This window comes from Bombina bombina, chromosome 2 (genome assembly GCF_027579735.1).
Source record: "Bombina bombina isolate aBomBom1 chromosome 2, aBomBom1.pri, whole genome shotgun sequence".
NCBI lineage: Eukaryota > Metazoa > Chordata > Amphibia > Anura > Bombinatoridae > Bombina > Bombina bombina.
In genome coordinates, this window is record NC_069500.1 from 1,119,208,609 (window position 1) to 1,119,352,787 (window position 144,179).

Sequence of the window (144,179 nt, forward strand, 5' to 3'; positions counted from 1 at the left end):
TTTAAATAAACCTAACATAACTATTCTAATAAAATAAAAAACTACCAATTAAAAACCTAAATTAAAAATAAAAAAAAATTACAAAAAATAATAAACACTATTAAAAATAAAACACCCCCTAACCTACAATAATCTACCAATAGTCCTTAAAAGGGCCTTTTGTAGGGCATTCCCCTAAGTTAAACAGCTCTTTTACCTTACAAAATTACTAAATCCCCCCTAAAAGTAAAGCCCCCCACCCAACTAACCCCCCCAAAATAAAAAAAACTAACTCTAAATGATCCTAACTTACCCATTGCCCCTAAAGGGGCATTTGTATGGGCATTGCCCTTAAGAGGGCATTCAGCTATTTTACTGCCTTTAAAAGGGCATTAAGGTCTTTTACAAGTGCCCATCCCTAATCTGGAAAAAAAAACAATAACCCAATAAAATCTACTCACAGTTTCTGAAGTCCGGACATCTATCTTCATCCAGGTGGCGAGAAGTTTTCATCCAGGCGGTGACACCTTCATCCATCTCAGGGACATTTTCTATCTTCATCCCGGCGGCGCTGAGCAGAGCTATCCTGGAGGGCAATGATATCCAGCGTGGAGCATCCTCTTCATTGGTCACTGCCATACACTGAAGTTAAATGCAAGGTACCCGTTTCAAAATGGCGTACTTTGCATTCCTATTGGCTGATTTGATTCTTCAAATTAAAATCAGCCAATAGGATAGAGCTTCTGAAATCCTATTGGCTTTTCAAATCAGGCGAGGTCGGGGAGCGGCGGATTAGGGGTTAATAACTTATTAGTGTTAACGATGTCGGGAGCAGTGGATTAGGGGTTTTTAGACTAGGGGTTTATGTTAGGGTGTTAGGTTTAAACGTAATTTTCTTTTCCCCATAGACATCAATGGGGTTGCATTACGGCGATCATCATTCCGCTATCGCAGGTGTTAGTTTTTTTTCTAACACTCTCTCCCCATTGATGTCTATGGGGGAAAGCGTGGCAGCGCTATGGTGCAATAACACAAAAAAAATTCCGTTATTTTCACATCCTTTTTAGCACCAAACTTGTAATCTAGGTAATATTAAGCATTAAAGTTATTTTTCAGAATGTTTTAAAGAATATATTTAATAGTTCAGTGATACAGTGATTTTTTTAAATGACATTAATTAGAACATCATTTGAACAGTCTTGTAAGCAATCTTTAAATAAATAATATTTTAACAATAAACATAATATAACTCTTGCACAGATGCTGCAAATCTATATATTCACACAAAAATAGTTTAGAGAGTATATAGAGAGACCCTGAAATGAAATTGTGCATTTGTGAACCCTATACGTGACCCTTCAATAAGATTGTGAATAACTTTTAAGAGAGGAGGAACCTCCATGAAATCCAAGTCCAACTCAGTCATGGCAGTATACATTTTTTAACTCATTTTCATTCTAGTTTACAAGATCAATAATGTATGCACTACCGTTAAAAGAGTTTAAACTTAGGCCTCTATTTATCAAGCTGTCTACTTACCTGCATTTGATGGCCCCAATACGCTCGCATAAGATCGCCTAACATCGCCGCCGCGGACCTGAATATGTTCGCCAAATTTATCAAGAAAGCTGTCAAAAAGCCGCGCACCAAGTACGGAGCGATGAGCAGCGGACTTTTGTTAACTAACAGTCATCGATCTCGCTGCTCTTCGGCTTATTCGCAGCTTTCTTGCTACCCTGTCACTAAGCACCCACACTATACTAACTGTTTTACCCCTAAACCACTGCTCCCGGAGCCCCCCGCACCTAGTTAAAGTTATTAACCCCTAAACTGCCGCTCCCGGATCCCGTCGCAACTCTAATAAATATATTAACCCCTAAACCGCCGCTCCCGTATCCGCCGCCACCTACATTATACCTATTAACACCTAATCTGCCACCCCCTATACCGCCGCCACCTACATAAAGTTATTAACCCCTATCCTGCCGATCCCCGACCCCGCCGCGACTAAATAAATTGTTTAACTCCTAAACCGCCGCTCCCAGGCCCCACCCCCACCTACATTATACCTATTAACACCTAATCTGCCGCCCCCTATACCGCCGCCACCTACATAAAGTTATTAACCCCTATCCTGCCAACCCCGGACCCCCCCGCAACAAAATAAATTGTTTAACTCCTAAACCACCACTCCCAGAGCCCATCGCCACCTAGATTATATTTATTAACCCCTAATCTGCCCCCCCTACACCGCCGCCACTATAATAAACATATTAACCCCTAAACCTAAGTCTAACTCTAACCCTAACACCCTCTAACTTAAATATAATTTAAATACATCTAAATAAAATAACTATAATTAAATAAATAATTCCTATTTAAAAATAAATACTTACCTATTAAATAAACCCTAAGATAGCTACAATATAACTAATAGTTACATTGTAGCTAGCTTAGGTTTTGTTTTATTTTACAGGCAAGTTTGTATTTATTTTAACTAGGTAGAAGTGTTACTAAATAGTTATTAACTATTTAATAACTACCTAGCTAAAATAAATACAAATTTACCTGTAAAATTAACCCTAACCTAAATTACAATTACACCTAACACTACAATTAAATAAATTAAATTAATTAACTACAATTACCTACAATTAAATACAATTAAATAAAATAAAGTACAAAAAACAAACACTAAATTACAGAAAATAAAAAAATAATTACAAGAATTTTAAACTAATTACACCTAATCTAAGCCCCCTAATAAAATAAAAATAAAAAATATAATAATAAAAATCCCTACCCTATACTAAATTACAAATAGCCCTTAAAAGGGCTTTTTGCTGCGCATTGCCCCAAAGTAATCAGCTATTTTACCTGTAAAAAAAGAAATGCAACCCCCTCAACATTAAAACCAACCACCCATAAACCCAACCCTACTCTAAAACCCACCCAAACCCCCCTTAAAAAAAACTAACACTAACCCCCTTGAAGATCACCCTACCTTGAGCTGTCTTCACCCAGCCGGGCACAAGTGGACCTCCAGAGGGGCAGACGTCTTCATCCGATCCGGGCAGAAGAGGACCTCCAGATAGGCAGAAGGCTTCATCCAGGCGGCATCTTCTATCTTCATCCATCCGGAGCGGAGTGGGTCCATCTTCAATCCATCAGACGCGGAGCATCCTCTTCCATCGACATCCTAACGAAGAATAAAGGTTCCTTTAAATGACGTCATCCAAGATGGCGTCCCTTCAATTCCGATTGGCTGATAGGATTCTATCAGCTAATCGGAATTAAGGTAGGAAAAATCCTATTGGTTGATGCAATCAGCCAATAGGATTGAGCTCGCATTCTATTGGCTTTTCCAATCAGCCACTAGAATACGAGCTCAATCCTATTGGCTGATTGAATCAGCCAATAGGATTTTTCCTACCTTAATTCTGATTGGCTGATAGAATCCTATCAGCCAATTGGAATTCAAGGGACGCCATCTTGGATGACGTCATTTAATGGAACCTTCATACTTCGTTAGGACGTCGATGGAAGAGGATGCTCCGTGTCGGATGGATGAAGATAGAAGATGCCACCTGGATGAAGCCTTCTGCATGTCTGGAGGTCCTCTTCTGCCCAGATCGGATGAAGACTTCGGACCCTCTGGAGGTCCACTTGTGCCCGGCTGGGTGAAGACGGCTCAAGGTAGGGTGATCTTCAAGGGGGTTAGTGTTAGGTTTTTTAAGGGGGGTTTGGGTAGATTTTAGAGTAGGGTTGGGTGTGTGGGTGGTGGGTTTTAATGTTGGGGGGTTGTATTTCTTTTTTTACAGGTAAAAGAGCTGATTACTTTGGGGCAATGCCCCGCAAAAAGCCCTTTTAAGGGCTATTTGTAATTTAGTATAGGGTAGGGAATTTTATTATTTTGGGAGGTTTTTTTATTTTATCAAGGGGCTTAGATTAGGTGTAATTAGTTTAAAATTCTTGTAATTAATTTTTTTTATTTTTTGTAATTTTTTAATATTTTTTTTGTATTTTAGTTTATTTTATTTAATTGTAGGTAATTGTAGTTAATTAATTTAATGTATTTAATTGTAGTGTTAGGTGTAATTGTAACTTAGGTTAGGGTTTATTTTACAGGTACTTTTGTATTTATTTTAACTAGGTAGTTATTAAATAGTTAATAACTATTTAATAACTATTGTACCTAGTTAAAATAAATACAAAGTTGTCTGTAAAATTAAAAAAAATACCTAAAATAGCTACAATGTAATTATTAATTATATTGTTGCTATCTTAGGGTTTATTTTATAGGTAAGGATTTATTTTTAAAAGGAATAATTTAGTTAATAATAGTACATTTATTTAGATTAATTTAAATATTATTTAAGTTAGGGGGGTGTTAGGGTTAGTCTTAGGTTTAGGGGTTAAAAAAATTAATATAGTGGCGGCGATGTAGGGGGGGGGGCAGATTAGGGGTTAATAAATATAATGTAGGTGGCGGCGGGGTCCAGGAGCGGCGGTTTAGTAGTTTTTAACTTTATTTTGTTGCAGCTGGGTCCGGGAGCGGCGGTTTAGGGGTTAATACGTTTATTAGAGTGGCGGTGGGCTCCGGGAGCGGCGGTTTAGGGGTTAATAAGTATAATGTAGGTGGCGGCTGTGTAGGCGGGGCAGATTAGGGGTGTTTATACTCGGGGTACATGTTAGGGTGTTAGGTGTACACATTCCCATAGAAATCAATGGGATATCGGGCAGCAGCGAACATGAGCTTTCGCTGCTGTCAGACTCCCATTGATTCCTATGGGATCTGCCTCCTCAAGGGCGGCGGATTGAAAACCAGGTATGCTGGGCCGGAAAAGTGGCGAGCGTACCTGGTAGGATCTTGATAACTTCCAAAAGTAGTCAGATTGTGCCAAACTTGCATTCGGAACATCTGGAGTGACATAACCATCGATCTGTGTCGGACTGAGTCCGGCGGATCGTATGTTATGTCACTAAATTCTACTTTTGCCGGTCTCTAGCCTTTGATAACTAAGGCGAATCAGGCTCGCTACAAATACGCTGCAGAATTCCAGCGTATTTGCGGTTGACATCTTGATAAATAGAGGCCTTAGTGTGCATGGAGGTCCGTCTCCTATAAAAAGTTGTTCACAATCTTGTTAAAGGGTATTGTAGAAAAGTATAAATCAGCAAGACAGTAGGGCCACAAATACAGTTTAAAAGAAGTTAAGCGTTTTGCATACAAACTTGTAGTCGCCATTTTGTTATCAGTTCACGCCAAAATGGAAAGTCCTTTAACAAAAAATAGAAATAAATCTTGTTTAAAACAATCCCTGTGATGGTTCCAACGACCATTTAGTGATAGAAAAACTGTGCCCAGTCTGCCCATACTAACAATTTTCTTAATACCAGTGCTGTTAGAGACAATCACAAGTGTGACTTACAATCTAATATGAAATATGAAATCACATTCACCTAGATTACGAGTTTTGCATTGCAGCTTTGAACACTGAAAAAAATGGCAATTTTTTTGTTGGGAGTCGTGTCGGTATAGCTGTACAGCAAACATTGTAGCTTGTAAAGAAAAGTCAATCCCGCACTACAAAAAATTATGTTTTTGTGTGGGATTTCCATAGTGCCGGTATTACGGGTTTTGCAGTGAGGCTAAAGTGCTTGCGTTACAGCCTATACAGACACGATCCATTACATCCATAACAAAAATGTTTTACAAAACTTATAACTAAAGTGTTACAAAGTACACTAACACCCATAAACTACCCATTAACCCTTAAACCACCACACTCCTGCATTGCAAACACTATATTAAACCTATTAACCCCTAATCTGCCACTCACCCACATTGCGGCTATTAAACCTATTAACCTCTTTTCTGCTGCTCCCCGACATCACCGCCAATATAATAAAGTTATTAACCCCTAATCTGCCGCCCCTAACATCGCTGCTGCTAATAAAAGTTATTAAACCCTATTCTGCCGCTTCCCGACATCACCACCACTAAATAAAGTTATTAACCCCTAAACCTCCGGCCTCCCACATCTCGGCCACTAAATAAACCTATTAACCCCCTAACTTTAAATTAAAATTACAATATTACTCTTTTTAATTAAATAACAACTTACCTGTGAAATAAAAATAAACCTAACATTAAAATATAAATTAACATAACCTTACTATTCTAATAATATAAAATAAACTACCAATTAAAATATTTAAATCACAAATTTAAAAAAAACCTAAAACTATGAAAAAATTAAAAATCCTAAATTACAAATTAAAAAAAAGGAATCCTATGAAAAAATTTAAAAAATCTAACATTACAAAAAAAATAAACTCTGATTTGAACAGCCAATAAGATTTCAGTGGCTCTCAGCCTATTGGCTGTTTTGAACAGCCAATAGGATTTCAGAAGCTCTCATCCTATTGGCTGATTTGAATTTGAAGAATCAAATCAGTCAATAGGAATGCAAGGGACGCCATTTTGAAACGGATACCTTGCATTCAACCTCAGTGTACGGGAGTGACCGTATAAAGAGGACGCTCCGTGCAGGATGGGATCGGCTTCCAGGATGGCTCCTCTCTGCGCTGCCGGATTGAAGATAGAAGACGCCCCTGGAATGGATAAAGACTTTACCTCCTGGATGGAGACCTCGCAGCCTGGATGAAGACTTCTCGACGTCTGGATGTCCGGACTTCAGAAACCACGAGTAGATCTTCTGGGGTTAGTGTTAGGTTTTTTTTTTTTTTAAATTGGGTGGGTTTTTTTTTTTTAGATTAGGAATGGGCAATTTGAAAAATAACTAAATGCCTTTTTAAGGGCAATGCCCATACAAATGCCCCTTTAGGGGCAATGGGTAGCATAGTTTTTTTTAGAATTACTATAGGTTTTTTATTTTTGGTGGTTGGTTGGGTGGTGGGTTTTACTGTTGGGGGGACTTTGTATTTCTTTACAGGTAAAATAGCTGATTTCTTTAGGGCAATGCCCTACAAAAAGCTCTTTTAAGGGCTATTGGTAGTTTATTGTAGCCTAGGGAGTGTTTTCACCTTCATTATACTTATTAACCCCTAATCTGCCACTCCGGACATCACCGCCACTATAATAAACATATTAACCCCTAAACTGACGCACTCCCACTTCACAAACACTAGTTAATTATTATTAACCCCTAATCTGCTTTCCCTAACATCGCCGCCACTATACTAAATTTATTAACCCCTAAACCTAAAGGGACAGTCTACCATTGAATTGTTATTGTTTTAAAAGATAGATAATCCCTTTATTACCCATTCCCCAGTTTTGCATAACCATCACAGTTATATTAATACACTTTTTACCTCTGTGATTACCTTGTATCTAGGAGCCTTCTTCCAGCCCCCTGATCACATGACTGTCACTGTTTATTATCTATTGTCTTAAATTTAGCATTGTGTTGTGCTAGATCTTAAATAACCCCCTGTGCCTGAACACAGTGTTATCTATATGGCCCACATGAACTTTCTGTCTCTTTGTGTTGAAAAGAGATTTAAAAGAATGTGATAAGAGGCAGCCCTCAAAGGCTTAGAAATTAGCATATGAGCCTACCTATGTTTAGTTTAAACTAAGAATACCAAGAGAAAAAAGCAAATTTGATGATAAAAGTAAATTGGAAAGTTGATTAAAATTAAAAGTCCTATCTGAATAATGAAAGTTTAATTTATACTTGACTGTCCCTTAAGTCTGACCCTAACACCCCCTAACTTAAATATAATTAAAATAAATCTAAATAAAACCTACTATTAATAACTAAATAATTCCTATTTAAAACTAAATACTTACCTATAAAATAAACCCAAAGATAGCTACAATATAACTAATAGTTACATTGTAGCTAGCTTACGGTTTATTTTTATTTTACAGGCAAGTTTGTATTTATTTTAACTAGGTAGAATAGTTGCTAAATCGTTATTAACTATTTACTAACTACCTAGCTAAAATAAATACAAATTTACCTGTAAAATAAAACCTATCCTGAGTTACACTAACACCTAACCTTACACTACAATAAAATAAATCACCTAAATTAAATACAATTACCTAAATTACAAAACAAACACTAAATTACACAAAATAAAAAAAGACATTATCAGATATTTAAACTAATTAAACCTAATCTAATAGCCCTTTTAAAATAAAAAAGCCCCCCCCCCAAAAAAAAAAACCCTAGTCTAAACTAAACTACCAATAGCCCTTAAAAGGGCCTTTTGCGGGGCAAACACCCCCCAACAATAAAATCCACCACCCACACAACCAACCCCCCAAATCAAATCCTAACTAAAAAAACCTAAGCCCCCCATTGCCCTGAAAAGGGCATTTGGATGGGCATTTCCCTTAAAAAAGGGCATTTAGCTCTTTTTTGATTGCCTAAACCCACCCAATAAACCCTTAAAAAAAAACTAACACTAACCCCCGAAGATCCACTTACAATTTATTTTACAAAGATATGACGAGTCCACGGATTTCATCCTTACTTGTGGGATATTAACCTCCTGCTAACAGCTGTATATATAGCCCCTCCCTTCCCCTCCACCCTCAGTCATTCTCTTTGCCTGTGTTATACTAGGAAGACATGGTAAAGTGAGGTGTTAGTTTCTTCAATCAAGAAGTCTTTTTATTTTAAATGGTACCGGTGAGTACTATTTTCCTCAGGGGGATATGGAAGAAGATTTCTGACCTGACGTTGATGATCTTAGCAATTGTAACTAAGATCCACGCTGGTTCCCACAAGACTTCTGAAGGTAACCATTAGACATCTTCAGTGTGGAGACCGGTTTTAATGCTACAAGCAGCATTAAAGGGACAGTCTACACCAGAATTTTTATTGTTTTAAAAGATAGATAATCCCTTCATTACCCATTTCCCCGTTTTGCATAACTAACACAGTTATAATAATATACTTTAACCATTGTGATTATCTTGTATCTAATCCTCTGCAAACTGACTTTTCAGTTCTTTTGACAGACTTGCAGTCTAGCCAATCAGTGATGGCTCCCAGATAACTTATCGTGCACGAGCACAGTGTTATCTATTTGAAATACGTGAACTAACACCCTCTAGTGGTGAAAAACTGTTGAATGGGGTAGGCAGTATTCCTTTTTATGTAAAGGGTATTACTGGAGTCCCTGGTTTTTATTTATAGTTGACTTATGGGCATTGTGTGACACTATGGGCATTCAAAGAAAAACGATACATAACATTTTTATTTTTGACATTACTGGTGCTTTTGAGGGGTTGTAGGACATTAGCTGTTTAAACTTAGGTGTGAAACCGCTTCCCCATGCGGTTGTGTTTGGGCCTACTCCGGCATCGACCTTAAGGGGCGGGACCTATTTTTGCGCACTCAGATGCGCACTTCCTTCAGGCTAGGCAGCAGCAAGCAGTAACTCCAGTGGCTTCTGGACTGTTGGAAAGTTATTTCGAAGTACCCTGGGGGCAGGTAGATGCCACAGCTCAGGGTATTTTTGTCTTTAGACCTCAAGTGTCTAAACAAATTTCTAAGAGTTCCATCATTCAAGATGGAGACAAAACGAACAATTTTACCAATGATCCAGGAGGGTCAATATATGACTACCGTGGACTTGAAGGATGCTTACCTTCATATTCCAATCCACAAGGATCATCATCAGTTTCTAAGGTTTGCCTTCTTGGACAAACATTATCAGTTCGTGGCTCTTCCCTTTGGGTTGGCCACAGCACCCAGAATCTTCACAATGGTTCTAGGGTCTCTTTTGGCGGTTCTCAGACCATGAGGCATAGTGGTTGCGCCTTATCTGGACGATATTCTGATTCAGGCATCAACATATCATCTGACAAAATCTCACACGGACACAGTGTTGTCTTTTCTGAGAACTCACGGCTGGAAGGTGAACATACAGAAGAGTTCACTTGTCCCACAGACATGGGTTCCTTTCTTGGGAACTCTGATTGACTCGGTAGCCATGAAAATATTTTTGACGGAGGTCAGAAAATCAAAGATTCTAAATACTTGCCGAGCACTTCAGTCCATTCTTCGGCCATCAGTGGCTCAGTGTATGGAGGTAATTGGATTAATGGTAGCGGCAATGGACATCGTTTCGTTTGCTCGCCTTCATCTCAGGCCACTGCAACTGTGCATGCTCGGACAGTGGAATGGGGATTATGCGGATTTGTCTCCTCAGATAATTCTGGATCAAGAGACCAGAAAATCTCTTCTTTGGTGGTTGTTGCTGGATCATCTGTCCCAAGGGACTTGCTTTCGCAGACCCTCGTGGGTGATAGTGACAACGGATGCCATCCTTCTGGGCTGGGGTGCAGTTTGGAACTCCCTGAAGGCTCAGGGTGTTTGGACTCAAGTGGAGTCTCTACATCCAATTAATATTCTGGAACTGAGAGAAATATTCAATGCGCTTCAGGCATGGCCTCAGTTGGCTTCGGCCAAATGCATCAGATTCCAGTCGGACAACATCACGACTGTGGCTTATATCAATCATAAGGGGGGAACAAGGAGTTTCTTAGCGATGATAAAAGTATCCAAGATAATCCGTTAGGCGGAGGCCCACTCTTGTCATCTGTCAGCGATCTACATCCCAGGAGTAGAGAACTGGGAAGCGGATTTTCTAAGTCGACAGACTTTTCATCCGGGGGAGTGGGAACTTCACCCGGAGGTATTTGCCTCATTAATTCTCAGATGGGGCAGACCAGAATTGGATTTGATGGCATCTCGAAAAAATGCCAAGCTTCCAAGATACGGATCCCGGTCAAGGGATCATCAGGCCGAACTGATAGATGCCTTGGCAGTGCCTTGGTTGTTCAGCCTAGCTTATGTGTTTCCATCGTTTTCTCTCCTCCCACGTGTGATTGTTTGAATCAAACAGGAGAGAGCATCAGTGATCCTGATAGCGCCTGCGTGGCCACGCAGGACTTGGTATGCGGATCTAGTGGACATGTCCTCTCTGCCACCGTGGAAACTTCCATTGAGACAGGACCTTCTCATTCAAGGTCCTTTCCAACATCGAAATATAATTTCTCTGCAGCTGACTGCGTGGAGATTGAACGCTTGATTTTATCGAAGCGAGGATTCTCTGATTCTGTCATCAATACTTTGATACAGGCCAGAAAGTCTGTCACTAGAAAAATCTATCATAAGATATGGCGTAAATATCTTTATTGGTGTGAGTCCAAGGGTTACTCATGGAGTAAAGTTAGGATTTCTAGGATTCTGTCTTTTCTCCAAGAAGGATTGGAGAAAGGGTTATCAGCGAGTTCCTTAAAGGGACAAATTTCAGCCTTGTCAATTCTGTTTCACAAACGTTTGGCAAATGTGCCAGATGTTCAGTCTTTTGGCCAGGCTCTATCTAGAATTAAGCCTGTATATAGACCAATTACTCCTCCCTGGAGTTTGAATTTAGTTCTTCCAGTTCTTCAAGGGGTTCTGTTTGAACCCATGCATTCTCCATAGATATCAAATTGTTATCTTGGAACGTTCTGTTTTTAGTTGCTATTTCTTCTGCTTGACGAGTTTCTGAGCTTTCAGCACTACAATGTGATTCTCCTTATCTCATTTTTCATTCTGATAAGGTGGTGTTACGTACCAAACCTGGATTCCTTCCTAAGGTTGTTTCAAATAAGAATATTAATCAGGAAATTGTTGTTCCTTCCTTGTGTCCTAACCCTTCTTCTAAGAAGGAGCGTATGTTGCATAATTTGGACGTGGTCCGTGCCTTAAAGTTTTACTTACAGGCAACTAAGGAATTCCGTCAATCATCTTCATTATTCATTGTTTATTCTGGAAAGTGTAGGGGTCAGAAAGCTATGACTTTTTTTTTATTTCTTTATTTATGTACCAATTCAAGCAGACAGTCCATATGACAATTAAAGCAATGCAACATAAAAGAAGAACATACAAAAATCGTTTGTCATATATGCCGTACAAATAATCTCTTATATCCTCGTTTCTCCTGAACCCAGAACAACGAGACAGAAATGAAACAAGATTAATAATCAACTAGCTAATATGTTACACTCTTATCGCTTGAATTGGAAATTTTCACAACCTTAAATTAAAATACATATAAGACTGGCCACTAATTCAGTTAGCACAGCACAAGTCAAAATCAAACATCACTGGCCCAAGGGGACAAGACAAAACAACACAAAGAAAGAAGAGAGAGAAGAAGAGAAGGAAAAAGAAAAACGAAGAAAAAGAGAAAAAAAAAAAAATTATGTTATGCTCCAGTCTAGTCTATAAGTACAGCTTCCTGTCAAGGACTTACTGTCGACTTACTATCGACCCCTGGACAGGGCCTTTATATTGCCAGATTTATAGATCATCCCTACTTATGTATCCTGCTTTAAAGAAAGGTTTCATTATTTCCTCTATAAACTCAGCTGTCTGAATCTTAATAATCTTCCTCCATTTTGTAAAAAAAACTTTAAACTGATTCACATTGCCGGGTTCTATATTCAGTTGTTCGCATATCAGCTGCCCAATCACCTTCTGGCTGAATTCTGCTATGCTAGGATATTTTTGATCTTTCCAATACTGTAATATTAAATTCCGAGCTACTTGTATTATAGTTGTTATAAGCAAATGTTCTTCTTTCTTAAATTGATTCGGTAGTACAAAAAAAAGTATTGAAGTAAGCGTAGGGGAAAAACTTTGTGTTAAAAATCTGTTTACCCAATATGCCACCTTTTTCCAATACTGTAGTATCTTGGGGCAATGCCAGAAGCAATGTGTGATGTCTGCCTGTGGTGCGTGACAGTGGAAGCAGTCTCCTTTGGAATTTTTATCCCATTTCGCTAATAATTTAGGGGTAATATATGCATTGTTTATGATGTAGCTATGTGTTTCCTTCCACCGCGTATACCTATCTCCAACTATTTCTATGCTTTGTTTAATATTTATTTCTGTAATTTCTGGCAGAATCTTTTGCCATTTATTCTGTAGATTCTCTAAATGTGTCTTACCTAAGTTTTTCATAATCATTTTATACCATGTTGCAATTGAGAAAAAACCCGCCCTGTAAATTTGAATACCTATTCCAACTATTCCTAACTCCCAATTGCTGTCTTGATTGTACGTTAAATGATTAAAAAATTGTCTGGCCTGAAGATAGCCAAAAAAGTGATGTCTCGGTAGACCAAATTCTTCTTGGATTTGAACAAAAGATTTTATCAGCCCGGTTCTTTTATCTAATAATTGTACTATGTACTCCAAACCTGCAATTCTCCAGCTATGAAATATTCCATAATTCAAGCCAGGTCCAAAATCTATATGTCCCAGAAACGTAAGATATTTGGATACCTTGTAATTGATGTTGAGAGTATTGCAAAATTTCTGCCATGCCTTTACTATGTTACTTATCATTCTCAGATTTCGAATTTTTGGAGGTAATTTGGAAAATGGGATATGTAGTATATCTTTTAGGGAAAAGGGTTTTATTAAACTTTCTTCTATCTCTGGCGAGGAAAATTGACTTATTTGTGTGATCCAATCAGCAGCGAGTTTTACCATAGTAACCTGATTATATAGTTTAATATTGGGCAGACCATATCCCCCAGCCTCTTTGTCAAGATACAGCAATCTTTTAGCTAATCTGGCCCTTCCCTTTCCCCATAGAAAAGAGTTGCATTCTTTTTCATAATTCTTCAAGTCAGTATTTTTGAGAAATATAGGTAAATTTTGCAATAAATACAATAGGCAGGGGAATAAAAAAGTCTTCAAAATCGTGATTTTGGCTGATAAAGCTATGGGAAGTGGTCTCCATCCGTCTAGAAGCCTCTTACTTTCTTGAAAGAACTTTGAAAAATTTAAGCTATACCATAATCCTGGGTTATTACTTACATTTATACCCAGGTATTTAATTTGTTCTACCTCGTGAAAGGGATGCTTAATCTGCTGCCCACAAGGTTTTCTAATCCAAAGTATTTCTGACTTTCCCTGATTAACCTTATAGCCAGAAAACGCACTGAATTCCTCTATTAATGCTAATAATACTGGTATAATTTGTGATGTTCTAGGCAAAAAGAGTATTATATCGTCTGCATATAGTGCCAAAGACACCCTGCCATCTCCTACCTTTACCCCCGGTAAGCTTTGTCTCAGCCTTATAGCAAATGGTTCTAATGACAAATTAAATAGCAAGGGTGACAACGGGCACCCTTGTCTTGTTCCTTTTGTTAACCTTATTTTTGGCGACAGTTGACCATTTATTAGAAGGCAGGAGTATGGTGTATTATAAATCAATTTCACGAAATTATAGAAATTCCCTGTTAGGCCAAATTGTGTTAGTGTAGTGAATAGGTGGTCCCAATTAATTAAATCGAAGGCCTTTTCAGCATCTAATGTTATTAGGGCTACATCATTTTCACAGTTTTTTCCTTTAGCCTTAATTTCATTCCAGTAATGATTTAAAGTCATTAGAACTTTTCTTATATTTTTTTAAACATTTCTCCCTGGCATAAACCCTGATTGATCCTGATGGATCAACTTATTTATGTACTTTTTTAATCTGTCTGCAATTATTGATGTGAGAAGTTTATAATCATTGTTTAGTAATGATATTGGTCTATATGCATTTGGATTTTCTGGATCTTTACCTTTTTTATATATTAATGTGACTGTGGATGCAGAAAACAGTTCAGATCCTGAAAAGTTATCCCTATAGTACTGATTAAAGAGATCACCTAACGTGCCGGGTAATTCGTTTTTCAAGATTCTATAGAATTCCACTGGAATTTGATCTGGCCCTGGAGACTTATTCAGTTTGGCCTTTCCTATTCCTTTAATAATTTCCTCTTCTGTTATCGGCAAATTTAATTCCAATAATTCATCTGGGTCTATTTTTGGTAAAGTAACTTTTCCCCAAAACTGTTCTTTTATCTTTTTATCACATGCTCCTGCCATATTAATTTCCTTGTAATATTCATACATTGCCTGTCTTATTTTACTCGCAGTTGTGTACCTTGTCTCCCCAATTTTAATTGAGGTTAGATATCTTTTCTCAACCTGCCTGTTCTTCATTATTTTAGATAATACTTTAGCTGACCTTCCATGATGGCTGGTGAAAAAAGCATTCATTTTTTTTTCCTGTTAAGCTATTTTTATTTTCAGGAAGTTCTCTCTTTCTGTCTTTGCCTTTGTATAGTCAACCCAGCTTTTCTCATTAGGCATACTAATATAGGCTTTATACTTATTTTTTAATTGATTTGCCAACTGCACATCCATTACTGTGGTTTTTTTCCTCCATTTAACCATATAGGCCTTTATTTCTCCCCGAAGGACTGCCTTGGCAGCCTCCCAGAATATTTCGATCTTATGGTAATAATTATTGTTTTCATCATAGTATAGTTTCCATTTTTTTATTAAAAACCTATTAAAGTCGCTATCCTGAACTAAGAATCTGGGGAAATAAAAATTATTAACACCGCTCTTCTGCTTCCTAATCCGATCAGATTTTTATTGATATATGGAAATAGTTTAACATATATGCTTTCCCAGAACTCTGGATCTAACTCATTTGGGCCATATATATTGCAAATTACTAGGTGTGTATTACCGTGTTCTACTTCAACTATGATGTATCTCCCCTCTGGGTCCTGTATTTGGTTAACAATTTTGTACATAAAATTTCTTGCAAATAATATTGCGACCCCTCTCTTGCGTTTCGGTCCAGGTGCGGATAATATCTCACCTACCCAGTTACATTTAAGTTTAACAATCTCCACGTCTTGCAAATGCGTCTCTTGTATAAGAGCAATATCTGGTTTATTTTTTTTTAGCAATTTTAAAATTATACTCTTCTTTGCTGGGGAAGTTATTCCCCCAACATTCCATGACAGAATATTAACTATTTTAAACTATGAGACTGGATTACTGTCAAAGAGAGCAAAACAAACAAACAAAAAAAACAAAAAAAACAAAAAAAAGAAAGGAAGCAAAAGACAAAAACCTATACAAACAATAAAAACTCTTTACTCTGCATACCATATCTCTGTACATCTAAGCTTAACACCATCATAGATTCAATACATTTATAATCTAAAAAGAATAGAGCCTTTATAATGACCCTTAGGTAGTTGTTATTGATGTCATACATTGCAAAGCTAAACAGGGCACTACCTCTCAACCTATATCTTCGGCTATAGTGTGCTAATAAAATCTTGAGCTTCTTTTGCCGTTTTCAATGTCACATTTTCATTATTAACTTTCAAACAAATTTTTGCTGAATATATGAGCCTCGCCTGTACACCTCTCTGTATTAAGGTTGTGCAATAGGGGGACATTTCCCTACGTTTCATTTGTGTTTCCATTGAGTAATCTTGAAACAGGAGTATCCTATTCTGACCTACCATTAGCGTACTTTTCTGTTTGAATTGTCTCATTATTATAACCTTCGCTTGGAAATTCAGTTATTTTATCATAATAGGTCTTGGTTTAATTATACTTTCATGGCCCGTTTTAGGAGGTCCTAATCTGTGTGCCCTTTCTACCATGAACAATGAATCTGTAGTTTGCAGACCTAATAACGTTGGCAGTTCTTGCGAGGCAAATTTATTTAGGTCCTGGGGCATAATAGATTCTGGCAAACCCACTATTTTTATATTATTCCTGCGTGACTGGTCTTCTAATTCCTCTACTTTAGCTTGGAGTTTTAATATTGTTACTTCCTGAGCTTTGACTTTCTTATCTTGTAGTCCTGCCTGGTCCTCAAGATCGGAGACTCTTAATTCTACCTCTGCTATCCTTTTTGAAAATTGCCTAACCTCCTCCGCGAGGCCAGAAATATCATTTTTAATAGCATTAAATTGTGGCATTATTAAATCAGTAATTTGTTGAATAAGTATCTGAGTCTCCTGTTTATCAGATTGTACTAATTGTGGCTCCATACTGGTTTCTAACTCCAAATTTTTTGTTACTTTCTTATCACGTTTAGTTGGCATTGCTGGCGATTTTTTTGCTTGTGTGATAAATCTATCCATGTGTTTGTGAGTATGAACTTTCCCTACTTATACCCTATCTGTATGGGTATAATTAATTTATCAAACCGGTAAAGTGCAACAGAAGGTGTATATATACATATATATGCACATACACACACATATGCGTGCCGTGTATGAGCAAGAGAAAAAAAAAACATATACCTATACAGGTGGGCACCACAAGGTGAAGTGTATGTTACCCTGCCCTATCAGTGCAGGTGAAAGTGTGAATAAAGATAATCAAAAAAACAAAAAAAAACAAAACCACAATAAAAAAAAATAGTGATATAAAATAAAAAGGAAAAAGAACAAGTGGAAACAAAAAAAAAAAAAAAAAAAAAAAAAAGAAAAAAACTATTTAAACGCTGAATTCAGCTTCAGTGAGGTGTGTTAAACGCCAGCCCTTGTTATTTCTGATTTTCCTAAAACCTCTTTTGATGCAAATTTATCAGAGCTAGAATATACAGACACTTTTACAATATCAAAGGGTGGAGAACACGAACTCCTATGGTTATATGCATATAATTAAACAGTTAAGTAGTATATATTTGACCCTATCATCACACACCACAGATTACCCTCTTTTTCTTGCAAGACTTCAAACACAAAAAACAGTATTCCCAATCTTTCTAGCCCAGCTTTGGCAGACTATTTTGTTATCTTGAACCCTGTTACACTATATAAAACATTTTCTTATATTCCAAGATTTTAAACCAGGCTCACAGATGACACATGTATGTCCATATTCAGGTATCACTGTTCCTGTGTTGGCCTGAGCTCTGTATGTCAATAATATTTGCAGCAAACAGTAACACCAGCAAAAAACACTTCTCCCAGACAGGGCAGTTCCTCAAAATGCCTAGAATTGTTACAAAGTTACTTATCTTAGGCTTGTATTGTAATCCGCTCCTGGATAGCTTCTGTCCCCAGTTATAGGTGGTATTGGATAACCATGCAGATTTTAGCCTTTTTAGGCCCTTTAACAGCAGACACCCCTTTCAAATAAGCAGCTGTATAAACAGAAAATGTCAAATAAAAAGTACCTTCTCTTTTCTTGTTTATGTCCAGTTGTCAACCGGGGCCTTCCTTTCTCTGTGGAGTTGATAGCTTGTTTGCTGCCGGATACTCATCAATTGCTTACCCCGGGGGTAACAGGATATTACCAATTACTTTGTTTTTTTTCCCCACTAGGTATATAGCCGGTATATACCCTCCGTGTGCCTCGCTCACTTGGGCCGGGTCTTATCTCCGCTTCTCTCTATTTACTCCGGGGCTACCGCGGGCTGTGTCAACCAGTGGTCCTCCGGTGCAGCTCACCTCCGCGGCGTCTCCACTCTATGCCGGACCATTAATGCCGTCCTCGATCACACCTTCTCTCTGTTTCCTCCGGGACCACTGCAGGTTATGTATGCCAGGAGCCCTCAGGTGTAATTCGCGTCCGCGGCGTCTCCACTCTATGCCGCACCAGTAATGCCGCCCTCGATCACTCCTTCTCTCTATTTGCTCCGGAACCACCGCAGGCTGTGTCAGCCAGAAGCCCTCAGGTGCAGCTCACCTCCGCGGCGTCTCCACTTTATGCCGCGCCGGAAATGCTGTCCTCGATCACTCCTCGGACCGGCTCTACAGGCGTCCACACTGGGTATCACACCAGGCCTGTGTTCTCTTTCGGTCCTCCGCTTGTCCGGATTACTCAGTGGCTTTGTGTCCTCATACTGACACCAACACTTCCTCGTTATGATGCCATCTCATCCAGGTGAGAGGTCGGTGCTTCAAATTTAGCCTTAGTTCTCCATTTGTAGAGATAGATAAGCAGAGCAGCTTCTGCCACGAAGCTTATTTAGGCATATAGAGACCTCCGCATCTGGGACCGAGTGGTCCGTTATCCAGGCCGGTATTAGCCGGCAAAGGTGTCCTATGATGTGGGAAGTTGTTGCTAGGCCCCGCGAGCCTAGTGGAGAGACCTTGCAGCGTGCACACTCTCCTTCCCCCAACCGGAAGTCTCCTATTTCCGCAATTTCGCTCTCTGCAGAAAGCTATGACTACCTCTCTTTCTTTTTGGCTGAGAAGTATCATCCATCTGGCATATGAGACTGCTGGACAGCAGCCTCCTGAAAGAATTACGGCTCATTCTACTAGGGCTGTGGCTTCCACATGGGCTTTTAAAAACGATGCATCTGTTGAACACATTTGTAAGGCTGCGACTTGGTCGTCCCTTCACACTGTTTCCAAATTTTACAAATTTGATACTTTTGCTTCTGCTGAGGCTATTTTTGGGAGAAAGGTTCTTCAAGCAGTGGTGCCTTCTGTTTAGGTTCCTGTCTTGTCCCTCCCTTTCATCCGTGTCCTATTGCTTTGGTATTGGTTCCCACAAGTAAGGATGAAATCCGTGGACTCATCATATATTTTTAAAAGAAAAGTAGATTTATGCTTACCTGATAAATTAATTTATTTTACGATATGACGAGTCCACGGCCCACCCTGTTCTTTTTAAGACAGTTTTCTTTATATTTTTTGTAAACTTCAGTCACCTCTGCACCTTTTAGCCTTTCCTTTTCTCTTCCTATACCTTAGGCCGAATGACTGTGGGTGGAGGGGAAGGGAAGAGCTATATATACAGCTCTGCTGTGGTGCTCTTTGCCACTTCGTGTTAGCAGGAGGTTAATATCCCACAAGTAAGGATGAAATCCGTGGACTCGTCATATCGTAAAAGAAATTAATTTATCAGGTAAGCATAAATTTACTTTTTGAAGACCGGACATCCATCCTCAACGAAGCCGGGAGAAGTCTTCATCCAAGCGGCAAGAAGTCCTCAACGAAGTCAGGAGAAGTCTTTCTCCAAGCCGGCAGAAGTGGTTCTCCAGGTGGGCAGAAGTCTTCATCCAGACGGTATCTTCTATCTTCATCCATCCGGCGCGGAGTGGCTCCATCTTCAAGACATCCGGCACGGAACATCCTCTTCTTCCGACGACTAACGACGAATGAAGGTTCCTTTAAGTGATGTAATCCCAGATGGCGTCCCTTGAGTTCCGATTGGCTGATAGAATTCTATCAGCCAATCGGAATTAAATGTGAAAATTTCCTATTGGCTGATGCAATCAGCCAATTGGACTGAGCTTCAATCCTATTGGCTGATCCAATCAGCCAATAGGATTGACCTTGCATTCTATTGGCTGATTGGAACAGGATGGATGTCCGGTCGTCAAAACTGTTAGTGGATCGTCTGGGGTTAGTGTTAGGTTTTTTAAGGGTTTATCAGGTGGGTTTTATTTTTAGATTAGGGGTTTGGGCAATTGAAACAGAGCTAAATGCCCTTTTAAGGGCAATGCCCATCCAAATGCCCTTTTCAGGGCAAAGGGGAGCTTAGTTTTTTTAGTTAGGGTTTTATTTGGGAGGCTGGTTGTGTGGGTGGTGGGTTTTACTGTTGGGGTGTTTGTATTTTTTTTACAGGTAAAAGAGCTGATTTCTTTGGGGCAATGCCACGCAAAAGGCCCTTTTAAGGGCTATTGGTAGTTTAGTTTAGGCTAGGGTTTTTTTTATTTTGGGGGGCTTTTTTATTTTGGTAGGGCTATTAGATTAGGTGTAATTACTTTTTTTTTTTTTATTTATTTATTTATTTTTTTTTTTTTTTTTTATTGAGGTTCAGTTAGAGGGATACAGCGTTACACAAATAGATTCTCAAGTCACATGACATAAGATATCAATTTTACATAAGGTATTAACAACAACAAAAAAGTGGATTATAAAAAAACATAGAGTTAATAATATATGTACCATGTGGACATTATATAAATGAAATGTCAGTCACCTAGGGACCTTCTAATTAACACAGAAGGACACATGTGGACCTTCAAACGTAAGTGAAAATATTTAAGGAAAAGAAGGTAATTTCGAACCTAGGAGACTTCTTTTGGATCTCAAATGATGAACCTCATTTTTATAATACTTTATATCATGTATAGTAGATAAACTTAAAACATCTTTCTTATAACTCAATAGGCCACTATTGGACCTAACCTAGATATGAATTCAAGGTAGGGAAAGAAAAAAAAAAAAGAGAAAACTATGTAGCATACTCAATTAGAAGGTAATATTAAAAGTTATGGGAGTGCGGCATAGGCGAGATGAGCCGCGTGTTTAACCCTCCTAGACTAGGAGGTATATTTAGATGAGAGGGGGGAGGAGGTGGTAGTATGAAGGTGACAATTAAAATATATGAGCAGAGCACCAAGTCTGTGCTAAGGGTTTCGAGGGCACATGGAATGTTAGAGGGTGACTAGGAGTGGGTTAATAGTATATTGGGTCTATGCTGTGTCCTGTATAAAGAGGCATAGAGGTCATAAGGTAATAGATTTGCCACTAGGTAGATAGGTCTTTTGTAGTGCTGACCAGAGGAGGGCTGTGCATATTAGTACTAGAGGAGGTCCAGCCTCCCCCCAGTATGTCTCCCTAACATGCTAGGCATCCAATATAGGGATCCCATATGTGAGATTGAATGCTCAGCTTATGCAACTGTTTTTCTAACTTCACCATACACATACATTGCTTTGGACAGAATAAAGGTGACATCCATCAATTGGGTCTTCAGTTGGCACAAAGGATTATGGTATTAAGTAGGCTATACAGGTTTAAGACAAAATATAAGTAGGTAGATGCAAGGGTAGGTAAATAAACCACTGACTATCTCTCTTCTGGACAAATAAGTACTCTGTATCCCGGATGTGGGCCCACCACCCAGGGACAGAAAGGTCATACCGCCAATACATATACATCTATTGTCAGGGAAGAGGAGAGTATAAGAAACTAGACCCTGCTATATTTTAACTTTATACACATGCGCAAGCCACCCTAATCTAGCTGACCTTAATTGAAAAGTGGGACACCCTCGGCTAAGTAACTCTGTGTAGAGTCTAAAGTGTAAACTAATAAGCAGTCCAACTATGATAAGGATGCTCAATCTAGCCAGGCTTATCAGATAAAAACAAAAGACAAAATAGAAGAAAAACATTATCATTGCTTATGGGAAAACAAGAAATTGCGAGTAGCAGTAATAGGAAGAATGTAGGAACTTGCGTCATAACTGCAGTTAACCATGAGTGACATATCCGCCAAGGGAAACATGGGCATATTATGGCATCACTCTTTTCATTGTATTGGATGGTTATGATGTAACCCCTCTTGAGTAGCATATAACTAATTGCATATTAAACATAGGGCAAAGCTTAATATGTGATTGCTTGTAATAGGGAGGGTAAAGAAAGTGTCAGCAGGGGTAAATATAGCTAAGCAATCATTGGGTTTGATATAAGAGAAAGAGGGTTTTGAACTAGGAGAACAACACTAGTTGAACAGTTTTCTGAGAAGTGTAACCCCCACAGTATAGGCAATGTTAGCTGTAGGGAATTCCTTTAACCAAACCCCTTATGTGACTAATATCTTTCATAATAAACCTATATATTGTGATTCAAATTTTGCTAAATAACATGTCCCCCAGCAAAAGACCTGTGGAGCAAACCAAAAATAACCACACAGGATCCCCATAATTTTGTAGGAAAAAGTAAATGTACTACACTTTGCTTAATACAGAAACCCCTAACTGGACTAGAGTAACAATAAGCCCAACTTCTTGTATGTATAGCCTGTCTCGTAGTAATTTGTAATATTAACAGAGGACATAGAATGGTACATATAATGTGAATTGCAGACTCGAGTAGAATGACGTCAATGTAAAAATAATTATCCCTTTCAATCTATAGAACACATTATTTAGGTAGTCAGCTTCAGGGCATAAAAGATAAGCAAAAAGGAGCACCCAACATAACTTGATGCTCTGTAACAACGGCAATCTGCAAACATACAACCATTAAACTCAATATTGCCACAACAAAACTGTGATGGGACCCTATGGATCAGTTAGTATGAGTATAATCTCAGTGTCTTCCATGTTTAGCCCATCTCATAGTAAGTAATGTTCGCCAAGGTTGGTAAGTGTCTATAGAGCTGATTATCTCCCCATAGGTCAGATTGCGTAGATGACAATGTGCAAAAAAAGCTGAGGCAAAAGATGGCAATCTTCAAGGGTGTATGCGCACAAGCAAGCGGGAGAACTACAGGGTATCGGGTCTTCCCTCCCGGGTCCCCAAGATTGGTAATCTGGTGTACGCTGCTGCGGAGCTCTAGGGGATTCCCACATACTGCCTGGGTCTTTTCCTCCTCAACCTGCAGCCCTAAAGCCAAATACCTCTCCTTTGATAGATATGTGCTGGCAGAGTCCGAGTCCATTGCAGCGTCTTGGGATAGACCAGCAGTAACTGCCGGATGATGACACTCCTCCGACGGTAAGGTAATGCACCTCCGGTTCTGGGGCACTGAGTCTTCACATAATGGTGATTGCTGGGGTCCCAATACAGCACCGGCACAAAAATTATTGATAGCTTCATCTCCAGAAAGCGTGGCGGAGGTATCAGCAATAGGGAGATGGAATGCGGCCTCGATCTGAGCTAGAAAATCCTCCCGATATTGTTGCAGTACGTGACCGACCACCTGTAGTAGGGTATGGGGCTCCATCTTAGATGCCGGGAGCTAATTACAGGGGTACTGGGTCTCTGCTGGCCGTGATCAACACCTCTCTCACAAAGTAGCAGCCCAAGTTGCAGATTCGTTAGGTTTCACCAAAAGTTCACGATGTGTGTGCAGGTGTAATTACTTTAAATATCTGATAATGTCTTTTTTATTTTGTGTAATTTAGTGGGGTTTTTTTTGTAATTTAGGTAATTGTATTTAATTTATGTAATTTATTTAATTGTAGTGTAAGGTTAGGTGTTAGTGTAAGACACTTTAGGTTTTATTTTACAGGTAAATATGTATTTATTTTAGCTAGGTAGTTAGTAAATAGTTAATAACTATTTAGTAACTATTCTACCTAGTTAAAATAAATACAAACTTGCCTGCAAAATAAAAATAAACCGTAAGCTAGCTACAATGTAACTATTAGTTATAGTGTAGCTAGCTTAGGGTTTATTTTATAGGTAAGTATTTCGTTTTAAATAGGAATAGGAATAGTAGGTTTTATTTAGATTTATTTTAATTATATTTAAATTAGGGGGTGTTAGGGTTAGGGTTAGACTTAGGTTTAGGGGTTAATAAATTTAGTATAGTGGCGGCGACGTTGGGGGCGGCAGATTATGGGTTAATAAATGTAGTTAGGTGGCGGCGATGTCTGTAGCGGCAGATTAGGGGTTAATAATTTTATTTTAGTGTTTGCGATGCAGGAGGGCCTCGGTTTAGGGGTTAATAGGTAGTTTATGGGTGTTAGTGTACTTTTTAGCACTTTAGTTATGAGTTTTATGCTACAGTTTTGTAACATAAAACTCATAACTACTGACTTTAGATTGCATTACGAAGAGGCTTTTCAGTAACTCGTAATGGCAGTGCTATGGAGGGTGAAATAATGCAACTTTTGTTGCGTTCGTTTTGCACCCTATATAGTGCAAAACGCTCGTAATCTAGGTGATTATTTTTAGATAGTGTCTTAAAGTGTGTACAGAAGTATGTCCATCCTGCCAAGATATGAGTGGCATTCATACGGAGTCTTAAATGCATTGGGGTGACAATAGGGGAATGACAGACATGCACATTAGTATTTTCCTGGGAGGAAACAAAGGGGATATATGAATACATATTTCCTGTAACCTTAAGAGGTATGAATTGGATATTGTTAGGGTCATTTTCGGGAGACCTTCCAGTTTCCATTTCGAAAAGAGGTACTTTACACACTAAAAGTCCTTTATGTGTATGTGCCGAAGCAAGTGTTTGCAGCTAAGTAGTGTATACCTTTGCAAACTTTATCCAGGACTTTTAAGATAACAAGTGGCAGTCACATTTGACAGATGTATAGAGATGAACCTGCTTGACAATTGTTGTTTTGGAGAAGACCTCAACCACTTTTAGGGAGAGGATGGCCAATCATCGCCATGCCATAAGAGCTGCCATTGACAAACAGACATCAGACCAACCTGTGGCTAGGCATTTTATGCAAGCAGGACATACTGCTGCTAGCCTAAGAACTATGATAATTGATTATGTGCCACCTTTGAATAGAGGTGGAGACAGGCATAAAAAGTTCCTACAATTGGAAGTGTCATGGATTTATCGATTGGATACTGTGACCCCTATGAGGCTAAATGTACAGCTGGACTATAATGTGTTCCTGTAGCTGTATCTTTCTATGATTGGACAATCTAGGTTTTTTCTGGCATCAGGTAGAATAGTTGCCAGTGAATATACTACATCTTATTTTCAAGACATATTCAATCAACTTGGGCTATCATAATCAATGAGTGTGTATTCCGCCTTTAATAAGTTTCTGTCATACTGCAGTAGACATGAAGCAAATCAGCCTCGGCAACATTAGGTGTTTTCTTCTTCTTTTTTAGATCTTCAGATATTTTAAATCTTTAGTATAGTTTAGCAATTAAAAGCCTAGATTACGAGTTTGGCGTTAACAGGGGTGCGTTGCTAACGAGCCTATTTTTTCTATCGCTACCTTAAGACAATGCTGGTATTAAGGTTTTTTTTAAACCTGGCGTTAGCCGCAAAAAGGTGAGCATAGAGCAAAATTTAGCTCCACATCTCACCTCAATATCATCGTTGCTTACGGTAGCGGTAAGCTGGCTAAACGTGCTCGTGCATGATTTCCCCATAGGAAACAATGAGGCTGAGCCGGCTGAAAAAAAACCTAACACCTGCAAAAAAGCAGCGTTCAGCTCCTAACGCAGCCCCATTGTTTCCTATGGGGAAATGAATTTTATGTCTGCACCTAACACCCTAACATGAACCCCGAGTCTAAACACCCCTAATCTTACACTTATTAACCCCTAATCTGACAGCCCTGCTATCGCTGACACCTACATTATATTATTAACCCCTAATCTGCCGCTCCGGACACCGCCACCACCTACAATATCCCTATGAACCCCTAATCTACTGCCCCCAACATCACCGCCACCTACATTACACTTATAAACCCCTAATCTGCCGCCCCCAACGTCGCCGCCACCTACCTACAATTATTAACTCCTAATCTGCCGACCGGACATTGCCACCACTTTAATAAATATATTAACCCCTAAACCGCCGCACTCCCGCCTCGCAAACACTAGTTAAATTTTAATAACCCCTAATCTGACCCGCCCAACATTGCCGACACCTACCTACATTTATTAACCCCTAATCTTCTGACCCCAACGTCGCCGCTACTATAATAAATTTATTAACCCCTAAGCCTAAATCTAACCCTAAGTCTAACCCCCCCAACTTAAATATAATTTAAATTAAACAAAATGAATTTAACATAATTAAATAAATTAATCTTATTTAAAACTAAATACTTACCGATAAAATAAACCCTAAGCTAGCTACAATATAACTAATAGTTGCATTGTAGCTAGCTTAGGATTTATATGTATTTTACAGGCAACATTGTATTTATTTTAACTAGGTACGTATTAAATAGTCATTAACTATTTAATAACTACCTAGTTAAAATAAATACAAATATACCTGTAAAATAAATCCTAACCTAAGTTACAATTACACCTAACACTACACTATCATTAAACTAATTACCTAAACCACCTACAATTATTTACAATTAAATTAAATAAACTAAATTACTAAAAAAACAAACACTAAATTACAGAAAAAAAAAAGAATTACAAGAATTTTAAACTAATTACACCTAATCTAATCCCCCTAATAAAATAAAAAATCCCCCCAAAATAAAAAAAATTCCCTACCCTATACTAAATTACAAATAGCCCTTAAAAGTAATCAGCTCTTTTACCTGTAAAAAAAAAATACAATACCCCCCAACATTACAACCTACCACCCACACACCCCTACTCTAAAACCCCCCTTAAAAAGCCTAACTCTAACCCCCTGAAGATCACCCTACCTTGAGCCGTCTTCACCCAGCCGGGCACAAGTGGTCTTCCATACGGCAGAAGACTTCATCGGATCGGGGCAGAAGAGGTCCTCCAGACGGTAAAAATCTTCATCCAGGCGGCATCTTCTATCTTCATCCTTCCGGAGCGGAGCGGGTCCATCTTCAATCCAGCCGATGCGGAGCATCCTCTTCAAACGAAGTCCTAACAAAGAATGAAGGTTCCTTTAAATGACGTTATCCAAGGAGTAACTTTCAGCCCTATACATCAAAAATGTTTATTATATGCAGACGATATTATTTTTACACTAAGCTGCCCAATTACCTCTATACCCCCTCCTCAAAGAACTTGCAGACTATAAAAGGCTCTCTAACTTTTCCATAAATATGGATAAATCTGTCCTGATGCCTTTTGTCACCTCAGACGCAGAGCAGCAATACCTATCATAAAATACTTCCTTTCAAATTTGAAACAAACTACACTACCTGGGAATTAACATAACCCCAAATCATGCCCAACTATTCAACCTAAATTACACACCCTTACAAAACGAAACACAAACCACATTAAATAGCTGGCATAAACAAGGACATCTCTTTTGGATGGGGCGCATAAATGCGATTAAAATGGTCTTAATCCCTAAGTCCTTTTTATTTATTTTTCAGGTCCATCCACTCGACCTGCCCCTCACATACCTTGTAAAACAGCAAAGAGCAATTTAATTATTTATCTGGTCCAACAAAAGACCAAGAGTCTACAAGCGCTCGCTGTATCTCAGTAGAGAAGATGGTGGCCTTGGAGTACCGAACCTCCTTGACTATTACAAATCATCTCACTTAGTAAGAATAGTAGCTTGGAAGCAATACCAACAAGCCATGGGTCCAAATAGAATTCTTCCTAGCAGGAGGTATACACTTAAGAGACACCTGCTGGATCCAGAAAAAACACAGGCCGTTAGAGGTCTCGACCAACCCCTACATTGCGGTAACCCTTAATACATGGGACAAATTGTTGTCCTCTCTCACAACACTATTAGGCCCAATATCACCTCTTCCACCCCTGTTAAACAACCCTATACTCCTACACCCTGATGCCCTACAGATCCCAAACATTGAGGGCAAACCATCCAACCTGCCAGTCTACCTATTACTGAACAATGGTCTATTTCGACCACAAATTGAGATAGCTCAACTAGCTGGCCTACCTTCACAAATGGTTTACATACCTACAGGCAAGACATGCCTAGACAGCCCTAACAAAACCAAACTGACTAGACAACGCACACCCTTTGAATTATTGTGTACTACTTCCACAATGTCTAAATCATATATATATAAAATATTTACAAACTCTTATGAGGTTCCATTCCCACTAATAGACCAGCTTATATTGTAAAATGGGAAAAAGAACTTAATATCTCACTAACAGATACCCAGTGGAATCACATATTTAGTGTAACCAAAAAATCATCTATCGCCCTAATAATAGCTGAATCTAACTACAAACTCCTTTCCAGGTGGTATCTCACCCCCCCCCCCTCCATCGCCTACACATCATATTCCCCAACTCATCCTCACTTTGCTAGAGATATTGTGGTGGGACAGGTACACTATGACACATCTGGTGGTCCTGTTACCTTATCAAAGACTACTGGGAAAAAATAGCAACTGTATAAATACAACTTTAGGATCCTCTATTAACCTCTCTCCTACTATGGTATTATTGAACGACACTCCCCCCATCCCCTGTCTATATCATAAAAAACTGCTCTATTGTATTCTGAATTGTGCAAGATGACTTATACCCAGACTGTGGAAAAAATCTGACCCCCCTACTTATATCATGTGGTTAAAAGAAATGGACCATATTCTAGAGTTAGAAAAACTACATTGCACTTTTGTAGGTAAACAAGACTTTATTTCAGACATTTTATATATTTCGGAACAAAGAGACACGATATGAGACAATACTACTATACGATAACACAAATAACGAGGATACATTACTGCACAAAATAGATAATGGTTACCCTACATTTCTGTAATTGAAAGTACACTATGATAATTTATTGTATTTATTCACCTTGTTTAAAAATTGTGTTTGAAGTAAATATACTCTGCTTATAAGGAAAAGGACGCTCCAAACTGGATTTACACCCGGGAACTCACGTCAATCTGGGGCGCGATCCGATATCGATCGCAGTTTGCGGCGCAAGCGAGGGAACCGGCGTCGCCCGCAGTTTCAGCTCGCAACTCGAGCTATCCCATATAAGTTGCCATCAGATGCTAACGTGCCGTAAGTCTCACAAACCAGCGATGTCCAGAAATCTGCGTAAGTACAAATTTCTGGCGTCGCCAGTGACTTGCGGCACGTTAGAAACTGCCGGCGCCTATAAAACCTGACTAAAGTTTAAAACACCCGCACTGTCTAACATGCCTCCCTAACATAGCCCGCACTGTCTAACCCTCTATCCGCTATCCCCCCTCACTAACCTAACAATAAAAAAGCTATTAACCCCTAAACCGCCGCTCCTTTACCCCGCCGCAACCTAATAAAGTTATTAACCCCTAAACCGCCGCTCCCGTACCCCGCCGCCAGCTATATTATATCTATAACCCCCTAAAGTGAGCCCCTAACACCGCCGCCATCTATATTAAAATTATTAACCCCTAATGTAAGCCCCTTACACCGCCGCCATCTCTATTAAAATGATTAACCCATAATTTAATCTACCTACCCCGCCGCCAGCTATATTATCTATATTAACCCTAAGTATATTATAGTTAATATAGGTATTACATTATATATATTAACTATATTAACCCTAATTATATTAGGGTTAATATAGTTAATATAGTTACTATAGTATTTATATTAACTATATTAACTCTATCTAACCCTAACTAAATTTATATTAAATTAATCTAATTCATTTATAAACTAAAATATTCCTATTTAAATCTAAATACTTACCTATAAAATAAACCCTAAGATAGCTACAATATAATTAATAATTACATTGTAGCTATGTTAGGGTTAATATTTATTTTACAGGTAAATTGTTAATTATTTTAACTAGGTATAATAGATATTAAATAGTTATTAACTATTTAATATCTACCTAGTTAAAATAATTACCAAATTACCTGTAAAATAAATCCTAACCTAAGTTACAAATACACCTACACTATCAATAAATTTAATAAACTACAAACATCTATCTAAAAATACAATTAAATTAACTAAACTAAATTACAAAAAAAAACAAACACTAAATTACAAAAAATAAAAAAAAGATTACAAGATATTTAAGCTAATTACACCTATTCTAAGCCCCCTAATAAAATAATAAACCCCCAAAATAAAAAAAATTCCCTGCCCTATTCTAAATTCAACAAATTTCAAAGCTCTTTACCTTACCAGCCCTTAAAAGGGCCTTTTGTGGGGCATGCCCCAAAGAATTCAGCTCTTTTGCATACAACAAATACAATACCCCCCCCCCCCCATTACAACCCACCACCCACATACCCCTATTCTAAACCCACCCAAACCCCCCTTAAAAAAGCCTAACACTACCCCCCTGAAGATCTCCCTACCTTGTCTTCACCACACCGGGCCGAACTCCTGATCCGATCCGGGCGATGTCTTCCTCCAAGCGGCAAAGAAGAATTCTTCCTCCGGCGATGTCATCGGAACAGCCAATAGAATGCGAGCTCAATCTGATTGGCTGATTGGATCAGCCAATCGGATTGAACTTGAATCTGATTGGCTGATTCAATCAGCCAATCAGATTTTTCTAACTTAATTCCGATTGGCTGATAGAATCCTATCAGCCAATCGGAATTCGGCGGACGCCATCTTGGATGACGTCATTTAAAGGTACCTCATTCCAAGTTCAGCAGTCGGCCGGGATGGATGCTCCGCGGCGGCGGAGCGAAGAAAGAAGATTGAAGATGCCGCCGGAAGAATGAAGACTTTGCTGCCGCTTGGAGGAAGACGTCGCCGGAGGAAGAATTCTTCTTTGCCGCTTGGAGGATGACATCGCCGGAGGAAGAATTCTTCTTTGCCGCTTGGAGGAAGACATCGCCCGGATCGGATCAGGAGTTCGGCCCGGTGTGGTGAAGACAAGGTAGGGAGATCTTCAGGGGGTAGTGTTAGGCTTTTTTAAGGGGGGTTTGGGTGGGTTTAGAATAGGGGTATGTGGGTGGTGGGTTGTAATGGGGGGGGGTATTGTATTTGTTGTATGCAAAAGAGCTGAATTCTTTGGGGCATGCCCCACAAAAGGCCCTTTTAAGGGCTGGTAAGGTAAAGAGCTTTGAAATTTGTTGAATTTAGAATAGGGCAGGGAATTTTTTTTATTTTGGGGGTTTATTATTTTATTAGGGGGCTTAGAATAGGTGTAATTAGCTTAAATATCTTGTAATCTTTTTTTTATTTTTGTAATTTAGTGTTTGTTTTTTTTTGTAATTTAGTTTAGTTAATTTAATTGTATTTTTAGATAGATGTTTGTAGTTTATTAAATTTATTGATAGTGTAGGTGTATTTGTAACTTAGGTTAGGATTTATTTTACAGGTAATTGGGTAATTATTTTAACTAGGTAGATATTGAATAGTTAATAACTATTTAATATCTATTATACCTAGTTAAAATAATTAACAATTTACCTGTAAAATAAATATTAACCCTAACATAGCTACAATGTAATTATTAATTATATTGTAGCTATCTTAGGGTTTATTTTATAGGTAAGTATTTAGATTTAAATAGGAATATTTTAGTTTATAAATGAATTAGATTAATTTAATATAAATTTAGTTAGGGTTAGATAGAGTTAATATAGTTAATATAAATACTATAGTAACTATATTAACTATATTAACCCTAATATAATTAGGGTTAATATAGTTAATATATATAATGTAATACCTATATTAACTATAATATACTTAGGGTTAATATAGATAATATAGCTGGCGGCGGGGTAGGTAGATTAAATTAGGGGTTAATCATTTTAATAGAGATGGCGGCGGTGTAAGGGGCTTACATTAGGGGTTAATAATTTTTATATAGGTGGCGGCGGTGTAAGGGGTCAGATTAGGGGATAGATAAGGTAGATGGCGGCGGTTTTAGAGGCTCACAGTAAGGGGTTAGTTTATGTAGATGGCGGCGGGGTCCGGGAGCGGCGGTTTAGGGGGTAATAACTTTATTAGGGATTTCGGGGGGGGGGGGGGGATCGCGGTTGACAGGGAGATAGACATTGCGCATGCGTTAGGTGTTAGGTTTATTTTAGCAGATCGCGGTTGACAGGGAGATAGACATTGCGCATGCGTTAGGTGTTAGGTTTATTTTCTAGTTAGTTTAGGGAGTTACGGGTCTCCAATAGTCAGCGTAAGGCTTCTTACGGCTGCTTTTTGTGGCGAGGTGAAAATGGAGTAAGTTTTCTCCATTTTCGCCACGTAATTCCTTACGCTGCATATTGGATACCAAACTGCGCGGGTTTGGTATACCTGCCTATGGCCAAAAAAACTGCGGGCGACGGCAGAAATATACAGGCGTAACTTCTAGGTTACGCCGTATATGTGATACCAAACCTGCGCAAATATTGGCGTCGCCGGCTTTTGCGGGCGACGATTTATATCGGATCGACCCCCTGGCGTGTTAGAAACCCTGATTCAAACTCTAGGCCTATTGAGACTTAACAAGCCTGATTGGAGCATGTTACTTACTGTTGTTTTTTGTATTGATATTTCCTTGTTGAGAATGTTATGCATTTGACAATGTATCTATGACATTTAAATCAATAAAACATTTAACTGAAAAAAACAAAAAATTCCACATGGGAGAGAGAAGGTCTAGAGAACCCCTAATGTGTTAAAGTAACACAGAAACTTTCAAAACATAATCAGAATTTGTAAAATCACTGCTAGAGCTAAATCTAAATATAATAAAATATAAATGTGAAAGTGAAAATCTTAAATGCTATAATACTGAAAGAACCCAATGTAAAGTGTAAAGTAATCTAAAATACAAAGCACAAAGACAAAGTGTAAGTGTAACACTACTCTCATATTATGCTGTGATGTGTTGGACTGTGCTTGTATTTCCTTTATATATAGAAATGAGAGTGATCTCAAAGTGATGGATAGTTCCTCCCATTTTCTTTTGAATATTCAGTGAGTTCAAGATGGGGAACCTTTGAATATCAGGGCCTGGGAAACAAAGATTAACAGGAATTGATTGCTACACGACATTTCTAGCTGTTTGAGTCCTGATCTCTATTTTCATGAAAATGCTCTTACAGGATATCACATATACATATGTAAATGAACATATACATATGTAAATATGTGCCCCTCCCACTGCAGACAGACTATACAATAGCGAATAGAGTTTGATCAATACCATGAATGCAAATATACCTCTAAATGTCTACTGTGGCCATTTTAGAGTGTCTTGCACATGTGCAACACAATAGAATGATTCCAAATTGTCTTGGAATACTTGCAAAAATGTCAAAAAGGCTATTTTAGGGCTTTATTCAGTGTGTTTAGGATCCAATTAGGCTAGTGTAACATGTCCCTGACCTGTTTGAAAATATCTGGAAACAAATTAGATCAATAAATGTTTTAATTAGGATGCCAATTTAAACAAGGAAAATATTATACATTAATTAATTAATGACAACCAATGAGCTGCCATTTTTATGTTGCTTAATGTAGAATGAGAGGCATGCACATACTAAGTATGTATAAATTCCATTTATAGAGCAAGAGGCTTTGAGAGACACAGAGTCTGCACTGAAAGCATTTCTTTCCATGTTTAGTAGGCCAATTGTTTCAACTGGTCAACACAAGGGAAGCATCAATTTCCAACATAGTGTAATTATATCAGTTATATGCTTCTCTGTCCTCAATACTGAAAAAGTAAAAAAATACAAAAAGTATCATATAAGCATCTTTTTTCTTTTTTTATAACTTATACTAAGACAAAAGCACACCCAGCTGAGCTATACAGAATGTGCCAGTCACTGAAAAACTCACCTCATAAGGCTTTATTATATTTGTTCTGTTGACTGTTACAGAATAAACTGTTCATTGTGAATTGTCAGTACATATATTCTGTTATGACTAATGAAGAGGGCATATGTCAAACACAGGATGGGAATTTTCAGAAAGCTCTATAGCCTTTTGTAGTCATTAATCATTATTTCAAGTTATTTTGCACCCATGACCCCGATGATTCATTATACATGTGTATAAAACTCTTAAATGTGTACATTATACCATTTATGTTCTCACTAAAAAAGTGATAATGAAGGGAATGCTTTATTTATGCACTCAGTTCAAGCAAATTAAAAATTGAAACACTGGTTCCTCAAAAACGCTGTATGCAATAGAAATCAGGAAATTGATTATAAACTCCTCACACACAAGTTCTCAGTCTAACAGGATAAATATTTTTAGGGGAGCACAGGATTTAAGTTTTAAATTTTCATTGAAGCCAGGCTCTTCCTGCTTTTTATATCTGAATAAGAACTTAATATTTGTACACAAACTTACATTTTTGCAATTTTATTCTCTATTTTTTAAAATAATTTCTTGTAGTCTGTAAATGAGTCACACTCAACAAAAAATGACTCTGCATGAGATCACCAATGAAAGAAATTTTTGATTCCTGATTGAAAAGACAATTCAAAATTCATGTGAAAAATTGAGTTGTCGTAGTTCTGACGAGTCCCCTCTTTAAAGGGGCATTAAAGGAATAGAAAAGTCCAAATTAAAATGTGCATGAATGCATTTCAATTTTAAATAGAGTTTTCGCAAAATACTTCTGTTAGCTCAAAAAAAAATTATAGTTAAAGTTATTTCTATGCAGCAACATATTTAACCCCTGTATGCATGGAAGCTGCTTGTCCTCGTCTAAGGGGTCGGATTTAGGACAGGTGGGTGGAGTTGGTGAGAACTATGTAATAATTGTGTAGAAGAGGGACTGCTAGCATTCTCAATCTGAACTATGAGGAGGATCTAGCTAATTTCACCTCGAAATGCAAATCCATTAGGGTGTGTGGGTATTAGCTATCATGAGGATCTGCAGACGTTGTTTGATATAGCGACATCCGTGGCCAGGTGCAGAGGAACAGCCTGGCTGAAGGAGACACTGCTGCAAGCGGAAGGAGTGACGGCAGTGGCTGGCTTGGAAGAGAAGAACTCTGGGTCTGGAGTGGAGGGCCCATCTGGTGAGGCCCACAGTGTGGATGATTGCAGCAGTTTTGCAGGAAAGGATCCATCTGGGCCAGCAGCAATAGGAGAGCATGGCCAGTGTGGCAATTCAAGCTGCTAGAATGCCAGAGCCCAGCTGTGGAGTCAACAAGGGGGACAACAAGGAGTCAGTTGTCTGGAGCAGGGAGGAGTGTCTATTGTTAATGGCTTGTTAGCAGCTAAAGATGGCATACACGAGCAGGGAAGAAGATCACAGTCATCACACAGAAGAGGAAGTCCATCTCATCAGGTGATAAAGACTTTGTAGAAGATGTTAACCAAAGTCTCATCTCAACAGTAACAGTCCAGGTTCAACACTGCGATAATACCCAAAAGCAACACTGAACAAAGCTTTCAGACTGCATCTCTATGCCCGCTTGGTGTCAGAGAGACAGTTGTTGCTCGCCCAGAGATCTTTGCCCCTCTGCCACAGAAACACAGAACTAACTTTTTATTACCATACTGTGAGCAAAATATTAACAAGCAGTGACACAGAACTTTCCTCCCAGTTGTTTAAAAATGTTATATTAATTAGTCATAATAAAATGAGTTTGTCATAGAGCTATGCAATATTGAAAGCCTATATTGTTTATGTTGAGTGCGGAACAGGAAAGTAAACAAAGCTTTAATTCGAAGACCTTAGCTGGTCTGCAATTATATGTGTTCTCTAAAAGCAACATTTTAATATGAAATGCTAATATAATAACTTTATTTGTGGATTGAATTATGAAGGTTTCCAATATCTTACAGATCAGTAATTGAAAGAGGTAAGATAGTTGTGTGGTTGGGCATGTAGTGGGGATTAATTGTGTTGGGGGTTGGTAGTAGTTACAGGGTTGATACTGATGCACATAATATTGCTAGGGTAACAGAGGACATATTAATGAGCCAGTGGCCTTTGTGGGTCTAAGGAATAAAGGGACACTAAAGTCAAAATATAATTTTATGATTCAGATAGAGCATGCAGTTTTAAGACACTTTCCAATTTACTTCCATTATCAAATTTTGCACAGTCTTTTACATACACACTTTCTGAGGCACCAGCTCTTACTGAGCATGTGCACAAGCTCACAGGGTATACGTATACTAGTCTGTGATTTGCTGATGTATTTCCCTTATACAGGAGGGGGCATTAAAAATATGCACTTGTTAGTTATGGAATTCTACTGTATTTAGTGGTCTTTTAACCTAATTTACTGTATTTAATCAGTGCCTCTTTTATAGCTAACAAACAGTTAGATTACAAGTTTTGCGTATGACTCAAACAGAAATCACCATCATCAACAATACAAAATTGGTTTCAAGAATTAAATCATATTTAAACGAACAGAAAAAAATACTTTTTAACATTTCATTATTCACAAACAGTTTGCAATTTTAAACACTTCTCTCATTTACGTCTCTTATAGCATTTCATTTATTCAAGTCATATACTTGGATGAACAGTCTATCTAGATAGGCTCACCAGATAATGATTGATGGCTGCACATACATGCCTTTTGCCATTGCTTCACACATGTGCATTGCTATTCATTCAACAAACCATATACAAACAATGAACACATTAACATCATACAAGTACATTGGAAGGTTAGTTAAAATTAGATTCTCTCAATCAGAAAAGAGAAATTATGGCTTTACTGTCCCTTTAACATCACGATTTAAAAATTAGATACCATTAGGAATTACGTACAATAATAAGATATCAGTAGAAAATTATTATAGTTGTCGCTTTTTGGGAAGGAACAACAATGCTATACTGCTTTATATAAATGAACATATATGGGAGAGAATCACAATACATACATTGATGTACATAACACGCATCACACAACAGCAAAGCACACATTTATCTTTTTAATCAGCACACAATAAGAATGTTGCAAAATACAACAACACAACAAAGATTTGCAAACTAGACAGGCATGTTGCTAATATGATGACATCATTTGAAGCTTCAACCATACAGATTACAGCATTAGGACTGTACCGCCCCTTTCAGCAGTTTCTCACTCAATATTACAATATTACATATACGTAGATGAGAGGTTGGAAGATCTTCATTATTATTGCAATTTTAATGGGACGCGTAAAATATTGACATCTCGCCAATCACTTATATATAGAATATTTGAGATGTCAGCCGTTACTTTATCGTTTTGCAACAATATTGCAGCAACATTGATCGATCAGATTATATGCCATGTCTATGCACACATTATACACAAGTATGCACTTTCAATCATGTTAGCGTGGACGTTTTACTATAAAATCCAGTTTGTCATGAGATGCAGGACATATGCAGGACACAGCAATGATGGTACAACTCTATTTTATTACAGAGCATAGCAATACACATCCAGACAGGTTGATTGTACTAAACTAACTGCGACACAGACACCGGACCTAAGCCCCGCCCACATGCTAGTGACATCACATCCTGCTATCATCACATCTTCCCCTTTTTCAAAGGCAAAGCATACATTTGCATATATTAAATAACAAGGTACACCAACAGGGTATACAACAACATTTTGTTTTAGAACATTATAAAAACAGATAGATTAGAAAACATGAACAAATAAATTACATCCTGACTTGGACATCGGGGTAGACTACCCTAGTCCACAGTGACCATGGGATTATTCTGCCCATACTTCCGGTCACTGTTCTAGCTAAAGTCAGTCCCTGTATCGGGCCGGAAGCCTCACCACTCTTCCGCTTGATGTAACTTTGCATGAACTGTCCTCTGATACAGAAGATGGTGAACAAGAGTCTGCTGGAGGCAAAGATATATCCCCGCTATGATCTTGCTGAGGGGAAGGCACCTCTCTTAGAACAGGGGATCCCACCGGCGGTGGTACTGAGGTATCCGGTTCCAGACTCTCAGGTACAGGCTGAAGATGTCTTCGGTTACGGCGTGTAACCGTCCCTCCCTCTGTAAGGACTGTGTAAGACCTTGGTTCTGGAGAGCGGCCCACTACCGTAGCAGGCGTCTTCCATTTCTTCTCATCATCCAGTTTAATTCTGACACTTTGGCCCGCTTTCAGTTCCTGTAAAGGCCTGACAGAATGTCTCCTGTCGTAGAAGAAACGATAACCCTTTTTGGCCTCTTCATCCCTCCTAAGGACTTCGTCCCGAGGAACAGGGCCAGGCGGCTTGAAGACACCCACTGAGGGTAAAGTGGTGCGAATCTGGCGTCCTAGCATCAGCTGTGCCGGGCTAAACCCGGTGGCTTGAATGGGCGTCACCCTGTATGACAAGAGGGCTAGGTACGGTTCAGATTGCTTTAGAATGAATTTTGTTGTTTGAACTGCCCTTTCAGCCATTCCGTTGGCCTGCGGATAATGTGGACTTGACGTGGAATGTGCAAAATCATATTCCCTGCTGAAAGCACTGAACTCTGTAGAAGCGAACTGCATGCCATTATCACTCACCAGCTCCATTGGAATGCCCCATCGGGCGAACAAGCTCTTCAGGCGAATGATAACGGCCTGACTTGTGATATCATTCAGGGGTGCTATTTCCAAATACCTGGAATAGTAGTCGATAACAACAAGAAACTTTTTCCCGTGCAGTTCGCACAAATCAGCAGCTATTTTCTGCCACGGCCCCGCAGGCAGCGGAGTAGACATTAAGGGCTCCCTTCTCTGAGTAGGCCGGCGTTCCCGGCAAAAGGCACATTTAGACACGTGATTTGCAATGTCGGAGCTGATCCCAGGCCACCACACAGCTGTAGCTGCTCTTTCTCTGCACTTTGTAATGCCTAAGTGGCCATCGTGAATCCTGTTTAACATCTCCTTCCTCATGCTGACAGGAATTACAATACGGTCTTGGAACAGCACCAACCCTTCCAGCTCCGTGAGCTGCGACCTCTCTGGCTGGTAAGCATTTAAAGACATCCAGGCTGCCCGGCTCTCGGGCCAGCCATCTCTTATGTACCTTATAACTTCTTGCAGATCTGTGTCCAAATATGTCTCTTTCTTTATCTCTTCCAGTTTCCTTGAAGAAATGGACTTAGAGGCCAGAACTGAATCAACATACACTTTTACATCCGACTCTGTGGAGGATTCTTCAGCAGCAGCCAGCGGGAGCCTGGACAGTGTATCTGCCACAACCAGCTGCTTCCCCGGCACATGCACTGCCTGAACATTGAACCTGAGTAGTCTCATTAAAAGTCTCTGGCATCTCAAGGGTGTTTTGTCGATGTCATAAGAATTGATAAGAGGGACTAGCGGTTTGTGGTCAGTTTCCAGACTAAATTTCTCCAAACCCACTAGATAACGCTGAAAGCGCTCACAGGCCCAAACTGCAGCCAGGCACTCTTTCTCAATTTGAGCGTATTTTGACTCCGCAGCCGTCAGTGTGCGGGAACAGTAGGCGATGGGCTGTAGTTTGTTGTCATTCAGCTGCAGGAGTGCAGCCCCCAACCCATAACTGCTTGCATCAGCACTAACCACAGTCTTTTTTGAAGGGTCGTAGAACCCCAGCACTGGGGCAGACCCCAGCAGGGACTTAGCATGCAGGAACGCTTTTTCTTGTGAGGGTCCCCAGACCCAGGCAACATCTTTCTTAAGCAACTCTGTGATAGGGTGCAAAACTGTAGATAAATCTGGAAGAAACTTGCCCACGTAATTTACAAGGCCCAATATCTGTCTCAGCTCATGTACATCAGAAGGGCTTTTCATCTGTTCGATAGCCCGAATTTTCTCGGGGTCCGGCTTGATGCCATCCCCGTTGATGATATGCCCAAAGTAGCATAATTCAGTTTTCCTAAAATGACATTTTTCTTTATTCAGCTTCAGCCCAGACTCTTTGATAGCCTGCAGCACACAACTCAAACGCTGATCATGCTCCTCCACTGTAGACCCACACACTAGAATGTCGTCCATGACGACTGCTGTGCCCACGTGGCCACTCAGGAGAGAACTCATTTCCCTCTGAAAGATCTCAGGAGCGGAGGATATCCCAAAGGGAAGTCTGCAGAAGCAGAACCGACCTACCGGAGTGATAAAGGTAGTCAGTTTGCGGCACTTTGGATCCAGGGGGATCTGCCAAAAGCCGCTAGAAGCGTCTAATGTGGAAAAGAACTTCGCCCCAGCCAACTTCGGGGCTATATCTTCCAGTGTCGGCAGCACAAATCTCTCCCTCTTCACTGCCTCATTCAACCTTTTCAGGTCCACACAGATGCGCACCTTTCCGTTTTTCTTTGCAACTGGAACAATGGGGGCACACCAATCAGTTGCTTCAACAACCTCTTCAATAACCCCCATAGACTTCATGCGCATGAGCTCTTTCTCCACTTGAGGCATGAGCGGGAACGGAATTCTACGAGGAGTAGAAATACTGTACGGGACTGCGTCACTTTTAAGTGCTATACGGACAGGTTTGCAGCTCAGTAGGCCCAACTCGCCAAACATATCTTCAGAGATCTCATTCACTCTGGCCACGAGGCCCAAGTCACAGGCTGCTTTTCTGCTCAATAAACTGTTAACACACTGACCTCGGATCACATGCACCCACATGGTGAACTTCCTTTGTTTGTACTCACAGCTGGCAAGAAATTTCCCCACACAATCAATGCGGCCACCAGGACTATGAACATTTGTAGTAACCTTCGCCAGCTGGGGCTGTCGAGGCAGTTTCATAAATTCAGCAAAAGACATTACAGTGATATCAGCTCCTGTGTCAATCTTAAAATCAACATTGGCTCCCATTACAGTAAAGGTAACTTTCCAATCTTCCTCTGAGCTTGTCCGTTCCACAACAGACCCCACAAAAGACACTTCCTGACCCTCCTGGTCACTGTCCACCTGCATCTCCTTAATGTATTCAGTTTTACACACCACTTCAAAATGGCCTATTCTGTTACATTTTCTGCATCTTTTATCTCTGGCCGGGCATATAGCACTCTGATCATGAGCCCGGTAGCACCGTGTGCATCGGCCATGTTGCGCCCATCCACTTCTAGGCCTTTCCAGTACTTTAGATCTACCGCTCACACTGTGCCTTTCACTAGTAATTTTCCTAGACTGTTGCACTTCATCCACAATACTCTCAGACCTCAGATCAGCACTTTGCTTTTTCACCAGTTCACACTGGCGGGCCATCCTAATAGCCCCGTCTAACGTTAAATCAGGCTCTAACTGCAGCTTCAGGGAGACTTCAGCATCTGCAATTCCAATAACTATTCTGTCTCTGATTTGCTCTTCTTTAGCAACACCAAACTCACAGAATTCAGCTAATTCATACAGGCTGCGCACAAATGACTCCACAGATTCTCCCACACGCTGATTACGTTTGTGAAAACAAGCTCTCTCATGAATCACATTTCTTTTGGGCACAAAGTGGGCACTGAGTTTATCCATAACTATATCAAAGTTAACTTCGTCCCCTTCTTGGAAAGTAAAAGCATTGAACACTGGCTCTACATCTTTCCCCATAGAATATAAAAGAGAATTAACTTGTACTTCACCACTCTCCTTGTTCAGTTTGGATGCAATCCTGAAGCGCTGAAACCGCTGACGTCATGTGGGCCAAGCTGCAGGCTGAGAAAAGTCAAAAGGCTCAGGTGGGGTAAACTTTGACATCGTCATCATCAGAAACAGAAGCGTAGTCCAGAACTTCTGACACCATGTCATGAGATGCAGGACATATGCAGGACACAGCAATGATGGTACAACTCTATTTTATTACAGAGCATAGCAATACACATCCAGACAGGTTGATTGTACTAAACTAACTGCGACACAGACACCGGACCTAAGCCCCGCCCACATGCTAGTGACATCACATCCTGCTATCATCACACAGTTTAATAAGTATTTGTTATGCATATGAACAAACATTACGAAGATGCACTGTGTATATTACATTTTACACTTTAACACATGGGGAAAAACAAAATTTCAGCAAACACCTAAAAACGCCCACTTTGAAAGTATTCGTGCCGCTCACATACAATCAAGTGTATACAATCAGCAATCATTATGAACACGCTGCCATCAGACATTTTGCACTATAAATCTCCCAAACAACATGGCCAAAGCATCCCTGGTGATCGACATTGTATCAAATCGCTTTTGTGTTTTTACCTTGTTATTCCTTGTGCATTTGCTCTGCTGTTTGGTTTTGTGCTGCTTGGCAAATATGGATGATCCTCAGTTAGCTTGTGCAGGTGCTGTTGGACAAGTTTTGTACAACAGAATCAAGCAGGTTCTGCGTCTCTAAGAGAGGCGTAGGGAATGTCTGATCAGAGGTCCTCATGTTGAAAAGGTGAGGCCCACCTTTGAGAACATGAGCAACTTCGAGGTTTATGACAAGTATAGGCTCAATTGAGAGCAACTCATGGGCCTTTACGAAGTACTTAAACCTCATCTGGAGCCACGTAAACTTATGTGGAATGCAATCCCTGGCATGACCAAGATGCTATACTGCATACTTATCTTGGCCTCCGGAAATTTTTAATCCTCAGAGGGGTACATGCATGGGTTGTCTCAGGGTACCTTCTCTGTGGTTTTTGACAAGTTTCTGGATGCCATGGTACGAGTTTGTAAGCTTTACATAGGATTCCCTCAAAATGATGACGATTGGAGGCGCATCAAGAGGGAATTCTATGCAATAGCTCAAACGCCCAATGTCTTGGGAGCAATAGATTGTACCCACATTGCACTGCATGCTCCAGCAGATGACTGGCCTTTCCAAAATCGTAAACATTTTCACAGTCTCAATGTGCAGTTCGTTTGCGACTCATGGATGAGGATTATTCAGGTGTGTGTGAATTTCGGGGGGGGGGGGGGGGCTTGTCATGATCCCCGTATCCTCAGGCAGTCCTCACTCTGGCAGCAATTGGAGGACAGACAGTTTCCCCATGGTTGCTCATTGGTACAGTTCAGAAGTTAGACAATTGCCATTGTAATGTTCAAAAACAGTTGGGTTTGTGTAATGTGCAGATATAGGATGTGCTTTAAACATTTATTTCTCTTTCAGTAAATCTCTAGTTTTAGCTCCAAACAGATATGTTGCAGGTAATAGCTTAAATGGGCAGATATAGGATGCGCTTTAACCATTTATTTCTCTTTCAGCAAATGTCTAGTTTTAGCTTCAAACAGATATGTAGCAGGTCATAGCTTAAATGGGCAGATATAGGATGCTCTTTAACCATTTATTTCTCTTTCAGCAAATGTCTAGTTTTAGCTCCAAACAGATATGTAGCAGGTCATAGCTTAAATGGGCAGATATAGGATGCGCTTTAACCATTTATTTCTCTTTCAGCAAATGTCTAGTTTTAGCTCCAAACAGATATGTAGCAGGACATAACTTAAATGGGAAGATATAGGATGCGCTTTAACCATTTATTTCTCTTTCAGCAAATGTCTAGTTTTAGCTTCAAACAGATATGTAGCAGGTCATAGCTTAAATGGGCAGATAAAGGATGGGCTTTAACCATTTATTTGACAATTTCCGCAAATGTATAGATTAGGCGATTTTAGTATATACAAATGCATTGTATCATTTTATTTAAATGTATTTTCATATCATAATTTGTAAGATATTTGTAATATTGACATTTTATCATGCATTATTTATAGGTGATTTGGGTTACATGAGCTAGCCTTGGCTCATTACGCCTATACTTAACCTGGCTGATGACACCCAGGTGCGCTATAATCGGGCGCACAAGCGGACTATGGCTGTAGTGGAGTGGATGCCTGGGCTCCTCAAAATGTTGTTAAGATGCCTAGACAGGTCTGGAGGAGCCCTCCAATACAGCCCTAGTAAGGTGGCGAAGATCTTTATAGCCTGGAGCGTCCTGCATAACATAGCTCAGCGGGCTGGGATGCTGCAGGCCATCCAGGCACCCCAAGACCTCCTCCAAGATGAGGAGAACAACCCCGTTCTAGAGGGACCATTCCGGTATGAGGGGGTCAATGTCAGAGACAACATAATCAACCGCCACTTTAGACGGTAAATAATATAATTTATATAGGAGCATTGCGAAAACTTTTAGCAAAATGAAAGTAAAATCATGCGAACATGTTAGGATTGTTCAAAAAATTATTATTGCAAAATATAAATGATATTTTATTATCATAGGTAATTTAGACATCAGATGATTCTGGCATTGGCTCCTGTAATTACTTCACCACCTCATTTTTGAAGACAACATCAGATGGTAAGTAAACACTTTTGCCTAGATTACAAGTTTTGTCGGTAAAGACCTGCAGGGCTAACAAGGCTTTTTTTTCCAGCGCTCACTTAAGACAACGCTGGTATTACAAGTTTTCTGAATGGCTGCGTTAGCCTCAGAAAAGTGATGGTTGAGCAAATTTAGCTCCACTTCTACATGTAATACCAGTGTTGCTTACGGTAGCGGTAAGCTGGCTAAACGTGCTCATGCACGATTTCCCCATAGGAAACAATGGGGCTGAGCTGGCTGGAAAAAAAACAGCGTCCAGCTTCTAACGCAGCCCCATTGTTTCCTATGGTGAAAGAAAAGTTATGTCTGCACCTAAAACCATAACATGAACCCCGAGACTAAACACCCCTAATCTTACACTTATTAACCCCTAATCTGCCGCCCCTGCTATCGCCGACACCTACATTATATTATTAACCCCTAATCTTCCGCTCCGGACACCGCCGCCACCTACATTATCCCTATGAACCCCTAATCTACTGCCCCCAATATTGCCAACACCTACATTATATTTATTAACCCCTATTCTGCCGCCCCCAACGTCGCCGCCACCTAACTACAATTATTAACCCCTAATCTGCCGACCGGACATCGCCGTCACTATAATAAATGTATTAACCGCTAAACCGCTGCACTCCCGCCTCACAAACACTATAGTAAATTTTATTAACACCCAATCTGCCCCCCCAACGTCGCCGCCGCCTACCTACAATTATTAACCCCTAATCTAGCGCACCCAACGTCGCTACTACTATAATAAAGTTATTAACCCCTAAACCTAATTCTAACCCTAACCCTAACACCCCCCTAACTTAAATATAATTTAAATAGTTCTAAATAAAATTACTATCATTAAATAAATTATTCCTATTTAAAACTAAATACTTACCTATAAAATAAACCATAAGATAGCTACAATATAATTTAATAATTACATTGTAGCTGTTTTAGATTTATATTTATTTTACAGGCAACTTTGGATTTATTTTAACTAGGTACAATAGCTATTAAATAGTTAATAACTATTTAATAGCTACCTAGTTAAATAATTACAAAATTACCTGTAAAATAAATCCTAACCTAAGTTACAAATACACCTAACACTACACTATCAATAAATTAATTAAATAAATTAAATACAATTATCTAAAATAAAATACAATTAAATAAACTAAACTATATTACCAAAAAAAAACTAAATTACAAAAAATAAAAAAAATATTACAAGAATTTTAATCTAATTACACCTAATCTAAGCCCCCTAATAAAATAAAAAGCCCCCCAAAATAATAAAATTCCCTACCCTAAACTAAATTACAAAGTAATCAGCTCTTTTACCAGCCCTTAAAAGGGCTTTTTTGCGGGGCATTGCCCCAAAGTAATCAGCTCTTTTACCTGTAAAAAAAACAAATACAATACCCCCCAACATTACAACCCACCACCCACACACCCCTACTCTAAAACCCACCCAATCCCCCCTTAAATAAACCTAACAGTACCCCATTGAAGATCACCCTACCTTGAGCAGTGTTCACCTAGCCGGGCACCGATGGGCCAGAAGAGGACATCCGGACTGGCAGAAGTCTTCATCCGATCGGGGCAGAAGAGGTCCTCCATCCAGCAGAAGTCTTCATCCAAGCGGCATCTTTTATCTTCAATCAATCGGAGCGGAGCGGGTCCATCTTCTATCCAACCAACGAGGACCCATCCTCTTCTTCCGATGTCCTAACGATGAATGAAGGTTCCTTTAAATGACGTCATCCAAGATCGTCCCTCGAATTCCGATTGGCTGATAGGATTCAGCCAATCGGAATTAAGGTAGGAAAAATCTGATTGGTTGATTTAATCAGCCAATTGAATTGAAGTTCAATCCGATTGGCTCATTGGATCAGCCAATAGAATTGACCTCGCATTCTATCGGAAGAAGAGGATGGCTCCTCAGAAGTCTTCATCCAAGCGGCATATTCTATCTTCAATCAATCGGAGCGGAGCGGGTCCATCTTCTATACAGCCGATGCGGAGCCATCCTCTTCTTCCGATGTCCTAACGAAGAATGAAGGTTCCTTTAAATGACGTCATCCAAGATGGCGTCCCTCGAATTCCGATTGGCTGATAGGATTCTATCAGCCAATCGGAATTAAGGTAGGAAAAATCAGATTGGTTGTTTTAATCAGCCAATCGGATTGAAGTTCAATCTGATTGGCTCATTGGATCAGCCAATAGAATGCAAGGTCAATTCTATTGGCTGATCCAATGAGCCAATTGGATTGAACTTCAATTTGATTGGCTGATTAAATCAACCAATCAGATTTTTCCTACCTTAATTCCGATTGGCTGAATCCTATCAGCCAATCGGAATTCGAAGGACGATCTTGGATGACGTCATTTAAAGGAACCTTCATTCATCGTTAGGACATCAGAAGAAGAGGATGGCTCCTCGTTGGCTGGATAGAAGATGGACTTGCTCCTCTCCGATTGATTGAAGATAAAAGATGCCGCTTGGATGAAGACTTCTGCTGGATGGAGGACCTCTTCTGCCCCGATCGGATGAAGACTTCTGCCGGTCCGGATGTCCTCTTCTGGGCCATCGGTGCCCGGCTGAGTGAACACGGCTCAAGGTAGGGTGATCTTCAATGGGGTAGTGTTTATTTAAGGGGGGATCGGGTGGGTTTTAGAGTAGGGGTGTGTGGGTGGTGGGTTGTAATGTTGGGGGGTATTGTATTTGTTTTTTTACAGGTAAAAGCTGATTACTTTGGGGCAATGCCCCGCAAAAAGCCCTTTTAAGGGCTGGTAAAAGAGCTGATTACTTTGTAATTTATTTTAGGGTAGGGGATTTTATTATTTTGGGGGGCTTTTTTATTTTATTAGGGTGCTTAGATTAGATGTTATTAGATTAAAATTCTTGTAATATTTTTTTATTTTTTGTAATTTAGTTTTGTTTTTTTTGTAATATAGTTTAGTATATTTAATTGTATTTTATTTTAAATAATTGTATTTAATTTATTTAATTAATTTATTGATAGTGTAGTGTTAGGTGTAATTGTAACTTAGGTTAGGTTTTATTTTACAGGTAAATTTGTAATCATTTTAACTAGGTAGCTATTAAATAGTTATTAACTATTTAATAGCTATTGTACCTAGTTAAAATAAATACAAAGTTGCCTGTAAAATAAATATAAATCCTAAAATAGCTACAATGTAATTATTAAATTATATTGTAGCTATCTTATGGTTTATTTTATAGGTAAGTATTTAGTTTTAAATAGGATTAATTTATTTAATAATAGTAATTTTATTTAGATTTATTTAAATTATATTTAACTTAGGGGGTGTTAGGGTTAGGGTTAGACTTAGGTTTAATAACATTATTATAGTAGCGGTGACGTTGGGAGCGGGAGATTAGGGGTTAATAATTGTAGGTAGGTGGCGGCGATGTTAGGGACGGCAGATTAGGGGTTAATACAATTTATTATAGTGTTTGCAAGGCGGGAGTGCGGTGGTTTAGGGGTTAATACAATTAATTTAGGGCTTAATAAGTGCAGGTAGGTGGCGGCGACATTGGGGGGGCAGATTAGGGGTTAATAAATATAATGTAGGTGTTGGTGATGTTAGGGGCAGCAGATTAGGAGTTCATAGGGATAATGTAGGTGGCGGCGATGTCCCGTCAGCAGATTAGGGGTTAAATAATTTCATTATATTGTTTGCGATGTGGGGGGGCCTTCGGTTTAGGGGTTCATAGGTAGTTTATGGGTGTTAGTGTACATTGTAGCACTTTAGTTAAGAGTTTTATGTTCCGGCGTTAGCCCATAAAACTCTTAACTACTGACTTTTATATGCAGTAGGTGTCTTGGAGGTAGAGGCTCTACTGCTCACTTTCTCCAAGACTTGTAATACCAGTGTTAGGCAAATCCCATTAAAAAGATAGGATACGCAATTGGCGTAAGGGGATTTGCGGTAGCCTCGAGTCGTGGAAGAAAAGTGAGCGGTGAGCCTCTACCTGCCAAACCTGTAATACCAGCGTTAGATAAAAAGCAGCATTGGGACCTCTCAATGCTGCTTTTTAAGGCTAACGCAAAACTCGTAATCTCGCCGAATGTATGGACTGAGAATGTGGGGGGGGCTTTTGCACAATGATCCATCATATGGTATACAAATAGTTTCAATGATCCATCATATGGTATACAAATAGTTTCAATGTATTATTTAGTTTAGACATTATTAGATTTTAGATATTCTGAAAGGGATACATGCCACAGATAGCAGATAAAGGGATACTCTGAAGCACATAGCATTGCCAAGGTCATACATCAGAGGTTAAGTCTGCACAATGTATGTGACTCAGCTTAACACTTGATTGTTAGAACATAACAAAAAAGAGGCTACATACAGTATGCTTAGTAAGACATACAAATCAGTGTATAATATGGGTTGATACTTCCCTCAAGATATCAGAACCGCAGCCATCCCACAGTCTCTCCTGAAGTCTGTGTAGATAGATAGGGTGTGCTAGATAGGGGGTAGTTATCAAGCCATCAACCTCAAATACGCTGGAATTCCGCAGCGTATTTGTGGCGAGGCTGATTCGCCTTAGTTATCAAAGGCTAGAGACCGGCAAAAGTAGAATTTTGTGATGTAAGCTTCGATCCGCCGGACTCAGTCCGACACAGATCGATTCTTACGTCACTCCAGATGTTCCGCACACAAGTGCGGCACTATCTGACTACTTTTGCTAGTTATCAAAAAACTAGCAGGTACGCTCTGCACTTTTCCGGTCCAGCGTACCTGGCTTTCAATCCGCCGCCCTGGAGGCGGCAGATCCCATAGGAATCAATGGGAGTCTGACCATAGCGAAAGTTCATGTTCGCTGCTGCCAAACATCCCATTGATTCCTATGGGAGCTGTCTACACCTAACACCCTAACATGTACCCCGAGTCTAAACACCCCTAATCTGCCCTCCCCTATACCGCTGCAACTAAATAAATGTATTAAACCCTAAACCGCCACTCCTGGAGCCCATCGCCACTATAATAAATATGTTAACCCCTAAACCGCCGCTCCCTGACCCCGCCGCAACTATAATAAACTTATTAACCCCTAAACCGCCGCTCCCTGACCCCGCCGCAACTATAATATATGTATTAACCCCTAAACCGCCGCTCCCGGACCCCGCCGCAACCTATATTAAACTTATTAACCCCTAATCTGCCCCCCTACACCTATAATACATTTATTAACCCCTATCCTGCCCTCCTACACTGCCACCACTGTAATAAAATTATTAACCCCAAAACCTAAGTCTAACCCAACCCTAACACCCCCCAACTTAAATATTAATTAAATAAATCTAAATAATATTTCAATTATTAACTAAATTAATCCTATTTCAAACTAAATACTTACCTTTAAAATAAACCCTAATATAGCTACAATATAAATAATAATGATATTGTAGCTATCTTAGGATTTATTTTTATTTTACAGGTAACTTTCAATTTATTTTAACTAGGTACAATAGCTATTAAATAGTTATTAACTATTTAATAGCTACCTAGCTAAAATAAAGAGAAATTTACCTGTAAAATAAAAACTAACCTAAGTTACAATTACACCTAACACTACACTATACTTAAATAAATTATTCCTATTTAAAACTAAATACTTACCTGTAAAATAAACCCTAAGATAGCTACAATGTAATTAATAATTAGGAGTTATATTTATTTTACAGGTAACTGTATTTATTTTAGCTAGTTAGAATAGTTATTAAATAGTTATTAACTATTTAATAACTACCTAGCAAAAAGAAATACAAAATTACCTGTAAAATAAATCCTAACCTAAGTTACAATTAAACTTAACACTACACTATCATTAAATTAATTAAATAAATTAACTACAAATAACTACAATTAAATACAATTACATAAACTAACTAAAGTACAAAAAATAAAAAAGCTAAGTTACAAAAAATAAAAAAAATAAGTTACAAACATTTAAAAAATATTACAACAATTTTAAGCTAATTACACCTAATCTAAGCCCCCTAATAAAATAACAAAGCCCCCCAAAATAAAAAATGTCCTACCCTATTCTAAATTTAAAAAGTTCAAAGCTCTTTTACCTTACCAGCCCTTAAAAGGGCCTTTTGCGGGGCATGCCCCAAAGAAAACTGCTCTTTTGCCTGTAAAAGAAAAATACAACCCCCCCAACATTAAAACCCACCACCCACATACTTCTAATCTAACCCAAACCCACCTTAAATAAACCTAACACTACCCCCCTGAAGATCATCCTAACTTGAGTTGTCTTCAGCCAGCCGACCCACCGATGGAACCGAAGAGGAGATCCGGAGCGGCAGAAGTGATCCTCCAAGGGGCGCTGAAGAAGTCTTCCATCCGATGAAGTCATCATCCAGGCGGCGCTGAAGAAGTATTCCATCCGGGCGATGTCATCTTCCAAGCGGCGATGAAGAAGTCTTCCATCCGGGCAATGTCATCTTCCAAGCGGGGTCTTCAATCTTCTTTCTTCAGGATCTATCTTCCTCCCGCCGACGCGGAACATCCTTCTTCCCCGATGGACTAACGACGAATGAAGGCTCCTTTAAGGGACATCATCCAAGATGGCGTCCCTTCAATTCCGATTGGCTGATAGGATTCTATCAGCCAATCGGAATTAAGGTAAGAAAAATTTGATTGGCTGATTGAATCAGCCAATCAGATTGAAGTTCAATCCGATTGGCTGATCCAATCAGCCAATCAGATTGAGCTTGCATTCTATTGGCTGTTCTGATCAGCCAATAGAATGCGAGCTCAATCTGATTGGCTGATTCAATCAGCCAATCAGATTTTTCCTACCTTATTTCCGATTGGCTGATAGAATCCTATCAGCCAATCGGAATTGAAGGGACGCCATCTTGGATGACGTCCCTTAAAGGAGCCTTCATTCATCGTTAGTCCGTCGGGGAAGAAGGATGTTCCGCGTCGGCGGGATGAAGATGGATCCTGAAGAAAGAAGATTGAAGACCCCGCTTGGAAGATGACATCGCCCGGATGAAAGACTTCTTCAGCGCCGCTTGGAAGATGACATCACCCAGATGGAAGACTTCTTCAGTGCCGCCTGGATGATGACTTCATCGGATGGAAGATTTCTTCAGCGCCCCTTGGAGGATCACTTCTGCCGCTCTGGATCTCCTCTTCGGTTCCATCGGTTGGTCGGCTGGCTGAAGACAACTCAAGGTAGGATGATCTTCAGGGGGGTAGTGTTAGGTTTATTTAAGGGGGGTTTGGGTTAGATTAGGGGTATGTGGGTGGTGGGTTTTAATGTTGGGGGGGGTTGTATTTTTCTTTTACAGGCAAAAGAGCAGTTTTCTTTGGGGCATGCCCCGCAAAAGGCCCATTTAAGGGCTGGTAAGGTAAAAGAGCTTTGAACTATTTTAATTTAGAATAGGGTAGGGCATTTTTTATTTTGGGGGGCTTTGTTATTTTATTAGGGGGCTTAGATTAGGTGTAATTAGCTTAAAATTGATGTAATATTTTTTAAATATTTGTAACTTATTTTTTTTATTTTTTGTAACTTAGCTTTTTTATTTTTTGTACTTTAGTTAGTTTATGTAATTGTATTTAATTGTAGTTATTTGTAGTTAATTTATTTAATTAATTTAATGATAGTGTAGTGTTAGGTTTAATTGTAACTTAGGTTAGGATTTATTTTACAGGTAATTTTGTATTTCTTTTAGCTAGGTAGTTATTAAATAGTTAATAACTATTTAATAACTATTCTAACTAGCTAAAATAAATACAAAGTTACCTGTAAAATAAATATAAATCCTAAAATAGCTACAATGTAATTATTAATTACATTGTAGCTATCTTAGGGTTTATTTTACAGGTAAGTATTTAATTTTAAATAGGAATAATTTATTTAAGTATAGTGTAGTTTTAGGTGTAATTGTAACTTAGGTTAGTTTTTATTTTACAGGTAAATTTCTCTTTATTTTAGCTAGGTAGCTATTAAATAGTTAATAACTATTTAATAGCTATTGTACCTAGTTAAAATAAATTGAAAGTTACCTGTAAAATAAAATAAATCCTAAGATAGCTACAATATAATTATTATTTATATTGTAGCTATATTAGGGTTTATTTTAAAGGTAAGTATTTAGTTTTAAATAGGATTAACTTAGTTAATAATATAAATATTATTTAGATTTATTTAATTAATATTTAAGTTAGGGGGGTGCTAGGGTTAGTGTTTGACTTAGGTTTAGGGGTTAATAAATTTATTACAGTGGCGGCGGTATAGTGGGGGGCAGGATAGGGGTTAATAAATGTATTATAGGTGGCGACGGTGTAGGGGGGCAGATTAGGGGTTAATAAGTTTAATATAAGTTGCGGCGTGGTCCGGGAGCGGCGGTTAAGGGGTTAAACTATTTATTTAGTTGCGGCAAGGTGCGGGATCAGCAGGATAGGGGTTAATAACTTTATTATAGAGGGCGACGGTATAGGGGGGGCAGGATAGGGGTTACTAGGTATAATGTAGGTGGCAGCGGTGTCCGGGAGCGGCGGTTTAGGGGTTAATACATTTATAAGAGTTGCGGCGGGGTCTAGGAGCGGCAGTTTAGGGGTTACTAACTTTATTTAGTTGCGGGAGGCTCCGGGGGCGCCGGTATAGGGGGTAGAACAGTGTAGTTTAGTGTGGGTGCTTAGTGACAGGCTAGCAATAAAGCTGTAAAAAAGTCGAAGAGCAGCGAGATCGGATGAGTGATAACTCTCACAGTCTGCTGCTCATCGCCCCGTACTTGGTGCGCGGCTTTTTGACAGCTTTATTGATAACTTAGGCAAACGTATTCAGGTCCGCGGCGGCGATGGTAGGCAAGCTTAGGCGGGCGTATTGAACCGGCGAAGGCAGGTAAAGTAGACGCGTTGATAACTACCCCTCTATGAATCGGTTTAGTCACTGTATATTTCTTATTCCTCCTCAGTTTTCATCTGTAGGGGTGCTGAGGTGTACTCCTATTTCAGAGTGGAAAGATTGTGCTGTGATATCGAGTTAAGGACACCTTATAAGGTGTGTATATACTCACAGCATATATTTCTGATGACCGGTTCTTTCTTAGTGCAAAAAAGGATTTCACTGGTTTTCAGGTAAAAAAAACTGTATTTTATTTTTCCCAGCGCGTTTCAACGGACCCAGCCGTCTTTTTCAAGAGCATTAAAAAGTGCTTTACAAACCAAGCATACTGTTCCGCTACGTCCAAGTTTTTAAAAACAAGAATCATGGAACATCAAAACAAAATAGAAAAAAATCAAAAGGACCATGGAGTGCCGCTACTTTGCAACAACTGTAAACATTTTACAAAGGAATCTTTTTTATGGATAGGAATAGAAAAAGTTGAATTACACTGGAGAGGGGGAAATTTAGCAAAACAATTAGATCAAATATATCTTTACATACTATGGCCTCTATTTATCAAAGTCTGGCAGACCTGATCTGACAGTGCTCTGACAGTGCGGATCAGGTCCGCCAGACCTCGCTGAATACGGAGAGCAATATGCTCTCCATATTCAGCATTGCACCAGCAGCTCACAAGAGCTGCTGGTGCAAGGCCGCCCCCTGCAGAATCACGGCCAATCGGCCGCCAGCAGGGGGTTGTCAATCATCCCGATCGTACTTGATCGGGTTGAATTGCGGCGATGTCTGTCCACGTGCTCAGAGCAGGCGGACAGGTTATGGAGCAGCGGTTTTTGTGACCGCTGCTTCATAACTGCTGTTTCTGGCGAGCCTGCAGGCTCGCCAGATACACGGGGCCTCAAGTTCTATCCGGAGCTTGATAGATAGGCCCCTATATTTCTTCTTTTTTTTTAAATTTAATTATTAGGACATGTAAACAATATATTAGTCCCATGACTGTTTGTTAAAGTATCTTTTTTACAAGCACACCTGATATTAAATATAATACAGTTGTAATTTTCAGTAAAAAATTCAAATATCAACACAGCTCAAGCAGATAATGAGTGTTAAAATCTTGTATCTTAGAAAAGTGAAGGTGGAGTTAGATACAGCCATCTAGTTTTTGGTTGTGTGATTTAGAGATGTAAAAATCCTAAAATGTTAATGATGAGGCTATGCAGTATATAGTCTACATAACAACTTTGGTCATGTCACTTTTAAGAAATGTGTAGGGTGAACTTGTTAGATTAAAGTGACAGTGTAGTTTAATATATATATATATATATATATATATATATATATATATATATATATATTTACATTCTAATATCTACAGTTGTTTAAAAAATATTTCTTTATATTCTTAAAATAAATATAGCTTAGTTATTATGTTATCATTATTTGCAAGGTAACCTAGGTAGATTAAATGATCATTAAAGAAAACATGATAGCTAAGTTTATTTTCACATTAAGACAGAGCTAGTTATTGGATGCCATATTGATGACTTTTCTAGTGGAGTCATTTGAAGGGACAGTTAACTCATAGATATTTCAACATATAATTTCTCACAATTATCCTCTTTACCTGCTGGAGTGTATAAAATGGTTTACAAGTATTTATGTTACCCTTCATTTTTATTTTCAAATATTTTTTCTCCTATGGTATCTCCAGCTATTCATAATGTTTTTGTCCTTAAGGAAAAGCTGTTTAAACACAGTCATTACAATAAATTTAACTCCAAGTGGGGCATACCTTATATATTGTAATACAATATTTAAAAATGTAGGTTTATTATTTTGCAGATATAAGATGTATATGTAAACAGTGGGATAACGTTAGGAGATCAGATTATATCTACAAGCTAAGAAAATTTTGTTGTGGCTTCCAAATAATAATTCATAGACAGGAAAAAAATAATTTCATCCATGATATACTCTGCTGCTAATAAAATAATAAGGAATTATAAACACATTAAGTGATCAAAATATTAGAGTATACTATCTCTTTAACAGTCTGCACTGAACCATTCCAAATCTCCATCAAAGGAGGGAGATAAGTGGACAGTTTACATACAATGTCCTCACACAGGTCAAATGTATATTCATAAAACAGGCTCGAGTATGCCGTAATGTGTATTTAAGCAAATATCTATTTTTGGTTTACTGTCCCTTTAAATGTATCTACCCTTTCACGGGGTATACACTCAGCTATTTAAATATATTTTCATATTTAGACATGACTGCATATTTCTTTATAAAAATTCCCATTGCATATTTACTATTAGAATATTGGCTATTATGTCAACTATTTAGAGTTAATAGCTTGTGATGGCTATTTCATTTGTAGTGAAAGGGAAATGCAAACAAAAGTTAATCTTCCATGATTTAGACAAAGCAGATTTGAATCTAAAATAAAAATGGACTTTAATAATCACATATGGTTCATTCTCATGTTATCCTAAGTTTGCACACACTATATGCATAGGCTTATGAGCAACAAAGCATCACTGGAAGATATCTACTTATTTGTGGGTGTGCAACAATGCATAGTTGCAATGGTTAGCCAGATGTCTTTAGACATCTGGCTAACCATTGCATATCTGTTCCTTAACAATAAAGACACCATGAAAATAAAATGCTCTATTTTTTTTTTTTTTTTTTAAATCAAGGAACATAAACGTTGATTATAAAAATTCCCTTTATAATTCTAAAAGTAACGTCCATTATAAATACAAATTACGCATTTCACCATTATTGAAATATAGCGAGGTAAACAAATCTTTCAACATGAGATTCGCATCTATATAAACTCGAATATAATTTCACGCACTAGCACACAATCGATGTGCATTGTTAGGATTGTAAATACATTTAATCGAGCACTGTCAATACTTCACAATGAGTCATGATATTTATTGAATAAACAATGGATACATACAATCTTTACTTTTTGGATTGTAAAATATTTCTAAACTTTTAATATAGAACTTGAACAATATTAAACATCCAAATGTGTAATAAACATTTACTAATATGACGATTATATTTACTATCGTGAGGAAAAATATAATCTAGTTCAAATGTCAACCTAAGATATTAATATTTGACGGATTCCGTATATTATATATGCGTCACATATATACGCATACCATTCTCATAAATTTGAATTTATCTACATGCCAAATGTAGTAACAGCACCACCAGGAGGTATGTGTATGGAAGTTACAAAGATATGAATCCATGAACCATTAAGTAACGGCCAATCAGAGTTGATCAAACAAACATGACTTGAGTCAGTATGGCCTCACAGACATACTTACAAAATTACAGTATTTTATCCAATCAGATGTACAGATACCATGTCTCATGGTGCATCTCATGTTTACTTCCCAATATAAATGTCCATTATACGTTGCCATTGTTGTCAGTTCTCTGCCTGTTGGTACATTTATATTATATATATATATATATATATATATATATATATAAATATACTGTACATATATCCCCGAAAACCAACAGGATGTCTCCCAGGTTCACACGGGCGGAAAGTACTGCACTGGTCAACGCGGTCGAGGAGTTTTATCCGCAGCTGTTTGAGACTCAGAAGGGGTCGACAAAGCCGTGGGTTAAGAGGGCCCTCTGGGTGTCTATCACTGTTTCAGTGAGTTCGGTGAAAGACGTCCATAGGACCCCGGATCAAATCATGCAGAGATTTGGGAATATGAGGTTGCGGCTTCGCAATAAAGTCCACCTCATGAGGGAGTGGGCAAAAGCCCGTCGGAGAGATGGAAATTGGGATCCACCCCCACGGAAACTTTTCCTACAACCTTATGAGGAGACTTTATGCGCACTCCTCAATCTCCATTTCCCCCGCAGATTTGCTTCTGCACGCTCCTCGGGTACTTCTCAGTCCCCAGCTGCTGGCTCTGACACACAAGACCCGAGGCCAGTGCAGCAGCAGCTCCAATCGGTGACCTGGGAGATGGAAGTAGAGAGGCTGAACCAGGTAAATATCAGACTTCATATAATATATTAATATTTGAGTATATATTTAAGCAATGTGTATATAGTCATATATTCAACCTATATAGATCTCACAACAGATGTTACATATGATGGTAGACATCTGAAATTAGATTCATCACACATCAAATAGGAATAATGCTTTTTCGTGCGCTCTCCCGAATATGCGTCACAGAGCTAAAATGGAATTGTGCATCCATGAAATCCCTATCCTCCGCCATTTCATACCTTGAATATTGATTCATACAAAAGTTAGAAATATTTATTTGTATTATTCAATCTTTACAATGATCCTATTGGAATATTGTGATACACACAATTGTAAATATATTCTAAAGATTTATAAATTATACTCATCACACTACTAGATCCAAATCAATTCCTAATCACGGATGCGCAATTACGCTTTTAATTATTGCGCAATGCTCATGAAAGATATAATTGCGCAGAGACGTGAACATGGGTTTGCTGTAACAGTGGCATTACTTTAGACATGTTAATTAGTATAAATGTGAAGAATAAAGTAGCCTGATTTTCAATCTTATAAATTACAAAAGCAATACTAGCAATATAAAATAAAAAATCACTGCTCAATGTCTAACAATTGATGACAATGCAAGAAGACATAAAATGACTTAAAGGGACAGTCGACAACATAAAAGCTTGAATAAAAATATACATGATCTCTTAAAGGGACAGTCGACAACATAAAAGCTTGAATAAAAATATACATGATCTCTTTATTTATAAATACATTTTTGAAAACCATGAACTCATGTGAAGAATTAGAATGTTTAACTTTGTCAATTTGAAAAACAATGTATGATTGTTCGTGTCAAAGTTCTGAGTTGTATTAATAATATCCAATCCTGATTTAATATTTTACAGAGATGGATGTTGGTGCTGGACTCTCAAGCTCGGGTTTGTCCCAGTCTGGTATGTCTCATTATACTTTACTTTTGTCTTACAAATTTGGACATAACATTGCCTAATACATTCACATTGATCTATATTAACATGGATCCTCTAATTCCATTTCAAGTGTATTTAAAAAGAAGAATCACGATTCAGAGATTAAAATCCATTGTAATCCAAATCACAATTTATTAGTATTCAAAGATAATCCCCTGATTCTTGCTATCTTTATTTGAATGTAATATTACACCGAGATTACGAGTTTGGCGTTAGCCTTAAAAAGCAGCGTTGAGAGGTCCCAACGCTTCTTTTTACCTAACGCTGGTATTACGAGTCTGACAGGTACAGGCTCACCGCTCACTTTTCTTCCACGACTCGAGGCTACCGCAAATCCCTTTACGTCAATTGCATATCCTATCTTTTTAATGGGATTATTTTAACACTGGTATTACGAGTCTTAGAAGAAGTGAGCGGTAGACCCTCTCCTGTCAAGACTTCGACCGCATTTAAAAGTCAGTAGTTAAGAGTTTTATGGGCTAACGCCGGAACATAAAACTTTTAACTAAAGTGCTAAAAAGTACACTAACACCCATAAACTACCTATTAACCCCTAAACCGAGGCCCCCCCACATTGCAAACACTAAAATAAAAATTTTTAACCCCTAATCTGCCGACCGGACATTGCCGCCACTTACATTATACCTATGAGCCCCTAACATCGCCGACACATACATTATATTTATTAACCCCTAATCTGCCGCCCCCAATGTTGCCGCCACCTACCTACAATTATTAACCCCTAATCTGCCGATCGGACATCGCCGCCACTTTAATTAATGTATTAACCCCTAAACCGCTGCACTCCCGCCTCGCAAACACTAGTTAAATTTGATAAACCCCTAATCTGCCCCCCCCAACGTCGCCGACACCTACCTACATTTATTAACCCCTAATCTTCCGACCCCAACGTCGCCGCTACTATAATAAATTTATTAACCCCTAAACCTAAGTCTAACCCTAAGTCTAACCCCCCTAACTTAAATATAATTTAAATTAAACGAAATACATTTAACATAATTAAATAAATTAATCCTATTTAAAACTAAATACTTACCTATAAAATAAACCCTAAGCTAGCTACAATATAACTAATAGTTACATTATAGCTATCTTAGGATTTATATTTATTTTACAGGCAACTTTGTATTTATTTTAACTAGGTAGAATAGTTATTAAATAGTTATTAACTATTTAATAACTACCTAGCTAAAATAAGTACAAAATTACCTGTAAAATAAATCCTAACCTAAGTTACAATTACACCTAACACTACACTATCATTAAATAAATTTCCTAAACTACCTACAATTAATTACAATTAAATTCAATAAACTAAATTATGAAAAAAAAAAACACTAAATTACAGAAAATAAAAAAAGAATTACAAGAATTATAAACTAATTTCACCTAATCTAATCCCCCTAATATAATAAAAAAGCCCCCCAAAATAATAAATTTTCCCTACCCTATACTAAATTACAAATATCCCTTAAAAGGGCCTTTTTATTATTATTATTATTATCAGGTATTTGTAGAGCGCCAACAGATTCCACAGCACTGAGCGGCATTGCCTCAAAGTAATCAACTCTTTTACCTGTAAAAGAAAAATACAATACCCCCAACATTAAATCCGACCACCCACATACCCCTACTCTATAACCCACCCAATCCCCTCTTAAAAAAACCTAACACTAACCCCCTGAAGATCACCCTACCTTGAGCCGTCTTCACCCAGCCAGGTACAAGTAGTCCTCCATACGGCAGAAGTCTTCATCTGATCGGGGCAGAAGAGGTCCTCCAGACGGTAGAAGGCTTCATCCAAGCGGCATCTTCTATCTTCATCTTTCCGGAGCGGAGCGGAGCCATCTTCAATCCAGCCGACGCAGGGCCATCCTCTTCAAACGACGTCCTAGCGAAGAATGAAGGTTCCTTTAAATGACGTCATTCAATATGGCGTCCCTTGAATTCCGATCAGCCAATAGGATTGAGCTCACATTCTATTGGCTGTTCCAATCAGCCAATAGAATGCAAGCTCAATCCTATTGGCTGATCCAATCAGCCAATAGGATTTTTCCTACCTTAATTCCGATTGGCTGATAGAATCCTATCAGCCAATCGGAATTCAAGGGACGCCATCTTGGATGATGTAATTTAAAGGAACCTTCATTCTTTGCTTTTAAGGGGGGATTGGGTGGGTTTTAGAGTAGGGGTGTGTGGGTGGTGGGTTTTAATGTTGGGGGGTATTGTATTTTTCTTTTACAGGTAAAAGAGCTGATTACTTTGGGGCAATGCCCCGCAAAAGGCCCTTTTAAGGGCTATTTTTAATTTAGTATAGGGTAGGGAAATTTTATTATTTTGGGGGGCATTTTTATTTTATTAGGGGGATTAGATTAGGTGTAATTAGTTTAAAATTCTTGTAATTCTTTTTTATTTTCTGTAATTTAGTGTTTGTTTTTCGCAATTTAGTTTATTGAATTTATTTGTATTTAATTGTAGGTAGTTTAGGTAATTTATTTAATGATAGTGTAGTGTTAGGTGTATTTGTAACTTAGGTTAGGATTTATTTTACAGGTAATTTTGAACTTATTTTAGCTAGGTAGTTATTAAATAGTTAATAAATATTTAATAACTATTCTACCTAGTTAAAATAAATACAAAGTTGCCTGTAAAATAAATATAAATCCTAAACTAACTACAATGTAACTATTAATTATATTGAAGCTACCTTAGGGTTTATTTTATAGGTAAGTATTTAGTTTTAAATAGGATTAATTTATTTAATTATGTTAAATGTATTTCGTTTAATTTAAATTATATTTATGTTAGGGGGGGTTAGACTTAGGGTTAGACTTAGGTTTAGGGGTTAATAAATTTACTATAGTAGCGGCGACGTTGGGGTCGGAAGATTAGGGGTTAATAAATGTAGGTAGGTGGCGGCGATGTTGGGGGTCAGATTAGGGGTTAATAAAATGTAACTAGTGTTTGCGAGGCGGGAGTGAGGCGGTTTAGGGGTTAATCGATTTATGAAAGTGGCGGCAATGTCCGGTCGGCAGACTAGGGGTTAATAATTGTAGGTAGGTGGCGGTGACGTTGGGGGCGGCAGTATTTTAGGGGTTTATAAGTATAATGTAGGTGGCGGCAATGTTGGGGGCAGTAGGGGGTTCATAGGGATAATGTAGGTGGTGGATGTGTCCGGAGAGGCAGATTAGGGGTTAATAATATAATGTAGGTGTCAGCGATAGCGGGGGCAGCAGATTCGTGGTTAATAAGTGTAAGATTAGGGGTGTTTAGACTCGGGGTTCATGTTAGGGTGTTAGGTGTAGACATATTTTTTATTTTCCCATAGGAAACAATGGGGCTGCGTTAGAAGCTGGACGCTGCTTTTTTGCAGGTGTTAGGTTTTTTTCCAGCCAGCTCAGCCCCATTGTTTCCTATGGAGAAATCGTGCACAAGCACGTTTAGCCAGCTTACCGCTACCGTAAGCAACGCTGGTATTGAGGTGAGATGTGGAGCTAAAATTTGCTCTACGCTCACCTTTTTGCGGCTAACGCCAGGTTTAAAAAAACCTGTAATACCAGTGTTGGCTTATGGTAGCGTTAGCAAAAAAGCCTTGTTAGCAACGCACCCCTGTTAATGCCAAACTCGTAATCTAGGCGTTAGGGTCTTGCCTATTTTGTATTCTGCACCTGGGTGGTGCTTGACAGTTGTTGGCTACATTTAGACAACACTAACACATTTTTACACATGTGCAGAATATATAAATATACATCTCATATGCTTTGATATTTTCTTCTTATCATTAAGAGAGAAGGATATTAAAGATTCATGATGATAGGAGGAAATTATATATATTTTTGAAATTGCATGCTCTCTTCGATTCATTACATCAACATATAGAATAGACAATTCCTTTAGAGTGACATTCTCAAATATTTGTATGGAATTTATCTATAGATAAACAATATCTTTAGTAATGATTACACTGTTTTTATGAAACAATACTGTGATTTAAATCACATCTTTCACTCTCGGACTACATTTATATCTAAGCAAATTCAAACTGCACCATGATGACATAGTTTAAAATATATCTTATGGCCTTTATCTAGACTCTTTAAAGCTCCCCACACTTACCACTGATCAGCGCAACTCCTTAAGCTCCCCCTTCACACTTAACGGAAATCCAGAGGGTCATTAAAAATTCGAAGTCTTTCAACTCCCCAGGCACGAACGGTTACACTTTTACAAAATCTTCAGTGGGGAACTCTCCCCCCTACTGCTTCAGCTTTAGAACCTTGCTAGGGAAGAGAGCTCCTTTAACAAGGATCCCTCCTTGTGTACTAGTAATAGACCAATATCCCTTATTAATTCCGATATAAAGTTCTACTCTAAGTTATTGTCTAATCGGGTTGCAGGTCTTTTGCCATCCCTCATCCCTCATCAATTCTGACCAAGTAGGGTTTTTCCCACAGCGAGAAGGCCCAGATAATACTAGGAGGCTGCTTAATATTATTAGTCTCTCCTCCAAACTCAACAGGCCCCTATCGGTTATCTCTCTGATTGCTGAGAAGGCCTTCGACCGAGTAAGGTGGCAATATTTGTGGGAAGTACCTGAGAGTTTTAGGTTTCCCAAAGAAATGGTAACAGCGGTCAAAGCACTCTACTCTAACCCCACAGCCTCGGTAAGCGGACTTGGTTTTCACTCCTCTTCGTTTTCTGTCGCTAATGGTACTAGGCAGGGCTGCCTGCTATTTCCCCTGCTGTTCATGTTAGCCATAGAACCTTTGGCGAAACAAATTAGAACAGACCCCCAAATAAAGGGAGTTACCTTGTTTGGCACAGTGCACAAGATCGCTTTATTTGCGGATGATATTACCCTTTTTACATCGGACCCTATATATTCTATCCTTAGACTCATGGATATCCTGGCCTCTTTTGGAGCCCATTCTTTTTATAAGCTAAATCTACTAAAAACAGAAATATATATGCAGGGTATACTTTCTGATCAACTGGCCTTTTTGAAATCCAGATTTGATTTTACCTGGACAGAGAAATCTGTCTTACACCTGGGGATTAGGCTTTCCGGCAGCTTCCCTCAGATAATCAAAGATAATTACATACCTCTTTTGTCAGAGCTTCGCTCCCTCAAGCACAATTGGAACTTAAGTCATGTCTCCTGGTTGGGTAGGATAGCTGCATTAAAAATGTCTTTTCTGCCCAGACTGACCTACCTATTTTGATGCCTCCCCATTAAGATCCCTAAACACATACTCCTACAGTTCCAAAGCGAACTAAAAAAATATATATGGCAAGGTAAACCCTCCAGAGTGGCGCACAAAATACTTCAACTCCCTAAAAGCTTGGGGGGCATTGCGTCCCCCTCTGTACTTCGGTATTATGGTGCGATGCTCACCTATATTGCTCAATTGGGAGTCAAATTTTCCCAGTCCAAATGGAGATCAATTGAGCAGGCTTCCCTGCCCCACAGTGTCCATCTTCACGATTTAATATGGACCCCACCTCACTGTCATAGAGAATTAAATTTGATTAACCCTGTGATAAGTGAATGCCTAGACATGTGGGACAAGATTCGACATAACACCCATATAGCCCAGCATCCCTCTCCCATAACTTCTATCGCTGGCCTCCTTTCGGGATTACAGGATACTCATCCACATAAGTGGGTTCAACTTGGAGTCAATCAGGTCTCGGACCTTTGGTCCTCTTCCCCCCAGGGCTCCTTCAAAACTCTCACCCAGCTTGCCCCTGGACCCTCAACCCACCCATTATTGCCTTTCGAATTCCATAGAATTAGAAGCATCCTGCTAAGTTGGGGATTTAAGCCGGGCTCGGCTTGTCCGCTGACCCCTTGGGAGGCAGTCTGGGCTCAGGGTGATAGACTTAGTAGACCACTATCCTTGCACTACTCATTGCTCACAGACTCCTCACCCTCTGAAACCCCGGCCCACCTGCAGTGCTGGGAGTCCCTTCTGGACATCTCAGTATCCCCCCACACCTGGGAACATACCCTAGAATTTACTCAGAAGGCTATTCATTGCATTACATTATATGAAACCTTTTACAAACTACTATCCCACTGATACTACGTCCCCCCTAGGTTGGCCAAGATGTTCCCGAGCGCGTCTCCTGACTGTTGGAGGAATTGTGGTCAGAAGGGCACCACAATGCATATTTGGTGGGAGTGTCCTAAGATCCAACCTGTATGGAATATATGCTTCCAGACCCTGTCCAGTCTCAGAGTATCCCTCCCCAAAACACGATCCACGGCCCTACTACATATAGGAGTACATATCTTACTGAAGCACCACTCTTACATATGTATCTACCTTCTCATGACTATTAAAAATGCCATAGCCTGTGCATGGATAAAGCCCCCACCTGCTGGATTAAAATCTGTAACACGACGGCCTATATCTATACTATGGAATAGGATATATTTTACAAACTTGACAATACAGACCTTTTTGAACTTGTGTGGGCGGACTGGAAAGATGTTCACAGAGTTGAGGGTCTACGAGTTCTAATTCTAGGATTCAAAGACAAGTTGTGATCCTTCCCCTCTCCCTCCCCTTCCCCCACCTTCCCCCCTCACGAACCATTGATCTAAGAAAAGGGGAGGACATACATATCCTCTTTATGCTTCATGTTAAAGTGTCTTTAACCATAATGTTTTTTCCCAAAGAAGTCGACTTGTACAAACAGGATCTAATAACGTATCGACTTTACCTTGAACTACTATTTCATATATATTTGAGAGATGATGATGCTTTATGTATTTTCATTATGTTTTACTTCTTTGGAATTTATGTTGAATGGTCAATAAAGCTTTTGAAAAAAAATATATATATATATCTTATGTCTTGCATTGTGAACAATATGTTTTGTGTCAGAAACCAGATTACTGTACATTGCACAAATGTATATATGTGCCACATGTATTATGTTCTAGTTGTCACCAGTTGTTATTCAAAGTGTTGTCTGTCTGGATTATTTTTCAAAGAGGGACCACTAGTTAATTGTAGATATGTCATAGATTGGCATATGAATTGGCTGTCTAATATTTTAAGAAATTGGACATATGTAAAAGACATAATTTTCTTTCCATTCACCTTGATGAACTAATGAATTTATTTTTCATATTAGTGGTCTAGTCTTCACATTTCAAAAGATATTATTTCAAATAGTTTAGAATAATGTTATTTTGGAATACCAAATATGTATATTTAAAGTTGATGTACAAATTGTGTTTTGTTTTGTTTTTATTTTATTTATTTCTTCAACAACATGAGATAATGGCAAAAAGAATACACATAGAAGAACATAATAACAGAAAAAGAGAAAATATGTCACTCCCTTAATATCTCAAGGAAGGGATGACTTAAGAAATGTCACATTAGAAAGTATAGAGGAAAGTACACCAAGTAGCAGCAGAAAGCACATGAAAATTAAATGTATGACAACAAATGCAAGAAGCATGACAGGTAAAATGGGGGAGCTGACGCTCTTAGTTGCAGAAGAGGACTATGATGTTATCAGTATAACTGAAACTTGGTGGGATGATTCACATGACTGGGCAGTTAACTTAGAGGGGTATACATTATTTAGGAGTGACAGGAATAATAAAAGGGGTGGAGGAATCTGCATGTATATTAAACCTGACCTTAAACCTACAATACGGGAAGATATTTATGATACAAGTGACAATGTAGAGACCCTGTGGGTTGAAATAAAGAGTGGGGGGAAAAATCCTAAAAAAATATTACTAGGAACATGCTACAAGCCTCCCAACATTAGTGACCCGGAGGAAACTCAACTACTTATCCAAATAGGTAAGGCTGCTAATAACAGTGCTGTAATTATGGGAGATTTTAACTACCCTGATATAAACTGGGCCAATGAAACTAGTAATTCAGCTAAGGGGGATAGATTTTTAAATGTTCTCAGGGATAACTTCTTGTCACAATTAATAGAGGAGCCAACTAGGAGTAAAGCTATATTGGATTTAGTGCTATCAAACAATACAGATATAATATCAAACATAGAAGTTAAAGAACATTTGGGTAACAGTGATCATAACATGGTCACATTTGAAATCTCTTTTCATATGCAGTGTTTTAAAGGCTTAACTAAGACTTTTAATTTCAAGAAAGCAAAATTCAACGATTTAAGGAAATCATTAAATAATATAAATTGGGACAATGTATTTTCTAATAAAAATACAGAGGATAAATGGATAATATTTAAAAATTTGTTAAATAAATATACATATCAATACATACCATATGGTTATAAAAATAAAAATAAAAAAACTAAGCCGTTATGGCTAAATAAAAATGTGTTGAAAGAAATTAGGAAAAAACGTAGGGCATTTAAATTATTAAAAGAAAATAGTACAGACTCAGCATACAATATTTATAAGGAATGTAACAAAGCATGCAAAAAAGCAATCAAATTAGCCAAAATTGAAAATGAAAAATTAATTGCCAAGGATTCTAAGTCTAACCCTAAAAGGTTCTTTAAGTACATAAATAGCAAAAAATCTAAGAAGGATAATATAGGTACATTAAAATGTGTGGAGGGTAGCATGATAAATAATGACAGGGAGAAGGCTGAGGTACTAAACCAGTTTTTTTCTTCAGTATACACAAGAGAGGAACCATTGAATGATACTTTGGAACAGAATAGAACATGCCAGTCCATACCACTAACTGGGTTTTGTTTAGAGGATATCAGGAAAAAACTAAAAAATATTAAGGTAAATAAAACTCCAGGCCCAGATGGAATACACCCAAGGGTGTTAAGGGAACTTAGCACTGTTATAGACAAACCTCTACTCTTAATTTTTCAAGACTCATTATCCTCAGGCATGGTACCCCAGGATTGGCGTAAAGCTGATGTGGTGCCACTCTTCAAAAAGGGAAGCAGGGATGATCCAGGAAGCTATAGACCAGTTAGTCTGACATCAATAGTGGGGAAGATATTTGAAGGGATTATAAGGGATTATATTGATGAGCATATTCGTGTAAACAAGATTATGAGTTCTAATCAGCATGGCTTTAGGAGAAATAGATCATGTCAAACTAATCTAATTAGATTCTACGAGGAAGTAAGTAAAAATATAGATAAAGGGGAATCAGTTGATGTGATATACTTAGATTTTGCAAAGGCATTTGATACAGTGCCACATGAGAGATTAATGCACAAAATTAAGGGACTGGGAATAGCAGAAAATGTTAGCTCATGGATAAATAACTGGATAAAAGATAGGGAGCAACGAGTAGCAGTAAATGGATCATACTCAGATTGGACAAAAGTAATCAGTGGCGTCCCCCAGGGATCAGTACTGGGCCCTGTTCTTTTTAATATTTTTATAAATGACTTGGAGCAAGGATTAAATAGCGACATCTCTATTTTTGCAGATGATACTAAGTTAAGTAAGGTCATTAGGTCAGAGCAGGATGAACTCTCTTTGCAAAGGGATTTGCTAAAATTAGAACTATGGGCAAGTGAATGGAAAATGAGATTTAATACGGAAAAATGTAAGGTTCTACATTTTGGAAGTAAAAATAAGCAGGCTATGTATTTTTTAAATGGGACAAGACTTAGCCAAACACAGGAGGAAAGGGATTTGGGAGTAGTAATAGATAACAAGCTAAAGATGAGTGCACAATGCAGGGCAGCGGCTTCAAAGGCTAATAAGATACTAGCATGTATTAAAAGAGGCATTGATTCAAGGGAGGAAAGCATAATTCTGTCATTATATAAAGCCCTGGTAAGACCTCACCTTGAGTTTGGAGTGCAGTTCTGGGGACCGATTGCTAAAAAAGATATTGCAGAACTAGAAAAAGTTCAGAGAAGGGCCACAAAGCTAATAAGGGGATTGGAGAAATTAACCTATGAGGAGAGGCTAGCCAAACTGGGTCTGTTCTCTTTAGAAAAAAGGCGCTTGAGAGGTGACATGATTACTTTATATAAATATATTCAAGGCCCATATACAGAGATGGCAGAAGCTCTTTTTATTCCAAGAAAATTGGTTCTGACAAGAGGTCATAATTTAAGGTTGGAGGAAAGGAGATTTAATCTCCTGCAACGGAAACGTTTTTTCACTGTAAGAGCAATAAAATTGTGGAACTCATTACCAAAGGAGGTAGTGAATGCCAATACCATAGATACATTTAAAAATAGTCTGGATAAATTTCTGTATATAAACAAAATTCATGGATATGATTGCTAGTATTAAATGGGTCACATTTTAATGGGGTTATTTAAGCTTAACTGGAGCTTTTTGTAAGTATTTTAGATTTGTATAGGTTGAACTCGATGGACTTCAGTCTTTTTTCAACCTTATCTACTATGTTACTATGTTACATTACATGCCAAATCTTACAACTGAGACACCACGCAGGGTGTTTAAATCAAGGCATTTACCAGGTACTGGAGAGAATATAATTTATCCAATTAAATTTAAATAGAAATAGTACCTTAAATATACTCTATATTTCTAAAACACATTGTTGAAGTTTTTCTAATATGACACATGGACAGACAGACAAACAAACAAGCAAACAAGAAAAAAAATAATTAATAAAATACCCCCTCACCACTTTGCGCATCTTCATTGTGGTTTATTGTACTTTTACATTAGAGTATTGAGTTCACCCCTGAGACACATATTTTGAACAGTAATAGAGGATGCAAAAGTTCTAATATATAGTAATTGAATACAATTTGGAAGACTAATAATGAAGCTACCCCATTTTAGGAAATGATCCTGTATCTCTTTCTCAATTGCACTATTTATTTCAAATTGCTCTAAAATTGCACATTTTTCATAAAAAGAGTAAACTGTGGGCTGTTTTTATCTTTCTATGAGTAAAAGATATTCCTTCCCAATTTTTAAAGAAAGATCCTAAATTAACTGAATTTAAAAGATGCCTTACTTGAAAGTAGCCAAACATATCACAATTTGGTAATTTAAACATATGTTTAAGATCAGTAAAGGATCAAACTTCTAGAGTTGCGTTATCAATAAATTGTGAGAAAAATTCCAGGCCTTTAGATTTCCAAGACCGAAATATTATAGAGTCACAATCGGGAGGGAATAGAGGGTTTCCTGTAATAGGTAGGAATTTAGAGCTATCAAAATCTACATTTAGACTTTTACAAAATCTCTGCCAAGCAATTATAGAATTTCTAAAAGTAATAAGATATTTCAGGTCAGGTGGCCATGCTTTAACGTCTATATGTAATAATGCCTTGAAAAAATAGGGTTTAAAATAGGGTAGTTCAATCTCTTTAATACATAGCCGTGGCAGCTCCAGTAACCATTCTGGAACAATTTTCATGAGACAAGTTAAATTATCTTTCTGAAATGCAGGCTGGCCCAAGCCTGCATATTCCTTGAGCTGCAAAGTCTATATAATGAGAGACTGGGCTTACCTGTACCCCAGAAAAATTATCTAAGCATTCCGTTCAAGATCTTGATATCCTGATTTTTTAAAAATAAGGGTTGATTCTGCATGATATATAATAGTTTTGGTAAAGTTATCATTTTTATTAGATTGATTTTCCCGGCTAGAGACAATGGCAACGTTGACCATTTCTTAATATCTGCCCTTATTTTATTGAATAAATTACAAAAATTAATCTTATACCACTCCTCTGGATTCTTGCTTACATTGATTCCTAAATATTTTAATTGGGTAACAATTCTGAAAGGTAATTCGATCCTCAATTCCTTTTTTTTATATATCCACAAAAATTTGGATTTTAACGCGTTAACAGCGTATGTCAAAGGACAAGGGGCCCAATGGCACTACTGTAAAGTAACAGGGAATATAGTTACTAGAAATTACTAGGAGGGAGTTATCTCTTATACTCCTCCTAAACTCATATCTATGATATAGATACTTGGTGCTGTGTACTCATCATCAATTAGAAACAAGAGGAGATGTGAGTCTCCAGGGGTTGTACACATAGATAGCACTCAAATTCCCTGATTTGAGTAATAATAGACTGAGTTACAAGTGGCGAATACACTAGATAAATTAAAATATAACTTTTATTAGGACTTTAAAAATAATGGTAAGACAATACATTTAAAAACACAGGAATTAATATCAACTTAAATCAGAGCAGCAGGTTGATATCCAATAACAGGAGTACTAAAAAATAAGCACTCTGAACTCAAATTATTGGTTAGTCTTAATAATATAGACCTAGGATGTACTGTTAATCCATAGTCTTTAGACTAATCACTATTAATTTATCTGATGAGACACAGAAAATTATATTGGTGAATATAAGTCAGGCAAAGTGGTCAGTTATTTTGTTTGTAAACAATTTTGTAGATGATTATGGTATATTGTGATATACCATATACATATTATCAGATATGCAGTGTCATGCGTGGAATTGATTTGTGCATTTGCATAAGTGTATTTATCTGAGAGAGATTTTTAATAAATCTATTGGTAATGAATGGAATTATTCCTCTTGAATTATAGTATTAGTATTGTAAATCCTAGAAAATTATTCTAGATATAATTCCTCCACTATTAAAATAGATAGCAGATATAATATTCAATGGTCAACTAAGGGTTCAATTCCCATTAGTAGTCATAAGAATCAGCTATTACTGTGATGGTATATGCTTATACAGTGCCACAGGTTTACCCTGGTGGATAGTTTAAGTTAATAACACAGCATTACCCAGAATGTGTGACAACTGGGTTTGGTGCTAGTAGTAATGCACCAGGTAATGTCACGGTACTTTTGTATGTATTTTTCTCTGTACTTAATATTGCCCACTATATATTAATACTGAATATGTATATTAGATTTGGGCAATACGAATCAACTATTACTGTGGTAGTATATGCTTATACAGTGCCATAGGTTTGCCCTGGTGGATAGTTTAAGTTAATAACACAGCATTACCCAGAATGTGTGACAACTGGGTTTGGTGCTAGTAATAATGCACCAGGTAATATCACAGTACTTTTGTAGATATTTTTTTCTTTTGTACTTAATATTGCCCACTATATGTTAATACTGAATGTGTATATTAGATTTAGGCAACAGATCTTTCTTTCTATAATGAGAAATAAAATTCTATAAAATGATCCTATAAAAGTATTATTTGGCTTAGGCATCAACTGTATATCTCTCTGTAATATACGAGAAATACTCAGATTTAAATATATTGATAATGAAACTGAAATTCATATACTGCAGAGTTAAATTCAAGTGCCAACTGCCAGGTTCAAAACTGACTACATTCAAACCATATTATACTCAGACTCATCCGATTAACACCAAAATATGCTTATTTAAATAACAAAGAATCTCATGCCTGTCTCTCTGTTAGTCACAGGTATGCGTTACACTCGGCTGCTTAAAATTGTGAATTAAGTCTAAGTCACGAACGTGACAAGCTATAAGCAGACTGAGTTAAATATTTAAGGTATTATTTTTAAGTTAAATTCCTGCTTGATTAAAAAAAAACAACTATGAGGAGCCCATTATCTCCCAACCTCCCCTGACATGTTTTGCCGAGTAACTTTACTTTCTCAAAGGGTTTCTCAAAGCGTTAACAGCGTACCCTAAGAAAGAGCCGAAAATGTTTAGAATATTCAAAAGTTTAGGGACATTTTCATCTATAGTACTTAGGAATACTAATAAATCATTAGCATAGAAGACTATTTGCGAAATATCTTTACCTATAGGGATCCCTTTTATTTCTTCACGTAAAAACACAGCCAAGTCTTCTATACTCAAATTAAAGAGTAAGGGCGAAAGTGGACACCCTTGACGAGTTCCCCTAAATAACTGAAATGGTGCAGTGCATGCCCCTTTAATAATAAGAGCAGACAGAGGATTATTATATAATGCACGAATGTAACCCAAAAAAAAACGGGTAAGTGACTCATAAAGATGCTCCAAGTTAATAGCATTTAAAGCTTTTTCCGCATCTAATGCAAGTATGGCTTTATCCTCTTTAATACATGTCCCTTTTATCCTTTCCAAGTTATAATGATCAAGTACAAGTAATAATCTACTTAAATTTGTGAATGATGAGGGCCCCTTTATGAATCCCGTCTGATCACTGTGAATCAAATTTGAGATAAATTTCTGTAATCTAGATGTGATTATACTAGCAAGAATCTTATAGTCCGTGTTGAGTAATGATATGGGGCGATATGAATCCAAATTTTACGGATTTTTATATTTTTTTAAAATTAAGGTAACAAATGAGCTTGCAAAAGTTTTGGACATGGAACTATTTTTTTTTTTTTTTTTTTTTTTAATATACTTTTTTATTCAAAGAAATGCAATAACATCAACAATGGTAGATTTTACAGATAACATCAATGCATAATGTCACAATTTCTATGTATTACATTTTTACATTTTTTCCTTTATAAATACTTTCCAAAGGGATATGCAAAACAATATAAACCAGTGTCTATGGTTAATCTAGTCTCCTCTGGATCATCTGAGAGGGATCATCACAATCTATCTTATACAAAAGGACAATTTACTGTCCCTTAGTCCGGGTATGATAGCATTAGGTACATAGTGTGTGAGACCATGAGAGAGCTGTCATTACCAACACCATAATGTATCCATTGTGAGTATAGGAGTAGGATACTGAACTGATCTTTTCAAGACCGTGCTGAGCCTTGAAAAAAAGGAAGAAAGCAAGAGAAGAAAGAAAAAATAAATAAATAAATAAATTTCTAGGGATAGGGCGGGATAGAGGGTTTCATATTAAGGAAGGGAGTAGGAGTATAGGGGATGTGGGGTATAACCTGAGTATTCATACAGAGGCAGAGGGAGGTTAAGGTGTGTAAGCAGAAATTATTCCGGACCATATGACCAGATCATGATCTGGAGGTTCTCCGATCCATGTATGTGAGAAACACAGGATTCCATAGTTCTCACATACCGTAGTATGTCTACCACCTGATCCCAGGTGGGAGGGGTTCGCTGCAGCCACTTACGAGCTATTGCCAATTTTATGGCGAGGAATAAGTAGATACAGAACAACTTTTGTGGCATTGTCAGATGTGTGGGTAGTATATGGAATAAACCCATGCTTGGGGATAGCGATACTTGAACACTCCTAGAGTTACAGTACTTGGTGGCTTGCTGCCAAAGGGGCTGGACCTGCGGGCAGGACCACCAGATGTGTTGAGGTGTCCCCAATGCCTCACAGTCTCTCCAACATTTAGGGGAGTTGACAGATGATATCTTAAACAGGCGGATAGGAGTCATATGCCATTGTAAAAGAACTTTGAGGAACAACTCATATAGAGTTGTGCAATGTATGGCTTTCCTGGTTAGTAGGGTTGCATTTCTCCACACCTGTGGGTCGTGGGTGAGAGCCAAAGAGGATTCCCATTGCCTTATTGGAGGAGATTTAGAAAAAAACGGGGGGTTTAAGATATCTAAATATGATAGAGACAGTAATCTCTTAGGTGGAAGTGTTGAAACCCATCTCGCCTCCCATTTAGTTTTGGGTCTCAATGGGTCATTGGCAAAGCCCCAGGATCTGAGGAAACTGCACAGCCTCCAAAATTCGAAATGTAAGATTGGGGGTGGATTAAACTCTCGAAGGAAGACGTGGAGAGTGGGCAGTTTATCATCAACATAGAGGTCCGCAATCTTAACCAGGCCCATGTTAGCCCAAATGTTTGGATGCATATCAAATAGTGACAGTAATAATCCTCTAAGGGAATGAATTGGCGATGGATGTGAGGCGATACCAGGCAGATTATGAATTTTGTCCCAAAACTTCAGGTTTGACTTTATGATGAAGTTAGTAGAAAGAGACGGTGGCCTAGTATGCTTGGGGATCCAAATGAGATCTCTCAGAGTGTATCCTTCTGGGATCGATGCCTGTTCAATAGCAGCCCATTTACTATCTAAAGTTGAGCCCCATTGGGTCACTTGGGATAATCTTGCGGCTTCATGGTATCTCAGTATACTGGGGGCCGCTGCCCCTCCCGCCAGTATTGGCTGTTGTAGGATATGTGTAGCAGTTCTAGGGGCCTTATTACGCCAAATAAACTTATTGCAGTGCTGTTGGAGTTTATGAATTATAGATCTGGGGATTGGGATTGTCAGAGAGCGAAAAAGGTACGTCAATTTGGGGAGGAGGCTCATTTTAAACGCGGCTATTCGCCCCAGCCAAGATAGTGAGGGGACATTCCATGTTTCTGTAGATTTTTCAATGGCCTTCAACAATGGTGAGAAATTAAGCTCAATTATGGTTGGTATAAGATGAGATAGATAGACACCCAAGTGTTTAATATATAGCGTCGACCATAGAAATTTATACTGCTTTCGGAGGATAGCAAGGGAATCCTCCGGGATATTCATGGCATACGCCTCCGTTTTAAGAACATTGAGTTTATAAAAGCTGACTAGAGTGAATCTCTCCAGTAAAGAGAACAGATGAGGCAGTGAAGCAAGAGGGTCAGATGTAAGGACCGTCACATCATCTGCGAACAGTGCAATTTTCTGTTCGGTATGATGGACCTCAACCCCTCTAATCTGGGAGCATGATCGAATAGCTTCAGCCAACGGTTCCATAACGAGGACAAAGACAAGGGGAGACAAGGGACATCCCTGTCTCGTACCATTGGTGATTGTAAATGGCTCTGAACAGAATCCAAGTCCTTTAATCATTGCCGATGGGTTAGAATATAACGCTGTTATAGATTTGATAAAAGACTCCGGAAGTCCAAACCTTCGTAACACAGCAAACATATACCCCCAGTCCACCCTGTCGAAGGCTTTCTCAGCGTCCAACGACAGGGTGACACAGGGCAGACTCATTCTATGAGCCTCAAAGTAGACATTTAAAAGCCTTCTGGTATTGTCGGGTCCCTGACGTCCCATCACGAAACCCACCTGGTCAGGATCGATTAGTATGGGTAAAAGAGCATTCAGGCGTGAAGCCAATATTTTGGCATATAGCTTAACGTCCAGGTTTAATAATGAAATAGGCCTGTAGCTTTCGCATAGAGTTAAGTCTTTCCCCTGTTTCGGGAGAGTGATATTCACAGCCTGTAGGAATTCAGTCGGGAAGGAACCCTGAGAGCTCGCCAATGTAAAGAAGCGCACAAGAATGGGGATCAGTTTTGTCTGGAATTTTTTATAGAATAGATCTGAGAAGCCATCCGGTCCCGGTGACTTAAAAGCTTTGAGGGATTTAATTGCTGTCTTAATTTCTATCGCAGAGATGGGCCTTTGTAGAAAATCTTCCTTGTCTTGGGGAACCCTAGGGAGGTCTAGGGTGGCAAGGAAGGAGTCAATGATATCTTGGGTTGGGGGCTGGAGTCCACTTTCTTGTTTCAGGTTATAAAGGGAGGCATAATAAGTTGCAAAGGCTTTGCCAATATCTTTAGGTTTAGTGACGGTTTGTCCCCTCACCTTTAGCATGGGGATACGTGCCGCTGCTGTCCTCTGTCTCAACTTATTAGCAAGTAACCTATCGGCCTTGTTCCCCTTATGGTAATATACCTCTTTTAATCTCAGGAGTCTCTCCGCCGATCTCTCGTTTTCCAACCCGACTATCTGCCTTTTAAGGTCCGCCAATTTCTCAGAGAGCTGTACTGTGGGGTTGGTTTTGTGCTCGTTCGACACGTTACGGAGGTTCACTGAAAGTTTTGCAAGGGTTTCCCCTTTACGTTTCTTCAGCGCAGCGGCAATTCTTATAAAAGACCCCCGGATATACGCCTTCAAAGCGGCCCATAAAGTGAAATCATTCACTTCATGGGTATCATTCAAGAGCAGAAACTCCGTGAGGTCTTTCAAAATGGAAGCCTCCGTCTCTGGAGAGGAAAATAAATGAGAGGATAGTCGCCATGTTGGAGGTCGTTGAAGCTCCACCAGGGAACGCAAGGTAATATGGACCGGGTCGTGGTCCGACCATGGGCATTGAGGTATCCAGGAACGGGTTATACCATCTAAGAGACCTGGATCACAAAAGAAAAAATCAATACGTGAGTATGAACGGTGGACAGACGAAAAATAGGTGTAATCTCGGTCTGAAGCATTGAGAGCGCGCCAGACATCAAATAGGTTAAATTGATATATCAAATTCCGAAACTTGTGGGAGAGTTCAGTATCAGACTTGTTGACCCTACGAGTCGCCTCAGATTTACGATCTAGGTGAGGGTCCCAAACAATATTGAAGTCTCCAGCTAATAGTAGGAGACCTTGACGTATAGATTCCAATTTCTGAAGGAATTTACGTACTGATCGGATGTGTTGTTTATTAGGACCATAATAAGAAGCAAGTGTGTAAGTGACCCCATCCAATTTACAGATAAGAATCAGATATCTACCCTGAGGATCCGATTCAACTAGGACATTCTCGTAGGAGATATCTTTGTGAATGAGAATGGCCGTCCCTCTAGATTTCTGGGAGATACTGGCGGCCTCAATCACCGGGAATAGTTTAGATTGAATAGGTATTTTCACACCTTTCACCCAGTGGGTTTCCTGAATAAAGACAAGATGAGCTCTGGACTGAGCCAGAGATCTAAGGAATATACTGCGTTTGGTCGGGGAGTTAAGTCCCCTGACGTTGTGGGTCACACAATTATATGGCATGGTTCCCCTAAAATCTCGCCTACTGTTTTAGAAGTAGCGATGTATTGGGAAAGGTTACTGGGAGGGAGGGATTAGGAAGTGAGAAGGGAAGGGAGAGGGAGCAGGGAGGAGGGAAGGAGGAAGGAGGAGAAAAAAAACAAAAAAAAACCCAATGATGTAGTCAATGCAGTGGAGATAGACAGATGCGGTATGTATTTAAGATAGACCGCGTATGTAGCCTCTGAAAATCAATTCAGAGTACTTTAAATGGGGGTGGACGGTAACAAGTACCAGAGAGCAGAAGTTGTTGTCGACTAACTAATATGTGAGAGCAAATAGAAGGGGGGGAGGGGAGAGAGAACAGGATCCCGGGCCTGGGAGAGACAAACATATAAGAAGGGAAGGGAGGGAAGAGAAAAAAAAAAAAAAGTGGAGAAGTGTGCTATAGTAAGGGTTAGAAATACAGGTATATATTGGGTAATGTTTCATCTCAGCATGTTTGTATATCACAGAGATATCACATTCAAATAATATAACATGGCAAGAACATAGTACATTGATTAAATGAATAGTGTGACTAAGTTAACTGGTTACAGAATGTCAATATAACAATAATAGGTAAAACCAAACCAACATTTAAACTCCTGGAAATAAAAAAGATTATACTTTAGCATAGTAGTAAATAGCCTTGAGATTCCTCAGGGATTACATCACATAGTATAAGTAAATGGGGCTATCTGTGGCCTAGATTTGGAGTTCGGCGGTAAAAGGGCTGCTAACGCTCCGCGGGCTTTTTTCTGGCCGCACCATAAATTTAACTCTGGTATCGAGAGTTTAATCAAATGCTGCGTTAGGCTCCAAAAAAGGAGCGTAGAGCATTTTTACCGCAAATGCAACTCTCGATACCAGAGTTGCTTACGGACGCGGCCGGCCTCAAAAACGTGCTCGTGCACGATTCTCCCATAGGAAACAATGGGGCTGTTTGAGCTGAAAAAAAACCTAACACCTGCAAAAAAGCAGCGTTCAGCTCCTAACGCAGCCCCATTGTTTCCTATGGGGAAACACTTCCTACGTCTGCACCTAACACTCTAACATGTACCCCGAGTCTAAACACCCCTAACCTTACACTTATTAACCCCTAATCTGCCGCCCCCGCTATCGCTGACCCCTGCATATTTTTTAAACCCCTAATCTGCCGCTCCGTAAACCGCCGCCACCTACGTTATCCCTATGTACCCCTAATCTGCTACCCCTAACACCGCCGACCCCTAGATTATATTTATTAACCCCTAACCTGCCCCCCACAACGTCGCCGACACCTGCCTACACTTATTAACCCCTAATCTGCCGAGCGGACCTGAGCGCTACTATAATAAAGTTATTAACCCCTAATCCGCCTCACTAACCCTATCATAAATAGTATTAACCCCTAATCTGCCCTCCCTAACATCGCCGACACCTAACTTCAATTATTAACCCCTAATCTTCCGATCGGAGCTCACCGCTATTCTAATAAATGGATTAACCCCTAAAGCTAAGTCTAACCCTAACACCCCCCTAAATTAAATATAATATTTATCTAACGAAATAAATTAACTTTTATTAAATAACTTATTTCTATTTAAAGCTAAATACTTACCTGTAAAATAAACCCTAATATAGCTACAATATAAATTATAATTATATTATAGCTATTTTAGGATTAATATTTATTTTACAGGCAACTTTGTAATTATTTTAACCAGGTACAATAGCTATTAAATAGTTAAGAACTATTTAATAGTTACCTAGTGAAAATAATAACAAATTTACCTGTAAAATAAATCCTAACCTAAGTTATAATTAAACCTAACACTACCCTATCAATAAAATAATTAAATAAACTACCTACAATTACCTACAATTAACCTAACACTACACTATCAATAAATTAATTAAACACAATTCCTACAAATAAATACAATTAAATAAACTAGCTAAAGTACAAAAAATAAAAAAGAACTAAGTTACAGAAAATAAAAAAATATTTACAAACATAAGAAAAATATTACAACAATTTTAAACTAATTACACCTACTCTAAGCCCCCTAATAAAATAACAAAGCCCCCCAAAATAAAAAATTCCCTACCCTATTCTAAATTAAAAAAGTTACAAGCTCTTTTACCTTACCAGCCCTGAACAGGGCCCTTTGCGGGGCATGCCCCAAGAATTTCAGCTCTTTTGCCTGTAAAAAAAAACATACAATACCCCCCCCCAACATTACAACCCACCACCCACATACCCCTAATCTAACCCAAACCCCCTTAAAGAAACCTAACACTAAGCCCCTGAAGATCTTCCTACCTTGTCTTCACCATACCAGGTTCACCGATCCGTCCTGGCTCCAACATCTTCATCAAACCCAAGCGGGGGTTGGCGATCCATAATCCGGTCCAGAAGAGGCTCCAAAGTCTTCCTCCTATCCGGCAAGAAGAGGACATCCGGACCGGCAAACATCTTCTCCAAGCGGCATCTTCGATCTTCTTCCATCCGGAGCGAAGCGGCAGGATCCTGAAGACATCCAGTGCGGAACATCCATCCGGACCGACGACTGAACGACGAATGACTGTTCCTTTAAGGGACGTCATCCAAGATGGCGTCCCTCGAATTCCGATTGGCTGATAGGATTCTATCAGCCAATCGGAATTAAGGTAGGAATTTTCTGATTGGCTGATGGAATCAGCCAATCAGAATCTAGTTCAATCCGATTGGCCGATCCAATCAGCCAATCAGATTGAGCTCGCATTCTATTGGCTGATCGGAACAGACAATAGAATGCGAGCTCAATCTGATTGGCTGATTGGATCAGCCAATCGGATTGAACTTGATTCTGATTGGCTGATTCCATCAGCCAATCAGAAAATTCCTACCTTAATTCCGATTGGCTGATAGAATCCTATCAGCCAATCGGAATTCGAGGGACGCCATCTTGGATGACGTCCCTTAAAGGAACAGTCATTCGTCGTTCAGTCGTCGGTCCGGATGGATGTTCCGCGCTGGATGTCTTCAGGATCCTGCCGCTTCGCTCCGGATGGAAGAAGATCGAAGATGCCGCTTGGAGAAGATGTTTGCCGGTCCGGATGTCCTCTTCTTGCCGGATAGGAGGAAGACTTTGGAGCCTCTTCTGGACCGGATTATGGATCGCCAACCCCCGCTTGGGTTGGATGAAGATGTTGGAGCCAGGACGGATCGGTGAACCTGGTATGGTGAAGACAAGGTAGGAAGATCTTCAGGGGCTTAGTGTTAGGTTTCTTTAAGGGGGTTTGGGTTAGATTAGGGGTATGTGGGTGGTGGGTTGTAATGTTGGGGGGGGGGTATTGTATGTTTTTTTTTACAGGCAAAAGAGCTGAAATTCTTGGGGCATGCCCCGCAAAGGGCCCTGTTCAGGGCTGGTAAGGTAAAAGAGCTTGTAACTTTTTTAATTTAGAATAGGGTAGGGAATTTTTTATTTTGGGGGGCTTTGTTATTTTATTAGGGGGCTTAGAGTAGGTGTAATTAGTTTAAAATTGTTGTAATATTTTTCTTATGTTTGTAAATATTTTTTTATTTTCTGTAACTTAGTTCTTTTTTATTTTTTGTACTTTAGCTAGTTTATTTAATTGTATTTATTTGTAGGAATTGTGTTTAATTAATTTATTGATAGTGTAGTGTTAGGTTAATTGTAGGTAATTGTAGGTAGTTTATTTAATTATTTTATTGATAGGGTAGTGTTAGGTTTAATTATAACTTAGGTTAGGATTTATTTTACAGGTAAATTTGTTATTATTTTAACTAGGTAACTATTAAATAGTTCTTAACTATTTAATAGCTATTGTACCTGGTTAAAATAATTACAAAGTTGCCTGTAAAATAAATATTAATCCTAAAATAGCTATAATATAATTATAATTTATATTGTAGCTATATTAGGATTTATTTTACAGGTAAGTATTTAGCTTTAAATAGGAATAATTTATTTAATAAGAGTTAATTTATTTCGTTAGATTTAAATTATATTTAACTTAGGGGGGTGTTAGTGTTAGGGTTAGACTTAGCTTTAGGGGTTAATACATTTATTAGAATAGCGGTGAGCTCCGGTCGTCAGATTAGGGGTTAATAATTGAAGTTAGGTGTCGGCGATGTTAGGGAGGGCAGATTAGGGGTTAATACTATTTATGATAGGGTTAGTGAGGCGGATTAGGGGTTAATACATTTATTATAGTAGCGCTCAGGTCCGCTCGGCAGATTAGGGGTTAATAAGTGTAGGCAGGTGTCGGCGACGTTGAGGGGGGCAGATTAGGGGTTAATAAATATAATATAGGGGTCGGCGATGTTAGGGGCAGCAGATTAGGGGTACATAGGGATAACGTAGGTGGCGGCGATTTGCGGTCGGAAGATTAGGGGTTAATTATTTTAAGTAGCTGGCGGCGACGTTGTGGGGGGCAAGTTAGGGGTTAAGAAATATAATATAGGGGTCGGCGGTGTTAGGGGCAGCAGATTAGGGGTACATAAATATAACGTAGGTGGCGGTCGGCAGATTAGGGGTTAAAAATTTTAATCGAGTGGCGGCGATGTGGGGGGACCTCGGTTTAGGGGTACATAGGTAGTTTATGGGTGTTAGTGTACTTTAGGGTACAGTAGTTAAGAGCTTTATGAACCGGCGTTAGCCAGAAAGCTCTTAACTCCTGCTATTTTCAGGCGGCTGGAATCTTGTCGTTAGAGCTCTAACGCTCACTTCAGAAACGACTCTAAATACCGGCGTTAGAAAGATCCCATTGAAAAGATAGGCTACGCAAATGGCGTAGGGGGATCTGCGGTATGGAAAAGTCGCGGCTGAAAAGTGAGCGTTAGACCCTTTAATCACTGACTCCAAATACCAGCGGGCGGCCAAAACCAGCGTTAGGAGCCTCTAACGCTGGTTTTGACGGCTACCGCCGAACTCCAAATCTAGGCCTGTGTGAGCTATAAAATTGGCAAGGGTAGCTGAAGGACAGTTCCAGAGCATTGTTAAGAAAAAAAGGTTACTTCTCAGATTGAAGAATAAAGACATGACATAGTGTAAAGACAAGCAATATGGGTGATATTTCCATATGGCATAACGATATGATCCCACATCAGTCATCTATATAGGCAGTACATTTAGTATCAATGGTTGCAGCATATCAATACACAACAATAACTTGAACAGACGCACCATTTAAGCTGAATAATAGAACCATACCCCAACATAGTATTGAAGGGAAATCAGCTATCATTTAGGTAGCTTAGCATAAACAAAGTCAACTTAACATAGTTATATAAACACTAGATTTTCTTTTTCTATTCTTATTCTCTTTTTCTTATTGGAAATGGCAATACTGTGTCAGTATACCTGAAATAATAATGGTAGAGCCATCCCTTAGGTTATGTAAGCACACTACAATCTAATAGGCCAGGGCTATATATGTCAACTGTAGTATAGTTATAAAACTGATATATTGCTCCTATTATGTAGTACGAGTCTCCTTTTTTCTAAAGCTATAGCTCAACCAGCGCAAGTATGGGGCTCCACGTCTAGTGGTTATCTAGTGTACACGTCTAATAAGCGGTGTATCAGAGGCCTAAAATTTCAGTACTAGGGGTGAATGTAGGAGTCGGAGAGGGTATCTATTGTTGGTCTACAATGAGCTCAGTATTCTATTCTCTGAAGAGAAAAGTCACCCTGTTACTGATCCCTTACAATATAGTTATAGATCTAGCCATGTATACAAGCTCTAAAAATGGCATACAAGTGGAAAAGTAACATATAGCCAACGTGAAGAGCATAGCTATGTGTGGGTACAATATTGAATTATTATGTTTTAAATACCTTACCTTCTTTCCCTTCTTAGAGTCTATAGCATAGAATAAAGTTGATAGAACATCGGTCCTTGGTGAATTAGAAATGTCATAAGACAAGACACTTATACTTGATAAAGCAGGATCTAAGCTTAGAATAAACAAACAGATGTACGTAGCATAATAAAGTAATATAAACCAAACGAAACATTACAACAGCAACAAAAAAAAAAAAAGAAAAAAAAAAAAAGGTGTACATAAAAAGGGAAAATTCACACTAACCGTTTTATATAATACTTTTAGAGCCAGAATATAAGAAAGCAAAAAGGCTTACAGTCTCAGTATAATGTTACAGGGAAAATGGGCATAGACACATTACCCACTTTACCATCTTTAGATCAGCCATCTTCTTCTTCTTGAGCTTGGTTTAAGGTAGCAGAGGAGCTGGTATGTCTTTGTGGAAGTGGGTCCCATTGTGGGACTGACGGATCTAACGAACTTTGAGCTGGGGGCTGTTGTGATAGCTCAGAGTTCCATATTTTCAGGAGATGGTGGCTCTGTTCCAGTGTGGTGACAATATGTTGGTGATTGTCCTTTAGTACAAAAAGTCTAGTTGGGTGTCCCCATCTATACTTGATATTGTGAGCCCTTAAAAATTTAGTAAATTCTCCAAAGTGTTTCCACTGTTGCAGGGTATGAAAAGACAAATCCGCAAAGATATTAATGTCTTTAAATTGATCCGAAAGAAGAGGCTTCGCCAGGGAAGCCCTAACCAGCCGCTCTTTGTATGTGTAGAAGTGCTGCCGCACAATAACATCTCTTGGCTTGTCTGACGCTAAACTGCGAGGATGTAGGGCTCTATGAGCTCTGTCAATAAGTCCCTCATTTGGAGTAGAAGATGGTGCAAGATGGCCAAAAAATTCAGATAGAAAAGTGACCAAGTCACCTGGGGCCACAGTTTCGGGAATGCCTCTGAGACGTAGATTGTTGCGGCGGGAACGATCTTCAACATCCGCCATCTTGTTTTCTAGCATAGTAAGTTGCTCTGCAAGGCTTTGGGCATAGGCAAGAACGTTAGCTTGATCCACCGCCATATCTTCTTGTTTCCTTTCCACTGTATCTAGTCGCTCTGAAGCAGAGTTTAAATCTCGTCTCAGGTCTGTTAGTGAAGCAGTGATTTGGGTCTGAAAGGAGGAATGATGTGCCTCAAGCAAGGATTGTAGAGATGTTAAAATAAATGTGGGTGTCACAGTTGCTGGGGCCGCATCTTGCAAGGCCCGTAGGGTGGTGGTCACTGTATCCGACATAGATGTAGGAGAGGTTGAGCTGTCCTGTGAGTCCTCATGAGTGGCCGGTGAGATAGGGCTGAAATGGTCTGCCACCGTCCTTTTAGGGGCTGCAGCTAGCTTAGGTTTTCTTTTATTAGGCTGTGCCATTGATATAAGTTAAAAGGTACAAGCCAGTCGCTTGTATCACTTATAATAAAATGAGGGCAAGTGTGATAGGGATATACCAGGGCCCTGGGGCTGTGAACTCTCTCCCCCCTAGGAGGTGCAATTAGCAAATCATGTGTGCCACAGTGTAGTATTTATCAGAATTATAGGTAAAGGAGTTGTTGCTGCATGTTATCTTCTCTGTCACCATAAATATCTGTAGTTGTGGTACAAAATTAAGCACTGAAAGTGAACAGTCTACATACACAGTGGGAAATCCAAATGTACACGAAATAGCACCACTCCTAAGTAATGTGATTAACGTTAAGTAAAGATATTCTTGTGAAGTGTACAGTCTGATGGTCCCAATATTATCTTATGCTGCTGGGATTTTATAAGAACTCCTTTATTATAGTCCACCAGTTAGAAGGGGATTGCTTGTGATATATGTTACAGTCAATTATGCTGGCCCCAGAGTGGATATATTTCCAGAATCACAGTGTGGGGACTTAGGCTGCTCCACGCTGTGTTACATTCAGTTGCGCAGCATAAAATAGCAAGAGAGATGGCGATTCGCGCCAAAATCGTTGTAACCTGTTGTGGCTGTATAAATGTCACTAAGGCACTATTAGGGCTACTGGCGCAACTGGTGAGCTAAAGAGCTTTATATCGTGTGAGTGCTGGGCATAGAGTAGTGTGAAATGTGACTTACTCTGATCCGGAGATGAAACTCAGAACCGGTCCTTTGAAATATCTCCACAAGTCTGTACTTGGCGCCTCGTAGCACACCGCACACCTTTTGATGGTAGTATAGACTCCGGAGCGGATCCCCGACCCTCCGGAGTGATGGGTGTGTAGTGTGCTTGAGCTGGAAAGGCCAGGCAGCTATAGGCGTGCGGTCTTTACTGTGAGACCGAGAGCTCCGGTCTGTCCACAAAATAAAGTTGAAAATTTGAGCGTAATAACCCACTGTTTGTACAGAGTTACCTCCAGCAGTGTACCGGAACAATTCAGGGTAAAAGGAAAACTTTTGAAAGCAAAATAAAAGCTTAGTTAGACGATTCAACAGAGGAGCTCTGCAATAGTGTGTCTGCTCTGCACGGCAGTCAGCTCCGCCCCCGGACATGGAACTATTTTGAGCGAAATATATATTAAATAATTTTTGTAATGGTAGCACCAGATCTGAAGTTAAAATTTTATAATACTCAATGAGGAGACCATCAGGCCAAGCTGCTTTATTACATTGTACCTGTCTGAATTGCCTTGACAATCTCTTCTTGCAAAATAGGTTTATTTCATTCAGACAGATCCTCTTGTGATAGTTGAGGTAAGGAACATCTATTCCAAAAGGAATTCTTATTCTGTATATTTATTTCCTTAGCCAGGGACACTTTTTGATAATATGCCAAAAATTATTTGCTTATATCTTCAGACTGAGTTAAGCTCCTATTACCTATTTGAATTTTTGAGATAGTATTTGATCCACAAGCTTGCTTGATTAAATTGGCAAGTTATTTCCCTGTTTTACCCCTGTATTTATATAATCTAACATTCGTTCTTAAACTATCTGCTGTAGCATTCTGTAGGAAAAAAATGTGTCTTCCTTAGCTTGCATGTATTTTGCCCAGTTTGTTGGAGTGGATTCACCTATATAATGATTAAATGCTCTATTTAGCTGATTAGAGAGCTGCAGATTAGTGATGTCACGAACAGTTCTGCCGCGAATAGTTCGCAGCGAACATAGCATGTTCGCGTTCGCAGCGGACGGCGAACATATGCGATGTTCGATCCACCCCCTATTCGTCATCATTGAGTAAACTTTGAACCTGTAGCTCACAGTCACAAGACACATTCCAGCCAATCAGCAGCAGACACTCCCTCCCACACCCTCCCACCTCCTGGCCAGCATCCATTTTAGATTAAATCGGAGCCTGCATTCTTAGTGAGAGGAGGGACAGTGTAGCTGCTGCTGATTTAATAGGGAAATCGATAGCTAGGCTAGTGTATTCAGTGTCCACTACAGTCCTGAAGGACTCATCTGATCTCTTCTGTAAGGACAGCACCCCAAAAAGCCCTTTTTAGGGCTAGAACATCAGTCTGCTTTTTTTTTTCCTCTGTGTAATCTAATTGCAGCCTGCCTGCCAGCTCAGGCTCACAGCGTATACTGTGCCCACTTGCCCAGTGCCACCACTCATATCTGGTGTAACTGTAGTGTACATTTAAATAAAAAAAACTTTTTTTAATTTGAAATAATAGCAGTCATTTTCCTTCACACGTGTGCGTTTGAGGTCCTGCCAGGGCACAGTGTGTCACCAGTGCAAGTCATATCTGCTAAAACAGTAGTGTACATTTAAAAAAAAACAAACAACCTTTTTTAATTTGAAATAATAGCAGTCATTTTCCTTCACACGTGTGCGTTTGAGGTCCTGCCAGGGCACAGTGTGACACCAGTGCAAGTCATATCTGCTAAAAAAAGTAGTGTACATTTAAAATAAAAAAAAAACTTTTTTTAATTTGAAATAATAGCAGTCAGTTTCCTTCACACGTGTGCGTTTCAGGTCCTGCCAGGGCACAGTGTGACACCAGTGCAAGTCATATCTGCTAAAACAGTAGTGTACATTTAAAAAAAACAACAACCTTTTTTTAATTTGAAACAATAGCAGTCAGTTTCCTTCACACGTGTGCGTTTCAGGTCCTGCCAGGGCACAGTGTGACACCAGTGCAAGTCATATCTGCTAAAACAGTAGTGTACATTTAAAAAACAAAACTTTTTTTAATTTGAAATAATAGCAGTCAGTTTCCTTCACACGTGTGCGTTTCAGGTCCTGCTAGGGCACAGTGTGACACCAGTTCAAGTCATATCTGCTAAAACAGTAGTGTACATTTAAAAAAAACAACAAAATTTTTTTTTTACTGTGAAATAATAGCAGTCAGTTTCCTTCACACGTGTGCGTTCCAGGTCCTGCCAGGGCACAGTGTCACACCAGTGCAAGTCATATCTGCTAAAACAGTAGTGTACATACATTTAAAAAAAAAAACTTTTTTATTGTGAAATAATAGCAGTCAGTTTCCCTCACACGTGTGCGCTCCAGGTCCTGCCAGGGCACAGTGTCACACCAGTGCAGGTCATATCTACTAAAACAGTAGTGTACATTTAAAAAAAAACAAAAAACCTTTTTTTAATTTGAAATAATAGCAGTCAGTTTCCTTCACACGTGTGCGTTTCAGGTCCTGCCAGGGCACAGTGTGACACCAGTGCAAGTCATATCTGCTAAAACAGTAGTGTACATTTAAAAAAAACAAAAAACTTTTTTTTTACTGTGAAATAATAGCAGTCAGTTTCCTTCACACGTGTGCGTTCCAGGTCCTGCTAGGGCACAGTGTCACACCAGTGCAAATCATATCTGCTAAAACAGTAGTGTATATACATTTAAAAAAAACAAACCTTTTTTATTGTGAAATAATAGCAGTCAGTTTCCCTCACACGTGTGCGCTCCAGGTCCTGCCAGGGCACAGTGTCACACTAGTGCAAGTCATATCTACTAAAACAGTAGTGTACATACATTTAAAAAAAAAAAAAACTTTTTTATTGTGAAATAATAGCAGTCAGTTTCCCTCACATGTGTGCGCTCCAGGTCCTGCCAGGGCACAGTGTCACACCAGTGCAAGTCATATCTGCTAAAACAGTAGTGTACATTTTAAAAAAAAAAACCCTTACACTACCTGAACGATACAACATCATACCTGATGTTTTAAAGCACGTTATTCCAAACAATTTAGGAATGTAAGGTGATTTATGCCCTTTATGGATTAAAACCAGACATCTGCATCAACTATGTAATTTTCCATGGGAGTTTGCCATGGATCCCCCTCCGGCATACCACAGTCCAGGTGTTAGTCCCCTTGAAACAACTTTTCCATCACTTTTGTGGCCAGAAAGAGTCCCTGTGGGTTTTAAAATTCGCCTGCCTATTGAAGTCTATGGCGGTTGGCCCGGTTCGCCGGTTCGCAAACTTTTGCGGAAGTTCGCGTTCGCCGTTAGCGAACGCAAAATTTTAGGTTTGCGACACCACTACTGCAGATCTCTGGTGGAATTCTATTTATGCATTTTAATAGGAAAAGTTTTTTTCCCCCCTGAGAACAGCTTTTGATGCCTCCAAATACATTTCAACATTTTTAACTGAGTTTTCATTCTGTACCAGAAACTTACGTCAGGTATCCGTTAACCAGTTTTTGGATTTAACATTTAAATATAAGTATTTGGGGAAAATAAATACATTAGGATTTTTATTAGATAAGCCAACTTGTATAGAAAGTGAAATATATATCAGAAATATCTGATCTAGCCTGGCCTGTAAGCTTCTCATTAATTAGAATATAATCAATTCAGGAAAACGATTTATGTGTTTTTGATTCACATGTATAATATTTTAAATCAGGATTTTGCAACCTCCATATGTCTTTCAAATTTAAGGTATTTCTAAAAACTCTGAAGAACCCTGTTTCATTTCTATGCTGTTTACTGGATTTTTTCCCCCACAATCAGCCGATCAATTGGGGATTGAGCTATCATGTTGAAATCTCCAGCGACTATTAATCTGTTGTTTGCAAATATTAATAACTTCTTTTTAATTTTATTCCAGAAATGTTTATCCAAACTATTGGGTCCATATATGTTACATAATATATATCTCTGGTCCGATATGTCAATTTGTAAAATGATATACCTACCCTCTACATCTATTTCTGCATGAATTATTTTATACTTAAGGTTTTTATGTAACAGGATAGCAACACCTCTTTTCCTAGTCTGGCTATTGGTGGCAATCACCTCTCCCACCCACCCAGTTTTTAGCTTAATATTTTCTTTATGCTGCAGATATTTTTCTTGAAGAAACGCTATACTATTTAGTCCTCTTAATTCCTTTATAATCATTTTGCATTTAATGGTAGAGGAGATTCCACAAATATTCCATGAAACCAGTTTAAACATTGGAATTAACTAACAGCTCTATACAGAATACCAATACAGATATTGACACGAGTGGGGTGGGGGGGAGAGGGAAGAATAAAAAAAAAAAAAGGAACCACCACAACACACACACAACAAATAACAACATCGTATTAAACAAAAACCCGTTTAAGCAGCATTTCTGCTCGCCTCCATCATTTCTGAAATATAAGCAGAACTTCTGAACTATCATATTTACCTCAATAATATCATTAGTCTTATTAACGAACAATTTAAAATTTGTATATCTCATCTTAACATAGAAAAGGGCAGAAGTAGTTTACAGAGAAACAATATCACTGCACAGCAGAGGAAAAAAAAAAGCAAAGAGCACAATAGCCTCAGGAATTACCCTCTGCATATTTATCAATTTTTTAATTAGATGGGAGCATATCAGGGCCATTTTTTTTCTACGGTTAGTGGTTTCCACTGAGTAGTCCTGGAAAATTTAAACTTTATTTTCTCCATAAAAAATTATCTATTTTTTCCTATAACAAGATAACAGGACCATTTTATCTTGATAACTAAGCATTTTGACTATAATCGGTCTTACTATCATTGTGCCATCTGGCCTAAATCTTTCTTGCCCTAGCCTATGAATTCTCTCTATAATCATTTGCTGACTTGATGAGGGAATTTCTAAAAATGCCTGTAATTTACCATAAAAGAAAGTTTTTAAATCAGAAAACTCCTGAGTCTCAAGGACCCCTACTATTCTTAAATTATTTCTTCTGTAATGGTCTTCCAAATAGTCCAGTCTATCTTGCATCATTTTAAGTAGGGGTCATAGGTCCTATTATCATTCTCTAGAAGCTGCATTCTTTTTTCCATGTCAGAAATTCTTTGATCTGCTATTTCTAGCCTACTATTAAATCCGTAAACTTAATTTGCTAAAAGAGCAACATCCTGTCTTATCTTATCGAATTGAGGAAGCATAATTTCCAGAATTACTTTGGCTAATTGCTGTGAGTCTGTATCCACATTTGATTCATCAATTATACTATCCTGTGCCGCCATTTGTGTTTTACTATTGCTTTTTTTGTCTTTTTTAGGTGGCATATTTGGAGATTTACCTTGGGAAGAATATACAAATTTCTCCATAAATGTGTATTTGGGTGACTAGCAAAGGACCCAAATAACTATGACCTAGATTTGGAGTTTGGCGTTAGCCGTGAAAACCAGCGTTAGAGGCTCCTAACGCTGGTTTTAGGCTACCGCCGGTATTTGGATTCACTCAAAATAGGGTCTAACGCTCACTTTTCAGCCGCTACTTTTCCATACCGCAGATCCCCTTACGTAAATTGCGTATCCTATCTTTTCAATGGGATCTTTCTAACTCCGGTATTTAGAGTCGTGTCTGAAGTGAGCGTTAGACATCTAACGACAAAACTCCAGCCACAGGAAAAAAGTCAGTAGTTAAGAGCTTTCTGGGCTAACGCCGGTTTATAAAGCTCTTAACTACTGTAATCTAAAGTACACTAACACCCATAAACTACCTATGTACCCCTAAACTGAGGTCCCCCCACATCGCCGCAACTCGATTAAATTTTTTTAACCCCTAATCTGCTGACCGCCACCTACGTTATACTTATGTACCCCTAATCTGCTGCCCCTAACACCGCCGACCCCTATATTATATTTATTAACCCCTAACCTGCCCCCCACAACGTCGCCTCCACCTACCTACACTTATTAACCCCTAATCTGCCGACCGCAAAGCGCCGCCACCTACGTTATCCTTATGTACCCCTAATCTGCTGCCCCTAACACCGCCGACCCCTGTATTATATTTATTAACCCCTAACCTGCCCCCCACAATGTCGCCTCCACCTGTCTACACTTATTAACCCCTAATCTGCCGAGCGGATCTGAGCGCTACTATAATAAAGTTATTAACCCCTAATCCGCCTCACTAACCCTATCATAAATAGTATTAACCCCTAATCTGCCCTCCCTAACATCGCCGACACCTAACTTCAATTATTAACCCCTAATCTGCCGACCGGAGCTCACCGCTATTCTAATAAATGTATTAACCCCTAAAGCTAAGTCTAACCCTAACACTAACACCCCCCTAAATTAAATATAATTTACATCTAACACAATAAATTAACTCTTATTAAATAAATTATTCCTATTTAAAGCTAAATACTTACCTGTAAAATAAATCCTAATATAGCTACAATATAAATTATATTTATATTATAGCTATTTTAGGATTTATATTTATTTTACAGGTAACTTTGTATTTATTTTAACCAGGTACAATAGCTATTAAATAGTTAAGAACTATTTAATAGCTAAAATAGTTAAAATAATTACAAATTTACCTGTAAAATAAATCCTAACCTAAGTTACAATTAAAACTAACACTATACTATCAATAAATTAATTAAATAAACTACCTACAATTACCTACAATTAACCTAACACTACACTATCAATAAATTAATTAAATAAACTACTTACAATTAACCTAACACTACACTATAAATAAATTAATTAAATACAATTCCTACAAATAAATACAATTAAATAAACTTGCTAAAGTACAAAAAATAAAAAAGAACTAAGTTACAAAAAATAAAAAAATATCTACAAACATAAGAAAAAAATTACAACAATTTTAAACTAATTACACCTACTCTAAGCCCCCTAATAAAACAACAAAGCCCCCCAAAATAAAAAATGCCCTACCCTATTCTAAATTACTAAAGTTGAAAGCTCTTTTACCTTACCAGCCCTGAACAGGGCCCTTTGCGGGGCATGCCCCAAGAAGTTCAGCTCTTTTGCCTGTAAAAAAAAAACATACAATACCCCCCCCAACATTACAACCCACCACCCACATACCCCTAATCTAACCCAAACCCCCCTTAAATAAACCTAACACTAAGCCCCTGAAGATCTTCCTACCTTGTCTTCACCCTACCAGGTTCACCGATCCGTCCTGGCTCCAAAATCTTCATCCAACCCAAGCGGGGGTTGGCGATCCATCATCCGGTGCCTGAAGAGGTCCAGAAGAGGCTCCAAAGTCTTCATCCTATCCAGGAAGAAGAGGCGATCCGGACCGGCAACCATCTTGATCCAAGCGGCATCTTCTATCTTCATCCGATGACGACCGGCTCCATCCTGAAGACCTCCACCGCGGACCCATCTTCTTACGGCGACGTCCAACTGCAGAATGACGGTTCCTTTAAGGGACGTCATCCAAGATGGCGTCCCTCGAATTCCGATTGGCTGATAGGATTCTATCAGCCAATCGGAATTAAGGTAGGATGGAATCAGCCAATCAGAATCAAGTTCAATCCGATTGGCTGATCCAATCAGCCAATCAGATTGAGCTTGCATTCTATTGGATGTGTAATACGTTGAAACGCGTTGAGCAAATAAAACCTTTTATCCTTTGTTGAAAGATTGTCAAGATCTTGTTTTGCTGTGCTGAGCTGGAATCTCCTTATTTATGGAGTAAGTTACTACATTTTTTTCAGTTACACACTGAATACTTTTGTCATTTGGGTCACTATTCATTTATAGTCCACTTTTGGATAAACCTGAAAATTCAGTATTTGACTCCAGGAACCTGTGGACTCTTGCCATCTGACGCTACGTTCCCTTTCAGCTGTAAAGATTCATCTTATGGAGTGAGTATACTGCACCCATATTAATTGGCTTCAATATATGCATCAAGCCTTTTTTTCTCTTCACTTACTAGAGAAAATCACTCAATAGACCAGCGCTATCTACTATCTATCTATACACAGTCACAAGGGAGAGACTGCAAGAAGGCTGCGGTCTGACCTAAAGGAGAGTATCAGTTCTTAGTTAATTTGTACAGAATATCGTGTGTTTTTTTCTATCTTGCACCTCTGTATATTGTTTTCCTTTTTGTATTATTTCAAAACACTCTATACTACATAATAACACCAAGCAGAGGGAGGGAAAAATATGGTGCACGCGCTACAATACAGGCAATGCAAGCAGTTCAGTGTTTCTGAGAAAAAATGGCCACAATTAGCTTCTCAAGCATCAGTAGGAATCATGCACAACCAGAGGTAACAGACAATGGAGAATGTTCTCAATATATATAAGATGACAATTCTGAGACTTTACTGGGGTTATTTTCACTGGGAAAGCATATACAGTATGAGGGACTATGTCACAACAGAATAAACAGCACACAGTACATTCCCACCAGCTCCTCTTGGAAGATTTTTATCTAGGTGCTGTATGTTATCTTCACCCTTTTGCTGTCTGCCCAGACTATCCTAACCCCAGAAAACAAAGAGATAGTCTTCCTTCTTTCAAGGATTCTTCGCTAAATGTGAATCAACAGTGCTTGCAGGGGATTTAGACATATGCCTCACACTTTATAATTACACGTTACTTCACCCCTCAAGATGTATACTTCTTCTCATAGGGAAATTATAATCTAAATGAATGAGACACTGGTATCTTTAATAATATGAAGACACTCTGGTACTTGCTTCACTGAAAAGTATCAAACCTTATATGCAGGAGGATTTAATCTATGATATTTTTCTAGGTTGCATATATATAGCCTCTCTCTGTGGCCTGTATCCATCATGCGTCTTCATCCCCCATGATTAAGTGTTATACCCCAGACTATTAAGCACCCAAACAAAATAGTATCTGTATCTTGGCGATGTGTATCTGTAATCAACGTTGAAAAACAGTTAAGCAGGTGTCAATGGCTAGTAGACAGTCACAGTCATTGAAGAAAAGGGTTACCAGACCAGACCAAGGACATGCCTGAAAAACGCCACGACCCAGTGAGCCAACTGCGGGGACTCAATCAGAGAAACCTGCCAAGAGATGGTGGTGTAGCTGCAGTGTGGAGTCGGTGAGAATCAGACAAAGCTGAACTGCGCTAACAGAGGCCTTCCTGCCACTGGATATGCTTCTAACCCTCAGCGTCTGCAGAAGAATTTGGCTTCCAAGCGCTCTAGCGCCGCGCTCTTTCACCACGCTGCTGTGAAACTGCTCAGAACGTCACTTCTGGTGACGTCAATCCGACAACCAGCCTTCACATTTCATAAAATATTTCTAATAGTTTAGAATAATGTTATTTTGGAATACCAAATATGTATGTACAAATTGTGTTACATAATATTTTTTTATATCATTACTAGATCTAGTTATTGTGACAGACTCTGAGGGATCCAGCACTGACACAGACCTGTCTTTTCAGGGTTCTGGTAAGTCCATTGACTCATTCATATGTCATTAAAGGTATCTTTTTCCAAAATATTCTGATCATGATTATGATGAAGCATTCCATTTAAATAAAACTTATAATGGACTCCTCTAATTATATATTTTTTTTATTTATTTTAATATTAAGATCTCAAAGCTTCTTAGTCTACACCTTTGTGCATCAGAACATGGCTAGCACATGTTGATATTTTGTATAAATGTAGACAACAATCATCAAGCGATACACACATGAGAACTATTAAATGTTCCATGTACTATGCTTTTTTCCTGATTTTCAAAATACAGACAATCACATTTAATTATTAATAATCGATAATTATATATTTTATTTCATTTGCATGCTCCATCAAAATTATGACATTTGTAACTTTGGTTCAGTATCTCTTTAATGCAACATTGATATGTGTCCTTGAGCAACAGTAACACATGTTATAATATTTGATTTTAAAGTGTACACAACGTATTATGTTTTACAGATATTGAGGTAACAACATGTGCCATGGAGGAGGAAGTGGCTCCCTTGGAGTCTGATGGTAGGTCAACTATATATAACATGTATCTAACGTGTATTATTGTTTCAAAATCATTCTATTATTGAAAAATAAAGTCTACAGCTTTGTCCCTTTAAAATATATTATTCCATTATTTTTTCAATACACTACTGCCCCCTTTCTATATCATGCAGCATGAACATATGTTTTGATTTATGTTCCTATTTATGTATGAATTGTCATGAATGACATCATGATGTCACATGCATATTACATCAAAACCCCCAATAATCATTTTATGATTGTACAGACAGTCGTTGCTATTCATCTGAGAGCCTAGATGCAGACCATCTCATTAGGTCATCACTGTTCTGAGCTTCTCAGCCACTTCTAAGTATACATAGAACATAATCGTGTTGAAATTCATAGATTTAATTTCATGATGTATGATATGTAAAGGGATTTGCAAATGATTTATGTGTAGAGTGTCCATTTCACTTAAACAAACATTAATATTCCTCTAATCTAGAAAATGCAATTCTGAATGTGTCTATTAATATTGGGCTGACATACATTTAATCCTAATGTAAAAGAGATATTCACAAAACATACTCTGTAAAAGTAATGTCAGATAGATACCATTCTATTCTTAATATTTAATATGAACGGTAGTATCTACCGTGTATAGATTCTGAATAGTAATTTATTGAACCATCAAGCTTAAAATAATTATATTTAGATTACAAAGGCAATTATCGTAATCTATATGTTAATCAGTGATTACCTTGTTTCAAAGGCTATGTGTAGTGGCCATTTAGATTTTATCATATTACACACTCCCATATTATACAAATGTTGGAGTCTCCAAAGTCAATCCACGGGCATGTGTCTAAAAGAACTCTATGGCGTTTCAATCTCAAATGCATACATGCGTACTGATATATTATCAAAAAGAGAAATATCATTATAAATTCATAAAGATTAGCACATAATGTTGACTTGGAAAAATTTAGTTTTTATGTATTGATCAAATGTTCCATGAAAAATATCATTGAACAACGAGTTTCAAGGATCAATGAAATATTCTTAATAATTAGACTTGATTGCAATCAATCAATACCTTTAAACATAGTCATTATTGTGACTTTGTATAAATATTTTATTAGAACAAGAATACAGATTTTAAATGATGGTGAATATTGAATTCTCTCAAGATAATAATATATTTTAATATTATATATGTATTTATAAAATTGTATTATATATTTCAGATGGAACTTCCACTTCTGGGCACCAGCATCCTGACCCCTCTCCCAGCCCTTCCCGTCCTGACCCCTCTCCCGGCCCTTCCCCCCAAATCCTTGCCCTCCCTCGCCGCTCTCCCCATTTTGCCTATCCTGCTTTCACCCCACCTTCACAGCCACCAAATCCCCCAGCCAATGACTCCCCATCTGTGCAGGCTCCACCAGAGCAGGACCCCAATCCCCCACCTCGCCACATCCCTCCCCCACCTCGCCACATCCCTTCCCCTTGCCCCATCCCTCTCCAACAACACATTTACCCTAATCCCCACCTTCATTGTCCTGGGTGTCGCTTTGTCCTTCCCAGCCACCGATGTAAGTATCATTACATTTCAACATTAGAACATACATTCTTAAAAGGACATTATACTGATCCATTTATACATAAATTGATTTGGAATAGAAAATGTTTTTTATAAACCTTTTTTTTTATTTGATTAAAGTAAATGTTTCCTATTTTCATTTTTTTAAATCATCATCCACATTTTCTAATATCTAAATGATATTGGCTAGATGTTGGATATCTATTATGTATATATGCCAATATTTTTTATTTGTTATCACCGCCCTTTTCACAGTGTGTCATAAACCAAAGAACAAATTTTTTCAAGATTGATAGTGTTTTGATTTTTTTTAATATCTTAATGGTTTATCTCTGAAGAACTTATTTAATGTGTAAATCTTCTTCTCTGTATAGAATATTTTATTATAATACTGATTTGTATTTTAATTAGTAGAATGTCTCTTTGTTCTGTAATTATTATTAATATTTTTTTTTTATGTTTAGGTTGTGACTCAGCATGGTTAACGCTAGAGGCTCTAGCTCGGATTGAGCAAACCATGCTGAGTTCCATGGGAAGGATGCATGACACCATGCGTATCCAGTTGCGGCTTCATCACTTGATTCTAGAATGCATAATGCTGTTAGAGGCAATGCATGAAGCCGCATCTGGAGGTGCGCAGGACGATGAAGGTGATGCTGATGCCCCGTAAGTGGAGGATCTGGAGATATTCTGAGGGAGAACTAATAACTCCATCCACATGCTGTTATTTTTTGTGTGTTTTTGTTGCCATTTGGCCTATTTAGAATTTATTGTTGTGCCTGTTGCACTATTTCACATTGTCAGATGTATACTAAGGGGCCATGTTGGCCTTTGTTTGCCCTTGTCAACTCCCTCCAAGGACTGGGATGCACTATGTCACCTTGTCAGATGGCTCCAAAGGGGCTGTGTTGGCCTTTGTTTGCCCTTGTCAACTCCCTCCAAGGACTGTGATGCACTATGTCACCTTGTTAGATGGCTCCAAAGGGGCTGTTTTCTCATTCTGACTTGTTTTTTAAATGATCTTATTTTCTTTATGTTTTATGACATTCATAAATCATATTTATCATAATAAAAAGAATGTCATTAAACTGTTATGTTTCTTCTTTATTTATTAATGCCATTTCTAATAAAATATATTTTATGTTGATAATCCTTAAAAGATGCTGACCACAATTCTTAATGTATGGATATGCAATCATAATGAACATTTTATAATTATTTCTTTGGACATCAACATACACATTTAATATCTTTAAAACAGACTTATCTGAATGTTGACAACACATATATTCCAATTTTCCTTACATCTTATTGTAGTAGTATAACCAAAGAAATCACTGTGTGTAATGCACACATTTTAGATGATTAATCTATTTCTATTATTTGTGATTATATTTAATTATACAATGATATATTGCTACATAGGTAACATATAATGTATAAACAATCCACATTTTCGTAATGTATATAGTAGCATTATTTTTGTTAAACCTGGCTGCTTCAAATATATTTCCTAATCTTCCTATTCTAATGAAATATATATTTATTACCAACAAAGTAAAAAGTACTATGTTATCTAGCGTTACATTATGTGAAGCTGTGCATTACATGAAACAAACACGCTTCATAGATAACAATATAGCACAATGAATTGTTATAAATATAAATATGTTTGTTATTGACATGCAAAGGTGTTAAATCCATTCTTTGCTTGGATGAGGTTTTTACGCGATCTTGGATGCGCCATGTTGCGAAAGACATCTCATGCAAAGGTGTTAAATCCGTCCTTTAATTGGATGACTTTTTTACGAGATCTCGGATGCACCATGTTGCATAAGACATATTATGCAAAGGTGTTAAATCCGTCCTTTGATTGGATGACTTTTTTACACGACCTCAGATGTGACATGTTGCGTAAGATGTCTCATGCAAAGGTGTTAAATCCGTCCTTTGCTTGGATGACATTTTGTCGCAATCTCGGATGCGCCATGTTGCCTAAGACGTCTCATGCAAAGGTGTTAAATCCATTCTTTGCTTGGATGACGTTTTTACGCGATCTCAGATGCGCCATGTTGCGCAAGACATCTCATGCAAAGGTGTTAATTCCGTCCTTTGCTTGGATTACGTTTTTACGCAATCTCAAATGCCATGTTGCGTAAGACGTCTCATTCAAAGGTGTTAAATCTGTCATTTGATTGGATGAGGTTTTTACGCGTTCGCAGATGCACCATGTTGGGTAAGACGTCTCATGCAAAGGTGTTAAATCCGTCCTTTGATTGGATGACGTTGTCCCGCAATATTTGATTTAAAATTTGCAACACAAATTTGAAACCATGAATTTCTTGGATTATGGATTGTGTCAATCATGTCCATTGTTGAAACATAGATGATAAAGAAAAAATAAATATCTATTGCTGGCTGTCTCATAGAAGAAACGAATGAAGGCAATATAATTTTTGATCCCGAATATATTTTGAGGCAAGTGCTAATCCATGAATGTTCAACAATGAATATACTCCATCTTGTTTAATATGTTTGTCAACAATATTTTAAATTTACCAAATAATTATGTGTTGTGTTTAATTTTCTGCATATATAATTCCTAAACATGCGCTTTTGGATTTTAATTATTTAATATGCATTGGCCATTATCATCTGATAAATATATATAAGATGTCTACTTATTCTATATGTTATGTCCTGATATTTCTTCTTAATGTAAATGCTCAATATCGTGTCGTATCAATTTCACATTGTTTTTCTCCAAATATAGTACTGTGAGCATATCTTTCAAATGTAACTCTTAAAGGGACATGAAACTCTAAATGTATCTTTCATTAGTTATGTGAAACATACAATTATAACCAGGTTTCCAATTCTCTTCTAATCTCAAATGTGCTTCAGACTCTTTGTATAATGTTTTGAAGGAGCATCAATACACTACTGGTTTTTAAGTGAACACATGGGCAATGACAATCGGTAGATATATGCATCCACCAATCAGCAGATGTAAGCTATGTTCTTGACTGCTCCTTAACTTTCCTAGATAAAGCTTTCAGCAAAGGCTAACAAGATAACTTGTCAAAGAATATGAGTAAATGTGAATGTCGTTTAAAATGTTATGCTCTGTCAAAATCATTTAACCTAATGTTCTGTTTTCATACACCTTTTAAATGAAATAGATTTCATAAATGAGTCAAACACTATAATGTAGCTTGAAAAATATACACTTTATTTAGTACATCAAGAGAAATATGGCATACAGGCTTATTATCAAATAGTAATGGTCAATATTTGTATTAGGAGAACAGTTTGGACATTACAACGAAAAAAGCAATCAAGCTAATCAACAAGGACAGCATGTGATGATGTTGTCTCCACACACTTGTAAAACACACTCTGCAAACAATATGCCTCCATGGAACCGGTTATATAGAAGCCTATTAAATACAGAGAGGCCAATTTAACAAAGGTCTTGCAGACCTGATCCGACAGTGCGGATCAGGTCCACAAGACCTTGCTGAATGCGGAGAGCAATACACTCTCTGTATTCAGCATTGCACCAGCAACTCATAAGAGCTGCTGGTGCAATGCCGCCCCCTGCAGACTCACGGCAAATGGGCCACCAGCAGGGTGTCAATTAACCTGATCGTACTCGATTGGGTTGAATTCCGGTGATTCCTGTCTGCCTCATCAGAGCAGGTGGACAGGGTTATGGAGCAGCGATATTTAGACCGCTGCTACATATTTAAACTGCTGGCTCGCCAGAAACACGGGGCGTCAAGCTCCATTCTGAGCTAGATAGGCCCCAGAGTATGCTCCACAAGTGTAAGAAGACAACATCATCACATACCTATCCTTTACACATTAAATGACAAAAAATATATACATAATTACTTCCTCCCCCTTCCCTTCTTCCCACGAGACGGAGGTTTTGTGGAGGGCTACTGCCCCCTCCAATGAGTTCTACTAGAAGATGGTTGTGGAAGAAGGGGAGGAGGAGTACTATGAGTGGTTAAGGGATCACCAGGCTGAGGAGGAGATTGAGGCAGAGGAGAAGATGGAGGCCCAGGAGCAGATGGTCCAGGATCAAACACTCTTTCCCCTGTTCAGCTTGGCACCTCCAGGAGGACCTGCAACATATTATTTAGCGTATTCAAGATATTAGTTTGTCGTTCGAGCAGTTGGTTCATTACTCCTGTCATGAACACCCTGTATTCCGCCTGTTCCCTCCCTCTTCAAGGAAGTTCCTCAGGATCTCCACCTCTGGCACCTCTGGGGGGATGTTCTCCTCAGGAGGAGCTGCTGGTGTACGGTGGGTTGATGGTGCATGGCAGGCTTCTGGTGCACAGTGGGCTGCTGGTGCACGGGGGGCTGCTGGTACAGGGATCTCTTCTGCAGCAAGGGGGCTTCTTCAGGGATGTCTTCCATTTCTCCCCAAGGTGGCAAGTCATCTGCACCACTCTCATTCCTGGGTGAAGGAGGATCCTGTTGGTGCTGTGATTCCTCCTCCCCGGCCTCAGACTCTGTATATTTTAAAAAGAAGGAAATCGAGATATTAGCACATTTCTGAATAAAGATGTAAATGTTAATGAGGCTGGCTTCGTAATTCAATTGTAAGCCAAAGCAATCAATACGATTTCCGTATTTTCAAACCCGTCTTTCTGATATCTATATGGTCAATCAGAATGTCTTTTTGCGTTTGTCTTAAATCTGTTGAAATGCACACCTAATCTGTAGACTAGCTACTAATGTGATGGCTTTTCTTCAAATGCAACTTTCTCAAGTTAATTGTGAATGTTTACATAATAATGTTTAAAAATGGTTTATTGCGTTAGTCCTATCCATATTTTGTTGCGTGTGAATGGGTTATGAGGTGGATGTAAAGAGATTAGTAAATGAGCTTACCAGCAGATGAGAGCGCAGGTTCCCGGTATCAACTCCTCTGATACCGACTATAGAAACCTCGGAGATGTAGGGACGCAGCATTTCCTTCCAGCGGAAGTACACAAAGGTTTGTTCTGGACCGCCACCGGCCCCTACAAGGTATTCCCTCTCCCTTATGAGCTTCTTCTTAAGTTCAGCTCTGCAGTCCCGGTAATGGTGCTGGTTAGACTTGACAACCCTCTTATAGTCCCCACTGCATTAACGGCATTCGTGATCTCCATCCACAACTTCCTCTTATCCGAAGGGGTGGCCCTCTGTGCCTGCAGCCTCGTATCCCTCTCCATACAAGCTTCTATAAGGGCCTCCTTCTCCTCCATGGTATATCTCTCCTCCCTCTGCTTGGGCTTCCCCTGCGATGTGAGCCTCTGTTCCCCGGACTCTAAAGTGCCCTGTCCACTCTGCACACCACTGGGCCCAGCCACTTGTTCATCTTCCACAATGTGGCTGGGTCCACCCACCCCTTCCTCTCCCCCTTCCTCTCTAGTTCCTCTCCCCCTCCTTCTCTCCTGCCTAAACTCCTGCCTAACCTCCTCAATAAGCTCATCCCTAAACTCCTGCCTAATGAGCTCTAATAGCTCCAGGCTAATCTGCACCCTATCCCTCCCTCCCACCATACTCAATCAAAATGTGAATGTGCCCAAATGAAAGGGGGTCAAAATAATAAACTAAAAGTAAAAAGTGCTCAAAGTGTGACTGGGATAAAAAAAGAGGGTAAGGAGTATTAAACAGACAAACGTATATGGTAAAAAAGACAAAAATTAGGATATGTAAACAAAATCTCTCTCTCTCTCACTAACTCACTCTCTTTCAAAAACTAACTCTCACACTATCTCTCACTAAACTCTCTCTCTCTCTAATCTCTGTCTCTAATCTCTGTCTCTAATATCTCTCTAATCTCGCCAAACGCCTAGACCTGCACCTAACTCGAAAAAGCAATACAGTCAGAGAAGCCATGTTTCTATTGTGCTTATATACCCTATGTAAATGTTTAATGATGTACCGGTTTGCAAAGTAAATGATGTCCAGGTGTGGTTTCTTTTTGATTTGTATGTGTGCAATGTGTATTAGTTGTTTTAATTTGCGCATGCTCATATGGAGTTTGTAAATGCACATATGTATTTGTGGAATGTGGAATTTTGCCTAACATTCTCCAAACGTATTATCTCCAAATCTTAATATTGATTTGTGATGGTGTCGTATTTGTTGTGTTGTAAATGTTTTTTCTTTGTAATAATGTTTCGTAATCGCCAATGCGAATGTTTTGTTTGTGTATCAGTGTGCAAATCTGTATTATTTTTTTTGTTCTGTGTTGCAGATCGCAACGTATTTCCCTATTCCTTGTTTAGTGTAAATGTTTTGTAGTATTAGTTGATTCCGATTATGAATGTTGAATGCGTATGTGCTATGTTGCGTGAGCGATTGTTATTTGTACATTTGATCTGACAGTTTTTCTTGTCCATGTCCGTAATATGACAGAGCAGTGTATATTTCTTGTGAGATCGAGTGTTAGAAGAAAAATCTGTGTATTGTTCATTTTGCATTGATCTCTAAGGGAGAAATCATTACGCGTCCGTGATTACGCTTGGTAAATAAACGCGGTACTCGTGTTACTGCGACACGTTATAAGGTTGTTTTCAGACTCATAATACCTATGTTATGAAAGGTGTGCAATGAAAATAACGTACACAAAATTAGCGAGCAGCCATTATGCCTCAACTTGTAATCTAGCTGAAATTCAGTGAGTTTTAAATGTAAAATTTCTATTCCTTGTTTACTATCAGTGTCAGATGATGCTGGCAAGACTACTGTATGTAGGCATTTTAAACATCAATTTAGATTGAGCTAACAAAAATACTACTATTTTGTTTTTTATTGAGAATGTTCAACACAATATATTCACAGCTCCATTGTAGACTCAACCTTTGATAGAAAAAACACTCCTTGAAATTTATAGAAGTATTAATTTTATAATTTAACTGGATACATCAATATGCATTTTGACATGAAACACATACAATACTTTACATTTACACAATATAACACATACAAGACAGCCATACACACTCAGTTCTCATATCACACATACTTGTCAGTAAAAATAGTACAATGTGGTGTTACTCCTGCTGTTAGTAACATCATGTTATTGCATCAATTATTTTACTGAGCCCATTCGTATCCCATTTCCATGCACACACTTTTCATGTGCCATTCTTCACACACCACAACTCTCAGGCTCATTCTCTTCACACAAGGTTTTAGGAAGATTGAGGAGTAGGAGAATGATGAGATGAAGGAATTCTCAGAATGGTTACTATCACTAGTAAATGGTTAGGGTTACTGTATGGTAAGATAAGTGAATTAATGTTTAAGTAGGAAAAGTGAGAGGTTAAAGTACGGTGTAAGGAAGTTTAGATAATGAAGATGAAAAATTAGATAAAAGTAGTTATATAAGTATGTACAACGTTGCATATTAAAATGTAAGTTGTAGTGCTGTAGTAGACTATAGTACTAGGCTATCAGTATTAGTGAGAGGCAAGCAATGGTAGTTGTATGGAATGTTTAGTTACTTATTATTGGATCATTGAGGCTATTGGTTGGCTGGTTAGAGTTATGTTTTTGTTAATGCTCATATTTGGTTAGAGGTTGGTTATTTGTTAATGATAGTTACTTGGTTAGTTAAAGTTATGGTTTGGATTCAGGAAGCATGATGAAGATGATGAAGTCTTAGGATCTATCACTCTGCCAGTGAGTGACTTTCCGTTATATTATTAATTTATAATAATTTTTTAAGGGGGAGTAAGAAATTTCAGTGTTAGTATTTGTCGCTAAGACTTTGGAACCCTCATCCTAGCTGTGGGAAGGATATATCAATCATCATCATCAATCATTATTTTCTTAACAGCACCAAGAGTTTAGCGTGTATAACTCAAGGTGTCTAGTATCAAATTAAGGCATCTATTTATTATTATCGGTTATTTGTAGAGCGCCAACAGATTCCGCAGCGCTATAAACAAAGGGGGAGTACAACAAAACAATTATAGGGTAGAGGGCCCTGCCAAGAGTTGCACTGTTGTAGTCAGCTCTTAAGAAGGTGATCTACAAACAGCTGGACTTTTAGGCTTACATGCTAAGAGGGTTCAGGGGATTGCAGTGGAGGAGAGGAACTGGTATTAGGAAAGGTTAGCGTAGGTTGTATGCGTCCCTGAACAGTAGAGTCTTTAGGAAGCACTTGAAGCTTTTAAAACTTGAAGAGAGTCTTGTGGAGCGAGGCAGAGAGTTCCACAAGATGGGAGCCAGTCTGGAGAAGTCCTGTAAATGGGAGTGTGATGAGGTGACAAGAGAGGAGGAGAGTAGGAGGTCATGAGCAGAGCGAAGGGGACGGGAGGGAGAGTATCTGGAGACAAGGTCTGAGATGTAGGGGGGAGCAGTGCAGTTGAGGGCTTTGTATGTAAGAGTGAGAGTTTTGAGTTTGATCCTAGAGGCAAGAGGAAGCCAGTGAAGGGATTGGCAGAGAGGCGCAGCAGATGAAGAGCGACGTGTAAGGAAGATGAGTCTGGCAGAGGCATTCATTATGGATTGTAAAGGAGCTAGGCGGCAGGTGGGGAGACCAGAGAGGACAGAGTTGCAGTAATCAAGGCGGGAAAGAATGAGAGAGTGGATTAAAATCTTAGTTGTGTCTTTTGTAAGGAAGTGTCTAATTTTAGAGATGTTTTTAAGGTGGAAGCGGCAGGCTGTAGCCAAGGACTGAATGTGAGGAGTGAAAGAAAGATCTGAGTCAAATGTGACCCCGAGACATCGGGCATGCGGGGTAGGGGTAATGATGGAGTTGTCGACAGTTATAGAGATATTGGGGGTGGAGATTTTGGAAGAAGGGGGGAAAATGAGGAGCTCAGTTTTGGAGAGATTTAGCTTGAGGTAGTGAGAGGACATTCAGGAAGAGATGTGAGAAAGACAGTTAGTGACACGGGTTAGCAAGGAAGGAGATAGTTCTGGTGCAGAAAAGTAGATTTGGGTGTCATCAGCATACAAATGATATTGGAAACCGTGGGACTTAATAAGGGAACCTAGTGATGACGTATAGATTGAGAAGAGAAGGGGACTGAGGACAGAGCCTTGCGGTACTCCGACAGAAAGTGGTGACGGGGCAGAGGAGGCCCCAGAGAAGGCTACACTGAAGGTACGGTTTGACAGGTAGGAAGAGAGCCACGAAAGGGCTGTGTCACAGATGCCGAAGGATTGGAGGGTTTGGAGCAAAAGAGGGTGGTCGACAGTGTCAAAGGCTGCGCACAGATCAAGGAGGATAAGCAGAGAGAAGTGGCCTTTTGATTTAGCTGTAAGTAGGTCGTTGGTGACCTTAACAATAGCTGTCTCTGTGGAGTGATAGGGACGAAATCCAGATTGCAGCGGGTCAAGAAGGGAGTTTAACGTAAGGAAATGGGATAGGCGTGCATATACTAGTTTTTCGAGAAGCTTTGAAGCAAGAGGGAGGAGGGAAATTGGGCGGTAGTTGGATGGGGAGGTAGGATCAAGGGAAGGTTTTTTGAGGATAGGTGTGACCAGTGCATGTTTCATTGATGAGGGAAATGTACCAGTGCTGAGGGAGAGGTTGAAAATGTGTGTTAGTATATGGGTAAGGGTAGCAGAGAGAGAGGGGAGCAGCTGTGAGGAGATAGGGTCAAGGGGACAGGTAGTGAGGTGAGAGCACAGAATAAGTGCTGAAACTTCGTCCTTAGTAACAGGGAAGAATGAACTAAGTTTCAGGTTATGAGGGTTGTGGTTGAGTGAGAGTATTTGAGGGGGGGAGAGAATGGAATTGTGTTGAGAGCTGATTTCATGTCTGATGGAATCAATTTTGTTAATGAAGTGACTGGCAAAGTCTTGAGCTGACAGAGAAGTTGTATTAGGAAGTGGGGGAGGGCGGAGGAGAGTATTGAAAGTGGAGAACAGACGTTTTGGGTTTGAAGAAAGATTAGAGATAAGAGTAGAGAAGTAGTGTTGCTTGTGGAGATTAAGGGCAGAGTAGTAGGAGTTCAAGATGAATTTGTAATGAAGAAAATCAGCTGAACTCCGTGATTTTCTTCAATGCCGTTCAGCAGTACGGGAACATCTGCGTAGGTACCGTGTCAGAGGAGTATGCCAGGGCTGGGGATGAGTGTGTGATTTCCTAGCAGTGGTAAGAGGGGCAAGATTGTCAAGGACGGATATAAGGGTGGAATTATAGTGGCAGATAGATTGTTCAGGGCAGGAAAAGGAGGAGAAGGATGAGAGGAGCGGTTGAAGGGAATTAGCAAGTTGTTGCTGATCTAAAGACCTAATGCTTCTGTGAAGTTTGGTGTGAGGAGTAGAAGGTGGGAGAGTTGTAGGAAGGGATGATATGTTGCTGGTAAGGAGATGGTGGTCAGAAAGAGGAAAAGGGGAGTTTGAGAAGTTTGAGAGAGTGCATCGATAGCTAAAGATCAGGTCAAGGGAGTGACCGTCTTTGTGAGTGGGAGAATCAGTCCATTGTGACAGACCGAAAGAGGAAGTGAGTTGCAGAAGTTGTTTAGCAGATGAGGCAGTGGGATTGTTAAGGGGGATGTTGAAGTCGCCAAGAATGAGGGCAGGGGTGTCTGAGGAAAGGAAATAAGGAAGCCAGGCAGCAAAGTGATCTTAAAATTGAGTTGGGGAGCCAGGGGGGCGGTATATGACTGCAACACGTATAGAGAGGGGAGAGAATAAACGAATCATGTGTGCTTCAAATGAAGAAAATGTGAGTGAAGAGAAGGGCTGTATTTGTTGGAAGGTGCAACGAGAGGAAAGTAAAATACAGACACCACCTCCTTGTCTATTGCCAGACCTAGGAGTGTGGCTGAAATGGAGACCCCCATGTGACAGTGCAGCAGTGGATGCTGTGTCTGAAGTAGAGAGCCAGGTTTCTGTAAGAGCCAGAAGGTTAAGAGAGTGGGAGATAAAGAGATCATGGATAGAAGTTAGTTTGTTGCAAACAGAGCGAGAGTTCCAGAGTGCACAAGTGAAGGGGGAGGGGTTTTTAGATGTCAGAGGAATGCGATTAAGGTTACCAGAGTTTAGTTTATGAAGTCTATTGAAAGGCACACAAGGATGTGAAAGGTTAGGAGGTTGTGAGGGACCAGGATTAGGGGAGATGTAGCCAGCAGCTAGTATGAGCAAGAGGGAGAGTGACATGAGATGAGAAGCAGATTTGCAGTAATGAGACTGTTGTTTAACTGAAGTGCAGGGGGGAGAGAGAGTATTTAGGAATAAGTAGAGTTCATGAGTACAAAAGTAAGGCGAGTATAAGAGAGATGGGCTAATGAACAGTGCAGGTGGAGAGGGAGAAGGAGTAACTGAGTAATGTAGTTTGTTGTAGAGACAAGAGGTAGAAAAAAGGAATATGAAGATATTGAGCATTATTCTGAAAGTGGGAACTAAGTAAACACATAAGACACAGTGTTACAGCAGCACTTGCAAAAGGATACAATGATATACATAAAACATAGTAATACAAGAGTACTTGCCTTGTGTCTTGCCCCTTGCCCAATCCTTGTTCAATTATTGTATAATTCTTAAAAATGAATGCCTCACTTATAAAATGTTCACTTAATTCTTGTATAATTCTTAAAAATTAATGCCTCACTTATAAAATGTTCACTTAATTCTTGTATAATTCTTAAAAATTAATGCCTCACTTATAAAATGTTCACTTAATTCTTGTATAATTCTTAAAAATTAATGCCTCACTTATAAAATGTTCACTTAATTCTTGTATAATTCTTAAAAATTAATGCCTCACTTATAAAATGTTCACTTTGAAAATGTGAACATATGCTATTGTTAAAAAGTACACAGCCCTGTAAGCAGTGCACCCCTGTGCAGTGAACATCCCCTAACTAGTCTGAAATATATACATGTAGGGCAGTCAGCTGAGTCCACTAAATTTACTTAATTGCTAATCAAAGACAGTTAGTAAGGCCAATTGGAATGTTAGAATCTGGTCAGGGTGAGATGAGTTAAGTAAACAGACAATAACATTTGGAGGGGGTTAAAACTGTGACATAAAAGAACTATACATTTTAGAGTTATAGCAAGTATTGATAAGGAGTGAGCATCACATGGCAATTAACTAGACATTAGAATTGAGACATTGGGAAAAATCATTACAAAAAATGCAGGACTTAATTTTAACAGACTAAATTCAATTGCTCAATATATGTATATATACACACACAGAGGGATTTGTTGTAAAATGACAGAAAAGCAGGGAATAGCAAGATTTCAGTGCAGGGCCTGAGTTCACGTACCAAAAAGAGGGATTTGTTGTAAAATGACAGAAAAGCAGGGAATAGCAAGATTTCAGTGCAGGGCCTGAGTTCACGTACCAAAAAGAGGGATTTGTTGTAAAATGACAGAAAAGCAGGGAATAGCAAGATTTCAGTGCAGGGCCTGAGTTCACGTACCAAAAAGAGGGATTTGTTGTAAAATGACAGAAAAGCAGGGAATAGCAAGATTTCAGTGCAGGACCTGAGTTCACGTACCTGAAAGCAGAAGAGACAGTAGGTTAACTCAGCATTCCTTAGCAGATGTCAGTAGGCAGTTTGATAGTTAGTAACCAGCAGTGTGGAGAGTATTGCGTGTAATTCTTGTATAATTCTTAAAAATTAATGCCTCACTTATAAAATGTTCACTTTGAAAATGTGAACATATGCTATTGTTAAAAAGTACACAGCCCTGTAAGCAGTGCACCCCTGCACTGATGGGGCAACAGCTATAAAGTCTTAGTAATTGGCGCTAAGACTATAGGCCCCTCACCATGGCGATGGATGAAGGATATGTTGTTTTTTGATAAGCACCAAGAGAGTATTGTGTTAAACTTAAGGTATCAAAGGCAAAACAATCCCTTTGTGAAAAAGTAAAAAAAATACATGTGTTTGGGTAACATCAAAAGTGTAGCTTATAGAATTCAAAGTGTGGAAGAAAGATATAATTTTATGAGGGGGTAGAGCAACACTAGCGGATTGCAAAGTCTTAGTAATTGACTTTGGATCCCTCACCTTGACAGTGGGTGAAGATATTGTGTTTTGGTAAAACCAAGAGTGTAGCTTGTGGAACTCAAATGGGCCTATTTATTAATGTGCGAGCGGACATGATCTGATATTTCGGATCATGTCCGCCGCACATTGATAAATGCCGACAGCATACGCTGTTGACATTTATCATTGCACCAGCAGTTCTGAAGAACTGTTGGTGCAATGCCGCCCCTTGCAGATTTGTGACCAATCGGCCGCTAGCAGGGATGTCAATCAACCCGATCGTATTGGATCGGGTTGATTTTAAGCGATGTCTGTCCACCGCCTCAGAGCAGGCGGACAGGTTATGGATAAGCAGTCTTTAAACACGGGGCATCAAGCTCCATACGGAGCTTGATAAATAGGCCCCAAAGTGTGGAAGGAAGGCAGCATTGTTTGAGAGGACAGAGCAGCAGCATGAGCAGGGGCACAAAGTCCTTATAATTGTCGCTAAGACTTTGGATCCATCACCCTAGCAGTTTGTGAAGGAAATGTGTTTGGCAGCACCAAAAGTGTTGCTTGTTGAACTCAAGGTGTGGAAGGAAGGCAGCATTTTTTTAAGGGGTTGAGCAACAGCAGAAGCACAACACCCTAGTAATTGGTACTAAGGCTTTGGTTCCCTCACCCTGGTGGTGAGTGAAGGATATCATGTATGGATAACACCAACAGTGTTATTAGAAAGGTGGACAGGAGCACAAAGTCCTAGGCCTAGATTTAGAGTTCGGCGGTAGCCGTCAAAACCAGCGTTAGAGGCTCCTAACGCTGGTTTTAGGCTACCGCCGGTATTTGGAGTCATTGATTAAAGGGTCTAACGCTCACTTTACAGCCGCGACTTTTCCATACCGCAGATCCCCCTACGCCATTTGCGTAGCCTATCTTTTCAATGGGATCTTTCTAACGCTGGTATTTAGAGTCGTTTCTGAAGTGAGCGTTAGAGCTCTAACGACAAGATTCCAGCCGCCTGAAAAAAGCAGGAGTTAAGAGCTTTCTGGCTAACGCCGGTTTATAAAGCTCTTAACTACTGTGCCCTAAAGTACACTAACACCCATAAACTACCTATGTACCCCTAAACCGAGGTCCCCCCACATCGCCGCCACTCGATTAAAATTTTTAACCCCTAATCTGCCGACCGCCACCTACGTTATACTTATGTACCCCTAATCTGCTGCCCCTAACCCCGCCGACCCCTATATTATATTTATTAACCCCTAACTTGCCCCCCACAACGTCGCCGCAAGCTACTTAAAATAATTAACCCCTAATCTTCCGACCGCAAATCGGCGCCACCTACGTTATCCCTATGTACCCCTAATCTTCTGCCCCTAACATCGCCGACCCCTATGTTATATTTATTAACCCCTAATCTGCCCCCCACAACGTCGCCGACACCTACCTACACTTATTAACCCCTAATCTGCCGAGCGGACCTGAGCGCTACTATAATAAAGTTATTAACCCCTAATCCGCCTCACTAACCCTATCATAAATAGTATTAACCCCTAATCTGCCCTCCCTAACATCGCCGACACCTACCTTCAATTATTAACCCCTAATCTGCCGACCGGAGCTCACCGCTATTCTAATAAATGTATTAACCCCTAAAGCTAAGTCTAACCCTAACACTAACACCCCCCTAAGTTAAATATAATTTTTATCTAACGAAATAAATTAACTCTTATTAAAGAAATGATTCCTATTTAAAGCTAAATACTTACCTGTAAAATAAATCCTAATATAGCTACAATATAAATTACATTTATATTATAGCTATTTTAGGATTAATATTTATTTTACAGGTAACTTTGTATTTATTTTAACCAGGTACAATAGCTATTAAATAGTTAAGAACTATTTAATAGTTACCTAGTTAAAATAATTACAAATTTACCTGTAAAATAAATCCTAACCTAAGATATAATTAAACCTAACACTACCCTATCAATAAAATAATTAAATAAACTACCTACAATTACCTACAATTAACCTAACACTACACTATCAATAAATTAATTAAACACAATTGCTACAAATAAATACAATTAAATAAACTATCTAAAGTACAAAAAATAAAAAAGAACTAAGTTACAGAAAATAAAAAAATATTTACAAACATAAGAAAAATATTACAACAATTTTAAACTAATTACACCTACTCTAAGCCCCCTAATAAAATAACAAAGACCCCCAAAATAAAAAATTCCCTACCCTATTCTAAATTTAAAAAGTTACAAGCTCTTTTACCTTACCAGCCCTGAACAGGGCCCTTTGCGGGGCATGCCCCAAGAAGTTCAGCTCTTTTGCCTGTAAAAGAAAACATACAATACCCCCCCCCAACATTACAACCCACCACCCACATACCCCTAATCTAACCCAAACCCCCCTTAAATAAACCTAACACTAAGCCCCTGATGATCTTCCTACCTTGTCTTCACCATGCCAGGTTCACCGATCCGTCCTGGCTCCAAGATCTTCATCCAACCCAAGCGGGGGTTGGCGATCCATAATCCGGTGCTCCAAAGTCTTCCTCCTATCCGGCAAGAAGAGGACATCCGGACCGGCAAACATCTTCTCCAAGCGGCATCTTCTATGTTCTTCCATCCGATGACGACCGGCTCCATCTTGAAGACCTCCAGCGCGGATCCATCCTCTTCTTCCGACGACTAGACGACGAATGACGGTTCCTTTAAGGGACGTCATCCAAGATGGCGTCCCTCGAATTCCGATTGGCTGATAGGATTCTATCAGCCAATCGGAATTAAGGTAGGAATTTTCTGATTGGCTGATGGAATCAGCCAATCAGAATCAAGTTCAATCCGATTGGCTGATCCAATCAGCCAATCAGATTGAGCTCGCATTCTATTGGCTGTTCCGATCAGCCAATACAATGCGAGCTCAATCTGATTGGCTGATTGGATCAGCCAATCGGATTGAACTTGATTCTGATTGGCTGATTCCATCAGCCAATCAGAAAATTCCTACCTTAATTCCGATTGGCTGATAGAATCCTATCAGCCAATCGGAATTCGAGGGACGCCATCTTGGATGACGTCCCTTAAAGGAACCGTCATTCGTCGTCTAGTCGTCGGAAGAAGAGGATGGATCCGCGCTGGAGGTCTTCAAGATGGAGCCGGTCGTCATCGGATGGAAGAACATAGAAGATGCCGCTTGGAGAAGATGTTTGCCGGTCCGGATGTCCTCTTCTTGCCGGATAGGAGGAAGACTTTGGAGCACCGGATTATGGATCGCCAACCCCCGCTTGGGTTGGATGAAGATCTTGGAGCCAGGACGGATCGGTGAACCTGGCATGGTGAAGACAAGGTAGGAAGATCATCAGGGGCTTAGTGTTAGGTTTATTTAAGGGGGGTTTGGGTTAGATTAGGGGTATGTGGGTGGTGGGTTGTAATGTTGGGGGGGGGGTATTGTATGTTTTTTTTTACAGGCAAAAGAGCTGAAATTCTTGGGGCATGCCCCGCAAAGGGCCCTGTTCAGGGCTGGTAAGGTAAAAGAGCTTGTAATTTTTGTATTTTAGAATAGGGTAGGGAATTTTTTATTTTGGGGGTCTTTGTTATTTTATTAGGGGGCTTAGAGTAGGTGTAATTAGTTTAAAATTGTTGTAATATTTTTCTTATGTTTGTAAATATTTTTTTATTTTCTGTAACTTAGTTCTTTTTTATTTTTTGTACTTTAGATAGTTTATTTAATTGTATTTATTTGTAGCAATTGTGTTTAATTAATTTATTGATAGTGTAGTGTTAGGTTAATTGTAGGTAATTGTAGGTAGTTTATTTAATTATTTTATTGATAGGGTAGTGTTAGGTTTAATTATAACTTAGGTTAGGATTTATTTTACAGGTAAATTTGTAATTATTTTAACTAGGTAACTATTAAATAGTTCTTAACTATTTAATAGCTATTGTACCTGGTTAAAATAAATACAAAGTTACCTGTAAAATAAATATTAATCCTAAAATAGCTATAATATAAATGTAATTTATATTGTAGCTATATTAGGATTTATTTTACAGGTAAGTATTTAGCTTTAAATAGGAATCATTTATTTAATAAGAGTTAATTAATTTCGTTAGATGTAAATTATATTTAAGTTAGGGGGGTGTTAGTGTTAGGGTTAGACTTAGCTTTAGGGGTTAATACATTTATTAGAATAGCGATGAGCTCCGGTCGTCAGATTAGGGGTTAATAATTGAAGGTAGGTGTCGGCGATGTTAGGGAGGGCAGATTAGGGGTTAATACTATTTATGATAGGGTTAGTGAGGCGGATTAGGGGTTAATAACTTTATTATAGTAGCGCTCAGGTCCGGTCGGCAGATTAGGGGTTAATAAGTGTAGGTAGGTGTCGGCGACGTTGTGGGGGGCAGATTAGGGGTTAATAAATATAACATAGGGGTCGGCGATGTTAGGGCAGCAGATTAGGGGTACATAGGGATAACGTAGGTGGCGGCGGTTTACGGAGCGGCAGATTAGGGGTTAAAAGTGTAATGCAGGGGTCAGCGATAGCGGGGGCGGCAGATTAGGGGTTAATAAGTGTAAGGCTAGGGGTGTTTAGACTCGGGGTACATGTTAGAGTGTTAGGTGCAGACGTAGGAAGTGTTTCCCCATAGGAAACAATGGGGCTGCGTTAGGAGCTGAACGCTGCTTTTTTGCAGGTGTTAGGTTTTTTTTCAGCTCAAACAGCCCCATTGTTTCCTATGGGAGAATCGTGCACGAGCACGTTTTTGAGGCCGGCCGCGTCCGTAAGCAACTCTGGTATCGAGAGTTGTATTTGCGGTAAAAATGCTCTACGCTCCTTTTTTGGAGCCTAACGCAGCATTTGTTTGAACTCTCGATACCAGAGTTAAATTTATGGTGCGGCCAGAAAAAAACCCGCGGAGCGTTAACAGCCCTTTTACCCCCAAACTCCAAATCTAGCCGCTAGTAATTGGTGCCGGGTGATTGACATGTGTTTTTGGTTGCTTGTTTAACTCAATATGAGGAAGGAAGGAAGGAAGCATTTTTTGTGAGGGTAGCGCAACAGCAGAAGCACAAAGTCTTAGACTTTGGATCCCTCACACTGGTGGTGGGTGAAAGATACTGTATCATGTGTGGATAACACCAAGAGTGTAGCTTGTTGCACTCAAGGTGTTAGGCCAAGAATACATGACAATAAGGGTAGATGTTGTTGTTACTGGGGCCTAGTGCAAAAGGACATTTAACCTGGTACAACTGCATCATTAATACTGTGGTGTGTCTGTCCCGTAGACACAACCATCTGCTGTTCCCTAAGTATCCACACTATTGGATTAAAATTTGCATTTTGGAGGGGTAGATCAGCTGCAGCAGGAGTACAAAGTCCTAGTAATTGGAGTTAAGACTTTGGATCTCTCACCTTGGTGGTGGGTGAAGGATATGTTTTTGAACATCACCAAGAGTTTATCTTATTGAACTCAAGATTGTAGAAAGGAGGCAACAATTTTTGAAAGGAGTAGAGCAGCAGCAGCACAAAGTCCTAGTAATTGGGGCTAAGCCTTTGGATCCCTCACACTGGCAGTGGGTGAAGTATATCAAGTTATGGGAAGCAGCAAAAGTGTAGCTTGTTGAACTCAAGGTGTTAGATCAAAGATCCATGACACTAAAGAAAGATGCTGTTACTTGGGCCTAGTGCAAAGGACATGTAACCTTATACAACTGCATCAGTTCAATAATCCCATAGTGTGTGTGTGTCCTATTGGCACAGACATGTGCTAATCCCTAAAGATCAACACCATGAGTTTATAAAAGCTGGCAGGTTTTGAAAAAGAAGAAATGCTGGGCTCATTCTCCCTCAAACTTAAAGGCAGGGTATCCCAGCTTAGGAATAATGAATTTTAAAAAGTCCATCATCTCCACAAGATATGGGGGAGATATTGGACATTTGAGGGTTTAGACTGCTGCCTGTGACTGAGAAAACCCTATTACTTTGGATGCTGGTGGGCGGGCAGGACACAAGATCCCGGGCAACAACACTTAGGGCAGGCCAAATACTCTTTTTCTGAGCCCAGTAAATTAAGGAATAAGTATTTGGGCCCAGTATAGGCTCAGACAAGTAGGCTTCACACATTTCAAAAGCAATGCTCCTTACTAACCTTAGGGCTGCAGTCCTACATGATGATGTTGAGAGAGCATCATGTCCCAGGTGAGCTGTTGCTGAGGATGAGTTATAAGACAATTGGCTTGAGGAAGTTTTGCTGCTGCTAGCAATATCCTCTTCCTGACCTTCTCCCTCTCTCAATGTGCCCTTCTTGCGTTGCAATGCAGCAGCCCTCTCAATTAGCTTATCCTTCACTATCTCTAGCTTGTTTAGCATTTTAGCCATACTGATTTTTACCCTAGGGTCATATAGGGTATAAAACATATAATGTGGGTTGTCATTGATATAAAGAATTTCATACATGCGACCTCTCAGCTCCTGCATTTAGGAGTTTACACTTGAATGCTGTGAAATTGACAAACTGTCTATTACTGGGTAAAGTCTTGCGGTGAGCGAGGAAAGAATAAATTTTGTACATCAGGTACTGCACTTTTTATACCTCAGTGGCTGCACTTTAAGTCTTCAGTCACATCCCTGAATGGATGGAGAACTGCCACTATCTGCCCTATTGCTGTCCAATCGTCCATGCCCAGTTGAGTGGCCATCCCAATTTTTATCTCTGAGGATATGGGTTATAGAACTCTCTGTTGCTCTAACAACTGCTCCAGCATATCCAAGGTAGATTTCAACCTTAGGAAAACATCCTGTTTTAGGGTGTGTTCGGGTAGGCCATTCCTTTCTTGCTGCTACCTCAGAGGAAATGGCCATCAATCTTTCAGCAATGCTCCAGCAGGTTGGATAGCCGGTTCTCAGAAGGTATTGCTGCCTTTACCATCAAATGGAGGATGTGTGCTGCACTATGCACACCAAAAAAAATCCACATCTCTCAATATGTAAGGATTCTCAGAATCTGAATATTCAAAACTGGATCTACAACGGCAGATCTGAAAATTGGTTGAATGTTTCACTTGGCACAAGATTATTTTTGCAGGAAATAATCTACAAGGTGCTTAAAGTGAGTTAATAGATATGTATAGAAAAATAGATTTCAGCAGACACAAGTATAAGTTGTACGTGTAGAAACTGAAACAAAGTCCCAAAGAAACAGGTTGCTGTTTGGTGAAAGTCAGAATAATCTGTAATGTTACATTAACAAGCAGGAGTTTGTTTTCCCCAAGTAAATTACAGAACCTTCAAGGAAATTATTAGAGAGCGATGAGGCCAGAGTCGTGGAAGGATTGATTCGACACAGCTCGGAGACTAACTCCGGCAACGGAGTGAGAGGTATTCAGCGAGAAGACAAACAAGGTCTGAGTGACGTCACAGGTAGGCGTGTCAATGCCCGTTAATGGGCTGAAATGGTAATGAAGCTGAGAGTAAACAGCATTCCGGGCATACAGATTGAACTGATGATCCGCAGCCCAACTTGACTGCTGTATTCACTTTAGAAGGGTGACCTTACAATACAGGAGTAGTTGTAATCCAAATTACGTAGATACAGATAGAACTCAATGAGAGTGCAAGATACAGCTCAGCACAATGTCAGTAACACAATAACTAAGCACCTGCGTGACGTCCGAGAGCAGGTTAAGTAAAGGAAGTAGGCAGGTTCTAACAAGAAGTCTAAAATAGGTTAAGGTGGAATTAAATAATTCAGATATAGGTAAAGATGGAATTGAGTAATCCTGACATGACTCCCCTGTCAAGCAAGCCGTCACACAGCTTGTAATCTGGGTCTACTAGGATACCTCCTATGAAACTGGGAAACAAGTCTTGGGGCATTAATGTGTGATGAGGGTTCCCAGGTGTCGTCATCAGAGGAATAACCCTTCTATCGTACTAATTATTGTAATTCTCTATCGAATATCCGGGAGTCCAACAAATCTTGTACCTCGTAAACATCAGAGTCCAGAAGCACGGGTGCTGGAGGTAATACAGACTTGGTGGCAGTAGAAACATTTGCTGGTTTTAGTAGTGAGACGTGAAATGTGGGATGTATCGTAAGAGATAGGGGAAGTTGAAGGCTAACCGCATTGGCATTAACAATACATGTGATCTGGAAAGGTCCAATGAATAGGCTGGCTAATTTCTTACTCGGTATTTGTAGCTTAAGATTCTTAGTTGACAGCCAGACTTTGTCTCCAACTGTATATTGAGGGGGTGATCTCCTACTGAGGTCATACTATCTCTTTTGGCTATTTTGGGCAGTTTGTATATTTTTATGAAGAAGCTGAAAGTTTTCCGTTAATTTATCAGCTAAGTCGTCAACACTTGGACAGGGAGATGTTTCTGTTGTTAATAAAGACATTTTGGAGTGATAGGCAAAATTGGCGAAGAATGGGGTCATGTTTGAATAATAATTGAGAGTATTATTATAGGCAAATTCGGCCATAGAGAGATAAATCATCCAATCATTTTGGTGGGAAGCACAATAGCACCTCAAATACTGTTCCAACCATTGGTTTAAACATTCCGATTGCCCATTAGTTTGGGGGTGGTAAGCGCTACTGAAGCGATGGTCAACTTGCATCTTTATACAGAGATGTTTCCAGAAACGAGAGGTAAATTGTCTCCCTCTGTCGGTGGTGAGAATAGACGGGATGCCATGGAGCTTAATTACATGGTCAAGGAGGAGTTGAGCAGTCTCTGCAGAGAATGATGATAGGTAACAGTGTTCCCTCCAAGAGGTGCCTCCAGTGTTCGAAGGATCTTTTTATGACTAGTAACTCTTTTTCACCTATTGGATAGTTAACCTCCGGGGGGAGACATCACCTTAGAGAAATAGGCAACTGGATGCAAAGGTTCACTGAGACTTTCCCTCTGAGAGAGCACAGCACCTTAAGCGTAATCTGAAGAGTCCACTTCTAAAAAATACTGTAATTTTTTTATTCGGGAAGCGGAGTATGGGTGCAGCAGGGAATGAGTTCTTCAAATATTCAAAAGCTTGAGTAGCCTTTGTGTTCCAATGAAATGATGTTGTAGAGCCAGTAAGAGAGGTAAGTGGTTTAGCAATTTTAGAAAAGCCTTTTATGAACTTCCTGTAATAATTACTGAAACCCAAAAGACATTGTAATTCCTTATGATTGGAAGGTATGGACCAATTTTTAACAGCTTCAACCTTGTTCTCCTGCATCTAGATACCATTCAAAGATATGGAGTAAACTATGAAGGATATTTCATTGGTATGAAAAAAGCATTTTTCAACTTTGGCGTAAAGTTGATGAACTTGGAGCCTAGATAGAACCCAACTAACATGTTTGATATGTTCTTTCAGATTCTGAGAATATATTAAGATGTCATCAAGGTACACCACTACACATTGATCGAAGAGATCACTGAAAACATTATTAATAAAGTGCTGGAAGGTAGCTGGGGCATTACATAACCCAAATGGCATGACCAAATACTCGAAGAGACCAGGAGGCCGATTATCAAAGGTTTTGCCGACCTGATCCAACAGTGTGGATCAGGTCTGCAAGGCCCCCTGCAGACTAGCGGCCAATCAGCCACCAGCAGGGGTGTCAATCAACCCAATCGTACTCGATTGGGTTGAATTCCGGCGATTCCTGTCCGCCTGCTCAGAGCAGGCGGACAGGGTTATGGAGCAGCGGTCTTTGTGACTGCTGCTTAATAACTGCTGTTTCTGGTGAGTCTGAAGACTCACCAGAAACACTGGCCCACAAGCTCCTTACGGAGCTTGATAAATGGGCCCCCATATCTGGTTCTAAACGCAGTTAACCATTTGTCTCCTTCCCTTATACGGATTAGATTGTATGCTCCCCTGAGATCTAATTTAGTAAATATTTTTGCTTGGTGTAACCACTCAATTATTTCTGGGATCAATGGCAGCAGATATCTGTTTTTTATTGTTATTTTATTGAGCTGCCTGTAGTCAATGATAGGGCATAGGGTTTGATCCTTGTTCTTAATGAAAAACATACCTGCTCCTGCAGGTGATACAGAAGGCCTAATGAATCCTTTCTTTAAATTTTCATCTAAATAAGTCTTTAGATGAAGTAGTTCTGGTTGACTTAAGGGATAAAGGTGTCCATAAGGGACAGTTGAACCAGGTTTCAGATCTATTGGACAATTGTAAATACGATGTGGGGGCAAGTTTTCTGCTTCCCGTTTACTGAATACTTCAAGAAATTCTGAGTAAATCTTAGGGATGATATGTGGTACCTCTGTTATATGTTATATGGGAGAATGATTATAACAGGTTCTACGGCAATAGGATGAGGTTAATGTAAGCTGTAAGGGTTTCCAATTGATAATGAGTACATTAATTCTTAACCAATGGAGACCTAGGACTATAGGAAACAAAGGGGAAGGAAGTACATCAAAACTGATATACTCGGTGTGAATAATGTGTACTTATGAGAATAGGTACGGTGTGATGTGTTATGGGTCCGCTAGAAATATGAGAACCATCAACTACACGAATAGAGACAGGCAATTTTTTCTTTACAAGTGGTATTTTATTAAGTTTAACAAGCTTTATATCTATGTAGTTCCCATAGGCTCCTGTGTCAATAATCGCCTCTAATCTCATGCAATTCCGTTCCCACTGTAGAAAGAGAGACAAGGTACAGTAAACTGGCTTATCTTGTACAAAGAGAGTAGTATTAGTTAAAGTCAACTTACTCTTCTTGTTTTTCTCTAGTATAGGGCAGTCCTTAACGGTGTGTGCTGGGTTAGCACAATACATACATAAGGCCTTTGCGTTCCTTCTCTGTCTTTCTTCAGGAGTTAATGGGCCCCTCAACAATCCTATATCCATAGGTTCTTGAGAGCTTGCTGCAGTGCTCATATATTGTACTGGGTTATTGAACCTCTTATAGGTCGGTTCAGTGTAATGGCATTCGCTTTTCCTTTCCCTTAATCTTCTGTCTATTGGCATAGACAGTCTCATTAAGGCTTCCAAATTATTAGGTAGTTTGATCCTGGCCAACTCATCTTTTACTGTATCAGACAGTCCAAGTGTGAACTGGTTCCTTAATGCTACTGCATTCCACTGAGAGTCAGTAGTATACTGTTTAAATTCTGTGATATATGCCTGGATGGGTTTGTTACCTTGTTTCAAGGCTCTCATCTTGCTTTCAGCGGTTAGTTGTACATTTGTACCTAAGTACAACTCATTCATTGCTGCCAAAAAGTCGGTTAATGATGAAATTATAGGATTATTGGATTCATAGAAGGAATCCGCCCAGACCCATGGCCTCTTAGGAACGAAATAATTGTTAAAACCTTTATCCTGTAGTTTTAGATAGGTCTTCGGTTTTAGATTAAAAGTTAGCAGGCAAGCATTTTTGAATTGCCTCTCACCAGTAAATGTATCTGGTAGTGAAATCTGAGGCTCAGGAGTTAATTCAGGAAGTGTAGTTTTGACTGAAACAGAATCTTAAATAACCTTTCTGAGAGTCTCATTTTCGACTTGTAAGTCTCTGAGGCCCTGTCCTAACTGATCAACCCTCTGTGAGAGGTTGTAAACAATTTGTGGGAGATCTGCTGGATCCATAATCGGCTTAGTTATTCTGTAAGGATTCTCAGAATCTGAATATTCAAAGCTGGATCTACAACGGCAGATCTGAAAATTGGTTGAATGTTTCACTTGGCACAAGATTATTTTTGCAGGAAATAATCTATAAGGTGCTTAAAGTGAGTTAATATATATGTATAGAAAAATAGATTTCAGCAGACACAAGTATCGACTTGTTGCCAAGTTAGTTTGGCACTGAAATAAAGTATAAGTTGTGGGTGTAGAAACTGAAACAGAGTCCCAAGGAAACAGGTTGCTGTTTGGTGAAAGTCAGACTAATCTCTAGTGTTACATTAACAAGCAGGAATTTGTTTTCCTCAAGTAAATCACAGTACCTTCAAGGAAATGATTATAGAGCGATGAGGCCAGAGTCGTGGAAGGATTGATTCGTCACAGCTCGGAGACTAACTCCGGTAACGGAGCGAGAGGTATTCAGCGAGCAGACAAACAAGGTCTGAGTGATGTCACAGGTAGGCGTGTCAATGTCCGTTAATGGGCTGAAATGGTAATGAAGCTGAGAGTAAAGAGCGTTCTTGGCATACAGATTGAACTGATGATCCGCAGCCCAACTTGACTGCTGTATTCACTTTAGAAGGGTGACCTTACAATACAGGAGTAGTTGTAATCCAAATTACGTAGATACAGATAGAACTCAATGAGAGTGCAAGATACAGCTCAGCACAATGTCAGTAACACAATAACTAAGCACCTGTGTGACGTCAGAGAGCAGGTTATGTAGAGGAAGTAGGCAGGTTCTAACAAGAAGTCTAAAATAGGTTAAGGTGGAATTAAATAATCCCGATATAGGTAAAGGTAGAATTGAGTAAGCCTGACACAATGCCTTTAACATATTTGCTGCCCCATCTATGACAACAAACCCCATTTCCACACTGTTACCTGCCTGCTGACCTACCCAACGCAGGGCTAACAGGAAAAGCTGAGATATGGGCATCATCCATAACCAGTGTGGAAGGGGAAAGTGGGATAGCATTCACAACTTTCTGTTTAACCCCTGCTCTGTCTTAGGCTGCTTCCTCTGGCACATTTGGGTAAAACAAGTGAGCAATAAGGGACAAATGGCATGTTGGCCACTATGTGCACTGCAGTGGTCACAGGTGAAGGGTACACTCTGTCCAGCAGCCTTAGCCAGTTCTTCCTTTACTGCTACTATGGAGGATGTGTACAGATCTGGCGCCACTCTCCTGCTAAAGGTAATGCAATCTGGTAGCTTGTAGCTAGGAGCCAAGTACTCCAAGATCATTTTAAAGTGTAGCCCTTGAACATGAGTGTAAGAAGCACCTTTAACTGCAATAAACTATCCAATCAGCCATGAGCCATGTTAGCTTATCTGACTGTTTTTTGGACAAAGCCCTAGATTGGAACAATCCAAAATGTTCCAGGCTTGGTTGCTGGCTGCTACCACATCCCCAACCTGATCCTCTTTGAACTTATGCCCTAGGAAGGCCAGAGGAAGTTAAAGGTTGTGTAGCATCACTTTCAACTACTTGACCTCTGCCTTGCTAAAGGCTGTAATGCCACTGGTGGATGAGGTTTGAGAGGGTGCTGCTGAGCAGCTTTGTGCAACAATATCTCTGTCACTTTCCTCCCTACGTAATACAGACTTGTGGTGCTTGTTCATGTCTTGGTTCATTCCAGAACATGTGAAATGATCAACAATCTGAGTTCTTTGGCTAAATGTTTACATTTTGAAAAGGGCCCATCACACACACTTTCAAAAGGATCCAATATTTTTCCACATCTCTGTAAGCCAGCTTCAATGTACCATGCAGTACTAGCATCAGTGCTTGTCTTTTTAGTACTATGGCTGTTGGTACTGGTGATGGTGCCAGTACTAACAGTGGCAACAGGGACCCTGCTGCTACTGGCAAAAGGTGCAGGAGTTTGTGGCTTGACAACTTTAGCCACTGGGGACGGAACTCTTTCTACTTCTAGTGTGACAACTGTAAGTGGTTGCTGGGTATCATCACCACTACCTGCAGCACTAGAAGGACTATGAGCCTGACTCTCCCAAAGCGACACATTTAAGTTACATAGGAGACCCTCTTCCCCTGGCTTATAATCCAGTTCCACCTCATCTATCTGAAATGCCAGTTCAAATCTGGTCAGATGTTGGAGAAAGGGTGCTTGCAATATCTATTTTATTCAGGGAGGTCAACAATAAACTGTATTACTTGTATCTTGCTTATCTATGTATGGCTCTCCCCTGACTTTGCTGTGGTTGCTACTACCCCATACAGACCCACAATTCTTTTCACTAGCACTAAATAAATTTGGGCTGCTGGTGGTGATTGTGGCAATGGGGGCTTTGATTGTGGGCATTCTAATCACAGTGGCACTGACAACTCTAACCACACTAGTAGCCAACACAGTGGTACTGGTATCACCACTAGCACAACTACTAGGGAAAAGTTTGCATGTCACAGAAGTAACCTCATCTGACACTCCCTTTGCTGCTCCAAAAATTCTAAAAGTCGCAGACTGCCTTGCACTGCAAGTTTTCTGAAACTTTGTTGGTAGAGGGGGATTTGAGCACTTTTTGGTTGGTGCTGGTGTGTGACCATGTGCGCTGGCTGCTCGGTCACATCCTTGTCCAACGCTAGCAGCATAAATGGTGCTTAATTGTTGCTAATGTGACTCCATACTGGGGGTGGTGGTAGGTGTAAATAAATGCTGTGGTACAACAGCTTGTGCAGAGGGTTGTGGCATAAGTCTAGGCCTACCCCTATGTGTAGAGGGGGACATGCTTACTGGGCTGCTTTTTACTGTCCTACCTTGCCCACTTCTATTTTTTATTTTGATATAGAGAAAATGGCTTGTTGAAAGTGTATAAAAATGTATGTTTTGTTTTGTCAAAGTGTATAATTATTGGTGCAATACTTTTATGAAATATACTAATATAACAACAAAAAAATGTTTTACTACTATAAAGGACAGTCAGGTAAAGTATAACTGAACTTTAACTAAGGTGCCACCCTGGCCATGTTTTCCTGGGCACTTATAAGTTACGCATGCTGTAGGGTGTGCAGGGAGGAACAGTGCAGAAGCATTAACCAGCCACGTGTAAAGTAGCCCACAATGTTTTAGTATAAATTTAAACAAAGCTTAGTTTTCTTAGTTTGAGGTTAATTAGATAAAGTTTTATCTTCAGCAACAAGTTACAACTGTAACGTATGCACACTAAATTAAAATAATAAAGCTTTTAAAAGAATTTTTTTTTTTTAAATTTTTAGCAATAGCTGTACAGAAGTAACTAACTTGCACAGCTTGAAAGAAAACAAAAACAAAGTGAAACAAAATATGTTTTTAAATTCTTCCTTAGTCCTACCAAACTAGCACCCAGGATTAGTCAGAAAATGTCACAAATCACAGGCTGACAGAAACATCAATCAAAATCACTAACTTCCTGATCTCTTTCTATTGGCTTTCAGGCTGCATTTTAAAGAAAACAAATCAATTTAATTAGTTTATTCTTTCATTCGTTAAAGGACCAGTTCGTTATTCTTTTTTGTTGACGACCAACTATTTTTTTCATTAAAAATATTGGGCCAAATTACAAGTTTTTTGGAATGGCTATACTGCTGAAAAATTGGCCTTTGCACGAGGAATGGCAGGTCTCCCGTATTACATGTCGCAGTGATACGGCTATACCCCAAGCGTTTTAGCCTATACTGCAACTCTAAATTCTGCACTCAAAAATGGCTTTTAAGTGTGGAATTTTTATTAAGCCTGTTTTACAGGTTGTGCGGTCCGGCTATAACGCTAGCGTTATAGCTTATACTGCCATGATCATTTCCTGGATCACAGACCAGTAGTTATGGATTTTGCGAAACAAAAATGTTTCACAAAACTCATAACAAAAATGTTCTAAAGTACTCTAACACCCATAAACTACCTATTAACACCTAAACTGCCACCCCCACATTGCAAATAATTTATTAAACCTATTAACCCCTAAACCGCTAGCCTCCACATCACAACTACTATAATAAACCTATTAACCCCTAAACCGCTGCCCCCCCACATAGCAACACACTAAATTTATCTATTAATATACCTAAACCTAACACCCCCTAACTTTAAATTAAAGTTACAATATACTAACTACCTTAACAAAACTAAAAACTTACCTGTGAAATAAAAAAAAATAAGCTTAAACTATAAATTAACCTTACATTACTATTTAAAAACCTAAAATAAACGAAAAATATAAAACCTAAGTAACAAAATCCTAACACTACGAAAAAAGAAAAAAAAATCTAACATTACAAAAAAACAAACACTAAAACTAAGAAAAATGAAAAAATCTAAGATTCCAAAAAATAATAAACTAACAGCTAGATTACGAGTTTGGCGTTAGGAGTGAAAAAACAGCGTTATGCTTCATAACAATGCTTTTCCCTAACGCTGCTATTACAAGTCTTGTCAGAATAGGTGTACCGCACGCCTTTTTGGCCATCACGCAACATCAGTACCGCACTTTTAAAAAAATCCTTTTTCAATGGGACTTTCATAGCGCCGGTATTACAAATTTTGCTGTCAGGACAAAAAGTGAGCAGTACAGCCTATACTGACAAGATTCGTACCACCATATAAAGTCAGTAGTTATGAGTTTTAAAAAGTAAACCCATAACCTACCTATTAACCCCTTAAAAGAGGCCCTCCCGCATCGCAAACACTATAATAAAAATATTAACCCCTAATCTGCCTGCTCCGGACATCGCCGCCACTTAAAAAATGTATTAACCCCTATTATGCCACTCCCTGACATCGTCTCCACTATAATAAACCTATTAACCCCTAAACCGCCACCCTCCTGCATCGCAAACACTATTTAAATATTATTAACCCCTAATCTGCCGTCCATCAACACTGCTGCTATAATAAACCTATTAACCACTAAACCCCAAGCCCCCCACAACGAAATATAATAAAATAAACTATTAACCCCTAAACCTCTGGCCTCCCACATCACTACATAAATATATTATCCCCTAAACCTAACCCTAACCCTTACGTAACCCTATGCCTAAGTCTAACCCTAACCCTAACACACCCTAACTTAAATATAATTAAAATAAATCTAAATAAAACTTACAATTATTACCTAAATAATTCCTATTTAAAACTAAATACTTACCTATAAAATAAAACCTAAGCTAGCTACAAAATAACTAATAGTTACATTGTAGCTAGCTTAGGTTTTATTTTTATTTCACAGGTAAGTTTGTATTTATTTTAACTAGGTAGACTAATTAGTAAATAGTTATTAACTATTTACTAACTACCTAGCAAAAATAAATACAAACTTACCTGTAAAATAAAACCTAACCTGCCTTACACTAAAACCTAACATTACAATAAAATAAATTAATAAAATACAATTATCTAAATTACAAAAAAAAAAACCCCACTAAATTACACAAAATAAAAAACGAAATTATCAAAAATAAAAACGAATTACTCCTAATCTAATAGCCCTATCAAAATAAAAAAGCCCACCGAAACAAAAAAAAAACCCTAGCCTACACTAAACTGCCAATGGCCCTCCGCGCCGGATGTCTTGAAGATGGACCCGCTCTGTGCCGGATGGATGAAGATAGAAGATAATGTCTGGATGAAGACTTCTACCCGCTTGGATGAAGACTTCTGCCGGCTTCGATGAAGACTTCTGCCGCCTGGATGAGAATGGATGTCCGGTCTTCGAAAACTGTAAGTGGGTCATCAGGGGTTAGTGTTAGTTTTTTTTAAGGGTTTATTGGGTGGGTTTTATTTTTAGATTAGGGTTTTGGGCAATGTAAAAGAGCTAAATGCCCTTTTAAGGCAATACCCATCCAAATGCCCTTTTCATGGCAATGTTTAGCTTAGGTTTATTTAGATAGGTTTTTATTTGGGGGGTTTGGTTGTGGTTTCTTTGGGGCAATGTCCCGCAAAAGGCCCTTTTAAGGGCCATTTGTAGTTTAGTGTAGGCTAGGGTTTTTTTTATTGGGGGGGGTATTTTGATAGGGCTATTAGTTTAGGTGTAATTCGTTTTTATTTTTGATAATTTTGTTTTTTATTTTGTGTAATTTAGTGTTCATTTTTTTGTAATTTAGATAATTGTATTTAATTCATTTAATTTATTTTATTTTATTGTAATGTTAGGTTTTATTGTAAGGCAGGTTAGGTTTTTTTTTACAGGTACATTTGTATTTATTTTAACTAGGTAGTTACTAGTCTACCAAGTTAAAATAAATTAAAACTTACCTGTAAAATAAAAATAAAACCTAAGATAGCTACAATGTAACTATTAGTTATTTTGTAGCTAGCTTAGTGTTTTTTTTACAGGTAAGTTTGTATTTTGTTTTAAATAGGAATTATTTAGGTAATAATTGTAAGTTTAATTTAGATTTATTTTAATTATATTTAAGTTAGGGGGTGTTAGGGTTATGCTTAGGGTTAGGGTTACGTTAGGGTTAGGTTTAGGGGTTAATATGTTTATGTAGTGATAGTGATGTGGGGGTTAATAACTTTAGTATAATGGCAGCGACATTGGGGACAGCAGATTAGGGGTTAACAAGTGTAATGTAGGTGGCGGCAGTTTTAGGGGCGGGAAATTAGGGGTTAATAACTTTATGTAGGTATAGGCGATGTCGGGGGCGGCAGATTATGGGTTAATAACTGTAATGTAGGTGGCGGTGATATTAGAGGCGGTAGATTAGAGATGTTTAGACTGGGTTTTTATGTTAGGGTGTTAGGTTTAAACATAACTTTTTCTTTCCCTATAGACATCAATGGGGTTGTGTTACGGAGCTTTTGTTTCTGCAATCGCAGTTGTTAGGCTTTTTTTTGCCGGCTCTCCCCATTGATGTCTATGGGGAAATCGTTCACGAGCACGTCAAAGGAGCGCTTGTTTTCGGTGCGGTATGGAGCTCAATGCCACTTTATCGCCCGCACAAGCCTGCTTTTTTAAGCTTGTAATAGCAGCGCTATAGGGAGGTGAAATAACAACGCTTTTGTGGCGCTCGTTCATTTCCCTATAGCGCTCAAAACTTGTAATCTAGCTGTAAATTATCCAAAATAATAAACATTAAACCTAATCTAATACCCCTATAAAAACAAAATAACACTGCAAAATAACCCCCCCCCCCCCCAATTTAGCAATAACCTACCACTAGCCCTTAAAAAGATCTTTTGTAGGGCATTGCCTTAAGTTAAACAGCTCTTTTACATAAAAAATTACAAAGTATCCCCTAACAGTAAAAACCCCCACACAACCAACCTCCCCACAAAAAAGCCTTAGTCTAAAAAAAACTAAGCTACCCATTGCCCTAAAGGGGCATTTGTATGGGCATTGCCCTTAACCCCTTAGTGACCAGACCACTTTTCCATTTGTTGACTGTTTGGGACCAAGGCTATTTTAACATTTCTGTGGTGTTTATGTTTAGCTGTAATTTTCCTCTTACTTATTTACTATACCCACACATATTATATATAATTTTTTGTTATTAAATTGACTTTCTAAAGATACCTGTGTCTTCATCATATCTTATAATTTACTATATTTGTTTTATAAAATATGATGAAAAAATGGAAAAAAACACAATTTTCCTAACTTTGACCCCAAAATCTGTTACACTTCTACAACTACCATAAAACACCAATGCTAAATAGTTTCTAAATTTTGTCCTGAGTTTAGAAATACCCAATGTTTACATGTTCTTTGCTTTTTTTGCAAGTTATAGGGCAATAAGTACAAGTAGCACTTTGCTATTTTAAATCTTTTTTTTTTTTTCAAAATTAGCGATAGTTACATTGGAACACTGATATCTGTCAGGAATCCCTGAATAACCCTTCACATGTATATATTTTTAGAAAGAAGACAACCTAAGGTATTAAACTTGGGGTATTTTGACTCTTTTCATGCAACCATTTTACCACCAATCTATGTCAAAGTTTGAAAGAATTTTTTTTTTTTTTGACAAAATAGCAATTTAAGAATACATTTACTGAGAATGATAACGGATACTGCTAAATAAAACCCCAATATGTGTTCAGCAACATTTTCTGAGTACAGTGATACCACCCATGTATAGCTGTGCTGGATTCACAGGGGGCTAAAAGACCTTATTTTTAGGGGGCACATTTTCACATCTCATCTGTCATTATGTACCCATGTCCTATTTGGGACATTTCTGAAGCCAGCCAATGTAATTTACCCCCATCAAACCATATTTTTTTGAAAAGTAGACACCCTAGGGTATATGAAATTAAGGTATTTTAACACTTTACATGCACTAATTCAACCACCAGTCATTGTCAAACTGTTGGGTAGTCATTATTTTGTGTTATTTTTCACACACGTTGTATTTTAGGCATTGATTCTTAGTTCCTGTTATGTGTTAGTGCAAAAAAAACACCTCAAAATGTGTTCAACAACATCTTCTGAGTACAGTGATACCTACCCATGAATAGGTTTGTTGGGTTCTCAAGTGGCTAAAAGGCCTTATTTTTAGGGGGCGCATTCCAGTTTTCCAACTTGGAATTTTCACATCTGTCATCATGCACCCATGTCCTATTTGGGTTATTTCTGAAGCTGGCCAATGCCATTTACCCCTATCAAACCATATATTTTTGAAAAGAAGACACCCTAGGGTATTTGAAATGCTGGTATTTAAACACTTTCCATGCACTAATTCAACAAAAAGCCTTTGTCAAACTTTTGGGTAGACATTTTTTTGTGCTATTTTTCACACACATTATACTTTAGGCATGGATTCTTAGTTCCTGTTATTTGTTACTGCAAAAAAAAATCTAAATATTTTTAACAACATCTCCTGAGTACATTGATACCCCCATGCATAGTTGTTTTGGTTTCTCAGGGGACTAAAAGGCCTTATTTTTAGGGGGCACATTCCAGTTTTCCAACTTGGAATTTTCACGTCTGTCATCATGCACCCATGTCCTATTTGGGACATTTCTAAAGCCAGCCAATGTAATTTACCCCCATCAAACCATATATTTTTGAAAAGTAGACACCCTAGGGTATTTGAAATGCAGGTATTTTAACACTTTCCATGCACTAACTCAACCACCAGTCTTTGTCAAACTTTTGGGTAGACATTTTTGTGTTATTTTTCACACACATATTTTAGGCATGGATTCTTAGTTCCTGTTATTTGTTACTGCAAAAAAAAATCTCAATATGTGTTCAACAACATCTCCTGAGTACAGTGATACCCCCATGCATAGTTTTGTTGGGTTCTCAGGGGGCTAAAAGGCCTTATTTGTAGGGGGCACATTCCAGTTTTCCAACTTTGAATTTTCACATCTGTCATCATGTACCCATGTCCTATTTGGGTCATTTCTGAAGCCAGCCAATGTAATTTACCCCCATCAAACCATATATTTTTGAAAAGTAGTCTAGGGTATTTGAAATGATGGTATTTTAACACTTTCAATGCACTAATTGAACCACCAGTCTTTGTCAAACTTTGGATAATCTTTCTTTTGTGTTATTTTTCACACACATTATACTTTAGGCATGGATTCTTAGTTCCTGTTATGTGTTACTGCCAAAGAACACCCCAATATTTGTTCAGCAAGATCTCCTGAGTACAGTGAAACCACCTATGCATAGGTTTGTTGGGTTATTTGGGGTTTGCAATGCCAAACTTCTGACATGTGTTAGTGATTTTTTTTCAAATTTAACATATCTTCTTTGACTATCTTCTTTTGGTGGGCTTTTTTACATACCCCAATTTATTTGCTCGCCATGAACGTGCATATATTTCAGAAGTTAAGACCACAAGGTATTGTATATGGGGTGTTTTGATGCCTTTGATGCAACTGTTTTAGCCAAAATTGGAGAATATGTGTGGTGGTATTTTCTCATTTTTACACACACATTGCTTTTTGACTATGCATAGGTTTGCCAGGATTTTGGGAAGGTTCTGTTACAATTTTCTGACTTGTAAATTTAGTTAAAAGTGAGAGTATTTCTTCTGATAGGCCTATCTTTAGTTTGGGGCCTATCACATACTCCATTTTTATTAATTGCCATGAAAGTGTATATTTTTTAAATGTTGACACCCCAAGGTATTGTATATGGTGTGCTTTGATGCCTTGATGCAACTGTTTTAGCCAAAAAAAAATTGGAGTAAATGTATGGTGGTAATTTTTAAATTTTCATTTTTACACACAAATTGCTGTTTGACTATGATTTAGGAGAGACTGTTGTAAGTTATTGGAAAAAAACACTCCAGATTGTTTTCTGCAAGGCACCCTGAGTACACCTATGCCCCCCATGCATAGGTTTGACAAGGGTTTTGGTAAAAAAAAAAAACAGCCCCAATTTTAGAACTTATAAAAAATCGAGTAGTGAAATGTAAAAATCTGGGACAGTAAAAGTAAAAAAAAAAAAAAACCACAACCAAAAAAAAAATAAAAGCAATTTTTTTTTTTAAATTGACTATTGTATGATACCACTTGAAGCAGTCCCCAATGCAGAGTCCAGGCTGTCCAGGGCAATCAGGACAGTAATATATGGTGTCCCTTCTCTGCCCTCTCTTGGTACAGACTCTGCATTTTTTTTGTGGTTTCTGCTTTGCGGCAGTAGGGGGTATTTTAAAAATAAAATGGGTAGCCCCAACTCTGCTCTCTCCAATCACCGCCCAGGGAGCAGGTGGATCTTGGTACAAAATCCCCCAAATGATCTGGAGCTGAAACTGTAAAAAAAACTCTTTCATTCCGGGGTTTGCTTATTTGAACAAGAAAATGTGATGTGGGTTGCAACCTGCATTAAGTAAATTACAACCTTTTTGTACCAGGCCCTTGTCCTCTGCATAATTAGGTAGGGCTGCAGCAGTTGATCTGCCAGATCAACCCCACCCATATGCCGGTTATAAGCCTTGATGCACACTGGCTTACTTAAGATCTCAGCTCTGCCACGTACAGAGACCTCCACTGTCCTCTCAATTTGGATGGTGGTAAGAAGGTATACACCCTTCTTGTCTCTGTACTTAAGTGCCAACAGCTCCTCTTGGCGCAGAGCTGATGTCTCTCCCTTTGTAGCCGGGTGCGTGCAAGTTGTCTTGGGAAACCTGCATGGTTCTTTTTAATTGTACCGCAAGCTACTGTATCAAAGCAATACAGTAGCTTGAACAAAAGGACACTTGTATAAAAATTATCTAGATACAAGTGGTACCCTTTGTTCATTAGGGGTAATATCAGGTCCCAGACAATCTTGACAGTGGTTCCCATATGTTCTGGGCAACCTGGAGGGTCAAGGTGGCTATCCTTTACCTCGTACACCCGGAAGGCCTGAGTATACCCAGTATTGCTCTCACAGAGCTTATACACCTTTACCCCATACCTGGAGCGCTTGGAAGGAATATACTGCTTGAATCCCAGCCTTCCCTTATACTTCATCAGGGATTCATCCCCACATATATTCCTTCCAGGTGTATAAGCCTCTGCAAACCTGGCAGCAAAGTGGGTAATCAGGGGGCGGATTTTATACAGACTGTCAAATTGGGGATGCTTCCTAGGGGGGCACAGGCTGTTGTCGCTGAAATGCATGAAACGTAGAATCATTTCATACCTCTTCCTCAACATACTCTGGGAGAAAATGGGGGTAGAGCAGATGGGGCTACTGCTCCAATAGGAGAGAATGGAGGGTTTCTTTATGATGCCCATCACCATAGTCAATGCCCAGAATTTTTTAAATTCTGGCACATTGATGGGGCCCATTGCTGCTTTGCCAAATATGTTTCAGGCTTTGCAGCAGGGAAATGATGGGCATATAAATTAGTTTGGGCGACAATGTTCCCCAATACATCATCACCCAGAAACACCACCAGAAACTGTTGAGGGCTAAATCCTGCAACATCTATAAAAAATGCACAGACAGCAATGCTACTGCTATGCTACTGCCAGTGATTTATAGTGATCACTGGCAAGCTAGGGGTTAATGGCTCTGAAAATTAAATTAAATTAAATTAAACTAGCTAAATGGCTCTGAAAAGAGCCTTTTGGGTCTCACAAAAAAATACTAAACAATATGAACCCCTAAAAAATGCACAGACTGCAAAAAAGGGCAGCTATGCTACTGCCAGTGATTTATTGTGATCACTGGCGAGCTAGGAGTTAATGACTCTGAAAGGAACCTTTGGTTTTTTTAATCAAATATATGAAATAAATCTCTCTCTCCTAAACACAGATCTCTCTCTCTCACCAACAAAAATGCAAGTGAGGAGAAGGAGGGAGTTCCACACTGATCAGTGTCAATATTTACAAATATTGACATGATCAGACGAATGAAATATTTTATTATCATTTATTTTATTTTCTATGGAAAACTCAGATTGGATGACCCTAGCCTGCCCCTATGATGAAGCAGGCTAGGGACACCCCCAGAGGCCCCATGATGCACTGGGCAGTGCCATCTTTGAAGCCTCATGGGGGTGGGGGAGGGGGCTATATGGGGCTTTTATTTTATATAAAAATAAAATCGACCCATGAGGCACTCAACACACAAGCCGAGCATCGGAAGCCTGTCCGATCGCTTCTGATGCTCTGCTAGACTGCCTGGCTCCACGTGGAGTGAAACCAGAAGTGATCACTCGTGGGGGAGTGATCTATCCGGGTCCCGGCAGTCGGGAACAGTATTGCAGGATGCCTCGACATCGAGGCATCTCTGCAATACTGTTAGAGTGGCTGGAAGTGATTTCGATCGCTTCCAGTGCTCAGATTAGCCAACAACGTACAGGGTACGCTCTTGGTCATTAAGGATCGTTTTTTGCAGGATGTACCCTATACGTCATCGGTCCTTAAGGGGTTAAAAGGGAAAGCAGCATTTTAGTGCCCATTACAAAATAAAAAAGCCATAATCTAAAAAAAAAAAAAAAACACCCATAAAAAAAGCCTAAGACACCCCAAAAAATGTACTCACAGTTCCTGAAGTCCGGACATCCATCTTCATCCAGGCAGCGACAAGTCTTCATCTAGGCGGCGATATCTTTATCCATCACAGTGGCATCTTCTATCTTCATCCCGGTGGCATGGAGCTGTGGTGCACGGAGCTCAGAAAAACTGGCGGCGACAACAAGATCCAGTACAGAGCCTCCTCTTCATGCAATCTCCGCCGCACACTGAAGATTGAATGCAAGATATTCCTTTTATATTTGGGGTACCTTGTATTCCTTTAGACTGAAATATTCAAATCAGCCAATAGCATGAGAGCTGTTTAAATCCTATTGGCTGTTCAAATCAGCCAATAGGATTTAAGCAGCTCTCATCCTATTGGCTGATTTGAAAAGGACCATTGCTCAAGATCCGAGCATCAGGGAAAACCGCTCCGCACCTCCGGGAAAAATATAGAAGATGGTCCCACGTTGAATGAAGATGGAGCCACCTGGAAGAAGACCTTCCCCGCTGGACTTCAGGAACTGTGAGCACCTATTTCGGGGTTAGACTTATGTTTTTTTTTTGGGGTGCCTTTTTTTTTTATAGATTAGGGTTTTTTATTTTAATGGTCTGTAAAAGAGCTTAATGTTCTTTTAAGGGCAATGCCCATATAAATACCCATTTAGGGGCAATGGGTAGCTAGGTTTTTTTTAGTATTAGATATTTTTATTTTTATTTTGGGGGTTTGGTTGGGTAAGGGGTTTTACTGTTAGGGTGTACTTTGTGAACATTTTTAGGTAAAATAGCTGATTGCTTCAGGGCAATTCCCTACAAAAGGCCATTTTAAGGGCTATTGGTAATTTATTGTTAAATTAGGGTGTGTGTTTATTTTGGGCTTTTTTGTTTTTATAGGGGTATTAGATTAGGTTTAATTTTTATTATTTTGGATAATTGCGTTTATTATATTTTTTTAATCTTAGATTTTTTTTATTTTTTGTTATTTTAGTGTTTTGTTTTTTTTGTAATGTTATTTTTTTTTTTTTTCATAGTGTTAGGATTTTTTAATTTTGTAACTTTTTTTATTTAATGTCAGCAATGTCGGGGGCGGCGGATTAGGGGTATTTAGACTAGGGATTTATGTTAGGGGCGTTAGGTTTTTACATAACCTTTTCCCTATAGACATCAATGGGGATTGTGTTATAGCGATCGCCATTCCGCAACCATGTCTATCTCGCCATTCCGCAACCGCAACCATGTCTATCGGGGAATAGGTGCATGAGCACGTCAAGTCAGGCCTTGGCTTCTGTGCGGCTTGGAGTTTAACGCACAGCTCAAGAAGGTTTTTGTGTAACTTGTAATGGCAGTGCTAAGGAAAGTGTGGTATTGCTAAATTTTTAGCATTATTTACGCACCGGGTTTAGCGCACAACTTGTAATCTTGGTGATTATTAACAAATGCACATGTCTAATTTTGTCTTTGTCTTACCATCCCTAGCTCTTGGCCTCATCCACTCTTCTCAGACTCCAACTGACTCTTGTAGAACTTTCCTTAGACTCCCACTTCACACTCATTCTCCTCTTCCCTAAGCTAAGCATCTCCCAACACTCATGTTTCATTCTCATCAGATTCCTTCTCAATGCTCATATGTTCTTATCTCTTCCTCTTCCCAGAACCTTGTGCACACAAATCATCCTCTATTTTATCCTCCCTCAGACCCAGCACACACTTCCTCCACTCCGAAACCCTTCTACTAAAACATATTCACCTCTCACAACCCCATGCAACCAATATGTTATGTGCTGTTTTATGTTTATATAAATATATGCATTGTTTGTAAAATAAAGCCAGATATGTAAAAGAAAAAAGTAAAAATCCATTTATGGGGATCTTGTTTCCTATTGGCTACTTAGATTTTCTTTCTGTTAAATTCTTGCAGGTGAACACCAGATCTGCTGTATTGCAGATAGTTAAAGGGGTCTAGGCTCTACCAGCCTTCAGATCAATATGCATAACCAGATGAATATCCTGCTAAATCCCTCTTTTTATTTTAGTGATATGATTCAGAACATATAGAGCATATATAAAAAAGCCTTCCAGTATATACTGTAGGAAAGTTACTATAAAGGATTTCAAGGTATTCATGAAGCCTAACATGAGAAAACATTTTATTTTGATTTATATTGTTCATTAGAATCTACACGTTGTCTAGTAATGATATAACAAACTGGAGGACCTGTCTCTGGTTCCTGAACTATTTCAGTGAACAAGATATGTGATGAGCAGTGTTATCAGACAGGAATTGACCCCCCCCCCCCATATATTTAATGAGAGATAATGCAGCACCTGCTCTGTTACTTTAAATAATACATTTCTAATGGTAACTCTCTCCTGGGTTCTGTGCTATTTTAGTCTTCTGATATCTAATGTATAGGGAATGAGGGCACAAAAGATTGCATGACTATAAATAATACAGGTTAGAGTAAAAAATAGGTCACAGCAATTATGGGTACTCTCAATGAGTGTGCATGAACCAGCAGAAACTAACAGCAGCAGGCATTTGTAGTGCAAGGGCTATACAGGAATCTAATTTTAACTTAAAGGGACATGAAACCCAATTGTTTTCTTTCATGATTCATATGGAAAATACAATTTTAAATAACTTTCCAGTTCACTTCTATTATCACATTTGCTTCATTCTCTTGGTATGCTTTGTTGAAGGAGCAGCAATGCACTACTGGTTTCTAACTGAACACAACTGTAAGCCAATCACAATCGGTATATATATATATGCAGCCACCAATCAGCAGCTATAACCTATGTTCTTTTCTGCTCCTGAGCTTTCCTAGATAAATCTTTCAGCAAAGGATAACAAGAGAAGGAAGCAATTAAATTATAGTAATAAATTGGAAAGTTGTTTAAAATTGTATTCTCTGTCTGAATGATGAAAGAAAATTTTTGGGTTTCATGTCCATTTAAGCATGCAAATATACTTTTAAAGGGAAATGAAACAAATTCTCTCATTATTTAGATAAAGGGGCTGATTTATCATGTGTCTGGCGGACATGATCCACTGTAGTGATCATGTCCGCCAGACATTGATAAATGCCGACAGAATATGCTGTCGGCATTTATCATTGCACAAGCAGTTCTGGTGAACTGCTTGTGCAATGCCGCCCCCTGCAGATTCGCCGCTAGCAGGGGGTGTCAATCAACCACTGTTGCCATCGAGCTTCCCAGATGGTTAGCTGCCGAGGCGAAGAGGGTTTGAATCCCCACCTTGACAAGAGGCTAGTAACTCTTGAGTATTCAAACTTCATATACAGGGGTGTGGACGGAGAGACATCAAGTTGGTTAAAGGGGGAGAAGGTTGTGTGAGGCGAGGTAGACCAAAGGTCCACCACTCTCGTGACACCCAGTCTAGTCCAAGCAATCGGGTGTGAATCAGGTAAGCCGGACAAGAGGCCGGCTATGGAAGTAATTGGGGACGGATGGGGGGCTACCTTAGGATTATGTCTTAGACGGTCCCAGGCAGACAGGCATTCCCTAATAATCGGGTTAGAGGCGCCTAGGTTCCTTCTACAATGGGGTGGCGTCCATATTAGATCCCTCAGGGCAAGATTGTGTGGTAGGGAGGCTTGTTCAATTGTCCTCCATTTGCAATCTGACTCAACTCCCCATTGGGAGATATGGGTGAGCATAGCGGCATCTGCATACCTAAAAATAGAAGGGGAAGCAACACCGCCGTGCATTCTAGGGTATTGCAAAACGTTATGGGCAACTCTAGGGGGCTTACCCTGCCAGATGTATTTAGTACAAGCGCTCTGGAACTGTACAAGAAGGGTTCTGGGTACCCTGATTGGGAGACAGCGAAGGGCGTATGTAAATTTAGGGAGGTAGCTCATTTTTAGGGCCGCTATGCTCCCTAACCAAGATACACATTTGAAGTTCCATCACAAAGGCAGAGACCGAAGCTCAGTCACAAGGGGTTTGAAGTTATCTTCAATAATTTGGGGGAGAGAGTTGGACAATTTAACACCAAGGTAAGAGATATACTTATGGCTAGGGATAAACTTATAATTTTGGCATAGGCTTCTGGAGACCTCCTCAGGAAACCCAGAAGTAAATAATTCTGATTTTGAGTGATTTAATTTATAGTATGACATGGTACTAAATGTCTCTAGGAGGGACAGGAGTCTCGGGATCTAATTTTTTTGTTTTGTTTGTTACAGTGTAAACAAAATAGTATATATCCCTATTTGCACCTGCCCAGACATAAGCCACTTCCATTTAGCGAAGGTCTGGTAGAAGCTATTCCTTATGCTCTTCTGCATGTTGTAGAGGTCACAAGACATTTTCATACTTTTGTGTGTATTATTGTAGTAACAGGTTTTTTTTTTTAACCTATACTGAACCTTTTAACATGTTTTGATACTATTTAAAAAATTACTTAGAGAAGAGTGCTGTATTCCCTTTCTTAAAGGGACACTGAACCCAATTGTATTCTTTTGTGATCCAGATAGAGCATGCCATTTTAAGCAACTTTCTAATTTATTCCTATTAACAAATTTTCTTCATTCTCTTGGTATATTTATTTGAAAAGCAAGAATGTAAGTTTAGATGCCGGCCCATTTTTATAATACACTAAACAAAATACTGCGCTAGCTGTGAGTACCTTTATATATTGAAAAAAAGTTTATTGATCACAAGATTCCTATATAGATGCTTCAAAATTAATTAATTACATAAGCCTCCATAGGTTTTAATACATTCTAATTATAAAATAAATGAATAATATAAAAAAAACTAAATAATATAAAAAAAAAAAAATCAATAAAATATGGTAAAGTATGGTAAGTACTTACTTCGTGGCACCGGGAGTATGATAGAAAACTAGTATATGTTATTTTCGATTCCTCTGGATAGCTCTCCTATAATATTAAGCCAGTGGTGCTGCGTCTTCTTTCACAGGGCACGAAGGGGTGCTCAGACAACGAATACACTGGAACAACAAAGCACAAGAGCGCATCCACGACTCAAGGTAAATCTAAAACACTTTATTCCGAGCATACAATCTATTGTACTTACTAGAGGGTTAAAATAAATGAGCCTTGGTTACAACAAGCCCGTAATGCAGATCCGGGTAACAGCTCTGTACAGCTTCTACCTTCAGACTGCTTAAAGGGAGCTGTCCTGTATGTCCTCCGCTCTGACTTTCAAATTGTTGCTTTTCGGTCTCTTATGTGTCTCTTGCTGGGTACTGGCAACTGTTCAAATAGACCGTCCTGATGTCTACGTGTTTCGTCCAGCTTCTGCGGACTTTCTCAAGACACTGAGGACGGTTGATGATTTCTAGCATGATCCCCTCCTTCTTATACTCGCTCAACCCCGCCTCCTCTGTGACAAGTGATGATGCGGCTTTCATTCTGTTAGTTCTATCTGCCAAGCGTCCATTGATGCATCACTACTAACCTGAAAAACTTAAATATTCTTCTAGAGATGTGTATCTTTATCTTTATTAGTGCACCTATTAATACCGCATTATTGTATATCATTGAAGGCTATTAAAAAATGTATTACATTTTAAAACCATATAAGCTAGAAATATTAATACATCAAACCTGGGTTGTCCTTGCTGATTTGACAGCAACAATAAAAAATTGCTGTCCATGGTTCTGAACCAAAAAATGGCTGGCTCCTTAGCTTAGATGCCTTCTTTTACAAATAAAGATAGCAAAAGAACGAATAAAAATGGATAATAAAAGTAAATTAGAAAGTTGCTTAAAATTGAATGCTCTATCTGAATCATGAAAGAAAAAATGTGGGTTCAGTGTCCCTTTAATGATGATTACTTACTGTATTGTTTACATTGTAAAGATTGAAGTGGGACTTTTTCAAAAAGACTTATAGGGGCTGAATTATAGTGAGAGCGTACATCTATAATGCCGATAGCATACGCTGTCGGCATTTATCATTGCACAAGCATTTCTCGTGAAATGCTTGTGCAATACCGCCCCCTGCACATTCATAGTCAATCGGCCGCTAGCAGGGGTTGTCAATCAGCCCCAATCAAGATGATTGTATCTGATCAGACTGATTGATGTCCGCTGCCTCAGAGGTGGCGGATGAGTTAAGGAGCAGCGGTCTTATGACCACTGCTTCTTAACTCCTGATTCCGGTGAGCCTGAAGGCGCGGAATTAGAAGCATTCGAGGGTTGATAAATCGACCCCACAATATTAATTAGATTAGTGGGGGAGCCTAAAGCCCCATTATAGTGGCAAAATTACATTTTTAAGACAATCTACCCTGCAGTACTGTGTGTTTAGCCCATGCAAAGGGACTAAATACACATCCCGAGTGGAACTTGAAACTGATCCAATCAGCAGTGCTATGTGGATCCGGAGCGGAACTTCTACTGTTCGCTCTAAACCATGAAATAGCTCAGGGTCTATATTTGGAAAATTACAGTCTCTTAGGGGTTAGGACATGTCATTTCTTGACTATAATTTCCCTTTAAGCACAATTAGAGTCTTTGTGCATCTCCAGACATCCCATCTATGCCTATTTGAGAGGCACTGTCCCTCTGAAACAGCCATATACTCCACCCATAGATCACTCAGACATGTTTATGAACCACCAGACACACCACACGACCACCAAGGTGCTCCCACTGACCAGCCAGACAAGGCCGCCTAATAAAATGTCATGCTCCTCTCCTTCAGACATGTCCCACACAAAAAACAGCAATACCTAGTCACAGATGTAGGGAGGTATATATCATAGTTAAGGTAAAGGAACATATAATACATGTTTATAGTAAACATTATGAATTTCACATGCAGTTCCAGTTCAGTTTGTATAATAAAATGCACAAGAGCAGAAATTAATTATATATAGCCGCATATAATGCATGTATTTTTAAAAACAAGTACTGTACATCAAAGTAAAGAAAATCTAAGTGATATATATATATATATATATATATATATATATATATATATATATATATATATATATATATAAAATTATATATTATATATATATAAATAATTATATGTATATAATTATATATATAAATATAAATAAAATAAAAAATGAACAGGTCAACATAATTCACTTTTCAATGCAATTTAAAGATGAATAAGCACATCATTAATTAACCTAATTGACCATTAAATACAGTAAAATGACATAATCAACAAAAGCATAATAAAAAGACAATACAACAACACACTCTGAATTTCAAATGAGCATTTGATTATTTTGCTAAATAATTTCAAAATGTCCTTCCTCTCCCCTGCCCCGTACCATGTGACATCCATCAGCAAATCACATATGTATATATGTATTTATTTAGATATTGTATATTATATACTATAGTAATCAATTCAAGTGCCCTTTGTAAAAAAAAACCTGTAGCAACATTTTTATGCCTAAACTACCTCATTATATCTATACAGTGTGTCCTTCAGAGGCAGGAGGAGAAGATGTCTAATCCTGATGACCAGGAGCCATTGCTCAATGACTAGCTTCAGAAGAAAGTGGTTGCACCCGGAAAAGATTACTCTTCAGCAACCTTCTTAGTGCTAAAGAGTCCTATCTCAAAGGGTTTAGGTCATTTTAAAACCCCAGAATAATAAGAGGATCCAGCAGAAAACAAATACTAGAGCTCCATGTACTTTGGAGTTCTTGAAGGGGAAAGTTTGAACATGCACAGGCAAACCTTCTTCCCGCTATGAAAGAAAGAGCAGTCATCAGACCGCCGCCTTTTACTGTTTCCGCCACCTCTGGGTTAATAGTAAAACCCCTCTAATATGCTGCAATGGGAAAATAACTTTTTTAAACCCACCTTTGATCTTATGCTAAACTCTTTGCTGGTGGATCATTTTATACGTATGCCTAAAAGATATTTGGCAGCAGTTCTGAATTAATTAGAATTTTTTTCAGAAGATAAAATACATAAAATAAAATAAAAGAAATTCTAGGGATGAAAGTGACTATGAGGCCTATTTAACAAATGTCTGTCGGACCTGATCTGACAGTGCCGATCAGGTCCGACAGACATTGCTGAATGCGGAGAGCAATACGCTCTCCGTATTCAGTATTACACCAGCAGCTCACAAGAGCAACGCCGCCCCCTGCAGACTCGGGGTTTTCAATCATCCCGATCATACTCGATCGGGTTGAATTCTGGCGATTCCTGTCCGCCTCATCAGAGCAGGCGGACAGGGTTAACTGGTGTTTCTGGTGAGCCTGCAGGAGCTGCAGGAGCCATTCGGAGCTTGATAGATAGGTCCCTATGAGTTGTAAGTGTTATGAAATTTGAAAAATTAAAGATTGTGCTGCTAAAGGCAGGTATTAGTAGTTGTGTTTTGTTTTTTTCCAGTAAAGTTATAGAAGGGAGACTTGGTTAATATCTTACTTCAAGACTTATTTTATCCCAGAGTATGGAACATATTATTTGGAAAATTAAATATTGGTTCTAATAAACCAAAAAACTAATTGCTAGATTACGAGTGGATCCCTATTTATCACTCCCGCTCTCGCGCTAGCTACACTCAAATTTAACTTTTTGTGAACGTCGGGTAGTGTGCGTATTTTAAGTTAAAAGTTAATTTTTTTTAGAAGTTAGAATATATCGACCACGTTATCGTACTCCCCCATAGACTACAATGGAGCGCAAAAAGCAGAAAATAGTTAACACCCATTCTCACGTGCTAACCCTTATTACTCTAGTAGTCTCTAAACTGCCACATAGCCCAACACAAAGTACCCTACTATTAACCCTTAAACCGCCACAACACACATCCCAAAGTATCTGTTACACTATTATTCCCTAAACCTCCACTTCTCAAAATATTTGCGTTAATTAAGGGACAGTCTAGTGCATTTTTAATTTTTTTTATAGCTAGACAGTGCTAGTTCATGTGTGCTGTATAGATAACATTGTGCTCACTCCCGTGGAGTTAACTAGGAGTCAGCACTGATTGGCTACAATGCAAATCTGTCAAAAGAACTAAAATAAGGGGCGGTTTGCAGAAGCTTAGAAACAAGGTAATCACAAAGGCAAAAAGTATTTTAATAAAACCGTGTTGGTTATGCAAAACTGGGGAAAGGGTAATAAAGAGATTATCTATCTTTTTAAAAATAAATTTCTGGAGTAGACTGTCCCTTTAATGATCTGGAACAATAGCTCCATGTTTTAATAGCTATTGTACCTGGTTAAAATAAATACAAAGTTGCCTGTAAAATAAATATAAATCCTAAAATAGCTACAATATAATTATTATTTATATTGTAGCTATATTAGGGTTTATTTTACAGCTAAGTATTTAGCTTTAAATAGGAATAAGTTATTTAATAAGAGTTAATTTATTTCGTTAGATTTAAATTATATTTAACTTAGGGGGGTGTTAGGGTTAGGGTTAGACTTAGCTTTAGGGGTTAATACATTTATTAGAGTAGCAGTGAGGTCCGGTAGGCATATTAGGGGTTAATACTTGAAGTTAGGTGTCGGCGATGTTAGGGAGGGCAGATTAGGGGTTAATACTATTTATTATAGGGTTAGTGAGGCGGGAGTGAGGCGGATTAGGGGTTAATAACTTTATTATAGTAGCGGTGAGGTCCGGTCGGCAGATTAGGGGTTAATAATTGTAGGTAAGGTAGCAGCGACGTTTGGGGCGGCAGCTTAGGGGTTAATAAATATAATACAGGGGTCGGCGGGGTTAGGGGCAGCAGATTAGGGGTACATAGGGATAATGTAGGTTGTGGCGGTGTGCGGTCAGCAGATTAGGGGTCAAAAATTTTTAATAGAGTGGCGGCGATGTGGGGGGGCCTCGGTTTAGGGGTACATAGGTAGTTTATGGGTGTTAGTGTACTTTAGAGCACAGTAGTTAAGAGCTTTATAAACCGGCGTTAGCCCAGAAAGCTCTTAACTTCTGGCTTTTCTCTGCGGCTGGAGTTTTGTCGTTAGATTTCTAATGCTCACTTCAGCCAAGACACTAAATACCCCATTGAAAAGATAGGATACGCAAATGGCGTAGGGGGATCTGCGGTATGGAAAAGTCGCGGCTG